Source organism: Ranitomeya imitator, chromosome 5 (assembly GCF_032444005.1).
Source record: "Ranitomeya imitator isolate aRanImi1 chromosome 5, aRanImi1.pri, whole genome shotgun sequence".
NCBI classification, from domain to species: Eukaryota; Metazoa; Chordata; class Amphibia; order Anura; family Dendrobatidae; genus Ranitomeya; species Ranitomeya imitator.
Genome location: NC_091286.1, coordinates 201,886,391 through 202,030,569, shown reverse-complemented (window position 1 = coordinate 202,030,569; position 144,179 = coordinate 201,886,391). Strand labels below are relative to the sequence as shown.

Genomic DNA, 144,179 nt, shown 5'->3' with positions numbered 1-144,179 from the left:
CATTTTGTAGGCCTAATGCAGTGCAGTTTTCTACAACTACTAAACGAGAGTCGGAAGACCGAAGCAATGGCAAGGAAACCTGGGGAACACCTTGGAGTGTAACACACCATCTCTCTCCACCCGATACCCATTTTGTAGGCCTAATGCAGTGTAGTTTTCTACAACTACTAAACGAGAGTCAGAAGATCGAAGCAATGGCGAGGAAACCTGGAGAACACCTTGGAGTGTAACACACCATCTCTCTCCACCCCATAGCCAATTTGGAGGCCTAATGCAGTGTAGTTTCCAACAACTACTAAACGAGAGCATTAAGATCGAAGCTCTGGAAAGGCAACCTGGAGAACACCTTGGAGTGTAACACACCATCTCTCTCCACCCGATACCCATTTTGTAGGCCTAATGCAGTGCAGTTTTCTACAACTACTGAACGAGAGTCGGAAGACCGAAGCAATGGCAAGGAAACCTGGGGAACACCTTGGAGTGTAACACACCATCTCTCTCCACCCGATACCCATTTTGTAGGCCTAATGCAGTGTAGTTTTCTACAACTACTGAACGAGAGTCGGAAGACCGAAGCAATGGCAAGGAAACCTGGGGAACACCTTGGAGTGTAACACACCATCTCTCTCCACCCGATACCCATTTTGTAGGCCTAATGCAGTGTAGTTTTCTACAACTACTAAACGAGAGTCTGAAGACCGAAGCAATGGCAAGGAAACCTGGGGAACACCTTGGAGTGTAACACACCATCTCTCTCCACCCGATACCCATTTTGTAGGCCTAATGCAGTGTAGTTTTCTACAACTACTAAACGAGAGTCGGAAGACCGAAGCAATGGCAAGGCAACCTGGGGAACACCTTGGAGTGTAACACACCATCTCTCTCCACCCGATACCCATTTTGTAGGCCTAATGCAGTGTAGTTTTCTACAACTACTAAACGAGAGTCGGAAGATCGAAGCAATGGCGAGGAAACCTGGAGAACACCTTGGAGTGTAACACACCATCTCTCTCCACCCCATACTCATTTTGTAGGCCTAATGCTGTGTAGTTTTCTACAACTACTAAACGAGAGTCGGAAGACCGAAGCAATGGCAAGGCAACCTGGGGAACACCTTGGAGTGTAACACACCATCTCTCTCCACCCGATACCCATTTTGTAGGCCTAATGCAGTGTAGTTTTCTACAACTACTAAACGAGAGTCGGAAGACCGAAGCAATGGCAAGGCAACCTGGGGAACACCTTGGAGTGTAACACACCATCTCTCTCCACCCGATACCCATTTTGTAGGCCTAATGCAGTGTAGTTTTCTACAACTACTAAACGAGAGTCGGAAGATCGAAGCAATGGCGAGGAAACCTGGAGAACACCTTGGAGTGTAACACACCATCTCTCTCCACCCCATAACCATTTTGTAGGCCTAATGCTGTGTAGTTTTCTACAACTACTAAACGAGAGTCGGAAGACCGAAGCAATGGCAAGGCAACCTGGGGAACACCTTGGAGTGTAACAAACCCTCTCTCTACACCACGGAAGGGCTGATTCTTAGGAAGGAAGGCTGTCGGAAAGAAGCAGGGCGCGTCCGAGGGTGATTATATTATTATTAGGTATATACTCACCCTCGGACGCGCCCTGCTTCTTTATTTGTAATGAATGTTTATTTGCAATGTGGTTTTGACTTACTCTATTTTTTTGGTAAATAATGATTTTATTATTTTCATTGTTTTGCATCTTCTTGGCAATAATATAAAGAAGATGCGACAGGACAACACTCGGTGGATGCCATATCTGGGTTTTAAATTGAAAAAAACTTTCAGTTAACTACTTGCAGGAGAAAGTTATTGTAGCTGGTGGCCATTTTTAGTACTGTACCAGATTTTTGTTGTATGTGTTTGTTTTTAATGTTAAAATGTCTGCATTTGAGATCTCTCCAGTATTTTCTTTTTTTATAAGCAAAATACTTATTTTTATATTTTCTGATGTTGGTTCAAGGGGTACACGGGCAGCAGTAGACAGGTCAGTGGAGGCCTAGTGGAAGGAGGGACCGCAGACAGGCTTCGAAGCCCTAACATAATAAATTGGCCTGGCTGTAGGCAATTTACAATTGGTTCCAGGGGAACACGGGCGGCAGTAGACAGGTCAGTGGAGGCCTAGTGGAAGGAGGGACCGCAGACAGGCTTCGAAGCCCTAACATAATAAATTGGGCTGGCTGTAGGCAATTTAAAATTGGTTCCAGGGGAACCCGGGCAGCAGTAGACAGGTCAGTGGAGGCCTAGTGGAAGGAGGGACCGCAGACAGGCTTCGAAGCCCTAACATAATAAATTGGGCTGGCTGTAGGCAATTTAAAATTGGTTCCAGGGGAACACGGGCAGCAGTAGACAGGTCAGTGGAGGCCTAGTGGAAGGAGTGACCGCAGACAGGCTTCGAAGGCCTAACATAAGAAAAATGTCAATACAATGGTATTGACAGTGCCAGGCATTGAAGGATGTCAGCGCATAGACTAAACATTGGTGGAGCTGTGAAAGAAAATTTTGCAAGTGGTAGAGCACTGTTTGACCTGGGGGGGGGGACTGTCTTGTGGCCGGTGGTACAGGCCCAGGGCCCCTCATATTACAACGGTGTGTCTGACGTTGGGTGCGCACCACCACCGCCAGACACTTTATTGTACTATGAGGGACCTAGTGGCAGTGCCGTCGACCAAAAGCGGGCACACCCACCTCTTCAGACAAACAGTACTCTCACGGGTGCTGGCGCCAAGTGGCGATACCACGGCCCCGTGTGGGGACTTTGGCCATTTAGGGAGGTGTTAACATGTCGGATGCTGGACAATCAGGTGCTGCAAATTACGAGATTGGAAAAGTCGTTCAGAATAGTCCACAGGCAAGACCTTTACATAGGAAAGCTAGGTGTCAGCCGGGCAAGGTGGGGCAAAAGATTTCGAAATCCAGTTGTGGTTCATTTTAATGAAGGTTAGATCATCTACATTTTGGGTAGCCAGACGAGTCCTTTTTTCTGTTAGTATTGAACCTGCAGCACTGAATACTCTTTCTGATAGGACACTAGCTGCCTGGCAAGCAAGCTCCTGCAATGCATATTCTGCCAATTCTGGCCAGGTGTCTAATTTTGATGCCCAGTAATCAAATGGGAATGACGGTTGAGGGAGAACGTCGATAAGGGATGAAAAATAGTTAGTAACCATACTGGACAAATGTTGTCTCCTGTCACTTTGAATTGATGCTGCAGTACCTGTCCTGTCTGCGGTCATAGCAAAATCACTCCACAACCTGGTCAGAAAACCCCTCTGGCCAACGACACTTCTGATTTCTGCCCCTCTAACACCTCTGGTCTGCTGGCCCCTGCAGCTCGTGTTAGAACGATCACGGGCGCTGTGTGCAGGGAATGCCAGAAGCAAACGGTCAACAAGAGTTGATTGTTTGGTTGCTAATATTAGTTCCAAGTTCTCATGTGGCATTATATTTTGCAATTTGCCTTTATAGCGAGGATCAAGGAGGCAGGCCAACCAGTAATCGTCATCGTTCATCATTTTTGTTATGCGTGTGTCCCTTTTGAGGATACGTAAGGCATAATCCGCCATGTGGGCCAAAGTTCCAGTTCTCAAATCTGTGGTTGTGCTTGGTTGAGGGGCAGTTTCAGGCAAATCCACGTCACTTGTGTCCCTCCAAAAACCAGAACCCGGCCTTGCCGCGCCAACAATTTCCACTGGCCCCGGAAAAGCTTCCTCATTAAAAATATAATCATCCCCATCATCCTCCTCGTCCTCCTCCTCCTCTTCGCCCGCTACCTCGTCCTGTACACTGCCCTGGCCAGACAATGGCTGACTGTCATCAAGGCTTTCCTCTTCCTCAGCTGCAGACGCCTGATCCTTTATGTGCGTCAAACTTTGCATCAGCAGACGCATTAGGGGGATGCTCATGCTTATTATGGCGTTGTCTGCACTAACCAGCCGTGTGCATTCCTCAAAACACTGAAGGACTTGACACATGTCTTGAATCTTCGACCACTGCACACCTGACAACTCCATGTCTGCCATCCTACTGCCTGCCCGTGTATGTGTATCCTCCCACAAAAACATAACAGCCCGCCTCTGTTCACACAGTCTCTGAAGCATGTGCAGTGTTGAGTTCCACCTTGTTGCAACGTCTATGATTAGGCGATGCTGGGGAAGGTTCAAAGAACGCTGATAGGTCTGCATACGGCTGGAGTGTACGGGCGAACAGCGGATATGTGAGCAAAGTCCACGCACTTTGAGGAGCAGGTCGGATAACCCCGGATAACTTTTCAGGAAGCACTGCACCACCAGGTTTAAGGTGTGAGCCAGGCAAGGAATGTGTTTCAGTTGGGAAATGGAGATGGCAGCCATGAAATTCCTTCCGTTATCACTCACTACCTTGCCTGCCTCAAGATCTACAGTGCCCAGCCACGACTGCGTTTCTTTCTGCAAGAACTCGGACAGAACTTCAGCGGTGTGTCTGTTGTCGCCCAAACACTTCATAGCCAATACAGCCTGCTGACATTTGCCAGTAGCTGCCCCATAATGGGAGACCTGGTGTGCAACAGTGGCAGCTGCGGATGGAGTGGTTGTGCAACTGCGGTCTGTGGACGAGGTCTCGCTTCTGCAGGAGGACGAGGAGGAGGAGGAGGGGGTGCGAATGGCTACAGCCAACTGTTTCCTAGACCGTGGGCTAGGCAGAACTGTCCCAAACTTGCTGTCCCCTGTGGACCCTGCATCCACCACATTTACCCAGTGTGCCGTGATGGACACGTAACGTCCCTGGCCATGCCTACTGGTCCATGCATCTGTTGTCAGGTGCACCTTTGTGCTCACAGATTGCCTGAGTGCATGGACGATGCGCTCTTTAACATGCTGGTGGAGGGCTGGGATGGCTTTTCTGGAAAAAAAGTGTCGACTGGGTAGCTCGTAGCGTGGTACAGCGTAGTCCATCAGGGCTTTGAAAGCTTCGCTTTCAACTAACCGGTAGGGCATCATCTCTAACGAGATTAGTCTAGCTATGTGGGCGTTCAAACCCTGTGTATGCGGATGCGAGGCTAAGTACTTCCTTTTGCTAACCATAGTCTCATGTAGGGTGAGCTGGACTGGAGAGCTGGAGATCGTGGAACTAGCGGGGGTGCCGGTGGACATGGCAGACTGAGAGACGGTGGGAGATGGTATTGTTGCCGCCGGTGCCCTAGATGCAGTGTTTCCTACTACGAAACTGGTGATTCCCTGACCCTGACTTCTTTGGCCTGGCAAAGAAACCTGCACAGATACTGCAGGTGGTGCAGAAAATGGTGGCCCTACACTGCCGGAAGGGATGTTGCGTTGATGAATAGCTTCATTGGCCGAGGGTGCTACAACCTTAAGGGACGTTTGGTAGTTAGTCCAAGCTTGCAAATGCATGGTGGTTAAATGTCTATGCATGCAACTTGTATTGAGACTTTTCAGATTCTGCCCTCTGCTTAAGGTAGTTGAACATTTTTGACAGATGACTTTGCGCTGATCAATTGGATGTTGTTTAAAAAAATGCCAGACTGCACTCTTTCTAGCATCGGATACCTTTTCAGGCATTGCAGACTGAGCTTTAACCGGATGGCCACGCTGTCCTCCAACAGGTTTTGACTTTGCCACGCGTTTTGGGCAAGATACGGGCCCGGCAGATGGAACCTGTTGCGATGTTGATGCCTGCTGCGGCCCCTCCTCCTCCGCTTCAGAACTGCTGCCCCCTGCACCCTGTTCCCCCAATGGCTGCCAATCGGGGTCAAGAACTGGGTCATCTATTACCTCTTCTTGTAGCTCGTGTGCAACTTCGTCTGTGTCACCTTGTCGGTCGGTGGTATAGCGTTCGTGATGGGGCAACATAGTCTCATCAGGGTCTGATTCTTGATCAGCACCCTGCGAGGGCAATGTTGTGGTCTGAGTCAAAGGACCAGCATAGTAGTCTGGCTGTGGCTGTGCATCAGTGCACTCCATGTCAGATTCAACTTGTAATGGGCATGGACTGTTAACTGCTTCACTTTCTAAGCCAGGGACGGTATGTGTAAAGAGCTCCATGGAGTAACCCGTTGTGTCGCCTGCTGCATTCTTCTCTGTTGTTGTTTTTGCTGAAGAGGACAAGGAAGCGACTTGTCCCTGACCGTGAACATCCACTAACGACGCGCTGCTTTTACTTTTACCAGTTTCACGAGAGGAGGCAAAAGAGCTAGAGGCTGAGTCAGCAAGATAAGCCAAAACTTGCTCTTGCTGCTCCGGCTTTAAAAGCGGTTTTCCTACTCCCAGAAAATGGAGCGTTCGAGGCCTTGTGTAGCCAGACGACGAACCTGGCTCCACAGCTCCAGACTTAGGTGCAATATTTTTTTTCCCACGACCACCTGATGCTCCACCACTACCACTACCCTCATTACCAGCTGACAATGAACGCCCCCGGCCACGACCTCTTCCACCAGACTTCCTCATTGTTTTAAAAACGTTACCAAACTAACGGTATTTGTTGCTGTCACACAACTTACACGGTGAGCTATAACTTCAGTATGATTTAGCTACCCCTTTACAGGTGGGTGAGACCACAACGAAAATCAGGCACAATGTTACACACTCTGTTGTTGGTGGCAACAAATGAGAGAGATGCCACACACGCAGGACTGTCACTGAAGCGCAAATGTAAATATTAATCTTTCACTGATTTGTGTTTTTTTTTTTAAAAAGGAGACTTTAGAAAAAAAAAAAAAAAATGATTTTTTAAGGAAGAATTTATAAACCAAATAAAATGAAATGATTTTTTCAGGGAGAATTTAGAAAACAAATAAAACAAAAAATAGGCTTTCTAGGGCCCACTGAGTGAGAGAGGACGCACACAGGAGTCAGGAGTGGCACACAAGCCCAGAGGCCAATATTTATCTCCCACTGATTGATTAAGTGATTTTTTCAGGTAGATTTTGAAACCCAAATCAAGCAAAAAAATTAATAGGCTTTCTATGGCCCACAATTGGAGAGAGAGAGATGGCACACCCAGGAGTCAAGACTGGCACACAAGCAGAAAGGGCAATATTAATCTCCCACTGATTTGATTTTTTTTTTTTCAGGGAGACTTTAGAAAAAAAAATACAAAAAAATGAATTTTTCAGGAAGAATTTAGAAACAAAATAAAATAAAATGATTGTTTCAGGGAGAATTTAGAAAACAAATAAAAAAAAAATAGGCTTTGTAGGGCCCACTGAGTGAGAGAGGACGCACACAGGAGTCAGGAGTGGCACACAAGCCCAGAGGCCAATATTTATCTCCCACTGATTGATTTAGTGATTTTTTCAGGTAGATTTTGGAACCCAAATCAAGCAAAAAAATTAATAGGCTTTCTATGGCCCACAATTGGAGAGAGAGAGATGGCACACCCAGGAGTCAAGACTGGCACACAAGCAGAAAGGGCAATATTAATCTCCCACTGATTTGATTTTTTTTTTTTTTTCAGGGAGACTTTAGAAAAAAAACAAACAAAAAAAATGATTTTTTCAGGAATAATTTAGAAACCAAATAAAATAAAATGATTTTTTCAGGGAGAATTTAGAAAACAAATAAAACAAAAAATAGGCTTTCTAGGGCCCACTGAGTGAGAGAGGACGCACACAGGAGTGGCACACAAGCCCAGAGGCCAATATTTATCTCCCACTGATTGATTTATTGATTTTTTCAGGTAGAATTTAGAACCCAAATCAACCAAAAAAATAAATAGGCTTTCTATGGCCCACTATTTGTGAGAGAGATGGCACGCTCAGGACTGGCACACAAGCCCAGAGGCCAATATTAATCTCCCACTTTTTTTTTTTTTTTCCAGGGAAAATTTATAAACCCAATAAAAAAAATAATAAATAGGCTTTCTATGGCCCACTATCTGAGAGAGAGAGATGGCACGCTTAGGACTGGCACACAAGCCCAAAGGCCAATATTAATCTCCCACTGATTGATTTATTGATTTTTTCAGGTAGATTTTGGAACCCAAATCAAGCAAAAAAATAAATAGGCTTTCTATGGCCCACTGAGAGATGGCACACACAGGAGTAAGGAGTGGCACACAAGCCCTGAGGCCAATATTTTTCTCCCACTGATTGATGTAGTGATTTTTTCAGGTAGATTTTAGAACCCAAATCAAGCAAAAAAATAAATAGGCTTTCTATGGCCCACTGAGTGAGAGATGACACAGACAGGGATGGCACTCTAGCAGAAATGCCAATCTTAATCTCCCACAAAAAAAAAAAAAAAAAAAAGGAACTGTCCTTCAATTACTATCTCCCTGCAGTAATCTCAGCCAGGTATGGCAGGCAGCAATAAGGAGTGGACTGATGCACAAATTAAATAAAAAGTGTGGACAAACAAACAAGATACCGTATATACTCGAGTATAAGCCGAGATTTTCAGCCCAAATTTTTGGGCTGAAAGTGCACCCCTCGGCTTATACTCGAGTCACGGTAGCGGTGGGGTCGGCGGGTGAGGGGGTGAGGGCGCTGAGGTATACTTACCTAGTCCCAGCGATCCTCGCGCTGTCCCTGCCGTCCCACGGGCTTCGGCGCTGCAGTTTCTTCCTCTCTTCAGCGGTCACGTGGGACCGCTCATTACAGAAATGAATAAGCGGCTCCACCTCCCATAGGGGCGGAGCCGCTTATTCATTTCTCTAATCAGCGGTGCCGGTGACCGCTGATAGAGAAAGAACCTGCGGCACCGAAGACCAGGCAGAGGGACAGCGCGAGGATCGCCAGGACTAGGTAAGTATAGCATATTCACCTGTCCTCGTTCCAGCCGCCGGGCGCCGATCCATCTTCCCGGCCGGCGCCTCCATCTTCCCGGCGTCTCTGCTCTCTGACTGTTCAGGCAGAGGGCGCGATGACGCATACAGTGTGCGCGGCGCCCTCTGCCTGATCAGTCAGAGCAGAGACGCTGGGAAGATGGAGGCGCCGGAACGAGACGCCGGGAGCTGCAATCAAGGGAGGTGAGTATGTGTTTTTTTTTCTTTATTGCGGCAGCGGCGGCACAAATTTATGTGGAACATCTATGGGGCACAGTGAACGGTGCAGAGCACCGTATATGGCACAGCACAGCTATGGGGCACAGTGAACGGTGCAGAGCACCGTATATGGCACAGCACAGCTATGGGGCACAGTGAACGGTGCAGAGCACCGTATATGGCACAGCACAGCTATGGGGCACAGTGAACGGTGCAGAGCACCGTATATGGCACAGCACAGCTATGGGGCACAGTGAACGGTGCAGAGCACCGTATATGGCACAGCACAGCTATGGGGCACAGTGAACGGTGCAGAGCACCGTATATGGCACAGCACAGCTATGGGGCACAGTGAACGGTGCAGAGCACCGTATATGGCACAGCACAGCTATGGGGCACAGTGAACGGTGCAGAGCACCGTATATGGCACAGCACAGCTATGGGGCACAGTGAACGGTGCAGAGCACCGTATATGGCACAGCACAGCTATGGGGCACAGTGAACGGTGCAGAGCACCGTATATGGCACAGCACAGCTATGGGGCACAGTGAACGGTGCAGAGCACCGTATATGGCACAGCACAGCTATGGGGCACAGTGAACGGTGCAGAGCACCGTATATGGCACAGCACAGCTATGGGGCACAGTGAACGGTGCAGAGCACCGTATATGGCACAGCACAGCTATGGGGCACAGTGAACGGTGCAGAGCACCGTATATGGCACAGCTATGGGGCACAGTGAACGGTGCAGGGCACCGTATATGACACAGCACAGCTATGGGGCACAGTGAACGGTGCAGAGCACCGTATATGGCACAGCTATGGGGCACAGTGAACGGTGCAGAGCACCGTATATGGCACATCTATGGGGCACAGTGAACGGTGCAGAGCACCGTATATGGCACAGCTAGGGGGCACAATGAACGGTGCAGAGCACTATATGGTTCACACCTATGGGGAAATATGAACGGTGCAGAGCACTATATGGCACAGCTATGGGGAAATAATGATCTATTTTTATTTTTGAAATTCACCGGTAAATGCTGCATTTCCACCCTAGGCTTATACTCGAGTCAATAAGTTTTCCCAGTTTTTTGTGGCAAAATTAGGGGGGTCGGCTTATACTCGGGTCGGCTTATACTCGAGTATATACGGTAGCTGTGCAGAAAGGAAGGAACAAGAGGATTTGTGCTTTGAAAAAAGCAGTTGGTTTGCACAGCGGCGTACACACAGCAATGCAGCTATCAGGGAGCCTTCTAGGGCAGCCCAATGAGCTACAGCGCTGAGGGGAAAAAAAAAAAAAATGTAGCTTCCACTGTGCCTGCACACCGAAGGTGGTGTTGGGCAGTGGAAATCGCTACAGCACAAGCGGTTTGGTGGTTAATGGACCCTGCCTAACGCTATCCCTGCTTCTGACGAAGCGGCAGCAACCTCTCCCTAGGCTCAGATCAGCAGCAGTAACATGGCGGTCGGCGGGAACGCCCCTTTATAGCCCCTGTGACGCCGCGGACAGCAAGCCAATCACTGCATTGCCCTTCTCTAAGATGGTGGGGACCAGGACCTATGTCATCACGCTGCCCACACTCTGCGTTTACCTTCATTGGCTGAGAAATGGCGCTTTTCGCGTCATCGAAACGCGACTTTGGCGCGAAAGTCGCGTACCGCATGGCCGACCCCGCACAGGGGTCGGATCGGGTTTCATGAAACCCGACTTTGTCAAAAGTCGGCGACTTTTGAAAATGTTCGACCCGTTTCGCTCAACCCTACTGGTCTTGCCTTGTGCTGAGGCACTGCTTCTGCTCCCTGTTTGTGCTGACCTTCCTCCGCTGCCTCGACGCACTGAGCTGCTTTGTAAAGCACTAGCAGCACTGCTCTCAGTTGGACAGGAGAAGATGACGGAATGCACCAGTGTGTCTAAGTACTCCCGCATTTTACGCTCCCGGTTCAATGGTGTTATGAGGGTTTGTAAGTTGTCCCGGTAGCGCGGATCTAGGAGGGTGTACACCCAATAACCAGCCGTGTTGAGAATGTGGGTGATGCGGCGGTCGTTTCTCAGGCACTGCAGCATGAAATCAACCATGTGCTGCAGACTACCGACAGGCCAAGAAACGCTGTGCCCTGCTTGAGGCGTGATCTCTGCCTGTTCTGCATCACCCCACCCTCGCTCTACACGCTGACTACTTGAGAATTGTGTAACTCCCTCCTCTGGACCGACGTCTTCCTCCTCCACTGACTCCTCCTCACAAAGTGTCCCCTGTCTAGGCCTTTGTGAGGAACCACGTTGCGCTGACTGTCCAGAAGCAGATGGAATTTGTGACTCCTCATCCTCCACCTCTTCCACAACATCATCCCTAAGGCTAGGGTCACATTGCGTTAGTGCAATCCGTTTAGCGCTAGCGGATTGCGCTAACGCAATGTTTTCTATGGGGCTGCGGTCGGGGTCGCGGTAACGTCCCCGCTCTCGCAGATCCCCAATCTGCGAGAGCGGGGAACGGACCGCGGGCGCGCCTCGGACGCTAGCGCGTGCCGAACATGGCATGCGCTAGTGAAGCGCGTTCCCATTAGCGTGAATGGGCGCGTTAACGGAAGCGTTGCACGGCGTTAATTTTGCCGTGCAACGCTGTCCGTTTAACGCGGTCCCATAACGCAATGGGAACCCAGCCTTAGCGCTTGCAGTATTCTTTCAAGCAGGCAGATAAGGGGGACAGTCATGCTGACTAGTGCATCATCTGCTCTCGCCATCCGTGTGGAATCATCGAAGGCATGCAAAACCTGGCAGATGCCCTTCATAGTGGCGCACTCAGTGGTTGTGAAGTCTGAACGGCGCGCAGTGCGACTTCTTTGCGCCTGATGCAGCTGGTACTCCATTACTGCTTGCTGCTGCTCACACAACCACTCCAACATATGTAACGTGGAATTCCACCTGGTGGGTATGTCACATATGATGCGATGTTCCGGGAAGGCGGAATCGGCGCTGCAGAGCTGCAATGCGCAATCTTGCCATGCTGGAAAGCCGCAAATGAGCACACTCTAGGCGGACCTTGTGCAGCAGTGCATCAAGATCCGGATAGTCCCTCAAAATATTCTGCACGACCAAGTTGAGCACATGCGCCAGACATGGGATGTGAGTTAGGTTGCCTAGGGCCAGAGCTGCCACCAGATTTCGGCCATTGTCACACACTACCATGCCTGGCTGGAGATTCGCTGCACAAACCACACGTCGCTCTCCTGCTTGATGGCATTCCAGAGCTCCTGTGCTGTGTGGCTTCGATTCCCCAAAGAAATTAATTTCAATACGGCCTGTTGACGTTTGGCCACGGCTGTGCTCATATTGGTCGTAACAGGTAAACGTTCACGGGTCAAGGAGGAGGTAGACTGCTACAGCTCCTGCAGCGATGATTCTGAGGAACTGGAGTATGAGGAGGAGGCAATGTGTACAGACTGGATTCCTGCAATCCTTGGAGTTGGCAGAACACGTACAGCGCCACTCGCACGATCTGTACCCGGCTCCACAACATTAACCCAATGGGCACTGAGGGAAAGGTATCGCCCCTGTCCATGGTGACTGGTCCACGCATCGGTGGTGAGGTGAACCTTGCTAGTGACGGCGTTCATTAGCGCGTTTTTTATGTGTCCCTCCACATGCTTTTGCAGGGCAGGGACGGCTTGCCTGCTGAAATAAAAGCAGCTGGGCACATTGTATTGTGGGACTGCCAATGCCATCAAGTTATGGAAGGTGTCAGTCTCCACCAGCCTGAATGACAGCATTTCAAGGGACAGTAGTTTTGCAATGCCAGCATTCAGAGCCTGTGCTCGGTGGTGGTTTGCAGAGAATGGCTGCCTTTTCTCCCATGCCTGTGCTACCGATGGCTGTAGAGTGGGCTGGGAGTGTGAGGATTACTGGGAACATGGTGATGTGGGTGGAATTACACTGGGTCTCTGGACAACAGTGCCAGAGGTTCTTCCATGGCGATCCTGTGAGGAAGCCGAACCAGCTGTGTGTGAGCTGGAGGAAGAGGCAACAACACGAGTTGAAGAGGTGGTAGGTGCCCCTGTAGGTTGGCCTAGGTCTTCAGTGTGTTTTTGTAACTCCACCGCGTGCCTGGTCCGCACATGTTTCCACATATTTGTAGTATTGAGGTTGCTGACACTTTTCCCTCTTTTGACTTTCTGATGACACACCTTGCATTTGACTAAGCAAATGTCATCTGCAACTGTGTCAAAAAAGGACCAGGCACTGCAAGTCTTGGGAGCGCCCGTTTTGGCTTTCGGAAGAGCCATGCTCCGAATGGGTGCCAAAGTGGAGGCTACAGGCACCGCAGTCTTCCCCCTCCCTCTTTGGGCTGTTTGGGGAATCTCTTCCACAGAGCTGCTCCCACCACCTTCTTGTACCTCACGCCACGATGGGTCAAGGACCTCATCATCTACACTACCCTCTTCCACCAACTGCTTCTCCGGCGTAGTATCGGCAGCACAGTACGCACCAGAAAGTGTCACCTGAGTCTCATCATCAGATGCGTACTGAGGTGTGCTGACCGGAGGCACTGGCCCACCCGCCTCTTCAGACTCAGAGAGACAAAGCTGTTGGGCATCACTGCATACTGCCTCTTCTTCCATTTCTCCAATGCTGCTTGGCTGGCCCCCTCTTTCCAAGCCAAGAGATTCAGAGAACAGAAGTAGAGATGGCTCCTGTCCTGGGCTCTCTGACTGCCTGGGCAATTAGGCAGGTGGTGAAGAGACAGATGGGTGCTCTCCAGTGCTCTGTGCCTGAGAGGATGTGGCACTAATTGAAGTCGATGCGTTAGCTGCCATCCATCCGACAACGGCTTCAATTTGTTCTTCCCGCAGCAGCAGGGTACGGCGATCTCCTTCAAAGCTGCGCATGAAGGACTGTTCCCTACTGAAACTGGGTGATGATGGGTCACTGGTGCCCGCAGCAGGCACAGAATCCCCACGTCTTCTCCCTGCTCCACGTGCCTTACTTCCTGCCTTCTTCATCATGGTAGACTGATAAAGATAGGCAGAAAAGTACTAAGGGCTTAGTGTGCTTATTCCTGAACTGCTCCTAACAGGTATAAGAAACACTAATTTTCTAAAGTGTGGACTAGACTTTTATATGAGCTAATGTGGCCTACACAACTGTAAAGTGGTGTGTTTGGTGAACTTTATTATTTTATTTTTTGGGGCAGAACTGACTACAGAGCGAGGCGAGCTGCACTCATACAGAGACCGTGCAGACAGCCGTGAACGGTGCTGCAAGGAAAAAACAAGCTACTCTATGTAATCCTATATAGTGTTTTTCCACAATCTAGAAGGATACCGAGGGAAAGCCACGAATAGAATAAATTTGAAAAAATGTGCAGCAGGCTGCACTAATTGAGAAACGGACAATGGAACGGTATGAGGCAGTGACGCACCCTGAGCTGACTACAATCAGCTGTGGTGGCAGAACAGACTACAGAGTGAGCTGCACTCACACACAGACCGTGCAGACAGCCGTGAACGGTGCTGCAAGGCCAAAACAAGCTCCTCTATGTAATCGTATGTAGTGTTTTTCCACAATCTAGCAGGCTGCACTAATTGCAAAAAAGGACAATGGATTGAACAGTATGAGGCAGTGATGCACCCTGAGCTGACCACGACCGGCTGTGGCTGCGGACAGACTACAGAGTGAGCTGCACTCACACAGAGACCTTGGACAGCTGTGAACAGCGCTGCAAGGCAAAAGCAAGGTAGTCACACAGCGGTTGCTAAATTAGCCTGGGTAAAGCACAATGAAGCAAATCGCTATCTCTACACTGGCCCTCAGTCAGAACACAGTGTCCTGTCCCTAACTGAATTCACAGCAGAGTCAGTGAACCCTAAATGGCGGCGACTTTTATAGTGCATCATGACATCATTTCAGCAGCCAATCACAGCCATGCCAGTAGTTACATGCCTACCATGCTGAACAGGATGTGCCCACATATCTAATCATTCCTCATTGGCTGAATTAAATGAAACTGGCTCTTTGAATTATGGGAACTTCCGATTCCGGTATCCGATATACTGAAAGTATCAGAACTCGGTATCGGAATGCTCAGCACTAGAATAGTGATTTACACCAAAGCTCAGTCTGATTACTGTCCTTACAGAATGCATGGAGCAACATTGTCTGCGAATTGAGATACTGATTTGGCTTTAATCCTAAATCATATTGCACGACTCATTAAAGAGTTGATTGTGACTTGTAGGATCGCTACTTCCAATAGGTGGCGCTATAGAGTTTAAGTCCTCTTTTTCTCAGAAGAGGCAATTTGCATATGGAGCAACATTGGTACAGAAACACTACATCAGCCATTTGTGAGAGGACCTACAACAGCGAGCATTGGTGGCGCTGTGGTAGAAATCTCGTTCGTAGTCTGCCGCGCAGAAGGCCCTGTGTTCGATTCCCGACCAACGCAAATTTTTTTTTTAAATTACTTATTTAATTTCAGCGTCTCTTTGCAGCAATCTCACATGTTCCCTTTTCTCATTCCTAGCTATTATTAGTGACCGGACGTGCAGTGCCGGTATAATACAACGGTAGGGCAGGAGGCGTCCGTCTCTATGGACTGCACGGTGAGGGACATGGGGCTGATGGCTGGGGAGGGCGGAAGTGACGCAGGTGCTCGGTTTGAATGTGTGAGGAGGAGATATGGAGATGAGAAGGCGGCCGGGAAAAGTGTAGTCCGGCAAGTTTCACTGCAGTCCTGGTGAAAGGAAGCGGAGCTGATCCAGGTGATGTACATATATTTATACTGTATGGGGGGAAGTGCTGCTGGCCCGACTGCCCCCCTCCGTGCGTGCTTCCGACTGCCCCCTCCGTGCGTGCTTCCGACTGCCCCCCCTCCGTGCGTGCTTCCGACTGCCCCCCCTCCGTGCGTGCTTCCGACTGCCCCCCTCCGTGCGTGCTTCCGACTGCCCCCCCTCCGTGCGTGCTTCCGACTGCCCCCCCTCCGTGCGTGCTTCCGACTGCCCCCCTCCGTGCGTGCTTCCGACTGCCCCCCCTCCGTGCGTGCTTCCGACTGCCCCCCCTCCGTGCGTGCTTCCGACTGCCCCCCCTCCGTGCGTGCTTCCGACTGCCCCCCTCCGTGCGTGCTTCCGACTGCCCCCCTCCTCCGTGCGTGCTTCCGACTGCCCCCCTCCTCCGTGCGTGCTTCCGACTGCCCCCCTCCTCCGTGCGTGCTTCCGACTGCCCCCCTCCTCCGTGCGTGCTTCCGACTGCCCCCCCCTCCGTGCGTGCTTCCGACTGCCCCCCCCCTCCGTGCGTGCTTCCGACTGCCCCCCCCCTCCGTGCGTGCTTCCGACTGCCCCCCCCCTCCGTGCGTGCTTCCGACTGCCCCCCCCCTCCGTGCGTGCTTCCGACTGCCCCCCCCTCCGTGCGTGCTTCCGACTGCCCCCACTCCGTGCGTGCTTCCGACCGCCCCCCTCCCTCCGTGCGTGCTTCCGACCGCCCCCCTCCCTCCGTGCGTGCTTCCGACCGCCCCCCTCCCTCCGTGCGTGCTTCCGACCGCCCCCCCCTCCGTGCGTGCTTCCGACCGCCCCCCCCTCCGTGCGTGCTTCCGACCGCCCCCCCCCCTCCGTGCGTGCTTCCGACCGCCCCCCCTCCGTGCGTGCTTCCGACCGCCCCCCCTCCGTGCGTGCTTCCGACCGCCCCCCTCCGTGCGTGCTTCCGACCGCCCCCCTCCGTGCGTGCTTCCGACCGCCCCCCTCCGTGCGTGCTTCCGACCGCCCCCCCTCCGTGCGTGCTTCCGACTGCCCCCCCTCCGTGCGTGCTTCCGACTGCCTCCCCTCCGTGCGTGCTTCCGACTGCCCCCCCTCCGTGCGTGCTTCCGACTGCCCCCCCGTGCGTGCTTCCGACTGCCCCCCCTCCGTGCGTGCTTCCGACTGCCCCCCCCCTCAGTGCGTGCTGCCGACTGCCCCCTCCGTGCGTGCTTCCGACTGCCCCCCTCCGTGCGTGCTGCCGACTGCGCCCTTCATCAACAGCTCCATACGTTCACATGGTTCTTACAACGTCTGGCATCTTTTAGTGTTCTGTATATATATGGTGCCCGCTCACAGGTGGGGGCATTGTATGTATATGGTGCCCGCTCACAGGTGGGGGCATTGTATGTATATGGTGCCCGCTCACAGCTGGGGGCATTGTATGTATATGGTGCCCGCTCACAGGTGGGAGCATTGTATGTATATGGTGCCCGCTCACAGGTGGGGGCATTGTATGTATATGGTGCCCTCTCAAAGGGGGGGGCATTGTATGTATATGGTGCCCGCTCACAGGTGGGGGCATTGTATGTATATGGTGCCCGCTCACAGGTGGGAACATTGTATGTATATGGTGCCCGCTCACAGGTGGGGGCATTGTATGTATATGGTGCTTGCTCACCGGTGGGGGCATTGTATGTATATGGTGCCCACTCACAGGTGGGGGCATTGAATATATATATATATGGTGCCCGCTAACAGTTGGGGGCATTATACGTATATGGTGCCTGCTCACAGGTGGGGGCATTGAATATATCTTTATGGTGCCCGCTCAGGTGTAGGGCATTATACGTATATGGTGCCCGCTCACAGTTGGGGGCATTGTATGTAGATGTTGCTCGCTCACAAGTGGGAACATTGTATGTATATGGTGCCCGCTCACAGCTGGGGGCATTGTATGTTTATGGTGCCCGCTCACAGGTGGGGGCATTGTATGTATATGGTGCCCGCTCACAGCTGGAGGCATTGTATGTATATGGTGCCCGCTCACAGGTGGGGGCGTTGTATGTATATGGTGCCCGCTCACAGGTGGGGGCGTTGTATGTATATGGTGCCCGCACACAGGTAGGGGCGTTGTATGTATATGGTGCCCGCTCACAGGTGGGAACATTGTATATGGTGCTCGCTCACAGGTGGGGGCATTGTGTGTATATGGTGCCCGCTCAAAGGGGGGGGGGCATTGTATGTATGTGGTGCCCGCTCACAGGTGGGGGCATTGTATGTATATGGTGCCCGCTCACAGGTAGGGGCGTTGTATGTATATGGTGCCCGCTCACAGGTGGGAACATTGTATGTATATGGTGCCCGCTCACAGGTGGGGGCATTGTATGTATATGGTGCTTGCTTACCGGTGGGGGCATTGTATGTATATATATATATATATATATATATATATATATATATGGTGCCCGCTCACAGTTGGGGGCATTATACGTATATGGTGCCCGCTCACAGTTGGGGGCATTGTACGTATATGGTGCCCGCTCACAGCTGGGGGCATTGTATGTATATGGTGCCTGCTCACAGGTGGGGGCATTGTATGTATATGGTGCCCGCTCACAGGTGGGAACATTGTATGTATATGGTGCTCGCTCACAGGTGGGGGCATTGTATGTATATGGTGTCCGCTCAAAGGGGGGGGGGCATTGTATGTATATGGTGCCCGCTCACAGGTGGGGGCATTGTATGTATATAGTGCCCGCTCACAGGTGGGGGCATTGTATGTATATGGTGCCCGCTCACAGGTGGGAACATTGTATGTATATGGTGCCCGCTCACAGGTGGGGGCATTGTATGTATATGGTGCTTGCTCACCGGTGGGGGCATTGAATATATATATATATATGGTGCCCGCTCAGGTGTAGGGTATTATACGTATATGGTGCCCGCTGACAGTTGGGGGCTATGTATGTACAGTCATGGCCAAAAGTACTGACACCCCTGCAATTCTGTCAGATAATACTCAGTTTCTTCCTGAAAATGATTGCAAACACAAATTATTTGGTATTATCTTCATTTACTTTGTCTTAAATGAAAAAACACAAAAAGAATTGTCCTAAAGCCAAATTGGATAGAATTCCACACCAAACATAAAAAAGGGGGTGGACAAAAGTATTGGCACTGTTCAAAAAATCATGTGATGCTTCTCTAATTTGTGTAATTAACAGCACCTGTAACTTACCTGTGGCACCTAACAGGTGTTGGCAATAACTAAATCACACTTGCAGCCAGTTGACATGGATTAAAGTTGACTCAACCTCTGTCCTGTGTCCTTCTGTGTACTACATTGAGCATGGAGAAAAGAAAGAAGACCAAAGAACTGTCTGAGGACTTGAGAAACCAAATTGTGAAGAAGCATGAGCAATCTCAAGGCTACAAGTCCATCTCCAAAGACCTGAATGTTCCTGTGTCTACCGTGCGCAGTGTCATCAAGAAGCCCATGGCACTGTGGCTAACCTCCCTAGATGTGGACGGAAAAGAAAAATTGACAAGATATTTCAACGGAAGATTGTGCGGATGTTGGATAAAGACCCTCAACTAACATCCAAACAAGTTCAAGCCGCCCTGCAGTCCGAGGGTACAACAGTGTCAACCCGTACTATCCGTCGGCATCTGAATGAAAAGGGACTGTATGGTAGGAGACCCAGGAAGACCCCACTTCTTACCCCGAGACATAAAAAAGCCAGGCTGGAGTTTGCCAAAACTTACCTAAAAAAGCCTAAAACGTTTTGGAAGAATGTTCTCTGGTCAGATGAGACAAAAGTAGAGCTTTTTGGGCAAAGGCATCAACATAGAGTTTACAGTAGAAAAAAAGAGGCATTCAAAGAAAAGAACACGGTCCCTACAGTCAAACATGGCGGAGGTTCCCTGATGTTTTGGGGTTGCTTTGCTGCCTCTGGCAATGGACTGCTTGACCGTGTGCATGGCATTATGAAGTCTGAAGACTACCAACAAATTTTGCAGCATAATGTAGGGCCCAGTGTGAGAAAGCTGGGTCTCCCTCAGAGGTCATGGGTCTTCCAGCAGGACAATGACCCAAAACACACTTCAAAAAGCACTAGAAAATGGTTTCAGAGAAAGCATTGGAGACTTCTAAGGTGGCCAGCAATGAGTCTAGACCTGAATCCCATAGAACACCTGTGGAGAGATCTAAAAATGGCAGTTTGGAGAAGGCACCCTTCAAATATCAGGGACCCGGAGCAGTTTGCCAAAGAAGAATGGTCTAAAATTCCAGCAGAGCATTGTAAGAAACTCATTGATGGTTACCGGAAGCGGTTGGTCGCAGTTATTTTGGCTAAAGGTTGTGCAACCAAGTATTAGGCTGAGGGTGCCAATACTTTTGTCTGGCCCATTTTTGGAGTTTTGTGTGAAATGTTTTGCTTTTTGCTTCATTCTCTTTTGTGTTTTTTCATTTAAGAGAAATTAAATGAAGATAATACAAAATAATTTGTGTTTGCAATCATTATCAGGAAGAAACTGAGTATTATCTGACAGAATTGCAGGGGTGTCAATTCTTTTGGCCATGACTGTATATGGTGCCCGCTCACAGGTGGGGGCATTGAATGTATCTATATGGTACCTGCTCACAGGTGGGGGCATTGTATGTATATGGTGCCCGCTCACAGGTGGTGGCATCATACGTATATGGTGCCTGCTCACAGGTGGGGCCATTGTATGTATATGGTGCCCGCTCACAGGTGGTGGCATCATACGTATATGGTGCCTGCTCACAGGTCGGGGCATTGTATGTATATGGTGCTCGGTCACAGGTGGGGGCATTACATGTATATGGTGCCCGCTCACAGGTGGCATTATACGTATGTGGTACCCGATCTCAGGTGTGGGGGGTACTGTGTATCTGCAGTGCCCGCTCTCAGGTGTGGGGGGTACTGTGTATCTGCAGTGCCCGCTCTCAGGTGTGGGGGTACTGTGTATCTGCGGTGACCGCTCTCGGGTTGGGAGGGGGTATTGTGTATCTGTGGTGCCCGCTCTCGGGTGGGGGGTATTGTGTATCTGTGGTGCCCGCTCTCGGGTAGGGGGGGAGTATTGTGTATCTGCGGTGCCCGCTCTCGAGTGGGGGGGAGTATTGTGTATCTGCGGGAAATATTATTTATTAACTATTTTGTGTGATAGGACTCTAGTTTAAGGGCATAAAAACTAAAAGTTTGAAAATTGCGAAATTTTCAAATATTTTGCCAAACTTCCATATTTTAAACAAATAAACGCAAGTCATATCGAAGAAATTTTAACACTATCATAAAGGACAATATGTCACGAGAAATCAATCTCAGAATCACCGGGATCCGTTGAAGCGTTCTGGAGTTATAATCTCATAAAGTGACAGTGGTCAGAATTGTAAGAATTAGCCCGCTCGTTTAGGTGAAAACAGGCTTCATCTCAAAGGGGTTAATTCATAAAAAAGGTGCTCTCTAATGCAACCCTCAGATCTCTCAAAGCAAGATTAGAAGCTAAAAAATGACTTGATTCTTCATGTAAACGTTTATTTCAGTTAGGTCAGAGTAGGTTCTATGAGTTTGTACATTCACACTGAAGGCATCAAAACTATGAATAAACACATGTGGAATTATATACGTAACAAAAAAGTGTGAAACAACTGAAATTGTCTTGTATTCTGGGTTCTTCAAAGTAGCCACCTTTTGCTTTGATGACTGCTTTGCACACTCTTGGCATTCTCTTCAAGAGGTAGTCACCGGAAATGGTTTTCACTTCACAGGTGTGCCCTGTCAGGTTTAGTAAGTGGGATTTCTTACCTTATAAATGGGGTTGGGACCATCAGGTGTGTTGAACAGAAGTCTGGTGGATACACAGCTGATAGTCCTACTGAATAGACTGTTCGCTGCTTTTTTCTTGCCATAATACAAATTCTAAGTAAAGAAAAATGAGTGGCCATCATTACTTTAAGAAATGAAGGTCAGTCAGTCCGAAAAATTGGGCAAACTTTGAAAGTGTCCCCAAGTGCAATTGCAAAAACCATCAAGCGCTACAAAGAAACTGGCTCACATGAGGACTGCCCCAGGAAAGGAAGACCAAGAGTCACCTCTGCTTCTGAGGATAAGTCACCAGCCTCAGAAATCGCAGGTTAACAGCAGCTCAGATTAGAGACCAGGTCAATGCCACACAGAGTTCTAGTAGCAGACACATTTCTACAACAACTGTTTAGAGGAGACTTTGTGCAGCAGGCCTTCATGGTAAAATAGCTGCTAGGAAACCACTACTAAGAACAGGCAACAAGCAGAAGAGACTTGTTTGGGCTAAAGAACACAAGAAATGGACATTAGACCAGTGGAAATCTGTGCTTCGGCCTGATGAGTCCAAATTTGAGATCTTTGGTTCCAACCACCGTGTGTTTGTGCGACGCAGAAAAGGTGAATGGATGGACTTACATGCCTGGTTCCCACCGTGAAGCATGGAGGAGGTGTGATGGTGTGGGGGTACTTTGCTGGTGACACTCTTGGGGATTTATTCAAAATTGAAGGCATACTGAATCAGCATGGCTACCACAGCATCTTGCAGTGGCATGCTATTCATCCGGTTTGCGTTTAGTTGGACCGTCATTTATTTTTCAACAGGACAATGACCCATGCTGTGTAAGGGCTATTTGACCAAGTAGGAGAGTGATGGGCTGCTACGCCACATGACCTGGCCTCCACAGTCACCAGACCTGAACCTAATTGTGATGGTTTAGGGTGAGCTGGACTGCAGAGTGAAGGCAAAAGGGCCAACAAGTGCTAAGCATCTCTGGGAACTCCTTCAAGATTGTTGGAAGACCATTCCCAGTGACTACCTCTTGAAACTCATCAAGAGAATGCCAAGAGTGTGCAAAGCAGTCATCAAAGCAAAAGGTGGCTACTTTGAAGAGCCTAGAGTATGACATAATTTCAGTTATTTCACACTTTTTTGTTAAGTATATAATTCCACATGTGTTAATTCATGGCTTTGATGCCTTCAGTGTGAATGTACAATTTTCATAGTCATGAAAATACAGAAAAATCTTTAAATGAGAAGGCGTGTACAGACTTTAGGTCTGTACTGTATATATTTATACTGTATGGGGGAAGTGCCGCGCACGGCTGCCGACTGCGCCCCGCGCGCGTGCTGCCGACTGCGCCCCGCGCGCGTGCTGCCGACTGCGCCCCCCGCGGGTGCTGCCGACTGCGCCCCCCGCGGGTGCTGCCGACTGCGCCCCCCGCGGGTGCTGCCGACTGCGCCCCTCATCAACAGCTCCATACGCTTACATGGTTCTTATAAAGTCTGGCATCTTTTAGTGTTCTGTATATATATGGTGCCCGCTCACAGGTGGGGGACATTATACGTATATGGTGCCCGCTCACAGGTGGGGGCATTGTATATATATGGTGCCTGCTCACAGGTGGGGGCATTGGTGCCCGCTCACAAGTGTTCTGCCGTGCCCTCTATCAGGGTGGGGCGTATTGTGTATCTGCGGTGCCCGCTCTCAGGTGGGGGGTATTGTGTATCTGTGGGAAATATTATTTATTAACTATTTTGTGCGATATGACTCTAGTTTAAGGACATAAAAACTAAAAGTTTGAAAATTGCGAAATTTTCAAATATTTCGCCAAATTTCCATATTTTTTACAAATAAACGCAAGTCATGTTGAAGAAATTTTAACACTATCATAAAGGACAATATGTCACGAGAAATCAATATCAGAATCACCGGGATCCGTTGAAGCGTTTTGGAGTTATAATCTCATAAAGTGACAGTGGTCAGAATTGTAAGAATTAGCCCGCTCGTTTAGGTGAAAACAGGCTTCATCTCAAAGGGGTTAATTCATAAAAAAGGCGCTCTCTACTGCAACCCTCAGAGATCTCTCAAAGCAAGATTATAAGCTAAAAAATGACTTGATTCTTCATGTAAACGTTTATTTATTTGGACTCCCATGGCAGCACTACGAGAGAGGGGATCCGCCCTTCCTACAGATACAAAAGGGCGGCACCTCTCCCCATGCATCAGTTGGTTTCCTGTTCCTGGAGGGATAGGATCCTACAGATGTTTCCTCGTAATGAATCCAAGGCCGGCCAAATCTGGTAGCGGGGGGTCTCCTACCTCGGCCGGTGCGGAAGCCCCTGGAAGACATCACGGTGGTCCTGGCTGGACTGCACGTCAGTGACGTATACAGCTGGGAGCAGAGTCCGGAGGATTCCTGATCTCTTCTAGCGCCGGTAAGTATAGCGCTCCTTCGGGTCCATGCGGCGGTGCAGCGCGGTGGTGAGGTAGCGGTGTCAGGAGGGGAACGCTGTCCGGAGCGCTGCTGCATGTTCTTCGGCGTCCTGCACCGCTCTCAGCGTCTGCTGGAGCGTTTCCGGGTGCGGTGATGTCGGGGGGCCGAGTCAGCAGGCGCTTCCGGGTCACTGGGTGACTGCGCATGCGCAGTTCATCCAAGATGGCGGCGCCCATCGATCCTGAACGCCGGATTCCTCACAGACTGCGCTGACCCCCCCAGCTGCAGTCTCATCAGCAGGGACCAATAAGAGTGGCGCCAGGCTGCCTGCTGACCGGATCTGAGGGGGATTTAAGCAGGAGCTGGATTTAGAGCCCTGCTTTTGGCCACATCTTCATCATGGAGAGTGATGGTGAGCGGCAGCTTCAGCTGTCGGATGAGGTGCGACAGAAGCCCACGGAGAAGGAGCATGCCAGAAGTGACCAGTCCAGCCGTAAAAGCTCATCCAAGCAGGGATCTAGAGCATCGACTGGCAAGGAACCCCCTCATCTTCCGGTACCTTTTTTTGGGGCGTACGCTGGTAAATGATCTACGTGAATGTTCACTCAGTGACGCATGCCCCTTATACTTTGTCATTCTAGGGGAAGAGAAATGCAAAGACGAAACATAAGGAGTGTGCCCTATGCGGAGTCCCTTTACCAGATTCTTGCCCTAAATAATTATGCGCCCCCTGTATACAGCAGACGGTGAGGTCTACAGGAGTTGGGTGACATCAGGTTAGATAGTTGGTATCATCCTTATTGTCATCCCCTAGGTAGCGGAAGAATCTCTGTCTATGGCTAATCTACAGGAGATGATCCGTACGGAAGTAAGGGAATCTCTGCGGTCATTATCCCACGGAGGGAACTTCAAAACATAAGGCTCCAGTGATCTCTGATTCTTCGGAGGAAGAAAGGGAGGAAGGTTCCTATCACTCGTTTCCCTCTTCCTCGTCATCTGAAGAGGACTCTGGCCGATATTGTCTACCCCTAGACCGGGTTGATAAATTAGTTAAATCGGTCAGGGGTACGATGGGCTTAGAAGAACCTAAAACACAGCCTTCCCGTCAAGAGTTGATGTTCAGCGGCTTAGATCACAAAAAACGTAGATCTTTTCCGGTGAATGAAAAGATTCAGGACTTGATTCTCCGAGAGTGGAAAAGACCGGAGAAAAAGGGTTCATTGCCACCAGCTTTAAAGCGCAGGTATCCTTTTGAGGATACGGCTGTGGATACCTGGGACAAGGCCCCTAAATTAGATGCTGCGGTGGCGAAAGCATCGAAAAGAGCAGCATTACCTTTTGAGGACATGGGGACCCTTAAAGATCCTCTTGATAGGAAGGCAGATTCCTTCCTTAAAGGTACCTGGGAGATGGCAGCCGGATCTTTGAGACCGGCAGTGGCCGCGACATGTACAGCCAGATCCTTAATGGTCTGGCTGGAACAGTTGGAGTCCCAACTTAAAGGAGGTACTTCCAGAAGTTCAATCTTATCTTCGCTCCCAGTAATTCAGGATGCTGCTGCCTTCCTGTCTGACGCTTCGGTGGATTCAATCAAAATGGCTGCCAGAGCGGCAGGACTCTCCAACGCGGCTCGTAGAGCCTTATGGTTGAAGAGTTGGTCGGGTGACATTCAGTCAAGATCCAAGCTATGATCTATTCCATGTAAAGGGGAATATCTCTTTGGTCCAACCTTAGATGAGTTGCTTGAGAAGGCAGGGGATGACAAGAAAAAATTCCCTAATTTGTCATCAGCCTCTTACCGACGTCCGTTCAGCAGAAGGAGATTTGGTCGTGGAAGAAAACGCGCATCCTCGCCGTCTAGAGATAATTTCAGATGGGAGGACAGACGCAGGAGAGATACGAGCTACATGTTTCGCCGTTCCTCAAAAGAACGTAAAAAACCAGACCAATGACTAGCAATCCCTGTGGGAGGGAGATTGTCAGCCTTCTCTTACGCATGGTCTAACATCACAAACAGTGACTGGGTCCGAGGCGTCATATCGGAGGGTCTGAGACTGGAATTTGATCACTGGCCTCGGGATAAATTTATGTTAACCCCCTTACGCTCCTCCGCCATTGAACAGACGGCTTTGGAGGCAGAAGTTGTGAGTTTATGCCTTAAAAAGGTGCTGATTGAGGTCCCAGAATCAAAAAGGGGAAGAGGATTCTACTCTCCTCTTTTTCTGATTCAAAAACCAGACAAGTCATTCAGGACTATTATTAATCTCAAGTCCCTTAATGAGTACCTGATTAATTCTACCTTTAAAATGCAGTCAATCAGCTCAACAATAAAGATGCTGTTCAAACACTGCTTCATGGTGGTTGTAGATTTAAAGGATGCATACTATCATGTTCCTATCCACGAAAACTTCCAGAGGTTCCTAAGAGTTCCGGAGTCTATGGGAGGCATTGTTCGCCATTTTCAATTTAGAGCTCTTCCCTTCGGCCTTTCAGCAGCACCTAGGGTGTTTACTAAAGTAGTCGCTGAGGTCATGGCGCACTTACGAGAATTCGATATCCTCATTATCCCTTATCTGGATGATTTCCTGATAGTTGGAAACTCAGCAGACCATTGCCTTGCTCAAGTAAAAACAGCTATGACTAAACTAGAACATCTGGGCTGGATCATAAATTATGAAAAATCCCGATTACAGCCCTTAAAGATCCAGAGATTCCTAGGGCTGTTGTTAAATTCCGAGACCCAACAATGCTTTCTTCCACCTGATAAATTACTCCATATTCAACAGCAAGTGCTAAAAGCAATTAATAAACCATCCATGACCCTTAGACAGGCTATGTCACTATTAGGTTCCCTAACTTCGTGTATTCCTGCCGTCCGTTGGGCCCAGTTCCATATCAGGCCTTTACAATTTGAGGTACTGGATAATGATAGAGTCTTACAAAGTTCCTTACAGGGTCAAGTGACATTAAGTCCAGCGGTTCTTACATCTCTTAGATGGTGGCTAGACGAAGACAAGCTGTCAGCAGGAGTTCCCTGGGTGACACACGTGACTCGTGTAATAACAACAGACGCCAGCCCCACGGGGTGGAGGGCACACATGGGTGACGTTATAGTTCAGGGTCTATGGGACCCCCAAACATCAGCCTCTTCTAATCAGAGAGAGTTAATGGCAAATGAACTTTCGGTTAAGAAACTCCTCGTGTATCTACAGGGTCACCATGTCAAGGTCCTCTCCGACAACCAGGTGTCAGTGGCCTACGTGAATCACCAGGGTGGAACACGCTCCGAGTCCCTGATGGAAGTAGCGAACCGCCTGCTCCAGACAGCAGAAAGTCATTTTCTATCTTTGACTGCACTGCATATAAAAGGGAAAGAAAATATAAGAGCAGACTTTCTAAGCCGAAACACCTTAAAACAAGGGGAATGGTCTCTGAACGGAGGTATCTTCAACCAGATAGTCCGCATGTGGGGTCATCCAGAGGTGGATTTATTTGCCACCAGGGACAACAGAAAAACATAAAAGTTCTGTTCCTTAAATCCCAGGGAGAATCCGTTGGCAGTGGATGCCTTTCTGATCAGATGGGATTTTCGATTGGCTTATGTGTTCCCTCCGCTGGGCCTGTTGCCTCTTGTGGTCAGGAAAATAAGGGAGGATCAAGCGAGAGTCATACTGATCGCCCCATTCTGGCCCAGGAGGGCTTGGTTTTCCTGGCTCAGGACCATGTCAGTAGAAGAGACCTGGGTACTTCCGGACATTCCGGATTTACTTCATCAAGGTCCGATCAACCATCCACAAGTGAAGGGACTCCATTTGACGGCATGGTGTTTGAGAGGTCATTGTTAAAAAATAGAGGGTTTTCCCCAAATCTAATTGATACCCTTATGAAGAGTAGGAAACACATAACAACTAAGATCTACTCTAGAACTTGGAGGAAGTTTCTGGCCTCTTTAAATTTTAATATTGAAGAGGGAATACCAATCAACCAGATTCTAGAATTCCTGCAGAAAGGGCTAGAGCTAAATCTATCCACAAGTACGCTAAAAGTACAAGTCTCAGCCCTAGGGGCCCTATTTTCTTGTAACATTGCTAGTAACTATTGGGTATCAAGGTTTATCAAAGCATCTAGTAGATCCAGACCTATACACAGGAATAGGTCAATGCCTTGGGATCTCAATCTAGTCCTTTCAGCCTTGACTAAGGAACCGTTTGAGCCCTTACATTCAGCCTCACTTAAATTATTATCCCTCAAAACAGCGTTTTTGGTGGCAATAGGGTAGGGGACATACAGGCTCTTTCTAGACTTTCCCCTTATACAGAGTTTCTACAGGACAGAGTAGTCCTCAGACCAGACCCGGCCTATTTACCAAAGGTAGCCTCAGATTTTCACAGATCTCAGGAGATCGTGTTACCGTCATTTCTCCCTAATCCTTCTAATCCTAAGGAGGAGCTACTCCATACATTGGATGTTAGGAGATGTCTGTTAAAATATATCTCAGTCACTGATGCTTGGAAGAGAGAGGATGCGATGTTTCTATCCTTCCAAGGTCCCAGGAAAGGGCTTGGAGTGTCAAAGTATACGTTAGCAAAGTGGATCAGGGAGGCTATCTCTCTGGCTTATACTACAGGTGGAGGTCCAGCTCCGCAGAATCTGAGGGCACATTCCACCTGGGCCATGGCTACATCCTGGGCAGAAAGATCTGGAGTTTCGATCGACCAGATATGTAAGGCAGCCACGTGGTCGTCCCCTTCCTCCTTTTTCAAGTACTATAAGTTGGACTTGGGGTTCTCTTCTGATCTCACCTTCGGGTTAAGGGTGCTACAGGCTATAGTCCCTTCCTAAGGTAGTTTACATCTCTGTAATTCTCTCGTAGTGCTGTCATGGGAGTCCGAATAAAGCATTAAGCTACTTACTGGTAGCGGCATTTTTCGGAGGCCCATGACAACACCCTTAGTTCCCTCCCTATTCACGTGGGGGTTGCACTTCCTATAGTGTATATAATGAGATAGATAGATCTCACGTGTGGTTTCTAGTTCGATATGATAGATTGTTTTTGTATATAAACTGTATATAATGTATATTTGTGTGCCACTAACCGCGGTAGTCCTCTCAGGCTCTGAAATACAACTGATGCATGGGGAGAGGTGCCGCCCTTTTGTATCTGTAGGTTTCCTGTTCCTGAAGGGCGGATCCCCTCTCTCGTAGTGCTGTCATGGGCCTCCGAAAAATGCCGCTACCAGTAAGTAGCTTAATGCTTTCAGTTAGGTCAGAGTAGGTTCTACGAGTTTGGAAACATCCCGGGAAGAATGTTAGCTACAGCCCTTAATGCTAAAACAGATATTCCCTGTATTAAGAATACTCAAGATAAATTGGTTCTTACCACACCTGAAATTGCAGCTGTCTTCCATTCATATTATTCAAAGCTACTGTATATAACTTGCCTACATCTGCCCTACACACAGGAAATTATATTAATACCTCAACTCTCTCCAAAAGATTGGAGAATGAAACAGTAAAATTCCTGGAAAAACCTTTTTCACATCAAGAACTAGAAGCCTCTGTTCGAGATCTCCCTAGCAATAAAAGTCCAGGGCCTGAGGATTTCACAGCAGAATTCTATCAAGTATTTTTTGAACAATTGTCTTCGTTAATATTACAATCGTTTAATTCCATATCAGAGTCTACTTTCTTTCCTCCCCATTCCATAATGGCACATGTTGCAGTCATTCCCAAACTAGGGAAAGACCCCAACTCATGTAGTAGCTATAGGCCTATATCTTTATTACCATATTTTTTGTACTATAAGATGCACTTTTTCCCAAAAAATTTTTTGGGGAAAATGGGGGTGCATCTTATAGTCGGAATATACTTACAAATAACGTGGCGGCGGTCCCGGTCCGACGCTGCAGCCTCCCTTCCCAGGCTGGTGCTGCTCTCTGTTGCGGCGGTGGCCTGTTGGGCTGCGGTGGAGGTGCTTTGTGGGATGGGGCAGCAGTGGTCTGTGGGGCGGCGGGGCTCCGCCGGCATTTTGTGAATGCTCGGAGGCCCGCGCAGATCCATTCCTGCCATGCGATGGCCTCCAAGAAAATCTGAATCTGAGCATGCCACCGCATCGCAGGCCACCGCATCGCAGGAATGGATCTGCGCTGGCCTCTGGGAATTCACGAAATGCCGGCGGAGCCCTGCCGCCCCACAGACCACTGCCGCCCCACAGACAACCGCCGCCCTCATCCCACAAAGCACCACCACCACCGCAGCCCCACAGGTCACCGCCGCCCCACAGACCGCCGCCGCCCCCATCCCACAAAGCACCACAGGCCACCGCAGCCCCACAGAGCACCGCTGCCCCACAGAACACCCCAGCCCCAGAGGCCACCGCAGCCCCACAGAGCACCCCAGCCCCACAGAGCACCTGTCACAAAATGCCGGCGGAGCCCCGCCACACCACAGAGCAGCACCACTGTACCAGCCTGGGATGAGATTTCCCAGAGGACACTGCACCAGCCTGGACCACAGAACAATCCCTATGACCACTCCTCCACCTGTGCCGAATCCCCTCCCCGGTAAGCTGAATTCGGGCTGTAAGACGGATCCCCATTTGATACGTTTTTTTATTCCCTAATTTCCTTTTGAAAATTTGGGGTGCGTCTTATGGTACGAAAAATGAGGTAAATGTAAATTTAAAATTATATGCCAAGCTTTTGGCCAATAGACTTAAATCCCCCCTCCCTGACTTAATACACCCAGTTTATCTAACTGATCCACATATCTCGCTTCCTTTCCTGATGTCTGAGCTGGCACGTTTTAGTAGTTGGTCCAATTTTAAGATCAATCTCGATAATTCTGAAGCCATGAATATTCCCTACCCCTGCAAATGGTGAATGATCTTAAATCTAAATTTTCATTTAAATGTCCCTCAAATAGTCATATTAACTACTTGGGCACCTTTATTTTGGCGGATTTATCAGAATTGTTTGACTTGAACTTTGGTCGATTTTTGTCCACATTGGAAAGGGATCTTAATTCCTGGAACCGTGGAGAGTTCTCCTGGTTTGGCCGGGTTAACATCCTCAAAATGACTGAGGACTAACAGGAAAAAGCCGAACATGTGGTCAGAAAAGGACAGGAACAATCATAAAAGTAAAATGCCATTATTATTACAACGCTTGGTAAGTGGTAACACCATACACACAGAAGAGTAAAGTAAATTATAACTGTAAATGTTAAAAAGTCATGAACGACCCATATTAACCACCAGGTGAAAAGTATATCACACGAAATATAAATATGCTATACAATATAAATTCAAAAAAGCATATCTTACAACTGCTACAAAATACACAGTCCCATATAGTAAACAAGTAGATAAGGATCAATATTATAAGGCTGGGAGTGTCACTCTGTCCGAAGCCTTTATAGACTGCGCAAGCGCCGGCGCAGTTTGGACCCCACAGAGTGACGCTCCCAGGAGATCGCGGTATGCGTAAGCACTGAACGCACACCGCGATCTCCAACGGATAGCAGGGACGTGCCAGGAGGGTGAGTATGAGCTATTTTCACCTGTCCCGTTCAAGCGCTGCCCGCCGCTCTGTCCTCCGGGTCCTCTTCCTGTGACGTTCACAGTTCAGAGGGCGCGATGACGCGCTTAATGCGCGCCGCCCTCTGACTGACTGAACAGTCACAGCTAGAGGACCCGGAACACGGAGCGGCACGCAGCGCTGAATCAGGGCCAGGTGAATATAGCAAGTGTCGGGAGCCTGAGCTAGCGGCGACTCCGGCACCTGACCCCCACAGCGCGCCGGTGTCCCCGCCTGCTCAGGCCCCCCAGCACTCGGCGCCCAGCGACAATAGGTGAGTATGGTATTTTTTTTTTTATATATCGCAGCAGCATACGGGGCATATAATACCATGTTGCATCTTATGGGGCCATCAACCATAATGGAGCAGTGTACGGGGGCATATACTATGGAGCATCTTATGGGGGCCATAAACCTTTATGGAGCAGTGTACGGTTCATATAATATGGAGCATCTTATGGGGGCCATAAACCTTTATAGAGCAGCGTATGGGGCATATGGATGGGAGCAGCAAATTACAGAACGGTGGCGCAGGATGGCAGCAGCACATGACAGAACGGGGGCGCAGGATGGGAGCAGCACATGACAGAATGGGGGCGGAGGATGGCAGCAGCACATGACAGAACGGGGGTGCAGGATGGAAGCAGCACATGACAGAACGGGGGTGCAGGATGGTAGCAGCACATGACAGAACGGGGGTGCAGGATGGAAGCAGCACATGACAGAACGGGGGCGCAGGATGGGAGCAGCACATGACAGAACGGGGGCGCAGGATGGGAGCAGCACATGACAGAACGGGGGTGCAGGATGGGAGCAGCACATGACAGAAAGGGGGCGCAGGATGGCAGCAGCACATGACAGAACGGGGGTGCAGGATGGAAGCAGCACATGACAGAACGGGGACGCAGGATGGGAGCAGCAAATGACAGAATGGAGGCGCAGGATGGATGCAGCACATGACAGAATGGAGGCGCAGGATGGGAGCAGCACATGACAGAATGGAGGCGCAGGATGGGTGCAGCACATGACAGAATGGAGGCGCAGGATGGGTGCAGCACATGACAGGATGGGGGCGCAGGATGGGTGCAGCACATGTCAGAATGGAGGCGCAGGATGGGTGCAGCACATGTCAGAATGGAGGCGCAGGATGGGAGCAGCACATGCCAGAATGGGGGCGCAGGATGGGAGCAGCACATGTCAGAATGGGGGCGCAGGATGGGAGCAGCACATGACAGGATGGGGACGCAGGATGGAGCAGCACATGACAGGATGGGGACGCAGGATGGAGCAGCACATGACAGGATGGGGGCGCAGGATGGAGCAGCACATACCAGGATGGAGACCATATACCAATATAAATGCTCGCCACCCGGGCGTAGAACGGGTTCAATAGCTAGTACCATATATCAGGGCCAGATGCAGCTTAATACAAACAATGAAGTAGCATTACTGGTTTCAGAGAATATAGAATCTGGAACAGGCCTTAAAGGGAAGGTGCCATTAAAAAAAAAAAAATTCCAGCAAGTGAAAAAATGTAAAGAATTATAGTTTAACTTTTCTTAAAAAATATAATTTGTTTATAATTTAGTAAAATATGAATAATAATTTTAAAAGGTTTGGCATTTCCACTTTTAAACACTAGGGGGAGCAGCTAATGAAATTTGACAAAAACCTAGAGTACAACTAGCTCACATTATTGCACTGCAGTAATTATGAGCGGAGTCTGCTGACATGGGTATGATCTCTCCTCTCCTGGGTGTTTGCTAAAGGATAAGAGACGATATTCTGGAACACAGTGAGAAGCCATTTTGTTGGTGACTGCAAAGTTTTACTGACAAGTAGACAGCCACAGAGGATGGCAGGCAGCAAGGATTCTGGGAGATAAATGGTGGAGGGAGCAGGGTGACAGCAGCACAGAGTATACACCAAGTAAACAATGAAGGACAGCATCCAATCCAGGTGAAATGTTTAAAAAAGGATTTCTTTATTTGCCAAAGTGCAACGTTTCAACCCACAAGGGTCTTTTTCAAGCATGCTTGAAAAAGACCTTTGTGGGTTGAAACGTTGCCTTTGGCAAATAAAGAAATCCTTTTTTGAACATTTCACCTGGATTGGATGCTGTCCTTCATTGTTTACTTGCTATGTAAACTTTCCATGGGGGTCCAGTGGAACTAGGATGTGCATCCACATGTCTAATGTGCTGTTGGCCATTTGCTATTTAGCAGCACAGAGTATTTCAGGAGAGCAATATGCTGGTGTATGGAGGCACCATGTTCGGTGCGCGGAGCAGCCAGGGATTGTACATAGAGCGCTGTCTTTTATACACATGGATGGACCGTCTGCTCCACAGAAATCCAGGAAACATTTCTGCGGATTGATGGCCTGTTCTGATCTAGACATTGCATGCAGACCCCATTCCCCTCCTCAGATCCTGTCTTCTCCATCCTGTCCTGGCGATGTGTGAAAGCGAGGCGACAGGCGCAGTCTGGGGTGACGCTGGGGGGAAATGTAGCCATACAGTAACGATAAAAATGAGACCCTTATATTCAGCTGCCTCACCAGCCTTCCCCTGACTGCACCTAACTGGAGGTCATGCTGCCCCCTCTATTACCTCCGGGTACCGTGTTGCATAGTCCATCACCACTAAGATGTATTGGTGCCCTCTGGCGAACTTAACTAGGGGTGCTACAAGGCAATCCGGTCAAATGTGACATCTATAATGGGCAACGGCACTAGGGGAGTTTGGAAGTTGTATACGGTAGCAATAAGTTGACAAGTAGTGCAGGACCGGCAGTAGTTAACAATCTCTCTGTGGCACACAGGCCAGTAGAACCTCTGAAGGACCCATTCTTGAGTTTTCTCTACTCCCAGATGCCCAACCAAGGCATGAGAATGGGCCAGGTCTAGTACCCTATGCCTATAGGGACCCGGTACTAACAACTGCTCTACCACTTCCTCTCTAAATTTAGTGACCCGATATAGCAACTCTTAATTTAAAATGTGGGAACCTGGTGTCATCCCCGGCTTTTGAACAACCCCATTTATCACAGATACATTGTCATCTACCCCTTTTAGAGTGAGGTCCTGCATTTGAGCAGTCCCAAAATATCCCCCATAAACCCTCAGTTTAGGAATCTTAGCCTCACTGGTAACCCTCTCATCCTCGTCACCAGCCAGGACACACAAGGCGAACTCATCCCACTGCGATGGGGTTTCGTCATGATTGAACTGGCTCCTGTCTGAGTCACTTGGTATCCCAGCCTTCCGCCATAAGTCCCAGAACAGGCTAAAGTCCTGCCCTATTATCACCGGGTGTAGCAAGTCCTTAACCACCTCGATCTCATGGGTCTCAGCCCCACAGTTGTTTATATAAACACTCTGGCAATGGGGTAGTCTTTGGCATCCCCGTGAATACAGAAGATGCCCACGTGTTTTCCGGGGATCAACTGGTGGGGGAGTGTGGCCAAACTCCCGGAGTCCAAGAGTCTTGACACTAGTACCCCATTTATAGCTACGGAACATGCCTGTGGACCCTCACCGGGCTGATAGTCCACACTGCAGGAGGGGTAGGCATAGTATGAACAGCGCCTCCACATGATACAGTCCATCTGATAGTAGGGAATAAGACACGGACGGCTAAATGACCGGGACCGTGATATCTCCATCAGAGAAAGTCCTTACCCCTGGCCTTTGGTAACACCTCAGCGACCCCTTGGGATCTCGGACTTTCCCCAGTGGTGGCTCTACTACCCCTCTTTTTGGTTTCGGACTTCCTTTGGGTACACCAGTATGGGGATGCAACACCACCCGGCTTCCTTAGGGACCTCTCCACCACCTGGTACCTTTCTACTAGGCCAATCAGGTCATCCACATTTTGAGAATCCCCTTGGGCAACCCAGGTGAGCATCGGACTGGGAAGGCAGTGGAAAAATCTGTCTATTACGACTCTCTACGATCTATTAATATCAACTCACAGCTGTCTGCATTGCCTTTGCTGGTTATCAAAAATGGGGGGACCCCCACGCCATTTTTCTAGTCTCCCCCATTTTTTTCTAACCAGCAAAGCAGATAGCTGTGAGCGGATATTAATAGGCTGGGAAAGTCCGTAGTTATCTGGCCCTTCCGAGCTTGATAACATAAGCCTGCACCTGTCTGCCTTAACTTAGCTGGTTATTAAAAATAATAAATTAATTAAGGCTAAATACCCTTTAGTGCCACATGGAAGGCACTAAGGGCGCTAGTTTGTTTTATGTAGGGGGTTTGTGACATTAAATTTCTACATGACATCTATCTATTTATTTCTGATGGTTTGGGCTGGTATATTTACTGTACTTGAGATGTGTGCATAAAAATTGGTCGCCCAAGATTATGACCGAAGGGAGGTCGATCCTGCCATAGGGGGTCTTTCAACCGTCTTTTAACCATTAAAGGGAACCTGTAACCCCGAAAATCGCGGGTGAGGTAATCCCACCGGCATCAGGGGCTTATCTGCAGCATTCTGTAATGCTGTAGATAAGCCCCCGATGTTACCTGAAAAAGGAGAAAAAGACGTTAGATTATACTCACCCAGGGGCGGTCCCGCTGCTGGTCTGGTCGGATGGGCGTCTCCGGTCCGCTCCGGCGCCTCCTATCTTCATTCCATGACGTCCTCTTCTGATCTTCAGCCACGGCTCCGGCGCAGGCGTACTTTGCTCTGCCCTGTTGAGGGCAGACAAAGTACTGCAGTGCGCAGGCGCCGGGCCTCTGACCTTTCCAGCGCCTGCGCACTGCAGTACTATCCTCTGCCCTCAAGAGGGCAGAGCAAAGTACGCTTGCGCCGGAGCCGTGGCTGAAGATCAGAAGAGGACGTCATGGAAAGAAGATAGGAGGCGCCGCAGCGGACGGGAGACACCCATCCGACCTGACCAGCAGCGGGACCGCCCCTGGGTGAGTATAATCTAACCTCTTTTTCTCCTTTTTCAGGTAACATCGGGGGCTTATCTACAGCATTACAGAATGCTGTAGATAAGCCCCTGATGCCGGTGGGATTACCTCACCCGCGATTTTCGGGGTGACAGGTTCCCTTTAAGATACCTCTATTGCGATTCACAGTGATGTTTAAGGGCCCAAATCGGCTCCAAAACCAGCTGGTGTTGATACCACAGGGTGTCAGCTATTATGTACAACTATCACTGGTGGGAATTTCGGCTGCGGGGCGCCGCTATTCAGTGCTAGCAAAAAATGTCGCTGAGGAGTAAGACCTCTTAATGGCCGTTAAAAGACATATTGGCGGTCGTTAAAGGGTTAAGTGGTGACGGCTTTATTGTCGGGTTAGTACGATTACAGTGATAGCAGATTTTTATATATTTGTTTTATATTTTGCTACTTTCGCACATAACTGTGATATGGCGTTTGCAATCTATTCCAGTGAAAATGGTGCGGAGCTTTGTTCTTACGGTGTGTTTGTATGGTAAAATGGAGGTCAAAAAAAAAAAATCACAATTCTAATGTGTTACGTTTTTTACAGCACTTACTGTACAGGTGAATTCATTTTATCTTTGGTTGGACCGGATTTTTAAAGATACAGCGATACGAAATGTTTTTTTTTTTTTTTTTTTTATCTTAGTTTTCTTAGGCTACTTGACCTGCGATCAATTTGATTGCATGCGCTTATATACTGGAACACCGGAGTATGGCAGCACCTAGTGTGAATAGTGATCTACACCAAAGCTCAGTCTGATTACTGTCCTTACAGAATGCATGGAGCAACATTGGTGAAGAAACACTACATCAGCCATTTGTGAGCAGACCTACAACAGCGAGCATTGGTAGCGCTGTGGTAGAAATCTCGTTTGTCGCGCGGAAGGCCCTGGGTTCAATTCCCGACCAATGCAGAGCGTGTTTTTTTTTTGTTTGTTTTTTTTTTTACTTATTTCATTTCAGTGTCTCTTTGCAGCAATCTCACACGTTACCTTTTCTTATTCCTAGCTATTATTAGTGACCGGACGTGCAGTGCCGGTATAATACAACGGTAGGGCAGGTGGCGTCCGTCTCTATGGACTGCACGGTGAGGGACATGGGGCTGATGGCTGGGGAGGGCGGAAGTGACGCAGGTGCTCGGTTTGAATGTGTGAGGAGGAGATATGGAGATGAGAAGGCGGCCGGGAAAAGTGTAGTCCGGCAAGTTTCACTGCAGTCCTGGTGAAAGGAAGCGGAGCTGATCCAGGTGATGTACAGTACAGAACAAAAGTTTGGACACACCTTCTTATTTAAAGATTTTTCTGTATTTTCATGACTATGAAAATTGTACATTCACACTGAAGGCATCAAAACTATGAATTAACACATGTGGAATTATATACTTAACAAAAAAGTGTGAAACAACTGAAATTATGTCTTGTATTCTAGGTTCTTCAAAGTAGCCACCTTTTGCTTTGATGACTGCTTTGCACACTCTTGGCATTCTCTTCAAGAGGTAGTCACCGGAAATGGTTTTCACTTCACAGGTGTCCCCTGTCAGGTTTAATAAGTGGGATTTCTTGCCTTATAAATGGGGTTGGGACCATCAGGTGTGTTGAGCAGAAGTCTGGTGGATACACAGCTGATAGTCCTACTGAATAGACTGTTCGCTGCTTTTTTCTTGCCATAATACAAATTCTAAGTAAAGAAAAATGAGTGGCCATCATTACTTTAAGAAATGAAGGTCAGTCAGTCCGAAAAATTGGGCAAACTTTGAAAGTGTCCCCAAGTGCAATTGCAAAAACCATCAAGCGCTACTGGCTCAAATAGTAGCAGCTCAGATTAGAGACCAGGTCAATGCCACACAGAGTTCTAGCAGCAGGCACATCTCTACAACAACTGTTAAGAGGAGACATTGTGCAGCAAGCCTTCATGGTAAAATAGCTGCTAGGAAACCACTGCTAAGGACAGGCAACAAGCAGAAGAGACTTGTTTGGGCTAAAGAACACAAGGAATGGACATTGGACCAGTGGAAATCTGTGCTTCGGCCTGATGAGTCCAAATTTGAGATCTTTGGTTCCAACCACCGTGTCTTTGTGCGACACCGAAAAGGTGATCGGATGGACTCTACGTGCCTGGTTCCCACCGTGAAGCATGGAGGAGGAGGTGTGATGGTGTGGAGGTGCTTTGCTGATGACACTGTTGGGGATTTATTCAAAATTGAAGGCATACTGAACCAGCATGGCTACCACAGCATCTTGCAGCGGCATGCTATTCCATCCGGTTTGCGTTTAGTTGGACCATCATTTATTTTTAACAGGACGATGACCCCAAACACACCTCCAGGCTGTGTAAGAGCTATTTGACCAAGTAGGAGAGTGATGGGGTGCTACGCCAGATGACCTGGCCTCCACAGTCACCAGACCTGAACCCAATTGTGATGGTTTAGGGTGAGCTGGACTGCAGAGTGAAGGTAAAAAGGCCAACAAGTGCTAAGCATCTCTGGGAACTCCTTCAAGATTGTTGGAAGACCATTCCCGGTGACTACCTCTTGAAGCTCATCAAGAGAATGCCAAGAGTGTGCAAAGCAGTCATCAAAGCAAAAGGTGGCTACTTTGAAGAGCCTAGAATATAAGACATAATTTCAGTTATTTCACACTTTTTTGTTAAGTATATAATTCCACATGTGTTAATTCATAGTTTTGATGCCTTCAGTGTGAATTTACAATTTTCAAAGTCATGAAAATACAGAAAAATCTTTAAATGAGAAGGCATGTCCAGACTTCAGGTCTGTACTGTATATATTTATACTGTATGGGGGGGAAGTGCCGCGCACGACTGCCCCCTCCGTGCGTGCTGCCGACTGCCCCCTCCGTGCGTGCTGCCGACTGCCCCTCCGTGCGTGCTGCCGACTGCCCCCTCCGTGCGTGCTGCCGACTGCCCCCTCCGTGCGTGCTGCCGACTGCCCCCTCCGTGCGTGCTGCCGACTGCCCCCTCCGTGCGTGCTGCCGACTGCCCCCTCCGTGCGTGCTGCCGACTGCCCCCTCCGTGCGTGCTGCCGACTGCCCCTCCGTGCGTGCTGCCGACTGCCCCCTCCGTGCGTGCTGCCGACTGCCCCCTCCGTGCGTGCTGCCGACTGCCCCCTCCGTGCGTGCTGCCGACTGCCCCCTCCGTGCGTGCTGCCGACTGCCCCCTCCGTGCGTGCTGCCGACTGCCCCCTCCGTGCGTGCTGCCGACTGCCCCCTCCGTGCGTGCTGCCGACTGCCCCCTCCGTGCGTGCTGCCGACTGCCCCCTCCGTGCGTGCTGCCGACTGCCCCCTCCGTGCGTGCTGCCGACTGCCCCCTCCGTGCGTGCTGCCGACTGCCCCCTCCGTGCGTGCTGCCGACTGCCCCCTCCGTGCGTGCTGCCGACTGCCCCCTCCGTGCGTGCTGCCGACTGCCCCCTCCGTGCGTGCTGCCGTGTCCTACTTCACCCTCCGTGCGTGATGCCGACTGCGCCCTCCGTGCTTGCTGCCGACTGCGCCCTCCGTGCGTGCTGCCGACTGCCCCCTCCGTGCGTGCTGCCGACTGCCCCCTCCGTGCGTGCTGCCGACTGCCCCCTCCGTGCGTGCTGCCGACTGCCCCCTCCGTGCGTGCTGCCGACTGCCCCCTCCGTGCGTGCTGCCGACTGCCCCCTCCGTGCGTGCTGCCGACTGCCCCCTCCGTGCGTGCTGCCGACTGCCCCCTCCGTGCGTGCTGCCGACTGCCCCCTCCGTGCGTGCTGCCGACTGCCCCCTCCGTGCGTGCTGCCGACTGCCCCCTCCGTGCGTGCTGCCGACTGCCCCCTCCGTGCGTGCTGCCGACTGCCCCCTCGTGCGTGCTGCCGACTGCCCCCTCCGTGCGTGCTGCCGACTGCCCCCTCCGTGCGTGCTGCCGACTGCCCCCTCCGTGCGTGCTGCCGACTGCCCCCCTCCGTGCGTGCTGCCGACTGCCCCCTCCGTGCGTGCTGCCGACTGCCCCCTCCGTGCGTGCTGCCGACTGCCCCCTCCGTGCGTGCTGCCGACTGCCCCTCCGTGCGTGTTGCCGTGTCCTACTTCACCCTCCGTGCGTGATGCCGACTGCGCCCTCCGTGCTTGCTGCCGACTGCGCCCTCCGTGCGTGCTGCCGACTGCGCCCTCCGTGCGTGCTGCCGACTGCGCCCTCCGTGCGTGCTGCCGACTGCGCCCTCCGTGCGTGCTGCCGACTGCCCCCTCCGTGCGTGCTGCCGACTGCCCCCTCCGTGCGTGCTGCCGACTGCCCCCTCCGTGCGTGCTGCCGACTGCCCCCTCCGTGCGTGCTGCCGACTGCCCCCTCCGTGCGTGCTGCCGACTGCCCCCTCCGTGCGTGCTGCCGACTGCCCCCTCCGTGCGTGCTGCCGACTGCCCCCTCCGTGCGTGCTGCCGACTGCCCCCTCCGTGCGTGTTGCCGTGTCCTACTTCACCCTCCGTGCGTGCTGCCGACTGCGCCCTCCGTGCGTGCTGCCGACTGCGCCCTTCGTGCGTGCTGCCGACTGCCCCCCTCATCAACAGCTACATATGTTTACATGGTTCTTATAACGTCTGGCATCTTTTAATGTTCTGTATATATATGGTGCCCGCTCACAGGTGGGGGCATTGTATGTATATGGTGCTCGCTCACAGGTGGGGGCATTGTATGTATATGGTGCCCGCTCACAGGTGGGGGCATTATACGCATATGGTGCCCGCTCAATGAGGGGCATTGTATGTACATGGTGCCCACTCACAGATGGGGGCATTTCATGTATATGGTGCCCGCTCACAGGTGGGGGCATTATACGTATATGGTGCCTGCTCACAGGTGGGAGCATTGTGTGTATATGGTGCCCGCTCACAGGTTTGTACATTATACATATAAGGTGCCCACTCACAGGTGGGGGTATTGTATGTATATGGTGCCCGCTCACAGGTGGGGGCATTGTATGTATATGGTGCCTGCTCACAGGTGGGGGCATTGTATGTATATGGTGCCCGCTCTCAGGTGTGGGAGGGTATTGTGTATCTGCAGTGCCCATTCACAGATGTGGAGGGTATTGTGTATCTGCATTGCCCGCTCTTAGGTGGGGGGTATTGTGTATCTGCGATGCCCGCTCTCAGGTGGGGGGGTATTGTGTACCTGCGATGCCCGCTCTCAGGTGGGGGGGGGAGGGTATTGTGTACCTGCGATGCCCGCTCTCAGGTGGGGGGGGGGGGTATTGTGTACCTGCGATGCCCGCTCTCAGGTGGGGGGGGGTATTGTGTACCTGCGATGCCCGCTCTCAGGTGGGGGGGGGGAGGTATTGTGTATCTGCGATGCCCGCTCTCAGGTGGGGGGATATTGTGTATCTGCGATGCCCGCTCTCAGGTGGGGGGGTATTGTGTATCTGCGATGCCCACTCTCAGGTGGGGGGGGGGTATTGTGTATCTGTGGGAAATATTATTTATTAACTATTTTGTGTGATATGACTCTAGTTTAAGGGCATAAAAACTAAATATTTGAAAATTGCAAAATTTTGAAATATTTCGACAAGTTTCCATATTTTTTACAAATAAACGCAAGTCATATCGAAGAATTTTTACCACTATCATAAAGTACAATATGTCACGAGAAATCAAAATCAGAATCCTCGGGATCCGTTGAAGCGTTCTGGAGTTATAATCTCATAAAGGGAAAGTGGTCAGAATTGTAAGAATTAGCCCGGTCGTTTAGGTGAAAACAGGCTTCATCTCAAAGGGGTTAATTAATAAAAAAGGCGCTCTCTACTGCAACCCTCAGAGATCTCTCAAAGCAAGATTATAAGCTAAAAAAATGACTTGATTCTTCATGTAAATGTTTATTTCAGTTAGGTCAGAGTAGGTTCTGTGAGTTTGGAAACATCCCGGGAAGAATGTTAGCTACAGCCCTTAATGCTAAAACAGATATTCCCTGTATTAAGAATACTCAAGATAAATTGGTTCTTACCACACCTGAAATTGCAGCTGTCTTCCATTCATACTATTCAAAGCTACTGTATATAACTTGCCTACATCTGCCCTACACACAGGAAATTATATTAATACCTCAACTCTCTCCAAAAGATTGGAGAATGAAACAGTAAAATTCCTGGAAAAACCTTTTTCACATCAAGAACTAGAAGCCTCTGTTCGAGATCTCCCTAGCAATAAAATTCCAGGGCCTGAGGGTTTCACAGCAGAATTCTATCAAGTATTTTTTGAACAATTGTCTCCGTTAATATTACAATCGTTTAATTCCATATCAGAGTCTTTCTTTCCTCCCCCTTCCACAATGGCACATTTTGCAGTCATTCCCAAACTAGGGAAAGACCCCAACTCATGTAGTAGCTATAGGCCTATATCTTTATTACCGTATTTTTCCTGTCTCCCATGACAGCACACCTGAGAGAGGGATCCGCCCAGTCGGGACAGGAAACCTACTGAAATAAAAGGGCGGTACCTCTCCCTCGCTTCAGTTGGGTTTCCTGTCCTGATGGGAACCCTTGTGCTGAATCACGGCGGTATTTTTGTGCGTGCAAGGCACGCTGGGAATGGGCGTGCCTGCGTGACGTCGGAGCTGCGCGCCGGATCCAAGACAGCGGCGCCCATGGCTCGGACGCCAGCGACGATTCAGGCTTCTCGGCAGGATTCAGGAGGAGGGAGAGGTGCATAACAAGTACCGGAAGAGGCGGTGAGCTCTGCGGATCACCCTTTTTTAAGGGTGAAGTTTGCACAGAGCGTCGCTCATTTCGATACAGCTCTCCAGATATGGAGGATCGTATGAAGCCGCAGCAGCAGCTATTACAGCAGCAGCAGCAAGAGCCCTTATCAGGTGATACACCTGCTCACCAACATGTTAAGAAAAGTGGCCGCTCGAGTGGAAAGAGTGGCAGTCGTCCTAGCCGGATATCACAGGACTCTTCAGCTTCTAGGAGGGACGCTGTCCGTGCTCCTATTCAGCTTCAGAATCCGGTACCCTTCATGGTCAGCGGGTGGTGAGTGATCTACGTGAATGTCACCCTGGTGGTAATGGGCTACATTTTCTATTTACTTGGCAGGAGCCGAGGAAGGCTAGCACCAAGTCAAGGAACAAGGAATGTGCCCTCTGTAGAGTTCCGTTGGCAGTCCAGTGGCAGAAAAGTCTTTGTGTAGATTGCATCCAAAAGACTATCCAGGACGAGACCCCTGACTTTGCCTCTAGTCTTAGGGCAATAATTAGAGCAGAAGTAAAAGGCTCTGTAAAAGCAGCCCTTAAGAAAAAGGGTAGTAAAAACCCAGAACCTGTGTCTGTTTCCGAAATCTCTCATTCTGACGAGGAAGGTCAGGAGGAACCGTTATCTCCCTTCTCCTCCTCTTCCATGTCCTCTGGCTCCTCTTCAGATAGCGATCTGGGGGGGCGTCCGTGCTTTCTGAGAACACGGATAAGTTAATAAAAGCCGTCAGAGCTTCAGTGGGCCTAAAAGATGAAAAAAGCGGCCAAATCCCTGGAGGACATTATGTTTGGGGGTTTAGAGGAGAAAAGAAAGCGTACTTTCCCAGTTAACTCCAAAGTTAAAGCCCTTATAGAGAAGGAATGGAAGAAGCCGGAGAAATCGGGTAATCTGCCCTCGGCTTCTAAAAGACGTTACCCCTTTGAGGAGAAAAATTCGGAGACGTGGGATAAGGTTCCAAAAATTGATGGTGCGGTAGCTAGATCGTCTAAAAAAATTACCCCTTCCCTTAGAAGACTCTGACAAAAAAGCGGATGGGTTCCTAAGACACACCTGGGAAGCAACCGCAGGAGGTTTAAAACCGGCGATTGCGGGAACTTGTGTCGCACTCTCCCTTATAGTCTGGCTACAACAGATAGAAGAGCAATTGAAATCTAAAGTACCAAGGGAAGACATCCTAACCAATATAACTATGGCTAAAGGAGCGGCAGCCTTTATAGCAGATTCCTAGACAGACTCCGTGAGGCTAGCAGCTAGAGCAGCGTATCTTTCCAATGCGGCTAGATGTGCTCTTTGGTTGAAGGGGTGCCCGGGCGACTTGCCGTCAAAGAATAGACTTTGTCCCATACCGTGTGACGGCCATTTCCTCTTTGGTCAGAAGTTAGAAGACATTTTGGAAAAAGCAGGGGATAGGAAAAAGGGTTTTCCTCGCTTTCCGGTGGACATTAGAAGACCTTATTTTCGGAGAGGAAAATTTAGTAGAGGCCACCCCCCGGGAGATAAGAGGAATTGGGACTCCAGAGAGAGAAAAGGATTTGGATACATGTTTAAGGGTCCCTCAACATCAGCAAAAAAGCCCTCCCAATGACGCCAGGCCAGAGGTAGGGGGAAGACTCTCATTCTTTTTCCCCGACTGGGTAAATATCTCCCCCAGTCATTGGACTCTGAAGGTTATCAGATACTTTGTTTATCCACCGCGGCAGACTTTTGTTTTAACATCCCAAAGAAAATCCCCGGAAGAACAGCTAGCTTTGGAAGCAGAGGTATTAGAACTGGTGTCAAAGCGAGTTCTGGTACAAGTCCCGGGGGAGGAGGAAGGAAAAGGTTTTTATTCCCCGCTTTTTTTGATACGAAAACCGGACGGGTCACTAAGAACTATTGTCAATTTAAAAAATCTCAATCAGTCGGTAGTAAACTGCTCCTTCAAAATGGAGTCCGTAAATACAGCGATAAAGCTCTTGTTCCCAAATTGCTTCAAGGCGGCTATAGGCTTAAAGGACGCCTACTACCATGTCCCAATCCATCGGGACTACAAAAAATTTCTAAGAGTAGCAGTTTATGTCCAACGAAGTCTCAGGCACTATCAATACGCTGCCCTCCCATTCGACCTGTCTATAGCGCCAAGAATATTCACCAAGCTAATGTCAGAGGTCATATCCTTCCTCCGTTCTCGGAACGTGGTTATAGTTCCGTATCTAGACGACTTCCTTATAATAGGGAATTCGGCAGTACATTGCCTGGCACAAATAAAATAGGTCACGGCAACGCTAGAGGTGTTGGGTTGGAAAATAAATCTCACCAAATCAAGGTTGACGCCGGAGTTAGTTTAGTCCTTTCTGGGCTTAGTTCTGGACTCCAGGCGTCAACTTTGTCTCCTACCAGAAAACAAATTGGTCAAAATTCAAAATCTTGTGGAGTCGGCAATTCAACACCCTGTAATGACACTGAGAAAGGTGATGTCCCTGTTGGGTTCTCTGACATCCTGTATACCCGCAGTAAGATGGGCGCAGTTTCATCTAAGACAGTTACAGTGGGAGGTCCTGTCAACACAAAAGTGGTTAAAAAGGCGTTTATAGGGGAAGCTATGCCTTTCATTGGATGTAACAGATTCCCTAAAATGGTGGGCAGTAAAAGATCATTTGGCGTCGGGGGTCCAATGGATAACTCCGATAGAGCAGGTCATCACCACAGACGCAAGTGGTACAGGATGGGGGGCCCATTTAGGAACTCTCTCAGTTCAGGGATCCTGGTCCCGACTAGAATCACAGCAGGCGTCCAATTTAAGAGAATTATGGGCTGTAGAGAGAGCTATAAAACATTTCCTTCCTATCCTGAAGGGTCACCATACCAGAGTCATGTCAGACAATCATGCAGTGGTAGCGTATATCAACCACCAAGGGGGACGAGATCCCCTTCCCTTATGAAGTCACCGTCTGTCCTCCTACAACTAGCAGAGCACCACCTACTATCCCTCTCTGCCCTTCACATAAAGGGGGTCGAAAATATGAAGTCGGACTACCTAAGTCGCCAGACACTAAAACAGGGAGAGTGGTCATTGAATTCCCAGGTGTTTCAACAGATAGTGCAGGCTTGGGGCATACCTGTAATAGATTTATTTGCCACTCTGAACAACAGGAAAGTAGAGAGTTTCTGATCGTTAGACCCGAGAGAGAAACCTTTTGCGGTGGATGCTCTTCAAATCCAATGGAAATTCAGTCTCGCTTATGTTTTTCCACCGATAGCGTTGATTCCGGCAGTGGTAAGGAAGATCAGAATGGAGCAGGCGAGAGTAATTTTGATTGCTCCATTTTGGCTGAAAAGACCTTGGTTTTCCCTCCTAAGACAGATGTCAATAACTGACCCATGAATTCTACCAGAAATTCCGGACCTGCTTACCCAGGGTCCAATATGCCACTCTCAGGTGAAGGGCTTCCATCTTGCAGCCTGGAATTTGAGAGGGCATTACTGAGTAGGCAGGGGTTTTCACCAGGGTTAGTCTCCACATTGTTGAAAAGTAGAAAACCGGTCACATCAAGAATTTATGGTAGAACATGGAAAAAGTTTCTGGATTTTTCAGGGCAACCTTTGGGGGACGAGGCTCCTGTAGGTACTATTTTAGAATTACTACTTACTACTATTTTAGGTGAGCATCGGCCTGGGAAGGCAGTGGAAAAATCTGTCCATTACGACTCTCTACGATCTATTAATATCAACTCACAGCTGTGTGCATTGCCTTTGCTGGTTATCAAAAATGGGGTGGACCCCACGCAATTTTTTTAGTCTTCCCCATTTTTTTCTAACCAGCAAAGGCAAAGCAGATAGCTGTGAGCTGATATTAATAGGCTGGGAAAGTCCGTAGTTATCTGGCCCTTCCGAGCTTGATAACATAAGCCTGCAGCTGTCTGCCTTAACTTAGCTGGTTATTAAAAATAATTAATAAATTAATTAAGGCTAAGTACTCTTTAGTGCCACATGGAAGGCACTAAGGGCGCTAGTTTGTTTTATGTAGGGGGTTTGTGACATTAAATTTCTACATGGCATCTATCCTATTTATTTCTGATGGTTTGGGCTGGTATATTTACTGTACTTGAGATGTGTGCATAAAAATTGGTCGCCCAAGATTATGACCGGAGGGAGGTCGATCATGCCATAGGGGGTCTTTTAACCCTGTTTTAACCATTAAGGCTACGTTCAGACTAGCGTTGTGCTAGTGTGCGTCGGGTTAGCGTCGGGCGACGCAGCGGCGACGCACGCGTCATGCGCCCCTATGTTTAACATGGGGGACGCATGCGTTTTTGTTTGTTGCGTTTTGCGACGCATACGTCTTTTTTGCCGCAAGCGTCGGACCAAGAAAACGCAACAAGTTGCATTTTTCTTGCGTCCGATTTTCGGCCAAAAACGATGCATGCGTCGCAAAACGCAGCGTTTTTGCGTGCGTTTTGCCGCGTTTTTGCGTGCGTTGTGCGTTGCGGCGCCGACGCAGCGGCGCGCAATGCTAGTCTGAACATAGCCTAAGATACCTCTATTGCCATTCAAATTGATATTTAAGGGCCCAAATCGGCTCCAAAACTCGCTGGTGTTGATACCACAGGGTGTCAGATGTTATGTACAACTATCACTGGTGGGAATTTCGGCTGCGGGGCGGCGCTATTCACTTGTTAATCAGTGCTGGCAAAAAATGGCGCTGAGGACTAAGACCTCTTAGGCTACTTTCACACTAGCGTTTTCTGCAATCCGTCACAATGCGTCGTTTTGCAGAAAAAACGCATCCTGCAAAAGTGCTTGCAGGATGCGTTTTTTCCCCATAGACTTGCATTGACGACGCATTTGCGACGTCAAGCGACGGATGCGTCGTGCTTCTGCGGACCGTCGGGAGCAAAACATGCTACATGTAACGTTTTTTGCTCCTGACGGACCGCTTTTTCCGACCGCGCATGCGCGGCTGGAACTCCGCCCCCACCTCCCCGCACCTTACAATGGGGCAGTGGATGCGCCGGAGAAATGCATCCGCTGCCTCCATTGTGCAATGCGCTAAACGCTAGCGTCGGAATCTCTCCCCGACGCATTGCGACGGGGAGATTCCGACGCTTGTGTGAAAGAAGCCTTAATGGCCGTTAAAAGACGTATTGGCGGTCGTTAAAGGGTTAAGTGGTGACAGCTTTATTGTCGGGTTAGTACGATTACAGTGATAGCAGATTTTTATATATTTGTTTTATATTTTGCTACTTTCGCACATAACTGTGATATGGCGTTTGCAATCTATTCCAGTGAAAATGGTGCGGAGCTTTGTTCTTACGGTGTGTTTGTATGGTAAAATGGAGGCCAAAAAATAAAAATCACAATTCTAATGTGTTACGTTTTTTACAGCACTTACTGTTCAGGTGAATTCATTTTATATTTGGATGGACCGGATTTTTAAAGATACGAAATATGTTTTTTTAATCTTAGTTTTCATAGGCTACTTGACCTGCGATCCTTTGATTGCATGCGCTTATATACTGGAACACCGGAGTATGGCAGCACCTAGTGTGAATAGTGATCTACACCAAAGCTCAGTCTGATTACTGTCCTTACAGAATGCATTGAGCAACATCGGTGAAGAAACACTACATCAGCCATTTGTGAGCAGACCTACAACAGCGAGCATTGGTAGCGCTGTGGTAGAAATCTCGTTTGTCGCGCGGAAGGCCCTGGGTTCAATTCCCGACCAATGCAGAGCGTGTTTTTTTTTTTTTTTTTTTTTTACTTATTTCATTTCAGTGTCTCTTTGCAGCAATCTCACACGTTACCTTTTCTTATTCCTAGCTATTATTAGTGACCGGACGTGCAGTGCCGGTATAATACAACGGTAGGGCAGGTGGCGTCCGTCTCTATGGACTGCACGGTGAGGGACATGGGGCTGATGGCTGGGGAGGGCGGAAGTGACGCAGGTGCTCGGTTTGAATGTGTGAGGAGGAGATATGGAGATGAGAAGGCGGCCGGGAAAAGTGTAGTCCGGCAAGTTTCACTGCAGTCCTGGTGAAAGGAAGCGGAGCTGATCCAGGTGATGTACAGTACAGAACAAAAGTTTGGACACACCTTCTCATTTAAAGATTTTTCTGTATTTTCATGACTATGAAAATTGTACATTCACACTGAAGGCATCAAAACTATGAATTAACACATGTGGAATTATATACTTAACAAAAAAGTGTGAAACAACTGAAATTATGTCTTGTATTCTAGGTTCTTCAAAGTAGCCACCTTTTGCTTTGATGACTGCTTTGCACACTCTTGGCATTCTCTTCAAGAGGTAGTCCCCGGAAATGGTTTTCACTTCACAGGTGTGCCCTGTCAGGTTTAATAAGTGGGATTTCTTACCTTATAAATGGGGTTGGGACCATCAGGTGTGTTGAGCAGAAGTCTGGTGGATACACAGCTGATAGTCCTACTGAATAGACTGTTAGCTGCTTTTTCTTGCCATAATACAAATTCTAAGTAAAGAAACACGAGTGGCCATCATTACTTTAAGAAATGAAGGTCAGTCAGTCCGAAAAATTGGGCAAACTTTGAAAGTGTCCCCAAGTGCAATTGCAAAAACCATCAAGCGCTACTGGCTCACATGAGGACCGCCCCAGGAAAGGAAGACCAAGAGTCACCTCTGCTTCTGAGGATAAGTTTATCCGAGTCACCAGCCTCAGAAATCGCAGGTTAACAGCAGCTCAGATTAGAGACCAGGTCAATGCCACACAGAGTTCTAGCAGCAGACACATCTCTACAACAACTGTTTAGAGGAGACTTTGTGCAGCAGGCCTTCATGGTAAAATAGCAGTGGTTTCCTAGCAGCTAAGGAAAGGCAACAAGCAGAAGAGACTTGTTTGGGCTAAAGAACACAAGGAATGGACATTAGACCAGTGGAAATCTGTGCTTCGGCCTGATGAGTCCAAATATGAGATCTTTTGTTCCAACCACCGTGTCTTTGTGCGATGCAGAAACGGTGAACGGATGGACTTACATGCCTGGTTCTCACCATGAAGCATGGCGGAGGAGGTGTGATGGTGTGGAGGTGCTTTGCTGGTGACACTGTTGGGTGTTTATTCAAAATTGAAGGGATACTGAACCAGCATGGCTACCACAGCATCTTGCAGCGGCATGCTATTCCATCCGGTTTGCGTTTAGTTGGACCGTCATTTATTTTTCAACAGGACAATGACCCCAAACACACCTCCAGGCTGTGTAAGGGCTATTTGACCAAGAAGGAGAGTGATGGGGTGCTACGCCAGATGACCTGGCCTCCACAGTCACCAGACCTGAACCCAATTGTGATGGTTTAGGGTGAGCTGGACCGCAGAGTGAAGGCAAAAGTGCCAACAAGTGCTAAGCATCTCTGGGAACTCCTTCAAGATTGTTGGAAGACCATTCCCGGTGACTACTTCTTGAAGCTCATCAAGAGAATGCCAAGAGTGTGCAAAGCAGTCATCAAAGCAAAAGGTGGCTACTTTGAAGAGCCTAGAATATAAGACATAATTTTAGTTATTTCACACTTTATTGTTAAGTATATAATTCCGCATGTGTTAATTCATGGTTTTGATGTCTTCAGTGTGAATGTACAATTTTCACAGTCGTGAAAATACAGAAAAATCTTTAAATGAGAAGGCGTGTACAGACTTTAGGTCTGTACTGTATATATTTTTACTGTATGGGGGGGAAGTGCCGCGCACGGCTGCCCCCTCCATGCGTGCTGCCGACTGACCCCTCATCAACAGCTCCATACGTTTACATGGTTCTTATAACGTCTGGCATCTTTTAGTGTTCTGTAGATATATGGTGCCTGCTCACAGGTGGGGCATTGTATGTATATGGTGCTTGCTCACAGGTGGGGGCATTGTATGTATAAGGTGCCCGCTCACAGGTGGGGGAATTATACGCATATGGTGCCCGCTCACAGGTGGGGCATTGTATGTATATGGTGCTTGCTCACAGGTGGGGGCATTGTATGTATATGGTGCCCGCTCACAGGTGGGGGCATTGTATGTATATGGTGCCCGCTCACAGGTGGGGGCTATGTGTGTGTGTGTGTGTGTATATATATATATATATATATGTATATGTATATGTGTATATATATATATATATATATATATATATATATATATATATATATATATATATATATATATATATATATATAGTGCTCGCTCACAGATGGGGGCATTGTACGTATATGGTGCTTGCTCACAGGTGGGGAGTATTGTGTATCTGCGGTGCCCGCTCTCAGGCGGGGGGTATTGTGTATCTGCGGTGCCTGCTCTCAGGCGGGGGGTATTGTGTATCTGCGGTGCCTGCTCTCAGGTGTTGGGTTATTGTGTATCTGTGGTGCCCGCTCTCAGGGGGGTATTGTGAATTTGACCAGGCTGTATGACCTTTACATCTGCTCGTATAGCGATATTCCACTTTATTCAGTCAGTGACATGATTGGCGCGTACACAGACTACATCCTAACCCCCTAGTTTTTTTTTCCTTCATCCGGACGTAGGGCGCCCGCCAGCATTCCTTTATTCTGCCGGAGCCAGATTTTGAATTATAGCCCAGGGGGTTTTATGTCTTTTAGTTTATTTCAATCCTTAGACTCAGTCTGTGTGTAGTAAAAAACAACCTCAAATAAACAAAACACATCACCTAACCCCTCCAGCATCGGAGAATTTTTATGTTTTGCACTTTCATTTTTTACTCTTCTTCCAAAAACCATTCATTTTATGTACTGCATAATGGGGGAAAAAGTGCAAGTGCTGAGAAATGGTGGAAACATTCAAGTCTCACGGTGTTTTTAGGGTTTTATTTTCACAGCATTGATTGAGCGGTAAAAATGACCTGGAAACCTGATTCTGAAGGTCAGTTTGATTAGAGTGATACTAAAGTTGAACATTTCTTTCTTTATTTTTATTTTTATTTAGGGTGGTTAAAAAAATATTCTGAAATCTGTAATATTTTTTTCTTTTCCATGAATTCCGTTGTTTGAGGGCACGTTTTATATACACGGTGAACTGATGTTTTTCTTGATCCCATTCTGGGGAAGATAAGATGTTTGGTGAATGTAAGGGTGCATTTCTAGCGCTTTGATTTGGGGGAAGGAGGTGGTTTAAATTCTGATCTTTTTAGTTCCCTTAGGGCACCTCATCCAGTGACCACCAGAATATATAGTGAAAATCATGGTGGTCTTGAAAGCTCAGAATGTAGCTCAGCTTCAAGGGGGGACCAAGATGGCAGTGATGAAGGCCTTCAGCCTGTGATGTCTAAATGCCGTTGTCAGAGACTCACGGCAGTATGTAGATGGTTAATGGCCACACTCTGTCCGGCAGTGGCTCTTGGAGGCAGAAGTCGGGTATGCAATATAGCCCATATCAGCCACATGTGGCGGGAGGTCGGCTCCTGAGTTATTCCCATGCGGTCACCCCTGCGCAGACGTACAGTTGTGCTCGTGAGCACAATGGGGTTAGGCTACGTTCACACTAGCGTTCCGCTAGTGTGCGTCGCGCTAGCGTCGGGCGACGCAGCGGCGACGCACGCGTCATGCGCCCCTATGTTTAACATGGGGGACGCATGCGTTTTTGATTGTTGCGTTTTCCGACACGTGCGTCTTTTTTGACGCTAGCGTCGGACCAAGAAAACGCAACAAGTTGCATTTTTCTTGCGTCCGATTTTCGTCAAAAAACGACGCACGCGTCGAAAAACGCAGGGTTTTTGCGTGCGTTTGCACACGTTTTTGCGTGCGTCGTGCGTTGCGTCGCCGACGCAGCGGCGCGCAACGCTAGTGTGAACGTAGCCTTAAAGGGCTTGTCTTATCTTGTTACATGGGTAAAATGACAAAGTGCTTGTAAAAACAGCCAGCTTTCCAATTTACCTCCTAATAAAGAGCCTCTCCATTGGCAAGAACAGAGGACTTCTATTTAGTACAGGTTGTTGCCTAGGTTCCCGGCCTCCTCAGCTGTTTCCCAGACTAAGAGTGCACACGTGCGATCACTGCTTTGACTCTTGCCCGATCACTGGATCCAGCCAGCTTCATTACCTCTGCTCCACTGCCATGCTGCAGAGGTATAGCCGCCTCGGCTTGCAGCATGGGAGAGCGCACTGTTAGGACCATCCGTGTGACCATACTATTTTCCGAACTATCAATCTTTAGGAGGGCACCTTCCCCTCTGGAGCAGGAAGGCAAGAGAGTACTGTATTCCTGAAGATAGAATAATCGAAAATCCCCATATCCCCTGCCACTCCAGCCTGGCCTTTCCTCTGCTACTGTGGACATTGCTGACCTGATTCTGGGCTCTTTGGTCCTGTACTGACATGCACACAGGAAGCCTAAGGTTTGAAGTGGAAAGTTCCTTTAAGCCTCTGTGGCTAAAGGGCTTTGGCACTTCTTCCTTGTCTGTTTTTGCACGAAGCACCCTGTTACCTAGAGTGCCCTTACTGGCTCTCCTCTTAAGTTCAATGGACTCATAAAAGGTATGTATCAAGCCCACAGGATAGGGGATAACTGAGTTCTGGGATTTATACAGATCTCCAGTAGCTCCGCGCCATTCATTATCTTTGGGACTGCCTGAGATAAATCCAGGTCATTATGTATTTCTCCTGCATGTGACCCTATGGGTGATGTCTGGCACATACCGTATATGCTTATAGATTTCCCCGGAGTATGAACCTACCGGTAAGCCTGATTGTGAGTTTAGCAGAGCATTAGAGGAGAACCTGAACAACACTGACGTGGCTCAAGTTTCTAAGCTGCTAATCCAAGTTCACTAGTGAAGTAGTCTACAAAGGCTACAGAGATCCGTTTTCCACAGTAGTTCTGACATGTCGGTTATGCATAACAGAAAAGTCTCTTTAATCACAATTTTGTGCGTTATGGTCACATAGTGGATAGTGGCGTGAAGTACAAATATCTATACAGTGCCTACAAGGTAGTATTCAACCCCCTGCAGATTTAGCAGGTTTAATAAGATGCAAATAAGTTAGAGCCTTCAAACTTCAAACAAGAGCAGGATTTATTAACAGATGCATAAATCTTACAAACCAAAAAGTTTTGTTGCTCAGTTAAATTTTTATAAATTTTAAACATAAAAGTGTGGGTCAATTATTATTCAACCCCTAGGTTTAATATTTTGTGGAATAACCTTTGTTTGCAAATACAGCTAATCTTTTATAAGACCTGATCAGGCCGGCACAGGTCTCTGGAGTTATCTTGGCCCACTCCTCCATGCAGATCTTCTCCAAGTTATCTAGGTTCTTTGGGTGTCTCATGTGGACTTTAATCTTGAGCTCCTTCCACAAGTTTTCAATTGGGTTAAGGTCAGGAGACTGACTAGGCCACTGCAACACCTTGATTTTTTGCCTCTTGAACCAGGCCTTGGTTTTCTTGGCTGTGTGCTTTGGGTCGTTGTCTTGTTGGAAGATGAAATGACGACCCATCTTAAGATCCTTGATGGAGGAGCGGAGGTTCTTGGCCAAAATCTCCAGGTAGGCCGTGCTATCCATCTTCCCATGGATGCGGACCAGATGGCCAGGCCCCTTGGCTAAGAAACAGCCCCACAGCATGATGCTGCCACCACCGTGCTTGACTGTAGGGATGGTATTCTTGGGGTCGTATGCAGTGCCATCCAGTCTCCAAACATCACGTGTGTGGTTGGCACCAAAGATCTCGATCTTGGTCTCATCAGACCAGAGAACCTTGAACCAGTCAGTCTCAGAGTCCTCCAAGTGATCATGAGCAAACTGTAGACGAGCCTTGACATGACGCTTTGAAAGTAAAGGTACCTTACAGGCTCGTCTGGAACGGAGACCATTGCGGTGGAGTACGTTACTTATGGTATTGACTGAAACCAATGTCCCCACTGCAATGAGATCTTCCCGGAGCTCCTTCCTTGTTGTCCTTGGGTTAGCCTTGACTCTTCGGACAAGCCTGGCCTCGGCACGGGAGGAAACTTTCAAAGGCTGTCCAGGCCGTGGAAGGCTAACAGTAGTTCCATAAGCCTTCCACTTCCGGATGATGCTCCCAACAGTGGAGACAGGTAGGCCCAACTCCTTGGAAAGGGTTTTGTACCCCTTGCCAGCCTTGTGACCCTCCACGATCTTGTCTCTGATGGCCTTGGAATGCTCCTTTGTCTTTCCCATGTTGACCATGTATGAGTGCTGTTCACAAGTTTGGGGAGGGTCTTAAATAGTCAGAAAAGGCTGGAAAAAGAGATAATTAATCCAAACATGTGAAGCTCATTGTTCTTTGTGCCTGAACTACTTCTTAAGGCTGCCGTCACACTAGCAGTATTTGGTCAGTATTTTACATCAGTATTTGTAGCCAAAACCAGGAGTGGGTGATAAACGCAGAAGTGGTGCATAAATACTTTTCCTCTAATTGTTCCACTCCTGGTTTTGACTTACAAATACTGATGTAAAATACTGACCACATACTGCTAGTGTGACGGCAGCCTAATACTTTAGGGGAACCAAACAGAATTCTGGTGGGTTGAGGGGTTGAATAATAAATGACCCTCTGAAAAGACTTTTCACAATTTAAAAAAAAAATAAAGAAATAACATTCTTTTTTGCTGCAGTGCATTTCACACTTCCAGGCTGATCTACAGTCCAAATGTCACAATGCCAAGTTAATTCCAAATGTGTAAATCTGCTAAATCTGCAGGGGGTTGAATACTACTTGTAGGCACTGTATATAAGGTGTAGAAGGACAACATTACTTTTTTACCATAAATTTGCAACTTTGTTACATCTGAAAGTGTGCATATTAATGGTGTTGTCCGGTCACCACATTGATGACCTATCCGCGGCGTGTGTCTACCGATCATCTGTTATTTACTCCGGCAGCTGCCGGATGTCAAAAATTTGTATGGAGATGAAAAGTGCAACTCCATTCATTGTGTGGTAGCCACTGCGTCGTACTGCCCAATGGCTCTTAAAGAGAACCTGTCAGCAAGATTTAGCCCTAAAAACTAAAGGCATGGCCATAATGGCGCTGTGATGCTGGTTAATCTGATGTGAAGGGATCTGATCTGTGGTTGTGGAATTACTCACCTTGTGAAGCTTCTGCTTGGGGGCCAGGAGGCTGGTTCTTGTCCCCCACTAGCCTCCTCTGCTTCTTGTATTATTCAGTGACCTTCCTCCTCTTTAACATTCCGTGCTGCCGCCATTATTGTGTGGGCGACGTGCGCAGTGTGAGTTAGCGTCCTGTGTGCAGGACTTCCATAAAATGGAGACAGCATATGCACTGATCAAGATTGCAGCTATGAATTGAGCGAAATCTCGGATCTGCGCATGTGCTGCCCCCACGCTGTTTCATTGACGTCATACATCCAGGACTACGTCTCACACTGGGTAGGTCACTGAGAACCAGAAGACCCTGCGTCCACCTCTCGCCATGAAGCACAGTAGACACACTGCTACTGGAGAAAATAACAGATAATTGGTGGGACTAAGGGTACCGTCACACTATACCATTTCGATCGCTACGACGGTACGATTCGTGACGTTCCAGCGATATCGTTACGATATCGCTGTGTCTGACACGCAGCAGCGATCAGGGATCCTGCTGAGAATCGTACGTCGTAGCAGATCGTATGGAACTTTCTTTCATCGCTGGATCTCCCGCTGTCATCGCTAGATCGGTGTGTGTGACACCGATCTAGCGATCTAGCGATGCGATCCAGCGATGCGTTCGCTTGTAACCAGGGTAAACATCGGGTAACTAAGCGCAGGACCGCGCTTAGTTACCCGATGTTTACCCTGGTTACAAGCGTTAAACTAAAAAAAAACAAACAGCACATACTTACATTCTGGTGTCCGTCAGGTCCCTTGCCGTCTCTGCTTCCCGCACTGTGACTGCCGGCCGTAAAGTGAAAGCAGAGCACAGCGGCTGTGCTTTCACTTTCACTTTACGGCCGGCAGTCACTGAGTGCGGGAAGCAGACTGCAAGGGACCTGACGGACACCAGAATGTAAGTATGTGCTGTTTTTTTTTTTTAGTTTAACGCTTGTAACCAGGGTAAACATCGGGTAACTAAGCGCGGTCCTGCGCTTAGTTACCCGATGTTTACCCTGGTTACCCAGGGACCTCGGCATCATTGGTCGCTGGAGAGCTGTCTGTGTGACAGCTCCCCAGCGACCACACTACGATTTACCTACGATCACGGCCAGGTCATATCGCTGGTCGTGATCGTAGGTAAATCGTATAGTGTGACGGTACCCTAAGAAGTATCGGACCCCTACCAATTTGACTTTGAGGAGCTATGCTAATGACAGGTCATCAATATGTTGTCTGGACTTTGCCTTTAAGTTTTCTTCTATGTTCTAAAACTATACCTTGCCCTGTTGAAGCTTCATCTGCACAGTGCCAATGTAGAATGGGGTGGGAATTCTATCAAGTGATTATGTTCTGTTACTACCTAAAGTTGAGAGCCACCTTTGCCTTTCATGTTCGGAGGCTACTCCCTGATGCATCACATGCTGATGGTATAATAGGCCTTTACCCAGAGGCAAGTTCTCTTTGTAAATCAGGCCTGGATAGGTCCTCCACATGGAGAGAGACTATTTATATTGTCTCTCCACTTTGACTAGTAGATCTTCAATTAACACTAGAAGTCCCAGAGATGGGTCATTTGACATTTCTACCTTTGAAACCCAGAGAAGGGTCAAATGACCTAAAGGATTTTATCTATAGCTTATCTTATCTCTATTCACTGTCTTTTGTTCTGTAATTAAGGCCATTACTGTTGCACCACAGGAGGTTGTTTGCTGTTTTCCATCAGTTTACCCATGTAGTTTCAAGTTAGTTCTGTTCAGTTTATTGTATTTGCTAATATAAAGACTATACATATTGTATTTAGTTTAGTATTATTTGTGCAAAAAAGCGCTGAAACAATGAATCATTTTTTATATATTTTAAATAGAGAATTAGAAATTTTAGAGCAAGGTACAGCTGTGAGTAATGACCAGAAGCATTTGTGTCTAAGTCTATGTGCACACTTTGCTGATTCCACTGCGGATTTTTCCGCAACGGAATTCCAAAATCCGCAGTGAAAACCCGTTGCGGTTTTTACTGCGGATTTATCGCGTTTTTTACTGCGGTTTCTTCTGCGGATTTTCATCTGCAGTTTCCTATTGGAGCAGGTGAAAATCCGCAGAAAAGAAGTGACATGCTGCGGAATGTAATCCGCAGCGTTTCCGCGCGGATTTTTCCTCAGCATGTGCACAGCGTTTTTTGTTTCCCATAAGTTTACATTGTACTGTAAACTCGGGGGAAACTGCTGCGGATCCGCAGCGGTCAAAGGTATCGTTACATGTTACGATCTCGTCGACGATATAGTTAGAAATGTCACGTGATCACATCGTTCGTGCAATCAGTTTCACATCGTCCAAGAGGCGTCACATGCAACTATCATGTTAACGATGTAAATTTTGGCTCCGCGTTAGCCTCATTGCAAACGTTTGCAGAACGATTTTTCACAATGGCAGGAATAGGAGAATTTAGACCAAAATCGTTCATCTCAGAGTTACACTGAACGATGCTGCACATCTTCTGACACATAATTGGACGAGAATCGTCAGATTTGAGATCCTGACCTCAAATCTGCGATCAGCGATCCAACGATGTGTTCGTCCGATATCTTCACGTTACACGCAACGATGTGAAAACGACATTGCATGAACGACGTGATCATGTGACGTTTTCAAACGATATCGTCAACGAGATCGTAACGTGTAACTGTACCTTTAGGCCTCAATCACACTAGCGAAAAAAAATCGCAGCATGTTCATTCTTGTGTAAATTTGGCGCGAAAAAAATTCGCACAAGAGGACTGAAATTTTTGTGTGAAAAATATACAAAAGAACAACTGTTATTTGTTTTGATGCTTTTTATTTTTTTTTAAAGACCAATAAGATTTTTTTTTCACTAAAGGGTTATTTCACACCAACATCAAACAAATAGTCACATTTTCAAGATGAGCAGTGTATAACCGGCATGGCCAAACAAATGTGATAAAACAGTGAACAAGAAAACAATATAATCAAATTATACAACAGGGAGGGATGTTGGTGGAGGAGTGGGAAGAGGGGAGGGGGGAAAGGGTAAAGACAAATACATGGGGGTAGGGGAGTAAAGGAGCGCGCATCAAAGGATGCTTTTTATTTTTGTTATAAAATTGTTAAAAAAATACAAGGAATAAAACAATTCCACACATATTTTCCATAGGCTGCAGTGGGGGGCTGTGTGTGTGTGAGTGGCATGTCCTTGTGTGACTAGCATTTCAGCACTCACTCAGCAGTCTGTCTGAACATGTCGGAACATACCTGGCACTGCCTGGGTATGTCCCTGGTACATTTGCCACACGTGTATTTGTAGCAGTCAACACATCTCAGTTGCACAATTGTTCGTGCATCGATGGTTGACCTGACACTTGACCCCTTTTGCCAGGGCTGGGTGTGGAAGGAAGTTGCCAAAGGAGTTTCTCCTTGCGTGCCTTCTTTTCAGTCATATGACGGCCACCTAACTCTTTTGCAAGCTCAACCAGGAAGTCCACCCGTCTCTCCTGCACCCCAGTGCATGCCTGATAAAGAACATGAGCATTGAGTGCTGCCATGTCAATCATGTTGTAGAACACGGCGACTGACCATCTCCGTGTTCCTGCACGCACACTGTACTCCCACACCATTTGGTCCATTACATCCACACCGCACTTTGTGTGGTTGTATTGTGTGACCGTGTTTGGCTTCCTTTTGTTGGTATCCTCAGTCTCAACCACGCTGTGCATGCTGCTGAGAATGTAGACGGCCTTCTTTCGTTTGGGTGCATACACTGTCAGTGTGGCACCAGTGGTTGAAAACACCTGAGTGGTGAATTCAGTGCGGTCCATCTGTCTAGCGGATTGAGGAATTTCCCGGCGACTCTTGTTGACTGTGCCGAGGATAGTGGTTTCCCGGCTTAGCAGTCGTTGTGCAAGTGACAATGATGTAAAGAAATTGTCCGTGGTTACAGTTCTGCGGTTTCGGGTCATAGTGGCAATGATCCTTGGGTTTCCCAGGTTTGCTGACCAGCTGTCACGTAGTGATGGAACCTTGGTCACCCCCCGCAAGATAATGACTGAAATAAATGCCATTAGTTCCGGGAGACCCATGAACCAATCCACCTGCTCCGTGTGACGTGCATGTTGAGTAGTCCATTCTTCAATGCTACGAAGCATGTCAAGACTGATAAAACAGAGGAAGCTCTGAAGGCGACTCTGGACACTTCGTCTGGCCTTAGCACTTGGCTCTCCATCTGTAGGGTACGGTTCTATTGGGGTCAAATGGAGATGTTTCCCCACTTGTACTTCATGCCACACTGTGCCATCTTTTGCGATCTCTGTCAGCTCACTCGCCAACCGAGCTCTCTTTTTTGGTAGAGGCGGAGTCTCCTCATCTGCAAGATAAATAATTTCAAATAAGCATTTTGTTTTGGTTCAAAATAAAAAAGATAGGAAATAAAATAGGTAACTCACACTGCCTTTTTTGGCATCCTGTTCTGTCCGTTTTTGAAACAAGCAGAACAGGATCCCTTTTGGCCCCCATGCACCGTGGGTGATGTCCGTGTGCTATCCGTGAATCCACAGATAGCGCTGTCTGCTGTCACCACATACTCACCTCCCTCCAGCGCCTCTTCTCCTCTCACTTCCGGTTCACTCTTGGGCTCAGTGAAGTGAATATTCATAGCCTAATGAGCGGCACCGGAAGTGAGAGGAACTGTCAGCGCTGGACTGAGGTGAATATGAAATTCTTTATTTTTAGGCTTTTCACTTTCCTCCGTGGTCTGTGCACACGGAAGTCACACGGATGACATCTGTGTGCATGGATGTTTTCGGCAAAAAGCGGTCCGTGCTTTCCCAAAACAACGGACATGTCACTGTGTGGAGCAGACGGACACGCATGTGCTCCACACAGAGACACAGTTTGTGCGGAATGGGGCCATAGGGGAACATGTGTCCCGTATGTCCGTGCCAACGGCATGTGTCAGCACAGACCCCACATGTGCCGGTTGAAGGACTATGTCTTCTCCATCTGAGTCTGAAGGGCTTGTGTGGCTCAGAATCAGTTCCAATGCCTCTTCAATGGTGTGCCTTCTCTCCATTTTCTTTCCTGTGAACAAAATAGGTTTCTCCCCCACACTCGGGGAGAAACCAAAATAGGTTTTTCTTGTGAGCAGCAACCCCCACACTCAGGAATAGCTTGCATTCTTCTGTTTACACACTCTTATCTTAGAGCACATTTACAAATGAAATGATGCTAATTAAGGTGTCAATATGGACTGAGGGTCATTTGACCCTCTCTCAGGACTTCAGGGGGATCTTGAAATTCCCGGGACTTCTAGTGTTAAGGGACACCCCTTACCTATTTTAGTGTGTGTAAAGTTGAGTTTAGTAAGCTAGACAAGCTCCTTCAGGTTCATTCAAGCACTTTTTGAAGGATGTATCCTCCAGGTTTTGTTTTGCTTTTCATTAGGTTCTTGTACACTGAAATGATGATGAGTTTGGTTATGGAGTGTCAATAAGGAATTTAACCATCAAGGTGATTCCTTACATCAAACCATGTATTTGCTTTGTGGGAGGCTTTATGAGAAAAGTGCTACCTCAGCTGTAGTAGAGGTGGAGCAGCGCGCTTCCCATAAACATCCTGTGGCTCCCTCCCTGATCCTGTTCCTGCATGTTCACTGTGGTAACCATGGCCAGTGCATATTCTGAGCATATCATCATCTGCTTTATTATAGACAAACACAGTCCGCCACAGGTGTTGTTTTTTTGCAATGTAAAATAGTTCTTGAATGAAGCGTGTGGTGACAAATCCGACTTTGGCCCATATAGAATGACGGCTACATAATATACCGCGTGCAGACATAATGTATTTTCCTCACAGCATGATCTTTATACTTCTGGTATACACTGGATATAAAAAAAAGTCTACATACCCCTTAGGATGCCAGGTTTTTGTCTTGTGAAAAAAAAAATTGTACCTAGAAGAATCAATTCAGAGTTTTTCCCATCTTTAATGTCACACATAATCTGTACAATTCAGAAGGAAAATAAAGAATAAACGAACGTGATTGCATAAACATTCACATTAAAACTAATACTTTGTTGAAAGTAGTCTTTGAGTTTGACATCTTCCGGTCTTTTTGGGTTTGGGTCTTTCGGTGAGGCACATCTAGAGGCGGCAGTCATTCCCATTCTGTCTTGCGTTAGCGCTCCAAATCTATAAGATGGTTGGTATTGTCTGGGCCGTTCCAAAACTTTGATCTTCTTTCTAAGCCATTGTTTTCTTCATTTGGGGGTATGCTTACGGGTGTTCATCTTCAGCTTTTCATCAGAGGTCTGAAGGATTTGAAGCAAAATTGATTGATATTTGGAACTGTTCATAATTCCCTCCACCTTGTCCTGTAAAACGTCCCCTGAGGTCAAAGGCGTTTTCCCACTAACAAAAGTCAATTTTAATCAATAGATCTTGGAATAATAACAAGTTCCATCATTTATGTGTTTAAACAAAATGTCCATGAGCTGAGATAATCTTACAGATATGACCCAGCTGTGTAATGGCCGTGTCTGACCGTACGGGAACATGGTCTGATCACACAGCTCCTGGGCAGGGAAGGATGCAAAAGATTATACAGGCAGGACAGTTCGGTTCTTTTTGTGAGGTAAAACATTTCCTGCCTGTTTTTAAACAATGTTTTACTTCAAAGAAAGAAACATTTGCGATTCAGTGCTGTCCTGTCTTTATACTCTTCTCCTTCCTCCCCTGCCCAGGAGCTGTGTATGATCAGACCATGTTCCTGCACGGTCAGACACGGCCATTACACAGCACACAGCAGGGGCGCATTTATAAGATTATCTCAGCTCAGGAACTTTTTGTTTAAACGCATCCAATTGTGGAACTTATTATTAGATCTATTGATTAAAATTAACTTTTGTTCGTGGGAATACACCTCCAATGCTGCCTCTACTGTGCTGCTTTTGGTCATTTGCGGTGTTGGTTTTGTGCCAAAAATACCTTTTGGAATTTTGTCTAAAGGACTCACCCTTGGTGTCATCAGATCACGTTTTCCTACATACTTTTGGTAAAGCATAGCTGGACCTGGATGTTTTTCTTTGTAAGATATCTTCTGTCTCGACACCCTACCCCACAGGCCAGGCAGTTGAAGAATATGGGAGATTTTTGTCATGTGCAGTACTTACCAGAAATTCCTGCAGATGCTTTAATGTTGATGAAGGCCTCTAAGCGACCTCCTGGACCAATTTTTTTTTTCTGGTCTTTTCTTTACCAATTTTTGAGGGACATCCAGTTCTAGGTGATGTCACTGTTGTGGATTGTTTTTGTTTTGCAACGATTTTCCTGCCAAGAGATACATTTTTGATACGGAAATGTCTGCAGCAAATAGATAAAATAACAAATTAAACGTTAAGATAAGAAGATGCCTAAAATAACAAACTCAACAAGTTCCGGCGCCGTTGGTCGAGTCTCGCTGTTTTGACCGTTGCAGTGACGTTACATCAACAGTGCGTGTCGCCACCTCTGAGCTCAATAACTGGCTAGTGCGACCACTCGAACTATCGACGTGACTACACCGCTGCAACCAAAGTGATGGCGCTGGACCCAGGGAGGAGTAATCTAGTGCCTGCTGAGTTTATTTTAGGTACGGTATTTACTGTAATAGTTTTGGGCCCACTTCTCTGAAAGTCGATAACCCCTTTAACTAATTCTTCAGTTGGCAAAAAAAATAGCATAACACAGCAATAGAAAGGAAGCTGTTCAATTTTTTTATTTTTAAGAAACCCAATTGCAAAAATTAATTTTGGCCTCATGTTCATGCATTTAAGAGAGCAAAAGTCCACAAGGGCAGACAACACCTTTTAGCATCTGAAATACAGAAATCGGTAAAATGCTACAGCTAGTTGGGTGGGAGGGTATGGTTTCCTTGTGGGTGCGTTTCTTCAGGATTGCAAGATGTTAAACACTCCGGCACATACCGGTAGCTTGTTTTTGCCAATGAATAGGCAGCTTTTGCTTACAGTGCACCTCGTGAATTGTTACATAATTCTAAATATCGGAATGTTTTCCCTGGAAAACATGTCCTTGTATGGAGTTCTACAAGGACATTGAGCCTAATGAATCTGCTATCGGCAATGCATTTTCCCCAGCACGTAGGTTGCACGTGTAATGTCCTGGCGGATTGTGAGCTATAGAATGTGCTTGTTCCTGTACTTCACTGTGAGTCATTCTTATGATACTTATGTATTAGTGCTCAATGTTAACAGCTTGCTGCTCAGCAGGTTTATGATAAGTCACATTTGTTAACCCATCGGGAGACCTGCTGTCAACCATTTTTATTAGTTCATACCGTTTACTGCAGGTTTACTATGTGAAGAGCTTGGGGGGAGGGGAAAGCGCAAACGTGACATCTTCCCTAAGCCTCCCAAATTGCCATTTATTTATTGCTAACTCTATAACCTTCTTTTAAATAATTTCACTGTACATAATTTTCTGGGATTCTCCAATAATATTCAAATCAATTCATTCACTATTTCAATATGAGTAATGTTATCTAAAATATAACTTTTATTATTGCTTTTAACATTAAAAATTCCATAACAATGTGCTAGCAATGCATTAATGAGGTGCTATGTGCGTAATGAAATGTCCTGAGTTATGATCTTAAAATAATCAGGACTGTTAAAAGGTAGGATTTCCTTATTGCTGCGATTGATATATGCAGTTTTTATGTCTAATGATTTAAAAAAAAGGAAATAATCCTAAGTGGATAGCATTCTAATTGTTTTTAATAATTTTAGTAGTTTTATCTGTGAAGAGCGCAGATTAACACTGAGCACATGTGACAGAGTCTGGAGATGCCGTGGAGAAGATTCTGCTGCCTTCAACATCCTTCAGCATGACCGATTTGGCAGTGGGTCAGTAATGGTATGGGGGGCATTTCTTTGGAGGGCCGCACAGCCCTCCATGTGCTCGCCAGAGGTAGCCTGACTGCCATTAGGTACCAAGATGAGATCCTCAGACCCCGAGTTCCTCCTAATGCAGGACAATGCCAGACCTCATGTGACTGGAGTGTGTCAGCAGTTCCTGCAAGATGAAGGCATTGAAGCTATGGACTGGCCCGCCTGTTCCCCAGACCTGAATCCGATTGATCACATCTGCGACATCATGTCTCGCACCATCCACCAACAACATGTTGTACCTCAGACTGTCCAGGAGTTGGCAGATGCTTTAGTCCAGGTCTGGGAGGAGAACACTCAGGAGAACATCCACCGCCTCATCAGGAACATGCCCAGGCATTGTAGGGAGGTCATACAGGCACGTGGAGGCCACACACACTACTTTGCATCATTTCCTTGTCTTGAGGCATTTCTACTGAAGTTGGATCAGCCTGTAACTAGATTTTCCACTTTGATTTTGAGCATCATTCCAACTCCAGACCTCTGTGGGATATTAGTTGTGATTTACATTGATCATTTTTAGGTGTTATTGTTCTCAACACATTCTACTGTGTAATGAATAAAGATTTACAACTGGAATATTTCATTCAGTGATATCTAGGATGTGGGATTTTAGTGTTCCCTTTATATTTTGGAGCAGCGTATATGCTAAGAGAAATTTTAATTTTTAATTAATTTCTATCACATTGTTTTGGGATTTTCAGACTTTTAAATGCACTAATAAAAGCCATCTGTATAACCTTCCTTTGTATTCTTTAACCCTTATCCGGCTGAATAGGTACAATTGTAACTATTCCGTTTTAAAATTGCAATAACTTTTTTTTGAAAAGACGTAGAGGGCTGAAATTTCGTGACATCTCTACATTTTTGGTCCAGAATATATTGGCCAAATTTCAATAAAATATCTCCACCCGCTTCCGAGATAAGGGGTCGAGATCTTTTTGCATCCATAACAAGCTGCATAGGTACAAATGTACCTCATATATTTTGAATGAAGATAATGCAAGGGAAAAAGCATAAATTTTTTTTTAATGATAATGCTATTTAACTATTATAAACAAGTAAAAAACTGTTCATTTACATTATAAAAGAAAATGTAAGAAACTTTTTTTTATTGATTTTCTTTGCAAGTAATGCATGTTGGCTTTGCTACAGAGTGTTCATCGCAAATGGGTTTCACACAAACCACACAAGACTTTCTAGTCTTGCGTTGTTTTCGCCTCAGGTCTCTGCAGACATAGCAACTACCAACAACAGGGGAGGGTCCACGACTACCATGAGGTATTTTGGGGCCAGCTGCTGGCTGCGATGCTACCAGAATGCATCGTCCAAGCACCATTTCTACTGCACCTCGAAGAAAATGGTTTCTCATTATCATTTTGTTTGTACTACGATCTTCAATTGCAATCATACACAGCTGATTTGCGAGATCTTTCAGGAACTTTCTTCGTTGATCCTTTGCCCTGAAGCTTGGATTGTGTTCTCTGTAGATGATGTAGGATGCTAACCCACTGACATCAATCATATTGTAGAAAAATGCCAAAGTCCAATGTGATGTTCGTCGTTTCACAGTGTACTCTCCCAACATTTTATCCATAACATCAACGCCACCTTTTGTTATGTTGTAGTATTTTATTATCTCTGGCTTGGCTGCTAGTGTCTCTTCAACTTCTCCCGTCATGTGCATAGATGATAGAAGCACGACTGATTTGTTCTTCTTTGGTACATATGAACAGACTGTTGCATCATGATTGTAGGCAAAATTTGTCGAGTATACAGGCCTTTCTTTGGCAGGCTGCATGTTGTTAGGTAGGAACCTTTTGTTTTTTCTCACTGTACCAACTAGTGTCATGTTCCAGGAGTTCAATACCTTAGCTAGTTCCATGGTTGTAAAGAAGTTATCGGTGGTGACATTTCTTCCAGAGCCTTTATACGAGCTCACTAGGTCCAATACTGTTCGTTCTCCAATGTTTACTTGTCGAGGACCATCAGTTGGTTTCCCAGTGTAGAGCTGACCTTGTAAAGGGTAGGCATTTGATGAGTCACAAGCCCAGAAAATCTTTATGCCATATTTAGCTGGTTTTGAAGGTATATACTGGGTAAATTTAGTATGACCTCTAAATGGAAATAATTGCTCGTCGACGGTGATACAATGATATGGCTTGTAGGCTCTCTCCAGATTACTGTTCAGCATTGTCCAGATGTCCCGTATTGGTGCAGCTTTATCTGTTTGCACACGTTCTGCACGTGTATTTTCGTTGTCAAACCTGATAAATCTGAGTATCATCTTGAAGCGGTCACGAGACATGGCTGCACGTATAAGAGGCAGAGCAGCAACATTCCACATTTCCTCCAGATTCTCTTTGTTGGCTCTGTGCACACCAGCAGCAATCAGTATGCCCAAAAATGCATGAAGTTCAGTTTCAGTAAATTGCTTGAATGTTTTTTGTGGTGGCCGTTTGGAAGAATCAGGAAAACGTTGTACCAGTTCGTTGTTGTAAGCATCACAAACTCTCTTGGCCTTTCGATTCGTTTCCCGTAATATGATGTCACACATCTCGGGAGTCATGATGGACTTGAATAGCTCTTTTGCTGTATATAGGTTGCTGATTGCTGCAGGGCCACCTCTTTGTCGTAGGACATTACGAGATTTTGTTTGTGCATTTGGCAGTGGATTACTGCACCATTGAGTTTCATCCTTAGCAGTCCAAATGTCGCCTGCACTTTGAGGCACAGAATCATCCTCAACACTTTCGTCTGATTCGTATTCATTTTCATGCTCTATGACCATTTCTTGTTCAATGTCTGAATCTTCTTCAGTAACATCCACTTGTGGTACATAGTTTTCATCATCAGATGGAACATATGGTTCATCCTCATGCTCAGAATCAGATTCTTCTAGCATTCGCATTATTTCGTCAGACGTAAATCTGTAAATATGAAAAAATGTAAAATAAATAATTTTCCGAAATACTACATTATTGGCTTTTCACAAAATTATACTAACCTGCAAACACGTTTTCTTGGATTATGGCGGAAACTAGATCCAGCATTACTATCACTCATGATGACTTGCTAGATGAATTTTGGCTTCGTATTTTGTGCTGAATATAAATAAAACATCGTAAAACAATATGTAGATACTAATTATTATCCATTTTTCGTATAAAAATTATACCTATAGTGATAAGTTTCATACAAAATATATGTAAGCCAAGTCCAGGCTGAAAGACAATTTGACTGTTCTGTCCCCACATAATGAGAATAAAGGTATAACTGGCTGTTAGATGCTGTGAGACTTTCCTACCTTCGTTTCCAAGAAATTGAAGACTTCACAAGCCTAGAAATGTGTGCTCACAGCAATGAGATGAACAGCAAAATGGCTAATGAGAGGAGGGAGGCAGGAAGACAAGTAGAAGCCACTCCCAGTTTGAATTAACTTAATTGACAGCAACATAAGTGACCAGTAACAACACTGAACAATAGATATCAGCATAACATTTGTAGCTGAATGAACTTTAGTTTCTGAAACCAAGTAAAGTCTTCCCACAGTGGAGGTATATGTGAAGGTACAATTGTACCTATGCAGCCTGTTAAGGTTGTAAAATTATGCAGCCTGACAAGGGTTAACTGTTTATTGCATATGCCATAACAGTTTTTTTTTTTACTTTGGTGATATGTTAGTTTTCCCCAAACTTTATATCCCACTAATAATGCGATCGCGCCTCCTTGGGAGTGAATGATATATTTTACAAGTCACCACGGGCTCTTTGTAGAGCTTTGCCTCTGTGACTGTGCGCAGTAACCGACTGTAAGCAGCCGGCTTCACCAGCGCACGTCCTGTCTCCCGGGAACGTTGCATTGTCCTGTTGAATCAGGGGTGCATGCAGTGGGATGATTAGTCTGGTGAAAAAATACCCCCATGATTAGTCACCCAGTAAATGGCATATGGCAACCGCAGCTATAAGATTGTTTTTATGCATAGGTCGCAATCAATAAGACAATAAATAAGAAGGATAAGCAGATTGCAATATATACGGTACATGCTGGTGGTTTCACGGCCTGGAAAAGCTGTCAAGTCCGCTTTAATTCTTTTTCTACAAAAAAGGCTTTATTACATGGTGGTATGACACAATACAGGCCAATTCATATTTAGTGACTCTGGCATAATATGTATGGTGGGGTCCAAAACTAATCTGTTCGTGTGTGGTATTTTAATAGATTCAAACTTGTATTTTACTCCATCCAGCGATGGAAATTATGAAACAAAATATCCATTTGCCTAATCTTAGTTTTTTTTTTTAAACTTTTGCAGTCAAGATGAGTCTGCTCATGATAAGTGAAAATTTGAAGCTAGCACGAGAGTACGCCCTCTTGGGTAACTACGACTCCGCCATGGTTTACTACCAAGGGGTGTTGGATCAGATGAACAAATACTTATACGTCAAAGACACCTTCCTCCAACAAAAGTGGCAGCAGGTAAGGTGTTCTGACGCTGCTCGTTACTCTATGTCTGGCATATGATTTACGGCTGGACTGCTTTGTCACATGCTTGGCATTATATGAGCAGAAATGCAATGAATTATAAAAATAAATGGTATTTTAAGATTGTTGGTATTACTGAAAGGTAGTATGGGAAATTGTACGGAAAGTTTGCTTTCTGATGCTTCCTGACAAGTTGCAGACATACAAACAGATCTGCCCCAACAGTGGATGAAAAATTATCTTCAGAAATGGGGTCTTGAAAATGTTATATGCCGTTTTCAAAGCTTTGAACATGTGTAAAAAAAATACGAACAACTAAATACTGTTTTTTTTGTTTGTTTGTTTTTTCATTTTTTTTAAAAAATCCTCCAACACAGCATCATTGGAGGTTTGAGATGTAAGTATGATAAGTGTCCGCCATCACCCGGTTGTCGTGCCTGCTTTGTACCATATTCATTACATTTAGTTTGCTTTTTCAGTTCCTGTTACGTTTTAATAGCATGGGTTTCGTGGTGATTTTCTTTTTGTAACTAACAAGTCGTCTGAATATACGGAGACAAGTTTTCATACACATTCCAGTCACTCCACTGACTAACGTATTTTTTTTTTTACTTTTCTAAAGCCTCTAGAAGTGAGATCTCTGCTTGAATGGAATTCTTTTTTTATGATGATGAATACAATAATTAACAAGCTACACATACATTTTCTTTTCCATTTTTTTTTATTGTGGTAATAGTTTGTTTAAAGTAGACAATCATTTAATCTGGTCAACGTTTCTGTTAGTATATGTTGCTTACAAATCATAATTTTCAGCAGCACATTGTCCTATAAAAGCAGGACATACGGGGGATGTGACAAGTCCACACATCCCTATTAAAATGGCAAGTTTTTGTCATGTAGAAAAAAAAAAAATGATATCAAGATGAATCATTTCATCAGATTTTCCATGCTTATGGACACCCATAAATCAGTACAAATGTAAACAAAATTATTTTTGAGGAGGAAATAAAATTAACAAGTAAAATAACGTGGTTGCATAAGTGTAAACGCCCTCTTACAATTGGGGATGTGGCTGTGTTCAGAATTAACCTGTCACCCCCAAAATCGAAGATGAGCTAAGCCCACCAGCGTCAGGGGCTTATCTACAGCATTCTGGAATGCTGTAGATTGCCCCATATAATGCTCCACATACGTTAATTATGGCCCCATAAGATGCTCCATAAAGATATTTGCCCCATATAGTGCTGCACAAACCTTGATTATGGCCCCATAAGATACTCCATACAGACACTTGCTCCATATAGTACTGCACAAATGTTATGGCCCATAAGATGCTCCATACAGACACTTGCTCCATATAATGCTGCACAAATGCTGATTATGGCCCCATACAGACACTTACCCCATATAATCCTGCACAAACGTTGATTATGGCACAATACAGATACTTGCCCCATATAATGCTGCACAAACGTTATGGCCCCATAAGATGCTCCATACATACACTTGCCCCATTTGCTGTTGCTGCGATAAAAAAAAAATAATCACATACTCACCTCTCCGTCGCTCAGGCCCCCGGCACTTGCAATATTCACCTGACTTTGTTCCGGTGCCGCTCCATCTTCAGCGTCTTCAGCACTGATGTTCAGGCAGAGGGCGCGCTCTAACCACGTCACCGCGGCCTCTGACCTGAGCATCACTGCAGAAGACGCTGAAGACGGAGCGGCGCACGGAACGGGGAGCAGGTGAAAATCGCGCAGCGCTCCCCCTCCCCATTATACTCTCCTGCTCCTGGCGCAGTGCAGTCCCTGCTTCCCCAGCGCTGCAGCTTCTTCCTGTACTGAGCGGTCACCGTTACCGCTAATTACAGTAATGAATATGCGGCTCCACCCCCTGGGTATGACTCGAGTATAAGCCGAGAGAGGGACTTTCAGCCCAAAAAATGGGCTGAATATCTCGGCTTATACTCGAGTATATACGGTAATTTCAAAATGTCAAAAACTGCACATGTGCCTGCTATGCTCCTAGCCACATCTGTACCAAAATACAAGTTGGGATCGTGATGGGATCATATTTAAAAAAAAATAAATAAAACTATTAGTGTCAATTCAAAAATCTTGAATTCAGATCTGTTCAGCCTGTGGTCTAACAGTGTGGGGTCTGTATTTACCAAATAATCCTTGATTGTTAGATATTACTGTATTATTTTATTATGTTACAGCTTAGGCTTCTTTCACACTTGCGTCTTTTTAGATCCGTCGCAATGCGTCGTTTTGGGGAAAAAACGGATCCTGCAAATGTGCCCGCAGGATGCATTTTTTGCCCATAGACTTGTATTGCCGACGGATCGCGACGTATGGTTATGCATTGCGTCCGTCGTGCACTGGATGTGTCATGAGAAACGTTCAAGGGAACGTTTTTTCGTACATCGGGTCAGCCATTTCCTACCGCTCATGCGCTGCCGAAACTTCGCCCCCTCCTCCCCGGGACTTTACAATGGACAGCGGATGCGTTGAAAAACTGCATCCGCTGCCCAAGTTGTGCCAAATTTTCACAATGTGCGTCGGTACGTCGCGCCGACACATAGCAACGGCCCCGTACCGACGCAAGTGTGAAAGAAGCCTTAGAAGCAGGAGAGGACAGAGGAGAAAGCTTTGTTAGGGCTGAGAATGACCAGGGGTAGACAGTGAATGCAGAGCAGATGACAGGCAGCAGCTCGGGCCTCCAGAGGCCATATTCAGACCAAATCTTAACATCCGTGCAACTTTTCAAATGGAGTGAGAAAAATATTCCTAACATCCTGTTCGTGTATTGTACAAACCAGGACTACGAAGAGGAGAGTTTATTAAAACCTCGGTTACAGGAAGCAGAACCCATCAAAGGGACTCAGCTATAGCACACTTTCATTCCATGTAGTGAAACAGAAATAAAAACAAGGGTTTTTTTCATTCAGCAAAGACAGTGAAGTCCATCACGTGGTAGAAGGCGGCACAAGATCGGCAATGGATGACGTAACTGGTGATGTGACCTGTGAATATGATTGGCGCTGGCGGCGGCTACTGTACTCTCCAGATTGTGAAAAGTAGAAAGGACTTTTCTGCAGCTTCTTGTCCAGCGCCGTCCATTGTGCATCCAAGAAAACCAGACATTGTAAAAATTAACAAAAATCAGATATGAACTCAGGTGGAGCCGAGCACAATGACCGGCCGCACATACTCTGACACAAAAGGAAACGGCCATTGGTAGTAAGCGCTTATGGACAAGATTACATTTCACCCACTAGAAGGGACACATTGATGATAAAAGGCCAGTGTAAAAACCTACTATTAATTCTTTGATTAGCTCATATTTTATAGAACAAGGATTTAACATCTGTACTATTCTTCTTAAACACTTCATAAATTACATGGTTAGTGATATTGTAGAAAAAAAATTGTTACATGTACAGTTGTGGCCAAAAGTATTGACACCCCTGCAATTCTGTCAGATAATACTCAGTTTCTTCCTGAAAATGATTGCAATCACAAATTCTTTGGTATTATTATCTTCATTTAATTTGTCTTAAATAAAAAAACACAAAAGAGAATGAAGCAACTAGCAAAATATTGATCATTTCACACCAAACTCTAAAAATGGGCCAGACAAAATTATTGGCACCCTCAGCCTAATACTTGGTTGCACAACCTTTAGCCAAAATAACTGCGACCAACCGCTTCCGGTAACCATCAATGAGTTTCTTACAATGCTCTGCTGGAATTTTAGACCATTCTTCTTTGGCAAACTGCTCCAGGTCCCTGATATTTGAAGGGTGCCTTCTCCAAACTGCCATTTTTAGATCTCTCCACAGGTGTTCTATGGGATTCAGGTCTGGACTCATTGCTGGCCACCTTAGAAGTCTCCAGTGCTTTCTCTCAAACCATTTTCTAGTGCTTTTTGAAGTGTGTTTTGGGTCATTGTCCTGTTGGAAGACCCATGACCTCTGATGGAGACCCAGCTTTCTCACACTGGGCCCTACATTATGCTGCAAAACTTATTGGTAGTCTTGAGACTTCATAATGCCATGCACATGGTCAAGCAGTCCATTGCCAGAGGCAGCAAAGCAACCATAAAACATCAGGGAACCTCCGCCATGTTTGACTGTAGGGACCGTGTTCTTTTCTTTGAATGCTTCTTTTATTCTCCTGTACAACGTTTTAGGCTTTTTCAGGTAAATTTTGGCAAACTCCAGCCTGGCTTTTTTATGTCTCGGGGTAAGAAGTGGGGTCTTCCTGGGTCTCCTACCATTCAGTCCCTGTTCATTCAGACGCCGACGGATAGTACGGGTTGACACTGTTGTACCCTCAGACTGCAGGGCAGCTTGAACTTGTTTGGATGTTAGTCGAGGTTCTTTATCCAACATCCGCACAATCTTGCGTTGAAATCTCTTGTCAATTTTTATTTTCCGTCCACATCTAGGGAGGTTAGCCACAGTGCCATGGGCTTTAAACCTCTTGATGACACTGCGCACGGTAGACACAGGAACATTCAGGTCTTTGGAGATGGACTTGTAGCCTTGAGATTGCTCATGCTTCCTCACAATTTGGTTTCTCAAGTCCTCAGACAGTTCTTTAGTCTTCTTTCTTTTCTCCATGCTCAATGTGATACACACAAGGACACAGGACGGAGGTTGAGTCAACTTTAATCCATGTTAACTGGCTGCAGATGTGATTTAGTTATTGCCAACACCTGTTAGGTGCCACAGGTAAGTTACAGGTGCTGTTAATTACACAAATTAGAGAAGCATCACATGATTTTTCGAACAGTGCCAATACTTTTGTCCACCCCTTTATGTTTGGTGTGGAATTATATCCAATTTGGCTTTAGGACAATTCTTTTTGTGTTTTTTCATTTAAGACAAATTAAATGAAGATAATATTATCAAATAATTTGTGTTTGCAATCATTTTCAGGAAGAAACTGAGTATTCTCTAAGAATTGCAGGGGTGTCAATACTTTTGGCCACAACCGTATAAATAGGTGGTCAAAATATTGGTTCTTTTAATCTAGTTTTTAACCTATAATTAGGATCAGACAGTATTTAGAAAATCACACTTGAGGATTTGATCACCTTTTTTCTTTTGGCTTGCTCAGCATTTTCAACCTGAATGCAATGAACATGTTGTGTTATGATGATTAAGACGTATTTATTCTGGCACTTCAGTAGTTTTTTGTGTTTCTTTTTGGTTGCATATAAATGTTGAATGCAATAAGTTGTAATTTGAAAAGAAAAAAGGAAGAAACTTGCACAAACATAAAATCAGATGATTGAAGGCTTACAAAAAAACATTTGATAGGTCCCAAGTTGAATCCCTGTACAAATATAAACAAGAACACAAGTAACACACATGCATGTTTTCACAATTTTAAAACATGTTTTTTTTCACAATTGCGCATCAAAATTTTGAATTTGATTTCTCCAAAACAAAATATAAAGAAACATAGCCTTGTGACATATCAAACGAAAGCCGGTACCGTTCTGAGTGGTTCTTCTAATCAGTGCAGGACTGCAGGAAATCAGATGCTGCAGTCTTCCGGCACCTCTCTGAACCCGTGACACGATCACTCCACATTCAAGGGATACACACTTATAATCTCCCTGTAAGGCTCTAAATCTTATAGAAAACGTTATCTATGCTGCGGAGGCTGTCATTCTTAATTTGCCTAAATGGTGCCCTTTCTCAATGTCGGCTAAGTTCTAGTGATGCGTAACCAGTTTCTAACGTGATCAGGTTTATTTAATATGCCTATTAACAAGCCAAAATGCCATGGGGTTATAAAAGAGAGCAAGCCAAATATAATGAAGTAGATGGTGGGTATTCGGGTATTCTAGAATATGCATGTCCACGTAGTATATTGCCCAGCCACGTAGTATATTGCCCAGTGATGTAATATATTGGCCAGCCACGTAGTATTATGCCTAGTGACGTATATTGCCCAGTTACGTAGTATATTGCACAGCCACGTAGTATATTGTCCAGTGATGTAGTATATTGCCCAGTGACGTAGTATATTGCCCAGCCACGTAGTATATTGCACAGCGAAGTAGTATACAGCACAGAGCCACGTAGTATATTGCCCAGCTACGTAGTATATTGCCCAGCCAGGTTTGTCACAGATGAAAAAATAAAAAATAAACATATACTCACCTTTCCGAGGTCCTAGTCCACGGCAGGTACCGGTCCCAGGGTTGGTATTAGCGCAGGACCTGTAATGACGTCGCGGTCACATGACCGTGACGTCATGGCAGATCCTTCTGCCACCGGAACCTGCAACGGAAGATGGCGGCCAGTGCGAGCTGCAACGGAGGGTGAGTATAGCAGGTTTTTTTTTAAATTATTTTTAACATTACATTTTTTACTATTGATGCCGCATAGGCAGCGTCAATAGTAAAAAGTTGGGGACACAGGGTTAATAGCGGCGGTAACTGAGTGCATTATCCGTGGCATAACGCGGTCCGTTACCGCCGGCATTAACCCTGTGTTAGCGGTGACCGGAGGGGAGTATGTGGGCGACAGGTACTGACTGCGGGGAGTAACGAGCGGCCATTTTCTTCCGGACTGTGCCTGTCGCTGATTGGTCGCGGCAGCCATGACAGGCAGCTGGTGAGCCCAATCAGCGAATGAATAACCGTGACAAGCAGAAGGACAGACGGAAGTGACCCTTAGGCTGTGTGCACACGATGCAGATTTGGTGCAGAAAAATCTGCTGCAGTTCTGCACTAAATCTGCATCGTGTGCACATACCCTTAGACAACTATATAGTGGATAGTTACTGATACATGTTGCTTTCTCAGAGATACATGTCTGCTTAGAGTCCTTGTTACTGCATTACCATGTTGTATTATGGGGTTTAACAGGATGCTCGGAATGTTCAGAGATGCCATACCCAAAGTGGCTGCTTGTAAACACACACATAGCGAGTGTTAGCATGCCAACCTCTCTACAATGGCCTATTAGTGCACATAAACGTACCCCAGAAGTAGGGAAAACCTGCCTATTTAACCCCTTAGTGACAGAGCCAATTTGGTACTTAATGACCGAGCCAATTTTTACGATTCTGACCACTGTCGCTTTATGAGGTTATAACTCTGGAACGCTTTAACGGATCCCGCTGATTCTGAGACTGTTTTTTTGTGACATATTGTACTGCATGTTAGTGGTAACATTTCTTCGATATTACTTGTGATTATTTATGAAAAAAACAAATATGGCGAAAATTTTTAAAATTTTGCAATTTTCAAACTTTGTATTTTTATGTCCTTAAATCAGAGAGATATGTCACGAAAAATAGTTAATAAATAACATTTCCCACATGTCTACTTTACATCAGCACAATTTTGGAAACAAAATTTTTTTTGCTAGGGAGTTATAAGGGTTAAAAGTTGACCAGCAATTTCTCATTTTTACAACACCATTTTTTTGGGGGACCACATCACATTTGAAGTCATTTTGAGGGGTCTATATGATAGAAAATAACGAAGTGTGACACCATTCTAAAAACTACACCCCTCAAGGTTCTCAAAACCACATTCAAGAAGTTTATTAACCCGTTACGTGCTTCACAGGAACTGAAACAATGTGGAAGGAAATAATGAACATTTAACTTTTTTTTGCAAACATTTTAATTCAGAACCATTTTTTTTTATTTTCACATGTGTAAAAACAGAAATGTAACCATAAATTTTGTTTTATACGCCAATACCCCATATGTGGGGGTAAAGCACTTTTTGGGCGCACCGCAGAGCTTGGAAGTGAAGGAGCGCCGTTTTACTTTTTCAATGCAGAATTGGCTGGAATTGAGATCGGACGCCATGTCACGTTTAGAGAGCCCCTGATGTGCCTAAACAGTGGAAACCCCCCACAAGTGACACCATTTTGGAAACTAGACCCCTTAAGGAACTTATCTAGATGTGTGGTGAGCACTTTGAACCCCCAAGTGCTTCACAGAAGTTTATAACGTAGAGCCGTGAAAATAAAAAATCCCATTTGTTTACACTAAAATGATCTTTTTGCCCCCAAATTCTTATTTTCACATGGGTAACAGGAGAAATTAGACCACAAAAGTTGTTGTGCAATTTCTCCTGAGTACGTCACTACCCCATATGTGGGGGTAAAGCACTGTTTGGGCGCACCGCAGAGCTTGGAAGAGAAGGAGTGCCATTTTACTTTTTCAATGTAGAATTGGCTGGAATTGAGATCGGACGCCATGTCATGTTTAGAGAGCCCCTGATGTGCTTAAACAATGGAAACCCCCCCAAAAGTGACACCATTTTGGAAACTAGACCCCTCATGGAACTTATCTAGATGTGTGGTGAGAACTTTGAATGCCCAATTGCTTCACAGAAGTTTAGAATGCAGAGTCGTGAAAATAAAAAATATTTTTTTTTTCCACAAAAAAGATATTGTAGCCCCCAAGTTTTTATTTTCACAAGGGTAACAGGAGAAATTGGACCACTATAGTTGTTGTCCAATTTATCTCGAGTACGCTGATGCCCCATATGTGGGGGTAACCCACTGTTTGGGCGCACGGCAGAGCTCAGAAGGGATGGAGCAACATTTGACTTTTTGAGCGCAAAATTGGCTGTCGTGTTTGGAGACCCCCTGATGTACCTAAACAGTGGAAACCCCCCAATTCTAACTCCAACCCTAACCCCAACACACCCCTAACCCTAATCCCAACCCGATCCATAATCCTAATCACAACCCTAACAACAATCACAACCCTTACCCCAAAAAAACCCTGTCAACCCTAACCATAACCCTAATCAAAACCCTAAATCCAACACACCCCTAATCCTAATCTCAAACCTAACCCTAATCCCAAAACACCCCTAATCCCAACCCTAACCTTAACCCTAATCCCAAACCTATCCCTAATCCCAAGCGTAACCCCAATGCCAACCCTAATCCAAACCCTAACCCTAATCCCAACTCTAACCCTAACTTTAGCCGCAACCATAGCCCTAACTTTAGCCCCAACCCTAACCCTAACTTTAGCTCCAACTGTAGCCCTAACTTTGGCCCCAACCCTAACCCTAAGGCTACTTTCACACTTGCATCGTTTGACATCCGTCGCAATCCGTCGTTTTGGACAAAAAACGTATCCTGCAAATGTGCCCGCAGGATGCATTTTTTGCCCATAGACTTGTATTGCCGACGGATCGCGACGTGCACTGGATCAGTTTTGTTTTGGTTGACCGTCGGCACAAAAAAATCGTTCAATGTAACTCCGCCCCCTCCTCCCCAGGACATAGATTGGGCAGCGGATGCGTTGAAAAACTGCATCCGCTGCCCACGTTGTGCACAATTTTCACAACGTGCGTCGGTATGTCGGGCTGACGCATTGCGACGGCCCCGTACTGGCGCAAGTGTGAAAGAAGCCTAACCCTATATTTAGCCCCAACCCTAACCCTAAATTTAGCCCTAACCCTAATTTTAGCCCCCTCGTATACCTCGTATAAGAGAGATGCCGTAAAGTGGCTACGAGGTACACATAAAATTGGCCATTTTTGTGCGCTAAAAGCTCTCATTTTTCATATTTCTAGTGCAGTAATGCAGTTCAAATTTCGTGTTTTCAAGCTTGCATGTTTTGGCGCTGCAGTGTGCTGCCCTATTTATTTAACTATATACGAGTTGGCGACTCTGGGTTCAGCACCTGTTCACACTGTGTCTATGTTTGGATGTGCAGGTCAGGTTTTTGAAATGTATTCTCTAGCCTTCTGATCGTGCACTCCCCGCCTCCTAGCTTCAGGTGTTTTAATTATAGTAGGTCCAATACCCCTCCACAGAGAGAGAGAATTTGAGTCCAAGAAGAGGTTTCACATGTACCCATTCAGATGGAGACGTTTATTCTCAGTGAGGTAGGTCAAGCGTAGGACCTCGTATAAGAGAGATGCCGTAAAGTGGCTACGAGGTACACATAAAATTGGCCATTTTTGTGCGCTAAAAGCTCTCATTTTTCATATTTCTAGTGCAGTAATGCAGTTCAAATTTCGTGTTTTCAAGCTTGCATGTTTTGGCGCTGCAGTGTGCTGCCCTATTTATTTAACTATATACGAGTTGGCGACTCTGGGTTCAGCACCTGTTCACACTGTGTCTATGTTTGGATGTGCAGGTCAGGTTTTTGAAATGTATTCTCTAGCCTTCTGATCGTGCACTCCCCGCCTCCTAGCTTCAGGTGTTTTAATTATAGTAGGTCCAATACCCCTCCACAGAGAGAGAGAATTTGAGTCCAAGAAGAGGTTTCACATGTACCCATTCAGATGGAGACGTTTATTCTCAGTGAGGTAGGTCAAGCGTAGGACCTCGTATAAGAGAGATGCCGTAAAGTGGCTACGAGGTACACATAAAATTGGCCATTTTTGTGCGCTAAAAGCTCTCATTTTTCATATTTCTAGTGCAGTAATGCAGTTCAAATTTCGTGTTTTCAAGCTTGCATGTTTTGGCGCTGCAGTGTGCTGCCCTATTTATTTAACTATATACGAGTTGGCGACTCTGGGTTCAGCACCTGTTCACACTGTGTCTATGTTTGGATGTGCAGGTCAGGTTTTTGAAATGTATTCTCTAGCCTTCTGATCGTGCACTCCCCGCCTCCTAGCTTCAGGTGTTTTAATTATAGTAGGTCCAATACCCCTCCACAGAGAGAGAGAATTTGAGTCCAAGAAGAGGTTTCACATGTACCCATTCAGATGGAGATGTTTATTCTCAGTGAGGTAGGTCAAGCGTAGGACCTCGTATAAGAGAGATGCCGTAAAGTGGCTACGAGGTACACATAAAATTGGCCATTTTTGTGCACTAAAAGCTCTCATTTTTCATATTTCTAGTGCAGTAATGCAGTTCAAATTTCGTGTTTTCAAGCTTGCATGTTTTGGCGCTGCAGTGTGCTGCCCTATTTATTTAACCTAATTTTAGCCCCAACTGCTTTCTCCTGCCGGCCGGCAGATGGCGACAGATGGCGGACGCACTGCGCATGCGCCCGCCATTTTGTTTGCCAAAGAAGACGCCGGCGGCCAGGAAAAGAAGCAGGAGGACCCAGGGACACCGGTAAATATAATAGGGTCCCTGAATCCCCCTATTTCTGTCCTCTGATGTGCGATCACATCAGAGGACAGAGAATTACACACTTTTTTTTTTTTTTTTTTTTTTTTGCGGTCGCCGGTAAACAGTTAATTACCGGCGATTGCAAAACAGGGGTCGGTATAACCGACCCCGATCATGTTCTTTGGGGTCTCGGCTACCTCCAGCAGCCGAGACCCCAAAGATCCTCCCGATGCCGGCCGGCGGGTGCACTGAGCATGCGCCCGCCATTTTTTTTGCCGGAAAAAGATGGCGGCGCCCATCAGGAGCCACGAGGAGCACCGGGGGAGACAGGTCAGTATTGGGGGGCTATCTGGGACCCCATTTCTCTGTCCTCTGATGTGCGATCACATCGGAGGACAGAGAAATTAAAAGGGAAATCGCGTTTTGGTTTTTTTTGCGATCGCCGGTAAACGATTAATTACCGGCGATCGCAAAAGCGGGGTCGGTAAAAAAAAACCCCGAATCATGTTCTCTGGGGTCTCGGCTACTCCTGGCAGCCGAGACCCCGGAGAAAATCGGACTCTGGGGGGGGCTATTTACTTTTTCCACAGCGCCGTTAATTAACGGCACTGTGGTTTAAGTACCCTTAACTGCTGCCGTTAAAAGGCGTATCGGCGGTCGTTAAGGGGTTATAGGGAATCTGTCGCCAGTTTTTTGCTGCCTCATGAGGAAAAGATAATGTAGGGAAAGATATTGTGATTCCAGGTATGTATTACTTTAACAACTGCTGCACCCAGTAAACAATCAGAGTTTTTAGAAGTGACATGTAGCGGAGCTTAGAAAGCCAAACCTCACCAACACTCCTGACTAGCAGCTTTCTGTGTACATTGTGTTGACAGTGAGCTACTTATCAGTGCCAGGTGCAGAGTTGGACCATGGTGAATGTTAGCTGTAGACATATTCGCATGCCGATTGCATATGACGTACTATCCCGTCACTGGGAATTAAGTCCCAGGTCACCTCGACGGGATTGTACGTCATATGGGATTAAGGGGTTAAGGAGCATGAAGAAAACGAATGATGTGGTTTCTACTAAGAGGCATGGAGGAACAATGGCTGCTGTTCCCTTCACAATGTCGTCATAAGACCACAATGCAACAGGAACAATCCTACAATGCCCTAGGAACTTCCCATAACACATTGCAAATTAAAATAAAATCTATGCATTAAGTGGCCAGCAGATGGTGCTGTTACCTTACAATATGAAATATAGGAAGGATTAATACACACAAAAATACAATGTCTATAATCACGGAGACATAAAAAAAATGACTAAACTTTGTTTCTAGACAGCAATTATATGGCTGGACAGAACAATCAGCCGACCTCATTATTGTGTTTATTGGACGAGAACAGCAGAACAAGTTCCCCTACTGGCCTGAGGAACAATTTGGTCCTGCCTTGTTTCCCTATTTTTACTTCCACCTCACTTACGATTCCGTCCTTACTTGGCGTCCTTACTTGGGAATGTCTGTGTAATGAGACCTAATGGCCATTCGTTTCTCAGAGACTGACAGTCTTTCATTAGCACTATATCGCCAGGCTGGAGGTTAGGCTTGCTGGTTTGCCACTTTCTCCTCTGTTGCAGAGTAGGCAGGTGCTGTTTTTTCCACTTGTCCCAAAAGGCATTGGAGAGACTCTGTACTTGTCTCCATCGACTCCTGTAACGGACTTTAACATTAAATTGTCCTGGTGGAGAGCAATTAGGGTCGGTCTTCTGCGTAAGCAGCAGGGCTGGGGTGACAACAGTTGGGTCATCAGGATCACTGGAAATTGGAGTCAACGGTCTGGCGTTTATGATGGCTGACACTTGTCAGTCTTGCAGATCTTTCCTGTAAGAAGATTGAATCGATGATTCGCCTTGCGATACCTATCATTCTCTCCCATACAAAAAACAATGTCTGTAATAACAGAGACATAAAAAAAATGACTAAACTTTCTAGACAGCAATTATATGGCTGGACAGAACAGTTGGGTTTAGGGTTGTTTTTTTTTAATCAAAACTTAAATTAAAATAATAAAATGACAATGACATTATGTTGTCATATGAAATATGTCATCAAATTCCGTGTAGTACTTTTAGATTCAAGATCCTCACTATACCCCTGAATAAAATCTTTGAGGAGTGCAGTTTCCAAAATGGTGTCAGTTGTAGGGGGTTCCTGCTGTTTAGGCACCTTAGAGGCCCTTCAAATGTGATATGGCGCCCGCAATCTATTTCAGCCAATTTGTGTTCCAAAATTCAATTGGTGCTTCTACCATTTTGATCCCTGCCAGTCCTCCAAACAGAACTTTTTGTCCATATGTGGGGTTTGGCTGTGCTCAAAAGAAAGAGGGTAATAAACTGTGGGGTCCACTTTTTGTGTTACCTCTTGCAAAAGTGAAAAAATTGGGGAAATAACATTTCAGAGGTGAAATTATTTATTGATTTTTTTTCATACCTCTTTGCATTAATTCCTGTGTAGAACATGAAGGGTTACATTTTTTCTTGAGAACAGTTTGAAGTATTTGAGGGGTGCGGTTTTTAAAATGGTATCACATTTGGGGCATTTCCAATATAGGCCCCTCAAGGTCCATTTACGGTAAATCTGAATAGGTCCCTAAAGAGTCAGGTGGTTTTATAAATTTGTTGAAAAAGTGATAAATTGCTGCTAAACTTAACCTCTCTAACATCCTTGCAAAATAAAATGATGTTTGAAAAATGATGCAGATGTGAAGTAGATGTATGGGAAATGTCATTTATTAATTATTTTGTACAGCATTGACTGTTTTAAGGATATACAGATTAAAATTTAGTTTGAAAATTGTTGCCAAAGTTGCGATACTCATATTGAACAAATTTTACCATTGTCATAATCCAGTGGGATCCATTGAAATGTTCAAAAACTATTGGCTCATAAAGTTACACTGGTCAGATTCCTAAAATTTGGTCTGGTCATTAAAGTCAAAATTGACTCTGTCACTAAGGGATTAAGTAAACTGTAGCAATAATAGCATCCATGCTCATGTGAGGACACCAAGGCACTTGGAAAAATCACAACAATAAATGGGTTTTACATCCAGCTGCAGCTGTGTTTCTTTCACCCCAAACACTGCAAAAACTGGTAGCAGCATTTTAGTTATGTTTTTGAACTTATTACTTTCTATGTGTACAACAATACTGCAAAAATGTTGAAAGAGTTGACATACTGAAGTTTTCAAAAACGCAGCACCTTACCAATTCAGCCGCCAGGAAAACAATTGTGTACATGAGATTTCTGAAATCTCAGCTTTTGCTGGTACTGTAAAACGCAGCTAAAAATTTACATTAAAACAAATGCAACGTGTGCATATAACCAGGGCTGTGGAATGGGAGTCATCGAAATTGAGGAGTTGAAGTCGGAGGTTTGTCTTACAGAATCCAGAGCCCTGGTATGAGGGAGTCAGTCGTGGAGTCAGTCAGTCGGAGGTTTCGCTTACCGACCCCACAGCCCTGCATATAACCAGTCACCACTAGCAGAACAAGAACTTGATTACTAGTTTGAGGCATTAAGCATTAAAGGAAACCTGTCACCAGTTTTGTCATATCACAACTAAAACTATGACCTCCTTCAGTGCCCGTGCTGCACTTTATAAATGCTTATATAATCTCCTGACTCCCCCTGCATACCCCGAAAAACCTTTTTAAGTTCTCCAGTGCTGTATGGAAATCGGGTTGGTCCGGTACTCTCCATCCCTCCCCCTGGCTGCTACTCTCTGTCCTCCTTTAATTGATGTGTCGTTCACATTGCCTAATGAAATCTGAAGCCTGCGTACAGAAAATTAGGCCCGCGCTTTCGCACTACGTTTTTCCCTACTGCGGGCAGAGCCAAAGACATACGGTAAGTGCGTATGCGCCCTCAATAGGCCAAAACTGATGACCGGTTCCCTTTAATCTCACCCAATCGAGCTTCATCAAAATCCCTGATTAGGTTTTAGGGTGATGTGCCCTGTCCTTGGGGATACCAATCAAGCCAGCTTGTGTGGGATTTGGGCACGGCCGGCTCCGCTTCTTACCCTGGCCTCCCATCCTCCTTGACACCTTGTGTGCGTAGGGAATAAAATAATTTTTTTTTTCTTTACAAAATCCAGTATCTGGTTTGTCTAATGAGGACATGTGTATAGTGCACAGGAGCAAGACTGTCGGCATCAGTGGTGTTCAGAGAGCAAAAAGGCCCTGAGTGGTGTATAGCACTACCGATATCACACCTTATTTTAACCCTTCCCTGTCTTGGGGCATATCTGTAGCAATAAAGTATGTTTGAAGGAATACATACTAAGAAATGGAAAAGCACATCTTCCTAGGGTGGAAAGAGTTAAAAAAAAATGTAATATTTTAGAGAAAATACGCTGTACTTCAGATCAAAATCGAGACAACTTTGAGCACTCCAAAAAGAAATGGTGGAAGGTACTGTGATGGCAAGCATAGCGGGTACTCGTGTCCTTCCTCCACTGGTTCAGCCGAGAAAGTGTTTAGATCCTTCTCCCCGGTGGCCTGATAATATATGGATGATAAGATGGAGAGGGATCAATAGATTATGCTGGATCCATTCTTGTATTGCATATGTTCAGAAGGTAAAGAGACCTTGTATCTCCGATGATCCAATCTTTATCTCATTGGCAGGTTTGGCACGGGATCAGCGTGGAAGCTAAACACGTGAAGGACATTATGTCTACACTGGAAAGTTATAAATTGGACAGCTCTCCTGTGAAAGCAGCAGAACATGACTTTCCAGCTCAGGACGGCGAGGTCTGGTCATTACCAGTGCCAGTGGAACGTAGGTGAGCTGAACGTGAACTGCAGGAGTGACAATGTCATCTATATACAGTATGTGTATTTACGGTAGTTAAGTAGGAAACTGTAGCGGACGTTTATTTTTTACATTTGATCTAGAATCTTACTGAATATGAATTTGAAACATGGAAGTCCAATCATTTAGAATTTGAAAACAACTTTTTTTTTTTTTTTTTTTTTTAAAGATTAGCCACACATAGTGAACCACCAATTACTATAAAGGTAACGCATAGCTCTTATCAGGCTTCACTTCAAATCTCCTTGCATATTAACTGTAATAATTAAAAATGAATGTATATTCCATGGAAAACCTGTTTATCACATTTTCTAATCCTATCGTTACCAATCAATGTAGGTTGTCACCTTTAAAGGGAACCTATCTGCAGGGTTTAACCCCCCACCCCAAGCTATTTATATGTGCATGTAGTTCTTTCAAAGACAAGTCCAGTAATACCTTAACATGGCCGGTCTGTTCCTCCATTACTGAGAAATCAGAGTTCCAATGGATATGCATTATGCTAATGTGTCTGAAGTGCCCTGGGCTGGAGAAAGCTCTTTCCAAGCCTCCGTCAGTCCAGTTCTATTCCCTGCCCAGCAACACCCCCTCCAGCTTCTTGCCTGACAGCCTTTATACTGGGTGATCAGCAATGAAGCTGTTGGTCAAGCAGAAAGAGGTGTCGCTGGGCAGCAAATAGAACTGGACTGACGGAGGCTTGGAAAGAGCTTCCATATGTCAAAAACACTTCATCCTCCCTTGTACATGCATTCAAACACTGATTTCTCAGTAGCAGCAGAATGGACTGTTTCGTTAAAGTTGTTGGTAGGGGGTAAAGGAGGGTGAAATCCAGCTGACCGATTCCCTTTAAAATGTCAAGGTAGTTTTATGAAACTTCAGCATATGACATGCCGAAAGATGTAATCATTTGTGGTTGAGGTTTTGAAACCCCTACTGATCACAAAAGGAGTGCCCATTTTTTGTGTGGGTGGGAGGGGGATTCTGCTGTTTTTTAAGGAGAGTCATGAAATTCACATATGAGCTGAGCCAGAACTGTAGTGTGACTCAAATGGTCACAAATGCAACCAAACTATACGATTTGGCTCCTGATTTTAAGACTTTCAGTTTGAGCCAAATGTGCCTGTGTGATTACTTTTATCCACTAGAGGGAGCATGGGAGCTGCGTACTGTGGTACTGAACTTGTCATACTCGGTACTCCCTCTAGTGGAGGCTGCGGGTAGTAAACCCTCTTATTCAGCTTTCCATTTTTACCAAGACTGGTATTTCATACACCAGCTTTAAACTGACTTGCACTTGAATAAACTGCACCAATTTTATTAAAATAAGAAATTATCGTAATAACTTTTGGCTTATGTTTTTCTTTCCTTGCATCAGAAAGTCAAACTTATGGCAGCTAAGGACATATGAAAAATTTGTAGTCTGATTGCACCTATTTGTGTCCCCGCCACCGTCTGCATAACCAAAAAACGTCTTGCTTTGCCTGTTAGTGGGGGTCTTCCCATTCCCACCCCCAAAGATCAAACACGCTGCAGCTAATAATCTAGTACAGCCATACCTTGATAAAGAAATGTCTCCGCTATCAGCAGATGTCTTAAGTAACTTTAGAAACCTGACCTCTTTCTAATTGATCACAATATGTTAGATTTTTCCATGACCTCTGCTGTTCATCTTCCATGACAAGTGCAGTATACAGCATTATTGTGTACGCTATAATGCAGACCTAATCCATGTCACATCACAGAGGGGCAATCAGACTGTGCTCACACCTATCCAGGCACCTCCATGGTCACATCCTAGGGGGTTCAATACCAGACCGGGGGCAATCAGACTGTTCCCACACCGTCTCCCCAGGTCCTCCGTTACATATCCAGACACCTCCATGGTCACAACCAAGGGGGCAATACCAGACCAGGGGCAATCAGACTGTTCCCACACCGTCTCCCCAGGTCCTCCGTTACTTATCCAGGCACCTCCATGGTCACAACCAAGGGAGCAATACCAGACCGGGGGTAATCATACTGTTCCCACACTGTCTCCCCAGGTCCTCCATTACTTATCCAGGCACCTCCATGGTCACAACCAAGGGGGCAATACCAGACCGGGGGCAATCAGACTGTTCCCACACGGTCTCCCCAGGTCCTCCGTTACATATCCAGACACCTCCATGGTGACCTTCAAGGGGGCAATACCAGACCGGGGGCAATCAGACTGTTCCCACACGGTCTCCCCAGGTCCTCCGTTACTTATCCAGGCACCTCCATGGTCACAACCAAGGGAGCAATACCAGACCGGGGGTAAGCATACTGTTCCCACACTGTCTCCCCAGGTCCTCCATTACTTATCCAGGCACCTCCATGGTTACAACCAAGGGGGCAATAACAGACCGGGAGCAATCAGACTGTTCCCACACGGTCTCCCCAGGTCCTCCGTTACATATCCAGACACCTCCATGGTGACCTTCAAGGGGGCAATACCAGACCGGGGGCAATCAGACTGTTCCCACACGGTCTCCCCAGGTCCCCTGTTACATATCCAGACACCTCCATAGTGACCTTCATGGGGGCAATACCAGACCGGGGGCAATCAGACTGTTCCCACATGGTCTCCCCAGGTCCCCTGTTACATATCCAGACACCTCCATGGTGACCTTCAAGGGGGCAATACCAGACCGGGAGCAATCAGACTGTTCCCACACGGTCTCCCCAGGTCCTCCGTTACATATCCAGACACCTCCATGGTGATCTTCATGGGGGCAATACCAGACCGGGGGCAATCAGACTGTTCCCACACAGTCTCCCCAGGTCCCCTGTTACATACCCTCACCTCAATGATCTCATCACTTTTTCAATTTTTCCATTTTTTAATTGATGTATTCCAGAAACCCTTTTATTAACACTGTTATAATCCACATATCATTTACAGTTTTGTGATTTATTTTTTGTATCAGGATTCTCTTTCTTTACCAAGTCATATATTTTTGGACATATAGTTAATCTTATTGTAATTCATTGTATTTGTATTTTGAGGCCTTCACCAGGACCCCGGAAACGACAGTCTGCTCAATTCAGTGACAATCGAGTACATAACAACCGCATAAGTGTGGCTGGAAAGGGTCCAACCCCACCATCCTCGAGAAATGCCAATAACCAGAAAGTAAAACCTGCCAGAGCACGAGAGCGGAAAGATCCCTTGCAGAAAGTGAAAGAAAAGGTAGTTGCCAAGTGTCAACATATGTTCAAATACTATGAAAGCTTGTTTTTTGCTGGACGAGTTGTACTTTTGAATGACATGATTCATTTTGCCACATAGTGTTCTCAAAAAAGGCAAAAAATTCCAAGCGGGGTGAAATTATGAAAAAAAACACAATTCTGGCATTGTTTTTTGGGAATTTTTTTTACGGTGTACATTTTGTGGTAAAAATGGCCATGCAATATGATTTTCCTCATGAATATGATTACGGCGAAACATGTCCAGTTTTTTTTTTTTTCATCTGTGAAAATAAAATCAAAAGTTTGCCACCCAAAACTTTGTAGTAGCGTTGCCACTTTCCCAGACACGTAACATTTTTAGTTTTCTTCCGATGGAGCTGTATGATATATTATTTTTGCGGGGCGAGACAACGTGTTTTTTTTTTTTAGTACCATTTTGAGATGCATGAGACTTTTTGATCGCTTGTTAGAGCATGTTTTGTGAAATTGTGGCAACCAAAAAAATGTAATTTTGGTATTCTTTAATTTTTTCCATTTATGGTGTTTACTGACCGGGGTTAATTGTTTTTATATTTTGATAGATTGGACTTTTCTGAACACGGTGATACCAAACGCATGTTTTTAAAATGTTTTAATATTTTTTTATTTTCACTGAGGAGAAAGGGAGTGATTTGAGATTATTTATTTTTTTAATGGTTTCATATTTTTTAAAAGGTGTGTGTGTGTTTTTTTTTGTTTTGTTTTAACTACTTGAAGATGTGATCATCTGATCACTTGTGCTATATGCAGTGATGCCTAGGCTACTGCATGAGGAATTTATGTATCCTACAGCTGTCTTTCTTGGTTTTCTATAATTTTTTTTGCTAACCGGAAGAATATCTCCTTTCACTTACATGGTGGCACATATTTTCTTTTTTACATTTTAATTGACAAATTAAAAGTTGTATTTTAATTCTAACTTTGGTGCTGTATAACATATTTTTCTAGTGAGATTCTTCCTTGTGTATTGGTAGTATCTATTCCATCATAGCTTTTTTTAAACTCAGAACACAGGCAGGGTTTCAAAAGAGTTTTGTAATGACAAGCACGGGGTCATCAGCTGACCCCTTACCCGCATTAGTGCACATGCGTCGGCGCACTATGCCCCGGAACACAGCGAAATACTTCCGGGACAAAGTGTGCCAGCGCATGCGCACTTATGCTTTTCGGCTTTGCACGCAGTTGGGTGAAGCATACTGCGCGTGCGCAAGGCAAGATTGCCTTGAGCAGGCGTGTACTACGGTGGACAGAGAATGAACTTCAATCCAATATTGCGGCCAGCATGCAGCCAGCGGGTAAGGAAAGGGTGAATCAAACACCCGAAAACTCCGCCCATATGACCGAAAACCGGTCCCGCCAAATTCAGGTGACAGGTTCCCTTTAAGTCCACAGCTGTCTGCGTAGCCTTTATGGCTCTCAAATATAGGGGGACCCCCACAAAAAAATGACGTAGGGTCCCCCTATATTTTTAGGCTAGAAAGGCTAGGCAGACAGCTGTGGGCTTATATTCATAGCCTAGGAAAGGGGCCATGGATATTTGCCCCCCCCAACCCCCTGGCTACAAATATAAGCCTGCAGCCACCCCAGAAAAGGCGCATCTAAAAGATGTGCCAATTCCGGCACTTAGCCCCTCTCTTCCCACTCCCGTGTAGCAGTGGGATATCGGGTAATAAGGGGTTAATGCCACCTTGCTATTGTAAGATGGCATTAAGCCCGGTTTATAATGGAGAGGCGTCAATAAGACGCCTATCCATTATTAATCCTAGTAAAGTTTTTTAAAAAACACAGTAGAAAAAAATATTTTTATGAAATAATTACACATACTTTTTGACAAATCTTTTATTAAAAGCTCATTCCACCTGAAGACCCTCGTCCTGCAAAAAAAATTAAAAAATAAACCAAATTCATACTCCCTGTCCGCAGAAATCCCATAACGAGTGTCCCACGACGATCTGCCATGGAGAGCAGACACATCCTGAGATGTGTCTGCTCTCCACGGTGGCAGCAACACACTGACAGGAGCTCCGGCTCCTGTCGGTGTGTAACTGCGCATGCGCGAGAGTTTACCGGTGTTCATTGACCCCGGTACTCTCGCTTTACGGCACCACTGCGTGGGAAAGTTCACACGCAGCTCTAGTGCCGTAAATTGAGACGCCGGAGCCGCAGAACTCCTGGTAGTGTATCGCCGGAGAGTAGTGTTGAGCGATACCGTCCGATACTTGAAAGTATCAGTATCGGATAGTATCGGCCGATACCCGAAAAGTATCGGATATCGCCGATACCGATATCCGATACCAATACAAGTCAATGGGACACCAAGTATCGGAAGGTATTCTGATGGTTCCCAGGGTCTGAAGGAGAGGAAACTCTCCTTCAGGCCCTGGGATCCATATTAATGTGTAAAATAAAGAATTAAAATAAAAAATATTGATATATTCACCTCTCCGGCGGCCCCTGGACATCACCGCGGGTAACCGACAGGCTTCTTTGTTTAAAATGAGCGCTTTTAGGAATTTAGGACCTGAGGAATGACGTCGCGTCTTCTGATTGGTCACTTAGCGGTCACATGGGCGGCACACGACCAATCAGAAGCCGCAACGTCATTCCTCAGGTCCTAAACGCGCTCATTTTAAACAAAGAAGCCTGCTGGTTACCCGCGGTGATGTCCAGGGGCCGCCGGAGAGGTGAATATATCAATATTTTTTATTTTAATTCTTTATTTTACACCTCGCTATGGATCCGATACCCGATACCACAAAAGTATCGGATCTCGGTGTCAGAATTCCGATACCGCAAGTATCAGCCGATACCCGATACTTGCGGTATCGGAATGCTCAACACTACCGGAGAGCAAACGATCGGCGTGGGACACTCGTTATTGGATTTCTGCGGACAGGGAGTATGGATTTGGTTTATTTTTTGGAGATTTTTTCCTAGGAGACAGGGCTTCGCATACCAGTGTGCTGTATGGTGAGTATATACTCTATGTTATATGGTGTATGTAATGTCTGTCATGTATGTTACGTGTATTGTATATGTGTATTGTGTGTGATGTGTTTTGTGTTTTACTGACAATTGTGCTAAGTCGCCGGACACAGGGACAACTCTCCCATCCTAATACCGGATGGGAGTAGTAATCCCATACGGCGACTTAGCACAATTGGGTGGCACTATCGTCGCATGGAGACACATGCACACAGACAGACAGACGCACACAGACAGACAGACGCACACAGACAGACAGACGCACACAGACAGACAGACGCACGCAGACAGACATACATACCAGATCGTCAGACGCCCGACATCAATCCCCATACGACGATATGCCTCCATGACGACGGTGACTTCTGACGTGTACAGGACCACACTCCGCCCACGCACTTCCTCCCGCCTGACATCACTTCCTGCTGCAGCGGTTTGTGACACCCAAACCCGCAGATAGTTTTTCATCTGTGGGTTTTACTGCGGGTTTGACCGTCACAATGGAGGTCAATGGGTGCAGAACCGCTGCAGTTCCGCACAAAGAAGTGACATGCTGCAGAAAAAACAACGCTGCATTTCTGCGTGGTTTTTCCTACAGCATGTGCACAGCGGCTTACGGTTTCCATAGGTTTACATGTTACTGTAAACGCAATGGAAACTGCTGCGGACCCTCAGCATCAAAATAGCTGCGGTTCCACGGTAAAAACCGCATTGTGTGCACAGAGCCTTAAACTCCTGATCATGGACGGCTGTTACTGCGGGGTGTCAGTGATTGCCGCGCTATACATTTACAGTGGTGTGCGGAAAGCATTTTGCGCTGCGCCGTACATGTACGTCGGGAACGTGTTAAAGGAGTTGTTCAACCTGGACTTAGAAAGCTTTTAGAAGTATTTATATTCAAGTTTCAGAATTTTCCAGAACTTTGCAACTCAAACTACATGCAGCAAAATGTGCCTGAAGGGGATTTCCAGACTGAAAAGTCTTTGTTCGCTCCATGTACTTGCCAAATGTGTTAAGTGACTGACACTGTAGGTGGCACATGACTGCATGTATGTAATTTACACATTTGTGGTCATGTGACTGTACGATTGCAAATACAGGGGAATCGGGTGAGTGTGCACATTACACACTGCCAGGATTTATAACCTTATCATTTACCTTATACCAATCTGTTTGTAGAACAAGTCATCAGCTGATGAATCGGAGCCAGAGCCCAAGAAATTTGATGGAACTGGATATGATAAGGATCTGGTAGAAGCTTTGGAAAGAGATATCATTTCCCAGAACCCCAATGTTCGATGGTGAGTGTAAAGATGGTCTTGGACATCGGACAAGATTGCTGGTTAGTTGTTCTGAGAAAAGGATGAAAGATCTCTACAAAGAGAGTTTTTATATATATATATATATATATATAACACTTTTTGTTTGTAAAAATTCTTCCAGAAAGGTTTTTCATATGACTATCATTTGTGGAAAACATTTTAAAACGTTGGAGATGATTGAAAATGTCCATTTTCTACATCTTTCTTATAATATGCATAGGCCAGTTTAATTGCTCTGTAATGTGAAGTGAGAGCTAGGGTTCGAATATTACATGCTCCTTATACGTGACCACAGGGTTAGCCTAACTTGGAAAAGTTGCTTATATGTTTGTCATACACAGGGATGACATTGCAGACTTGGAAGAAGCCAAAAAATTGTTGAAAGAAGCTGTAGTCCTACCAATGTGGATGCCAGAATTTTTTAAGGGAATAAGGCGGCCATGGAAGGTAAAGATCAAATAGAACTTATTCAGAATACAATTTATTAGTTATTTCATGAACACCGTGTGATTGTCAGCAGCCAGTCTGTATCCAGCTTCCCCATTTCCCCTCACCATAGACCTTTACGAGCAGCAGCTATCCTCTCATCCAGCCTAAGCTGAAAATCTGCATTCACTGGAGACAGATGTTACCTATGAACTGAGAGTGGATGATCATTCCAGGAGGAATATATTTAAGATATAATGCATTTTTCACAGGGGTGTCCATTTTGGTGGAGTTGGTGTAAAATGGACAGACTCTGACTCCTAAGATAAGTTCAGTGCAGGATGTGCTGTAAATGTTTTCATAAGAATTTGGGAAAGTTCTGAAAAGTCCTATAAATGTCTGTTCTGTTCCTGATCTAAGGAGCTTGGCTTTTGGATGAGATGAATCTGTGCTGCACTTTATGTAGGTTAATGTGATGATTAGACTTTAACCACTTACCAACCTCCACCGTACATGTACAGCACAAGTCTGTAGCGGGTGTATGCAGCGGATTCATGGGGTGTGCTCACCCCCGCCTGTTAAAGGCCGCTTGCAATCTCTGACATCGGCATTAACAACACGCTGGCAGGGGTCCCTCATCATTCTAAGTACCCATCGGCGCCCTCGCGTCGTGCTCACGGGGTACTGATGGGTTGCTTGTATCTAGGCTTCAAAGCAGACTGTGATTTTTTACTATGTACAGCAATAATTTACTATTTTTACTATGTACAGCAATAATATGGCATATCACCCCTCTTTTTCCCCCTTTAAAAATAAAGATAAAAAAATACAGATGTGGTATTGCCACTTTCATAAAAGTCCAACCTATCAAAACATAAAAATAATTAATCCGATCGGTAAACAACCTAAACGTAGGCAAACTCAAGAGTGCCAAAATTCCTTTTATCTAGTCGCTGGAATACCACAAAAAGTTTTGTAACAAGATGAAAATGTCATATCTATCCCAAAGTGGTATAAATAAAAACGTTGTCTCACATCGCAAATAATAATGAAATGAAAACATTACGGGTTTTGGAAAATGGTGACACAACCCCAAAAATGTTGTTGTTTTTTTCAAACTTTTGATCCCCCCACTAAAATAATAAACTGGACATGTTTAGTATTGCCATAATTGAACTGATGAGGCAAATCATTACAAGGTTATTTTTACCACTCCGTGAACAATTCCCCCCCAAAAATGTTAGAATTGCGTTTTTTTCACAATTTCACCGCACTTTTAATTTTCCATTTTCCTGTACATAATGTGATAAAATAAATTGCGTCATTTAAAAGTACAACTCGTCCTACAAACAATAAGCCCTCGTATATCTGTGGCTGGAAAAATAAAAAAGTTAAAGGGAATCTGTTAGCAGGTTTTTCCTGTGTAATCTGAGGACAGCAGGAGATAGAGGCTGAAACACAGAATTCAGGGATGTGTCAATTGTCAAAGTGCGTGCTATTATTTACAAACTGTGAAGAATTCCTCCTCCCTTTGGAATAGGCAGCTCACTGTCTATGGACTTTGTTCAGGGAGAACCTGGTGTGGGCGAGGTTAGCTTTCTCAGCCGGCTTCATGCTAAATCTAAAAGCTTGGATTGTATCCGAACCAATGCACACAATAAACTAAGTGATACATCATTGGATTCAGCTTCTATTTTCCTACATCAGGCTGCTCTCAGATGAGGTAGCAAAAACCTACAGACAGATTCCCGTTAAGGGATTGGGAAGAAGGGGAGGAAAAAAAAAACATAAAAAAGAAATTGGCCCCATTGGGAAGGTGTTAAATGAGGTTTTTTTTATATAGGGTTAGACTTCCGAAAACCTCCCTTACTGCTCGTTGTGAAGAAACGTACTCTTAATATAGTGACATTTTTGTAAAAGGTTCTTTCAAATGCTGGGACTTGTCATTAAATTATGTCCAGAGGTGTGTCATCGTTGATTCATATTGTTTTGTAATCTCTCAGTGGATGATGGAAAGAAGGCAAGCTACTACTCTAACTGGATTTGTCAGAATCTGTCCTGATACCCACGAACCATAAATATGGCCGAATTGTTTTTTATTTGAGAGGGAAGACTAAAAAAAGCAGTGGCCGATGTTAAACTATCTCGGACTTATGATCAGTGTTTCCAGAGAAATGTGTGCTTTTGTTGCATGTAAATGAGCTGTTTACCTGCATGACAATCTGCTTGAAGAGCCTATATTAAATGACTGGAGTTTCCAATGTGAAACCTGTAATAACTGACCCTTGACTCGCATAGGGGGATACGTTTCACCTTCTTGAGTGATGGGCCAGACTTATAGGCCAAGGGCCTGGCAAGGGGCAGAGGCAGTACAGCAGAGCTGACAGCACTGCAAATATGTTTGCAATGAGACAAGGTTTAACACTGCTGTACTGCATTGGTTATAATGAGCGAGTATACTCATTGCTCGGGTTTTCCCCAGCACACTCAGGTGACCTCCAAGTATTTTTTAGTGCTCGGAGATTTAGTTTTCATCGCCGCAGCTGAATGATTTACAGCTATTAGTCTGCTTGATTACATGTGGGGATTCCCTAGCAACCACGCAACCCCCACATGTACTTATGCTGGCTAACATGTAAATCATTCAGCTGCTGCAAGGAAAACTAAATCTCCGAGCAGTCATAAATACTCGGAGGACCCCCGAGCATGCTGGGGAAAACCCGAGCAACGAGTATATTTGCTCATCACTAGTTATAATCAGTCGCAGCTCCACAGCAGTGTTCTAGTGGTTACTGCATTTTCTAAAATATGTACACATGAAACTTTTCTTCTCTAAAGGGTGTTTTAATGGTTGGACCACCGGGAACAGGGAAGACTCTCTTAGCCAAAGCTGTTGCAACAGAATGCAAGACTACATTTTTCAACGTTTCATCCTCTACACTTACATCCAAATACAGAGGAGAATCGGAGAAGCTTGTCCGTCTTTTGTTTGAAATGGTAACCCTTAATTTTGATGATACAAGAATGCATTATGTTCATTTAAACTGGCTGTGACTGTTGTGTAAAGCCCCACAAATTGTTGTTAATGCTGTATGTCTAAGGGTACCGTTACACTATACGATTTACCAACGATCACGTGGTGTGGTCGCTGGAGAGCTGTCACACAGACAGCTCTCCAGCGACCAACGATGCCGAGGTCCCCGGGTAACCAGGGTAAACATCGGGTTACTAAGCGCAGGGCCGCGCTTAGTAACCGATGTTTACCCTGGTTACCAGCGTAAAAAAAAAAAAACATTACATACTTACATTCCAGTGTCTGTCCCTTGCCGTCTGCTTCATGCACTGACTGACTGCCGGCTGTAAAGTGAAAGCACAGCGCACTGTGCTCTGCTTTCACTTTACGGCCGGCAGTCAGTCAGTGCGGGAAGCAGACGGCAAGGGACCTGACAGACACCGGAATGTAAGTATGTACTGTTTGTTTTTTTTTACATTTACGATGGTAACCAGGATAAACATCGGGTTACTAAGCGCGGCCCTGCGCTTAGTAACCCGATGTTTACCCTGGTTACAAGTGAACGCATCACTGGATCGGTGTCACACACACCGATCCAGCGATGACAGCGGGAGATCCAGCGACGAAAGAAAGTTCCAAACGATCTGCTACGACGTACGATTCTCAGCAGGGTCCCTGATCGCTGCTGCGTGTCAGACACAGCGATATCGTATGGATATCGCTGGAACGTCACAAATCGTGCCGTCGTAGCGATCAAAATGGCACTGTGTGACGGTACCCTAAGTGTAAACACAATTTATCCTACACTATCTCACTCACTTCATGATATGATAAGGAGACCAAATTTATGTGGGAGCTAGATCTATATAAAAAAGTTTAATGTTACACTTTTAAACTTTTTTTTTCCTTTAATTTTAAGCTGACTGTTAAGGGTTAAGAAATGTACATAGAGGTGGTCCTTTAGTGCAGTTGCTGTTCCTTTTTTGCTGAACACCTATTAAACTTTTTGCTTTAGGCACGTTTCTATGCCCCGACAACTATATTTATTGATGAAATTGACTCCATATGCAGCCGACGAGGTACCTCTGAAGAGCACGAAGCCAGCAGAAGAGTAAAAGCAGAGCTCTTAGTTCAGATGGATGGTAACTATTGCTGCTCACTGGATTTAAGAAACTTAAAGTTGGTTTTACCATTTTTGTTAAATTAAAGGGAACTTGTCACCAGGTTTGGCTGATACGAGTAACGGCCACCACCTTTCAGGGCTTATGTACAGCTTTCTATAATGCCGTGTATCTGCCCCAACCCGACCTGCAAGAGACGAAACATAACTTTTATTATACTCACCTGCAGGGCGGTCCGGTCCGATGGTGTCACTCTTCTTGGTCCGGTGCCTCCTATCTTCTTGCAATGCCGTCCTCCTCCTTGGCTTGTGTGGATGACTCGTCCCTGCAGCATCCACATAGTCTTCTCGGCATCGTGCTCCTGCGCAGGCGTACTTATCTGCCCTGTTGAGGGCAAAATCCTGCAGTGCGCAGGCGCTGGGCCTCTCTGAACTTCTCCGGCACCTGCGCACTGCAGTACTTCGCGTTATCCACACGAACCAAGGAGGAAGGCGGCATTGCAAGAATATGGGAGGCAGCGGACCAAGAAGAGTGACACCCCTCGGATCGGACCGGACCACCCTTCAGGTGAGTATAAGAAGTTATTTTTCTTCTCTTACCGGTCAGATCGGGTGCAGATAAACAGCATTACAGAATGCTGTATAAAAGCCCTGTAACTTGTATCGGCCAAACCTGGTGACAGGTTCCCTTCAATCAAAGTCTAAAAAAAACCTGCATATTTTGATGATATATATATGTATATATATATATATATATATATATATATATATATATATATATATATATATATATACACACACTTGAATGTCCTTTATTTATCCTTCAGCAATAGCAATGTTATCAATTTTTGTTCAATGCTCCATTGCCTTTTTTAGCTTTCTTCTTACCCAAACTCTATGGTGCAGGGCTGTTTCGGTGCCCACTACAATCATTCCAACAATATATTTTTGGAATTCTCCTGTCTGAATCTATGGCTGGGGACAAGAGTATGTGATGTATATGATGGTGACAAGGTCTTCAGTAGGGCTTTGGCTGTCATGGAAGCCCATCGGGCCAATGTGATTTTTTTCTCTTTGCCACGAATGCTGATGGCCTTTGAAATAGACCCAGACACCCTCTTGATTGCAACACTTAAATGTAACTATTAGAAGAGATTTGATGCAGATATCAACTGTTTCACACATCTCCTTAGCCCACTCCATACACTCACACTCAGCCTATGTGCTCTTCTACAACCACAGCGACTTGATGCTGCCAACTTGCCGGGCAGAAGGGATGCCAGGGATCTAGGCTGCTAGGACTTTCTTAAATGGAATCTCTCAGTAAGATCAACACCCCTGCCACCTACTGCATTTATGGGCTTGCAGGTCTGCGAAATGTAAATCCATCGACACCTTTATATCTTCTACCTGTTCATGAGTTCCCTAGCAATTATCATTTTCATTCGTCACTTTCTGAGCCCCGCCGTGCACCCAAACAATAGGTTTCTCAGGAGAAATTGCCCAACAAACTTTTTGTTTCATTTTCCGCTGTTACCCTTGTGAAAGTAAAAACATTGGGGCTAAAGGAAAAATGTTTGTGAAAAAAGTTAAATGTTCATTCTTTGCCTTCCACATTCCATTAATTCCTGTGAAGCACCTGAAGGGTTAATAAACTTCTTGAATGTGGTTTTGAGCACCTGGAGGGGTGCAGTTTGTAGAAAGGTGTTACTTTGGGGTATTTTCTGTCATATAGACCCCCAAAGTTACTTCACATGTGATGTGGGCCCTAAAATAAAATGGTTTTGTAAATTTTGTTGTAAAAATTAGAAATCGCTGGTCAACTTTTAACCCTTATAACTTCCTAATAAAAAAAAATGTTTAAAAAATGATGCAGATGTAAAGTAGACACGTGGGAAACGTTATTTATTAACTATTCTTTGTGGTATAGCTATCTGATTTAAAGGCATAAACGTTTAACCCCTTCAGCCCCCATGTCTGTTTACACCTTCATGACCAGGACAAATTTTACAATTCTGACATATTGTACTTCATGATACTGGCAAAATTTCTTCTCTATGACTTGCGTTTATTTGTGAAAAAAACGGAAATTTGGCACAAAATGTTTTAATTTTCAAACTTTTTTAATTTTGATGCCCTTAACTCAGAGTTATCTCACACAAAATAGTTAACAAATATTGTTCCCACTGTACATCAGCACACTTTTTGAAACATTTTTTTTTATAGGAAGTTTGAAGGGTTAAAAGTTCCTCATTTCTTAAAACAAAATATTCAAAACCATTTTTTAGGGGCTACATTATATTTTAAGTGACCTTTCAGGGTCTATATGACAGAAAATACTCAAAAGTGACACCATGTTAAAAACTGCCCCCCTCAAGGTGCTCAAAACCACATTCAAAAAGTTTGTTAACCTTTCAGGTGCTTCACAGGAATTTTTAGAATGTGGAATGTGGTGAAATATGTGTATATATATCTATATGTGTGTAGTGACATATGTCTAGGGTTATTTGTGTGACTAGTGATAATGTAACATCTGTCCTGAAGGTAGGTCGCACCTAGATGTTAATAGGTACTTGCTTGGGACTAGTAGAAATTGTGTCTCCATATCTCACCAGGAGGTCTAGCTAAGGCCAAGAAGAAAGGAACACTTGACACCCCCTAGTGCTTGGAGGGGAGATGCTAATTGCGGCCTGAGGGTTAGCTATTAATGGGAACCATCTCACAAGTGTCTCCAGAGGAAAATAATATATATTCATTAGTAGAGCGGCCGTGCCCAATCAAACAGACCGCAATTATGATATTAACCTGGGAAGCCGGTCTAGAAACCTGACCTCAGGCCAAAGTTATAAATTTAGGCTGCAGATAGAGAATTGTGTTCACATGATGGGGGCAGCCTGAGAAGCTGGTGTGATCCAACCTACATTCTTCTTACCCTCAGGGAGCAGAAAGCAACTACCAGTTAGATAATTTATGTAAGTTTTCACCTGTTTATTTTGATACTGTTTTGCATAAGTTGTATGTCTTTTTATTATCATATTTTTATACCTTTTTCTTATTGTAAGCATTGAACCTTTTGTTATTAAAGTATAAAACTTTAACAAGTTGAACCTTGAATGTTCTAAAAGAATCCATAGGCTAAGGTGTGTGAGCCTTATGAGTGAGAGACATATTTTTATTAGTATTATTAGTTCTCGGTCTCATCGCCCGTGTATTCGATGAGTGGTGGCAGCGTGTATGAGCGGGTGTGTGGCCTGGGTCGGTTTGTGATTTATGCTCCCAGGACAGAGGTTGAATGCTGGACTGAGAGTGGGGAGATAGATTAACCCTTGCAGGCACAACCCAAAGTCACGCGTGAGAGCAGGCACGTGACGAATAAGTGACACCACAGAGAAGGGATCCGTGACATGGCAGGAAAAAAAATTAACATTAAATTTTTTTAACAAAAATTGTACTTTAGACTTAATTTTTTTTATTTTCACCACGGTAACAGGAAAACATGGCCCCCAAAATTTGTTGTGCAATTTCTCCTGAGCATGCCAGTACCACAAATATGGGGGAAAACCACTGTTTGAGTGCACAACAGGAACACCGTTTTTGCTGGAATAATTGGTGGATGCTATGTCGCATTTGGAGAGCCCCTGGGGTACCTAAACAGGAGGAACCCCCAACAGTGACACCATTTTGGAAACTAGCCACCTCAGGAAACTTATCTAGATGTGTGGTGAGCACCTTGAACCCCCAGGTGCTTATAACGTAGAGTCGTGAAAATAAAAAAAAAATCACATTTTTCCCACGAAAATGTTTTTTAGCCCCAAATTTTTTATTTTCACAATGGTATCAGGAGAAAATAGACTCCAAAATTTGTTGTGAAATTTCTCCTAAGTAGGCCAATACCCCATATATTCTTGAAAACGACTTTTAAAGCACAGTGCAACGCTCAGATGGTAAGAAGTGCCATTTTGAAGTTCACATTTTGCTGGACTGGTTTGAGGGTGCCATGTCACATTGGCAGAGCCCCTAAGGTGCTAGAACAGCAGAACTCTCCGTAAGAAACACCATTTTACAAACTACACCTCTCAATGAATTTATCTTGGGCTGCAGTGATCATATTGACACTACAGGTGTTTCACGGAATTTTATATCATTGGGCAATGAAAAAAATAATTATAATTTTACCACCAAAATTTACTTTTAGCCCCAGCTGGATCATAGGCCAGACGGTGTGCCTCCATCTGCCTCATTATTGGGAATCTTTCTGAGGGTGTTCTGTCTGAATCACGTATTTCAGAGATTAACGTGCTCAGCACAGGGTGCAGGATAAACATTCGCCGAGTCTTTTTTATGCCGTTCCTTGTGTTGCATAAGTGACTTTATTCTTTGGGTCGGTTGATTACAGCAATACTAGATTTATATTGGGCTTTTCTGTTTGGCCGCTGTCACACAATAAGACGCTTTTTATTGCATCACGTTTATATATTTTTTGTGTTTTGTCCCTTTTTCACAATAAAAACCATTTATAGAAAAAATATATATTTTTGCATCACTTTATTCTGAACGCTATAACTTTTTTATTTTTCTGCTGATGGGAGCTGTATGGAGGCTTGTTTTTTGCGGGACTAAATGACGTTTTGAGCTATACCATTTTTATTTTCACTCATCTATTTTATCACGTTTTATTCCACTTTTTGTTTGGCGGCATGATTATAAAGCACTGATTTTTGCCTTGTTTTTTAATTACCGTATATACTCGAGTATAAGCCGACCCGAGTATAAGCCGACCCCCCTAATTTTGCCACAAAAAACTGGGAAAACTTAATGACTCGAGTATAAGCCTAGGGTGGGAAATGCAGCAGCTACCGGGAAATGTCAAAAGTAAAAATAAATACCAATAAAAGTAAAATTAATTGAGACATCAGTAGGTTGTGTTTTTGACTATCCATATTGAATCAGGAGCCCTATATAATGCTCCATAAAGTTTATGATGGCCCCATAAAATGCTCCATATTAAAATATGCCCCATATAATCCTGCATAAAGGTTAATAATGGCCCCATAAGATTCTCCATAGACACATTTGCCCAATATAATGCTGCACAAATGCTGATTATGGCCCCATAAGATGCTCCATAAAGATATTTGCCCCATATAGTGCCGCACAAACGTTATGGCCCCATAAGATACTCCATTCAGACATTTACCCCATACAATGCTGCACAAACATTAATTATGGCCCCATAAGATGCTCTATAAATAATAATAATAATCTTTATTTATATAGCGCCAACATATTCCACAGCGCTTTATAGTTTAACAGTATCAAACACAACAGACATAATTAACAACGTTAACAATACAATAATTAAAGCGAAATAAAATGACCCTGCTCGTGAGAGCTTACAATCTACAATGAGGTGGGGGAGACACAAAGCACAGGTGTGTATTTACAATGATGTATTTACAATGATGGTCCAGCCATCTTCAGGGGTTGGGAGATAGATGGGGATAGTGAATGGGCTACACACACACACACACACACACACACACACACAAACATAAAATGAGTTTGATTAGTGACCGTGATAGGCCGCTCTGAACAAATGTGTTTTGAGCGAGCGCCTAAAACTATGCAAATTGTGGATGGTCCTAATATCTTGGGGTAGAGCATTCCAGAGGATTGGTGCAGCATGGGAGAAGTGTTAGTCGGGAGTGGGAGGTACGGATTAGCGCAGAGGTTAGTTGAAAGTCATTTGCAGAGCGCAGCGGTCAGATAGGCCGATAGACAGAAATGATGGAGGAGATGTAAGGGGGTGCCGCACTGTGGAGAGCTTTGTCGGTGAGAACAAGTACTTTGAATTGTATCCTGTAATGAATGGGCAGCCAGTGTAATGTCTGGCGAAGAGCGGACACGTCCGAGTAATGATTAGCCAGATGGACGACCCTGGCTGCTGTATTAAGGATGGACTGGAGAGGGGAAAGTCGAGTGAGGGGGAAGCCAATTAATAGAGCATTACAGTAGTCCAGGCGGGAATGGATCAGGGTGACAGTGAGGGTTTTTGTTGTTTCTATGGTGAGAAAAGGGCAAATTCTAGAGATGTTCTTTAGGTGTAAGCGGCACGAGCGGGCAAGAGATTGTATATGGGATGTGAAGGAGAGATTGGAGTCAAACATAACACCCAGACAGCGCGCCTGCTGCCGGGGTGTTATTATGGTGCCACCCACGGAGAGGGAAATGTCAGATTTAGGGAGGTTAGTAGACGGCAGGAGCAGAAGAAGTTCAATTTTGGAGAGGTTGAGTTTCAGATAGAGAGCGGACATGATGTTGGAGACTGCAGACAGTCAGTGGCGTTCTGTAGTGCAGCGGGGGTAAGGTCATTGGATGACGTGTATAGTTGTGTGTCATCAGCATAAAGATGATACTGAAATCTGCTGATGGTCTGTCCAATTGGGGCCGTGTAGAGGGAGAAGAGAAAGGGGCCAAGGACTGAGCCCTGAGGTACCCCGACAGTGAGAGGAATTGGAGCCAGAGAACAGAACACTGAAGGAGCGGTCAGAAAGATAGGAAGAGAACCAGGAGAGAGCAGTGTCCCTAATGCCTAGTTACTGGAGCCTAGAGAGTAGGAGAGGGTGGTCAACAGTGTCGAAAGCTGCAGAAAGGTCGAGAAGAATGAGCAGAGTGTGGTTACCGTTACGTTTTGCTGTCAGAAGGTCATTGGTCACTTTGATGAGTGCAGTTTCAGTCGAATGTAGGGGGCGGAAACCGGACTGTAAAGGGTCTAGGAGTGAGTGGAGAGGTAATGGGTAAGGAGGGAGTATATCAGGCGCTCCAAGAGTTTAGAGATGAAGGGAAGATTGGAGACTGGTCTGTAGTTATTTGAGCAGGATGGGTCGAGAGCGGGTTTCTTTAGTAATGGAGTAATGATAGAGTGTTTGAAGGAGGAGGGGAAAATGCCAGAGGAGAGGGAAAGATTAAAGATTGTAGTTAGGGGAGTTGTGACTATAAAGATATTTGCCCCATATAGTGCTGCACAAACGTTGATTATGGCCCCATAAGATGCTCCATACAGACACTTGCCCCATATAGTACTGAAAAAACGTTGATTATGGCCCCATAAGATGCTCCATACAGACACTTTCCCAATATAGTGCTGCACAAACGTTGATTATGGCCCCATACAGACACTATATAGTGCTGGACAAACGTTGATTATGGCCCCATACAGACACTTGCCCCATATAGTGCTGCACAAATGTTGATTATGGCCCCATACAGACACTTGCCCCATATAGTGCTGCACAAACCTTGATTATAGCCCCATACAGACACTTGCCCCATATAGTGCTGCACAAACGTTATGGCCCCATAAGATGCACTTGCCCCATTTGCTGTTGCTGCGATAAAAAAAAATTCACATACTCACCTCTCCGTCGCTCAGGCCCCCGTCACTTTCAATATTCACCTGACTTCGTTCCGGTGCCGCTCCATCTTCAGCGTCTTCTGCACTGACATTCAGGCAGAGGGCGCGCACTAATCACGTCATCACGCCCTCTGACCTGGCGCTGTGCAGTCCCTGGTTCCCCAGCGCTGCAGCTTCTTCCTGTACTGAGCGGTCACTGTTACCACACATTACAGTAATGAATATGCGGCCCCACCCCTATGGGAGGTGGAGCAGCATATTCATTACTGTAGTGAGCGGTACCATGTGACAACTCAGTACAAGAAGAAGCTGGGGCGCCGGGGAGCCAGGGACCTGCAGGGACCGCGCCAGGAGCAGGTGAGTATAATTAGACAGCCCCCGCTCCCCCTCCCCTGCTGACCCCTGGGTATGACTCGAGTATAAGCCGAGAGGGTGGCTTTCGGCCCAAAAAAATGGGCTGAAAATCTCAGCTTATACTCGAGTATATACGGTACTAAGGGTTTGCTTAGTGTTTTCTAGGCCTGGTCATTCTGGAAGTGACAATACCTAATGTGCACTTTTTTTGTTTTATATACAGTGGGGCAAAAAAGTATTTAGTCAGTCAGCAATAGTGCAAGTTCCACTACTTAAAAAGATGAGAGGCGTCTGTAATTTACATCATAGGTAGACCTCAACTATGGGAGACAAACTGAGAAAAAAAAATCCAGAAAATCACATTGTCTGTTTTTTTATCATTTTTTTTGCATATTATGGTGGAAAATAAGTATTTGGTCAGAAACAAACAATCAAGATTTCTGGCTCTCACAGACCTGTAACTTCTTCTTTAAGAGTCTCCTTTTTCCTCCACTCATTACCTGTAGTAATGGCACCTGTTTAAACTTGTTATCAGTATAAAAAGACACCTGTGCACACCCTCAAACAGTCTGACTCCAAACTCCACTATGGTGAAGACCAAAGAGCTGTCAAAGGACACCAGAAACAAAATTGTAGCCCTGCACCAGGCTGGGAAGACTGAATCTGCAATAGCCAACCAGCTTGGAGTGAAGAAATCAACAGTGGGAGCAATAATTAGAAAATGGAAGACATACAAGACCACTGATAATCTCCCTCGATCTGGGGCTCCACGCAAAATCCCACCCCGTGGGGTCAGAATGATCACAAGAACGGTAAGCAAAAATCCCAGAACCACGCGGGGGGACCTAGTGAATGAACTGCAGAGAGCTGGGACCAATGTAACAAGGCCTACCATAAGTAACACACTACGCCACCATGGACTCAGATCCTGCAGTGCCAGACGTGTCCCACTGCTTAAGCCAGTACATGTCCGGGCCCGTCTGAAGTTTGCTAGAGAGCATTTGGATGATCCAGAGGAGTTTTGGGAGAATGTCCTATGGTCTGATGAAACCAAACTGGAACTGTTCGGTAGAAACACAACTTGTCGTGTTTGGAGGAAAAAGAATACTGAGTTGCATCCATCAAACACCATACCTACTGTAAAGCATGGTGGTGGAAACATCATGCTTTGGCGCTGTTTCTCTGCAAAGGGGCCAGGACGACTGATCCGGGTACATGAAAGAATGAATGGGGCCATGTATCGTGAGATTTTGAGTGCAAACCTCCTTCCATCAGCAAGGGCATTGAAGATGAAACGTGGCTGGGTCTTTCAACATGACAATGATCCAAAGCACACCGCCAGGGCAACGAAGGAGTGGCTTCGTAAGAAGCATTTCAAGATCCTGGAGTGGCCTAGCCAGTCTCCAGATCTCAACCCTATAGAAAACCTTTGGAGGGACTTGAAAGTCCGTGTTGCCAAGCGAAAAGCCAAAAACATCACTGCTCTAGAGGAGATCTGCATTGAGGAATGGGCCAACATACCAACAACAGTGTGTGGCAACCTTGTGAAGACTTACAGAAAACGTTTGACCTCTGTCATTGCCAACAAAAGATATATTACAAAGTATTGAGATGAAATTTTGTTTCTGACCAAATACTTATTTTCCACCATAATATGCAAATAAAATGTTAAAAAAAACAGACAATGTGATTTTCTGGATTTTTTTTTCTCAGTTTGTCTCCCATAGTTGAGGTCTACCTATGATGTAAATTACAGACGCCTCTCATCTTTTTAAGTGGTGGAACTTGCACTATTGCTGACTGACTAAATACTTTTTTGCCCCACTGTATGTACTTTTTATCATAATATTTATTTACAGGTACTCTAACTATATACAATATATGTGTGTGTGTGTATGTGTATATATATATATATATATATATATATATATATATATATATATATATATATATATATATATATATATATATATATATATATATATATATATATATATACACACAGGGTGGAGCGCGGTAATTTGCTTTTTTGCACTGCATGCTGTGGCGGCACTGTCGGTCGACGAGAGGGGAGAGTGGGTGTGGCTTACAGTGGCTGATGGGAGATTTGTATTCCTCTGCCTTTCAGTTGCCATCATGCAGTGGACACGTGAGGAGAGGTCATTTTGTGTTGAAGCGTATTTTTCAAATGCCCACTCGATCATTGCAGTGCAGCGTGCTTTTCGTTTACAATTCGCTGTTCCTCCACGCGGACGTGTTCCTGGATGGCAATCAATTGTAAATTGGGTGAATGCATTCAGAACAGCAGGGAATGTGTCATGTGTACGAAGGGGACCTGAGAGAAGGATTACAACACCACAAAACATCGAGAGAGTTAGAGCAGCAGTACTGCAATCTCCGAAACGCTCTGCTCGGAAGCAATCATTTGCTCTTGGCATTTCAAGACGTTCTCTCCACTGGATTCTTCATGATGAACTGAATTTTCACCCGTATAAAATGTGCGTGGTCCAACATTTGTCAGCATGGGACTATTTGACACGGCGGACCTCTTGTGAAGACATGTTAGCAACGATACCCCGTGACGCAATTGTGTTTTTTTCTGATGAGGCACATTTTCACCTCAGTGGGTGTGTAAACAAACAAAATATGCGTTACTGGAGTGAAACAAACCCCAGAGAAGTTCACGAGAGACCTCTGCATTCGGACCGCGTCACTGTGTGGTGCGCCATATCACGAGTAGGCATCATTGGTCCTTACTTTTTTCAGGATAATGGTCGTGCCATAACTATGAACTCCGAACGGTACTTGTCTATGATACAGGATTATTTTCAGCCGGCTCTTGAGGCAATGGAACTAGAGGATACATGGTTCCAACAGGATGGTGCCACTGCACACACAGCGAGGGTTACCATGAATTGTTTGAGGCAAATGTTTCCTGGACGGCTTATCTCTTTGAGGGGAGATGTGAACTGGCCAGCACGCTCACCAGATTTAGCCCCATGCGATTTTTTCCTTTGGGGTTACCTGAAGTCTAAAGTGTATATCAACCGTCCCAACACCTTGGAAGACCTAAGGAACAATATTGAAGCTGAAATTGGCAGAATACCAGTGGACATGCTTGTTAGAGTTCATGAAAACTTCAGAAAACGTATGCAGCAGTGTGTGGATAGCGAAGGTCGACATTTGCCAGATACACTATTTAAAACCATGTAATTTAAAAATTCCATTACTGTTCAGTATAATTAAAATATAAAATAAATTTTTCTAATGATCATAATTTTTTTATTTCATTCCCAAATCAGCAAATTACCGCGCTCCACCCTGTACATATATATATATATCTGTGTGTATATATACTGTATGTGTGTGTGTTAGAGTGTGTGTGTATATATATATATATATATATATATATATATTATATACATACATACACTAGCTGAAGAGCCCGGCGTTGCCTGGGCATAGTAAATATCTGTAGTTAGTTATAGCACCTCACGTCTCTTATTTTCCCCCTCACATCTCTCATTTTATCCCTCACACGTCTCATTTTCTCCCTCACACCTCATATTTTCTTCCTCACACCTCATATTTTCCCCCTCACTCCTCTCATTCCCCCCTCACTCCTCTCATTCCCCCCCTAACACTTGTCATTTCGACCTCATATCTGTCATTTTCCGATCACTCCACTATTTTCCCTCACTCCTCTCATTTTGCACTCATACCTTTTAATTTTCTCCTCACACCTCTCATTTTCCCCTCCGTATATACATGTTTGTCATCTCTCTTATATATAGTATACACCTGTATGTCATCTCCTGTACATACCTGTATGTCATCTCCCCTGTATAAGGTATATACCTGTATGTCCTCTCTTCTGTATATAGTATATACCTGTATGTCCTCTCCTATATATAGTATATACCTGTATGTCATCTCCTCCTGTATATAGTATATGCCTATATAGTATATACCTGTATGTCATCTCCTCCTGTATATAGTATATACCTGTATGTCCTCTCTTCTGTATATAGTATATACCTGTATGTCATCTCCTATATATAGTATATACCTGTATGTCATCTCCCCTGTAAATAGTATATACCTGCTGTATGTCATCTCCTCCTCTATATACCTATGTGTCATCTCCTCTTTTATATAGTATATACCTGTATGTCATCTCCTCCTGTATATAGTATATACGTGTGTCATCTCCTCCTGTATATAGTATATCTGTAAGTCATCTCCTCCTGTATATAGTATATACCTGTGTCATCTGCTCCTGTATATAGTTTATACCTGTGTGTCATCTCCCCTGTATATAGTATGTACCTGTATATCATCTCCTCCTGTATTAGACCTCGTTCACATGTTATTTGGTCAGTATTTTTACCTCAGTATTTGTAAGCTAAATCAGACTTGTGTGTGTCTTAGGGCGAGTTTCATGTGTCAAGTTGTGTGTGTTGAGTTGCGTGTGGCGACATGCATGTAGCAACTTTTTGTGTGTCGAGTTGCATGTGACAGGTTAGTGTGGCGAGTTTTGCGCATGGCGAGTTTTATGTGTGGTGCGTTTTGAGTATGTGCAAGTTTTGTGTGAGGCAACTTTTGCATGTGTTGCAACTTTTGTGCATGTGGCAATTTTTCTGCATGCGCAAGTTTTGCGTGTGGCGAGTTTTCCATGAGGTGAGTTTTGCACGTGTGGCTAGTTTTGCCTGAGCCTAGTTTTGCATGTGGCGAATTTTGCGTGTGGCGTGTTTTGAGTGACGACTTTTGTGTTTCGACTATTATGTGGCGAGGTTGGTGTATGTGTGGTGAAATGTGTGCTGAGGGTGGTATATGTGTTCAAGCACATGGTAGTGTGTGGCGCATTTTGTGTGTGTGTTCATATCCCCGTGTGTGGTGAGTATCCCATGTCGGGGCCCCACCTTAGCAACTGTACGGTATATACTCTTTGGCGCCATCGCTCTCACTTTGCCTCCAACACTTTTCCTTTCACTTTTTCCCCATTATGTAGATAGGGGCAAAATTGTTTGGTGAATTGGAAAGCGCAGGGTTAAAATTTCGCCCCACAACATAGCCTATGACGCTCTCGGGGGCCAGACATGTGACTGTGCAAACTTTTGTGGCTGTAGCTGCGACGGTGCTGATGCCAATCCCGAACATACACACATACACACATTCAGCTTTATATATTAGACTAGCTGAAGAGCCCGGCGTTGCCTGGGCATAGTAAATATCTGTGGTTAGTTATAGCACGTCACTTCTCTTATTTTCCCATCACTCCTCTCATTTTCCCAATCACATCTTTAATTTTCCCCCTCACATCTCTCATTTTCTCCCTCACACCTCTCATTTTCTCCCTCACTCCTCATTCCCGCCTAACACTTGTCATTTCGACCTCACATCTGTCATTTTCCGATCACTACACTATTTTCCCTCACTCCTCTCATTTTGCACTCACACCTTTTCATTTTCACCTCACACCTCTCATTTTCACCTCAGTATATACATGTTTGTCATCTCCCTTATATATAGTATACACCTGTATGTCATCTCCTGTATATAGTATATACCTGTATGTCATCTCCCCTGTATATAGTATATACCTGCTGTGTGTCATCTCCCCTGTATATAGTATATACCTGTGTCATCTCCTCCTATATATAGTAAATACCTGTATGTCATCTCCTCCTATATATAGTATATACCTGTATGTCATCTCCTTCTATATATAGTATATACCTGTATGTCATCTCCTCCTGTATATAGTATATACCTGCTGTGTGTCATCTCCCCTGTATATAGTATATATCTGTGTGTCATCTCCTCCTGTATATAGTATATACCTGTATGTCATCTTCTATATATAGCATATACCTGTATGTCATCTCCTCCTGTATATAGTATATACCTGTAGGTAATCTGCTCCTGTATATAGTATATACCTGTGTCATCTCCTCCTGTATATAGTATATACCTGTATGTCATCTCCTCCTGTATATAGTATGTACCTGTGTCATCTCCTCCTCTATATAGTGTATACCTGTGTGTCATCTCTCCTGTATATAGTATATATCTGTGTGTCATCTCCCCTGTATATAGTATATACCTGTGTGATCTCCTGTATTAGACCTCGTTAACACGTTATTTGCTCAGTATTTTTACCTCAGTATTTGTAAGATAAATTGGCAGCCTGATAAATCCCCAGCCAACAGGAAGCCCTCCCCCTGGCAGTATATATTCGCTCACACATACACATAATAGACAGGTCATGTGACTGACAGCTGCTGTATTTCCTATATGGTACATTTGTTGCTCTTGTAGTTTGTCTGCTTATTAATCAGATTTTTATTTTTGAAGGCTAATACCAGACTTGTGTGTGTTTTAGGGCGAGTTTCGTCTGTCAAGTTGTGTGTGTTGAGTTGTGTGTGGCGACATGCATGTAGCGACTTTTGTGAGATGAGTTTTGTGTGGCAACATGCGTGTAGCAACTTTTTGTGTGTCGAGTTGCATGTGACAGGTTAGTGTAGCAAGTTGTGTGCAGCAAGTTTTGCGCATGGCGAGTTTTGCACGTGGTGAGTTTTATGTGTGGTGCCTTTTGAGTATGTGCAAGTTTTGTGTGAGGCAACTTTTGCATGTGTTGCAAATTTTGTGCATGTGGCAATTTTTCCGCGTGTGCAAATTTTGCGTGTGGCGAGTTTTCCATGAGGTGAGTTTTGCACTTGTGGCGAGTTTTGCGTGAGCCTAGTTTTTGCATGTGGCGAGTTTTGCGCGTGGTGAGTTTTGAGCGGCGACTTTTGTGTTTCGACTTTTATGTGGCGAGGTTGGTGTATGTGTGGTGAAATGTGTGCTGAGGGTGGTATATGTGTTCAAGCACGTGGTAGTGTGTGGCGCATTTTGTGTGTGTGTTCATATCCCCATGTGTGGTGAGTATCTCATGTCAGGGCCCCACCTTAGCAACTGATCGGTGTATACTCTTTGGCACCATCGCTCTCATTCTTTAAGTCCCCCTTGTTCACATCTGGCAGCTGTCAATTTGCCTCCAACACTTTTCCTTTCACTTTTCCCCATTATGTAGATACGGGAAAAATAGTTTGGTGAATTGGAAAGCGCAGGGTTAAAATTTCACCTCACAACGTAGCCTATGACGCTCTCAGGGTCCAGACGTGTGACTGTGCAAAATTTTGTTTCTGTAGCTGCGACGCTTCCAACACTTTTCCTTTCACTTTTTTCCCCATTATGTAGATAGGGGCAAAATTGTTTGGTGAATTGGAAAGCGCGGGGTTAAAATTTCACCTCACAACGTAGCCTATGACGCTCTCGGGGTCCAGACGTGTGACTGTGCAAAATTTTGTGGCTGTAGCTTCGACGCCTCCAACACTTTTCCTTTCACCTTTTTCCCCATTATGTAGATAGGGGCAAAATTGTTTGGTGAATTGGAAAGCGCGGGGTTAAAATTTCACCTCACAACATAGCCTATGAGGCTCTCAGGGTCCAGACGTGTGACTGTGCAAAATTTTGTTTCTGTAGCTGCGACGCCTCCAACACTTTTCCTTTCACTTTTTTCCCCATTATGTAGATAGGGGCAAAATTGTTTGGTGAATTGGAGCGCGCGGGGTTAAAATTTCGCCTCACAACGTAGCCTATGACGCTCTCGGGGTCCAGATGTGTGACTGTGCAAAATTTTGTGGCTGTAGCTGCGACGGTGCAGATGCCAATCCCGGACATACACACACACACACACACACACACACACACACACATACACACACATACACACATTCAGCTTTATATAGTAGACTAGCTATTGAACCCGTTCTACGCCCGGGTGGCTAGCATCTATATTGGTATATGGTCTCCATCCTGGTATGTGCTGCTCCATCCTGCGTCCCCATCCTGTCATGAGCTGCTCCATCCTGCGTCCCCATCCTGACATGTGCTGCACCCATCCTGCACCCCCATTCTGACATGTGCTGCTCCCATCCTGCACCCCCATTCTGACATGTGCTGCTCCATCCTGCGTCCCCATCCTGTCATGTGCTGCACCCATCCTACGCCCCCATCCTGCCATGTGTTGCACCCATCCTGCGCCCCCATTCTGTCATGTGTTGCACCCATCCTGCGCCCCCATTCTGTCATGTGCTGCTTCCATCCTGCGCCCCCATTGTGACATGTGCTGCTCCCATCCTGCGCCGCCATTCTGACATGTTCTGCACCCATCCTGCGCCTCCATTCTGACATGTTCTGCACCCATCTTGCGCCCCCATTCTGTCATGTGTTGCACCCATCCTGCGCCCCCATTCTGTCATGTGCTGCTCCCATCCTGCGCCCCCATTGTGACATATGCTGCACCCATCCTGCGCCTCCATTCTGACATGTTCTGCACCCATCCTGCGCCTCCATTCTGTCATTTGCTGCTCCCATCCTGTCATGTGCTGTTCCCATCCTGTGCCCCCGTTCTGTCATGTGCTGCTCCCATCCTGTACCACCGTTCTGTCATGTGCTGCTGCCATCCTGCGCCCCCGTTCTGTCATGTGCTGCTCCCATCCTGCGCCCCGTTCTGTCATGTGCTGCTCCCATCCTGCGCCCGTTCTGTCATGTGCTGCTGCCATCCTGCGCCCGTTCTGTCATGTGCTGTTCCCATCCTGCGCCCCCGTTCTGTCATGTGCTGCTCCCATCCTGCGCCCGTTCTGTCATGTGCTGCTGCCATCCTGCGCCCCCGTTCTGTCATGTGCTGCTCCCGTCCTGCGCCCGATCTGTCATGTGCTGCTGCCATCCTGCGCCCGTTCTGTCATGTGCTGCTCCCATCCTGCGCCCCCGTTCTGTCATGTGCTGCTCCCATCCTGCGCCCGTTCTGTCATGTGCTGCTGCCATCCTGCGCCCGTTCTGTCATGTGCTGCTCCCATCCTGCGCCACCATTGTATTATATGCCCCCCATAAGATGCTCCATTATATATGCCCCGTATGCTGCTGCCATATATAAAAAAAAAAAAAAAACATACTCGCCTATCGTCGCTGGGGGGCCTGAGCAGGCGGGGAGCGTCACTCTGTGAGGCCCAGACTGCGCCGGCGCTTGCGCAGTCTATAAAGGCTTCGGACAGAGTGACGCTCCCAGCGTTATATTATAGATATATATACACGCACACATACACGCGCACACTCAGTGCCTTGCGAAAGTATTCGGCCCCCTGAAATTTATCAAACTTTTCCCACATATCATGCTTCAAACATAAAGATGCCAAATGTAAATTTTTGGTGAAGAATCAACAACAAGTGGAACACAATTGTGAAGTTGAACAACATTTATTGGTTATTTTAAATTTTTGTGGAAATTCAAAAACTGAAAAGTGGGGAGTGCAATATTATTCGGCCCCTTTAACTTAATACTTTGATGCACCACCTTTTGCTGCAATTACAGCTGCCTGTCGCTTGGGGTATGTCTCTCTCAGTTTTGTACATCGAGAGACTGAAATTCTTGCCCATTCTTCCTTGGCAAACAGCTCGAGCTTCCTTACCAAAAATTTACATGAATAATTTCGCAGGGCACTGTGTGTGTGTGTGTGTGTGTGTGTGTGTATATATATATATATATACATACACACACACACACACACACACACACACACACACACACACATATATATATATATATACAGTGGGGCAAAAAAGTATTTAGTCAGTCAGCAATAGTGCAAGTTCCACCACTTAAAAAGATGAGAGGCGTCTGTAATTTACATCATAGGTAGACCTCAACTATGGGAGACAAACTGAGAAAAAAAAACCCAGAAAATCACATTGTCTGTTTTTTTATCATTTTATTTGCATATTATGGCGGAAAATAAGTATTTGGTCAGAAACAAACAATCAAGATTTCTGGCTCTCACAGACCTGTAACTTCTTCTTTAAGAGTCTCCTCTTTCCTCCACTCATTACCTGTAGTAATGGCACCTGTTTAAACTTGTTATCAGTATAAAAAGACACCTGTGCACAAACTCAAACAGTCTGACTCCAAACTCCACTATGGTGAAGACCAAAGAGCTGTCAAAGGACACCAGAAACAACATTGTAGCCCTGCACCAGGCTGGGAAGACTGAATCTGCAATAGCCAACCAGCTTGGAGTGAAGAAATCAACAGTGGTAGCAATAATTAGAAAATGGAAGACATACAAGACCACTGATAATCTCCCTCGATCTGGGGCTCCACGCAAAATCCCACCCCGTGGGGTCAGAATGATCACAAGAACGGTGAGCAAAAATCCCAGAACCACGCGGGGGGACCTAGTGAATGAACTGCAGAGAGCTGGGACCAATGTAACAAGGCCTACCATAAGTAACACACTACGCCACCATGGACTCAGATCCTGCAGTGCCAGACGTGTCCCACTGCTTAAGCCAGTACATGTCCGGACCCATCTGAAGTTTGCTAGAGAGCATTTGGATGATCCAGAGGAGTTTTGGGAGAATGTCCTTTGGTCTGATGAAACCAAACTGGAACTGTTTGGTAGAAACACAACTTGTCGTGTTTGGAGGAAAAAGAATACTGAGTTGCATCCATCAAACACCATACCTACTGTAAAGCATGGTGGTGGAAACATCATGCTTTGGGGCTGTTTCTCTGCAAAGGGGCCAGGACGACTGATCCGGGTACATGAAAGAATGAATGGGGCCATGTATCGTGAGATTTTGAGTGCAAACCTCCTTCCATCAGCAAGGGCATTGAAGATGAAACATGGCTGGGTCTTTCAACATGACAATGATCCAAAGCACACCGCCAGGGCAACGAAGGAGTGGCTTCGTAAGAAGCATTTCAAGGTCCTGGAGTGGCCTAGCCAGTCTCCAGATCTCAACCCTATAGAAAACCTTTGGAGGGAGTTGAAAGTCCGTGTTGCCAAGCGAAAAGCCAAAATCATCACTGCTCTAGAGGAGATCTGCATGGAGGAATGGGCCAACATACCAACAACAGTGTGTGGCAACCTTGTGAAGACTTACAGAAAACGTTTGACCTCTGTCATTGCCAACAAAGGATATATTACAAAGTATTGAGATCAAATTTTGTTTCTGACCAAATACTTATTTTCCACCATAATATGCAAATAAAATGTTAAAAAAACAGACAATGTGATTTTCTGGGTTTTTTTTTCTCAGTTTGTCTCCCATAGTTGAGGTCTACCTAAGATGTAAATTACAGACGCCTCTCATCTTTTTAAGTGGTGGAACTTGCACTATTGCTGACTGACTAAATACTTTTTTGCCCCACTGTATATATATATATACATATATGCTATGCTTTATAATTGGTCAGCGCTGCACTTACAGACAAACTTGCAACATAATGCTTTGAGAATGATCTAACAGGTTTGCTAGTTCTGGTGACCCAGATGTTGTCATGACGGGGGCATCGATCGAAGATCAGAGGGGGGCTCCCTCCAACTGGTATATCGTTTGCAGTATTTAGGGGGTTAAAGTGCCAGAAGCGGTGCGGGTACTAGTCCTGTGTCAGCTGTCAGGATCAGCTAACACCAGTCAACGATCGCAAGCCCAGCCTCTGTTCGTGCAAAATCGCCATGACTTTAAATACCAGCTGACCATGACGTATGGATACTTCTAATGTCAGGAAGGGGTTAAAGTTTGAAAAGTGCGAAATTTTCCATTTTTGTTTATCAAATTTTCGATATTTTTAGAAATACACGCAAATCATATCGATCAAAATGTACCACTAACATGAAGTACTATATGTTATCAAAAAACATTCTCATAATCATTGTGAACCGTTGAAGCTTTTAGAGTTATTACCATTTAAAGTGACACTGATCAGATTTCAAAAGATTTGACTTTGTCATTAAGGTCAAAATTAGCTCCATCACTAAGGGGTTAAAAAGGTCCACAAAAAATTAGCAAAAGCTAATCAAACAGATGCGGGCTGGTATTATTAGGCTGGTAAGTGGCTATGGGTATTGACTTCCTCCAAAACTAATTACACCAGCTCTCAACCACCCCAGAAATTATGCATCCATTAGATGTGCCGATTCTGGCGCTTAGCCTCTTATCTTCTCTGGAATGCCCTGGTGCGTTGGTAATCAGGGTAATAGGCCAGGGGTTAGTAATTGAGAGGTGTCTATAAGACACCCTATTACTAACCCCGTAGTCAAAAGCAATAAACACACACACAAAAACATTTTTAATTGTAAAAAGCACTTCCCGACCCCCTTTAATCCATTTATTACCTTTAAAAAATAAAATAATCCAAAGCGATCTACCATGAATCCGTCCCACGTCTGACAACAATCCCCAACTCCGCTACATCCGGATACCGTGCTGAGTGGTGACGTTACTAATGTGACCGCTCAGCACGGCATCCAGGACACAATGACAGTAGTGTGTGACTCTTGCTGCTGCGACAATCGCTTATGTCAGTAAGCTTATCGTAGTGCATAGCCGATGAGCTGCCATAACCTTACAAACATCAGCGCTCTTCAGAGCAACTGGATTCACACACTGTCTTTGTATTTTGGTTGCCGTGCTGAGCGGTCACATTACTGATGTCAACACTCAGCACTGCATCCAGATGTAGCGGATTCGGAGATCGTTGTGGGACAGATTTGCGGCAGACACCTTATTTTATTTTTTAAAGGTAATAAATAGGTTAAAGGGGGTCCGGGAGTGCTTTATACAATTTAAAGACTTTTCTCAGTGTGTGTTTATTGGTTTTGACTAATGTGTTAGTAATGAGGGTGTCTTATAGATGTCTCTCCATTTCTGACCTCTGAGATTGATGTCAGCGGACATTACACAGCTGACATCAACCCCAAAACCACTACCCCACTTGCCAATGCACCAGGGCAAGCTAGAAGAGCTGAGGAGGCAAAGTGCTAGAATTGGCGCGTCTAATGGATGCGCCGCTTCGGGGTGGCTAAGGGCTGGTGTTATTAGTATGGGAGGGGTCTAATATCCAGCTTTCTGGTAATTAACCCCTTTCTGCCAGCTGACGGGATAGTATGTCAGCTGGCAGACTCCCCCGCTTTGAGGTGGGGTCCGGCTGTGAGCCAACCTCAAAACCGCGACATGTCAGCTATTTTCAACAGCTGACATGTGAGCGCAATGGGCGCGAGCGGAATCGCTATCCGCCCGCACCCCTTAACTAGTTAAATGCCGCTGTCAAAGTCTGGCAGCGGCATTTAACAAGCGCTGCCGGCTGATCGGGGGTCTCCTCTATGGTTGTTGATGGCCGATTTCTTTGAGCGCCACCCTGTGGTCGGCACTCAAAGCAATGCTGCATTTCTGCTACATAGAGGTGATCTGTGCTTCACCTCTATGTAGCAGAGGCGATCGAGTTGTGCATTCTTCTAGCCCCATGGAGGCTATTGAAGCATGCCAAAAAAAAAATGTTTAAAAAAATATAAAAGTTTAAATCACCCCCCCTTTCGCCCCAATCAAAATAAAACAATAATCAAAAAAATCGAACCTACACATATTTAGTATTGCCACGTTCAGAATCGCCCAGTCTATCAATAGAAAAAAAGTATTAACCTGATCGCTAAACGGCGTAGTGAGAAAAAAAATCGAAATGCCAAAATTACGTTTTTTGGGCGCCGCGACATTGCATTAAAATGCAATAACGGGCGATCAAAAAAACATATCTGCACATAAGTGGTATAATTAAAAACGTCAGCTCAGCACACAAAAAATAAGCCCTCATCCGACCCCAGATCACGAAAAATGGAGACGCTTCTGGTATCGCAAAATTGCACAATTTATTTAATTTTTTTTTAGCAAAGTTTGGATTTTTTTTCACCATTTAGATAAAAAAGGACCTAGACATGTTTGGTGTCTATGAACTCGTAATGACCTGGAGAATCATAGTGGCAGGTCAGTTTTAGCATTTAGTGAACCTAGCAAAAAAAGCCAAACAAAAAACAAGTGCGGGATTGCACTTTTTTTTTTGCAATTTCATCGCATTTGGAATTTTTTTTCCCGTTTTCTGTTATACGACATGGTAAAACAAGTGCTATGGTTCGAAAGTACAACTCTTCCTGCAAAAAATAAGCCCTTACATGGCCATATTGACGGAAAAGTAAAAAAGTTATAGCTCTGAGAAGTAGGGGAGCGAAATCCGAAAATGAAAAAACGAAAAAAGCTCCGGGGGTGAAGGGGTGAAAAATGGAGGGGAGCCCACATCATTTGTTTTGGTGCCCCCATTTTTAATAACCAGTAAAGGCGACGCAGACAGCTGTGAGCTGTTAATAGACTGGGAAGATCCATGAATACATGTGCAGTAAAGTACACACACTGCACTAATTATATATCTCACTGACCTCTTTCTATCTGTTCTATCTATATACCTATTCAATCCAATCTATTCTGACGGTTCACACTGTGATTTCACTGTACTCAGCTGATGAAATGTAGCGTTTCCTTTGAAATGGCTGCTTAAAAACCATGACCAATGTGCCGTACAATTTTTCTTTTCTCGCACCCATTGACTTGCATTGGCGAGTCTCGGTCATACAGAGCATGCTGCAATTCCCCCACCACCCTCACTCTAATTCCAGGTGAGGAAAACCTCACAGATGAACATTGAATAATATTGTTGCTAGTTCAATGCGATTTTTTTTTTCCCCCCCTTCATATTGCACTCACTGATTATATACACAGATGTGAGCACCGCCTAAGGGAAAGTCACTGTAAAGGGTAAAATTTGTTGGTGAAAATTAAAGATTTCAAAGGCTGAACTTTGGAAGGTACAAACCGAGAGATATTTTACGCAGACCAAAAAACCCAGTTGGGAATGCAACTTATGAGGCTGTTGTGAGATGCTGTCCAATAACTGTCACCGTAACCCACCTTTTTTTTTAGGTGTTGGAGGTGCTTCTGAAAATGAAGATCCGTCTAAAATGGTAATGGTCCTTGCTGCCACTAATTTTCCATGGGATATTGATGAAGCTTTAAGGAGGCGTTTGGAAAAGCGGATTTATATTCCTTTGCCATCTGGTAGGTGGACAGTCTTGCTTTCCTACAAAATTTTGGCCTGAATTAATTTGTTTCCATTAATTAATATGTTGTTTCTGATTTCTATGTTTGTAGAAGCTATACTAATAATGATATAATCCATATGTACGCGGTAGTGATCAGGCAGCCAGTCTTGCAGTTATCAATTCTGCAGCAATAGCCAGGTTATTTAACTCCTTTGGTATTGTAGATAAAAGGGTTGTCTTCCCTTTTATGTGGATAAGTGGCCAAGCGTGATGTAAAAAATGCAGTGTAAGCAGCCAGGGTCTCCTGCTGTTCTCCTTGCTTTCCCTTTGTGATTTATGACCACTACTGCCAATGATTGGCTGCAGCAATCACTTGTTTATACATATGGAAAAGGAATCTCCATTGGGAGAGTAGCAGCAGGGGAGTATGGTAAAAGCAAAAGGAGCAGACATGGGGCACCAATATCAAAATCAAATTTAAAGTGTGTGCGCCCAATATAACACATGGAATGAACAAGGTTCAGTACAATAGAGAATGTCATCCGAAGAGAAAAAATTGTAAACAATGAATCCTAGTAATATATAAAATGTGTTTTACACACACATTAAAAAGTGGTAAAAACCAGCAATTGGCACCACACTCCAAGTTCATAACGCGTAATCGCAGTGTACATCCCCATCATAAAGACAAAACATTAGTCTGTTCCTTGTTGTGTATGTACTGTATATACATAGTTAAAAAAAAACCTTTGGAAGTCATGGTAGAACAATCAATGGCATTGAAAATATTTAGCTATGGTAGTAATATTAATCATTAAATAAATGAATTGTTATAAAATGGCTGTTGTAGGGTATGGATCATACAGTTCAGGCATGGAAGTAACAGAACAGAAAAAAGGGGGTAAGGCCACATTCACACGTTGCTTTTTATTCTGCGGGTTCTCCCGCAGCGGATTTGATAAATCTGCAGGGCAAACCCGCTGCGGTTATCCCTGCAGATTTATCGCGGGTTCCGCTGCGGGATTTACCCCTACTATTGATGCTGCATATGCAGCAATATGCAGCATCAATAGTAATGTTAAAAATAATAAAATAATGATGATATACTCACCCTCTGACGTCCCGATCTCCTGGGCGCTGCAGGCGGCGGTCCGGTTCCAAAGATGCTGTGCGACCAGGACCTTCGGTGACGTCACGGTCATGTGACCGCGACGTCACCGAAGGTCCTGGTCGCATAGCAAACCTGAGACCGGACGGCCGCGTGCAGCGCTGAGACTTCAGAGGGTGAGTATACATGATTTTTTATTTTTATTCTTTTTTTTTTTAATACAAATATGGTTCCCGGGGCCTGGAGGAGAGTCTCCTCTCCTCCACCCCGGGTATAACCCGCACATTATCCGCATTACTTCCCGCATGGTGTGCACAGCCCCATGCGGGAAGTAAGCGGATCAATGCACTTCTATGGGTGCAGAATCGCTGCGATTCTGCACAAAGAAGTGACATGGTCCTTCTTTTTTTCCGCAGCAATTCTGCGCGGTTTTTTTCGGGTTTTTCCGCATCATGTGCACTGCGGTTTCTGTTTTCCATAGGGTAACATTGTACTGTACCCTGCATGGAAAACAGCTGCGGACCCGCAGCGGCAAAATCGCCGCGGTTCCGCAGTAAAAACCGCATAGTGTGAACATGGCCTAAGGGAGAAAGCAGGGTCCAGAAGAAGGCATTAAATGCCAAAACTAACGTCGGGGCCTGACACAAAAAATTATGTGGAGTCCCCCCTATTATTTAATAACCAGATAAGGCAAAGCAGACATCTGGGGGCTGATATTAATAGGCTGGGAGGATCCATGGATAATGTCCCCTTTCCAGCCTATTAAGATCAGCCCTCAGCAACTCCTGAAATGGCACATATATTAGATGCGCCAATTCTGGCACTTAGACTTGGCTCTTCCCCATTGCCCTGGTTCGGTGTCAATCGGGGTAATGGTTTATGGGGTTGATGTCAGCTTTGTAATGTCAGCTGGCATCAAGCCCATAGGTTAGTAATGGAGAGACGACTGTCAGACACCCCCATTTCTAACCCCGTATTTAAATTACGACATCATCGCCCTTGAGACACGACTGCAAGTGACCTATGTAGGATACCTCCCCCCCCATGCAGCTTCCACTGCTCTCTGCTTTCACGCATGTGTTGTAACGCTGCCTCCTGCTAATATGGACTGTATCAGGTGGTGGTGCCGGTTGTTGTGGTGTGCTGAGGAAGTTTTTCCTCATTTCAGTATGCTAACTCTGCATTCCAAGGTGGTGCCGGTGTCCCAGCTGCATTGGCAACTTCCTATTCCTCCTCTGTCTTGTTCTTCCATTGAACCCCTCGCTGTCAGGTGGGAACGTCGTCAGTATTGCTTCTACCAGCGTGCGCTTGTATTCACGCATTTTGCCACTCCAGTGACGGAAGTAATGATGGTATGTTGTCCTTGTAGTGGGGATCCATCAGGGTGGCCACCCAGTAACCTGCACTGCAACTTGGCGGTCATTGCGCCGATGCTGCAGCATGTATTGGCTCATGTGTGCCAGGCTGCCCAGAGGCAACGACAAGCTGTCCTCAGTGAGAGGTGTATGGTCTGGCTCCTCTGTATCACCCCAGTCACGCTTCAATGATGCCCATAAGATGCCATGAGTGCCACCCTGCTGTGAACACTGTTTCTCCTCATCCTCCAAAACTATCCCCTGGTTGGACAGTTGTGTACCTGGCTCTTGCCACTGTTGGTAAAGGAACCCGCCCTCTTATCCATGTGTGAATGGCAGGACTGGTAACTGTGTGAATGGTCCCTGTTCCTCCTGTGCTATCACCTCATCTATCATCTCCTGAATTTTTTTTTCTTTTTTTGGAGCAGGCATAGAAGTGGTATAATAACGCTAATGATGGCATCATCAGCACTGGCCATGTTGGTGGAGTATTGAAAGCAGCACATATGTCCTGCATGGAGGCATACATGTCCTATTTGGAGGCCCACTCTTTGGTGGTGAAGTGTTGTTGTTCCACAGAGCAACTCACCCACGCGTGCTACAGTTGAAACTCCACTATTGCCTGCTGCTGCTTACAATCTATCCATCATATGCAAGGTGGAGTTCCACTTTGTTGGCACGTTGCATATGAGGCCATGACCGGGAAAGCAGAAGTGATGCTGCTGCGCCGGCAGCAAGCAGCAGTAGGGTGAGAACACCGAAAGTGTGTGAACACACTGCCTACAATTTCAGCAGCAGCTCTGACTTATGTGGGTCATTTTTAAGGAAGTTGTGCACCACCAAATTCAGCACATGTGCCAGGCATCTCAAAGTGACTAGGCCCACAGCTGCTATGAGATTTAGCCCATTATTGCACCCACCAGAACGGGCTTGAGGTTCACCGGCACCAACCACTCATGTGTTTGCTGTTTGATACACGTCCATGGCTCTTGCGCCCCTGGCTGTGCTGAAGTTGGTGTTGCAGGGCTTACTGTGACCGGATGAGGAGGCTATGGAGGAAGCTGAGTATGAGGAGGAGGCAACAAGGACAGAGAAATGTCCAGCAATCCTCAGTGGTGGTAGGACATGAGGTAGAGCGCCTTCCGCCTCTGTCCCAGCCCCCACTACATGGCGATTGTGGTGCTTACTAGTCCAGTGGTTATGTGGACCTTGCCACTGATAGCATTGCGCAGTGCACATCTGATTTGGTTGTATGTGTGTGTAGGGCAGGGATGGCAAGCCTGTAAAAGTAGTGTCGACTGGGAACAATGTACTGCGGGAAAGCCACAGCCATCAGTTTTTTAAAACTGTCCGTCGCCACCACCCAGTATGGCAGCATTTCACAGACCAGGAATTTGGGAATGCTGTCATTCAGGACCATGGTTCGTGGGTGGGTATGGAGGTATTTTCTCTTTCTCTTGAGGGTTTTAGGGGAAGGAGAGCTTAATACTTCCATGGGATGGTGTGGAAATGCTCGGTGACACTGCTGGGGGTACTGTCACATCCTCTCTTTGAAGGGAGGCAGGCTGCCCTGTTAGTGGTTAGCAGGAGGAAGACGCCGAGACTATAACAGAAGAAGGAGCAGGAAGGAGGATCAGATCTGTCATGCTGTTAACAGTAAGGTGTGCACTCCACTGCACCTTGAGTTTGGAATTCAGATGCCTTGTCATGCGGGTGGTGCTCAGGTTGAGAAGATTTGTGCCTCGCTTCAGGCTCCAACAGCACAGTGTGCAAACCACACATGTCTTGTCGTCAGCACAATGCCTGAAGAAATGCCACTCCAGGAAGCTCTTTTGAGCTGGCTTTTGTTTACTTGACATGGTGGGCAGTAGCAGCAGACGTACTGACTAGTGGCCACCCGCTATACTTTTGCACCCTGCTCTTTCTGTGCTGCTGGTGCAGTGTGGACCACTTCCTCTTCCTCCGAATTGCGCACATCACTAGGATGGGATTTGTTCAATGTGTTGTCTAGGACCTCATTATCCCCTGCATCATCTTTCACCCACTACTCACCCTTGCCCATCTGCACATTTCAGAAAGACGCAGCAGTTGGCACCTAATTTTTGTTGTCCGCTGGCTGAATTAGCCCTCCCATGTACTCATCCTCCAACATAACAATTAAGGTACCGTCACACTAGACGATATCGCTAGCGATCCGTGACGTTGCAGCGTCCTGGCTAGCGATATCGTCCAGTGTGACACGCAGCTGCGATCAGGCCCCTGCTGTGATGTCGCTGGTCGGGGAAGAAAGTCCAGAACTTTGTTTCGTCGCTGGATCTCCCGCTGACATCGCTGAATCGGCGCGTGTGACGCCGATTCAGCGATGTCTTCGCTGGTAACCAGGGTAAACATCGGGTTACTAAGCGCAGGGCCGCGCTTAGTAACCCGATGTTTACCCTGGTTACCATCGTTAAAGTAAAAAAAAACAACCACTACATACTTACCTACCGCTGTCTGTCCCCGGCGCTGTGCTTCTCTGCTCTGGTTGTGAGCACAGCGGCCGGAAAGCAGAGCGGTGACGTCACCGCTCTGCTTTCCGGCTGCCCGGCACTCACAGTCAGTACAGAGAAGCACAGCGCTGGGGACAGACAGCGGTAGGTAAGTATGTAGTGGTTGTTTTTTTTACTTTAACGATGGTAACCAGGGTAAACATTGGGTTACTAAGAGCGGCCCTGCGCTTAGTAACCCGATGTTTACCCTGGTTACCGGGGACCTCGGGATCGTTGGTCGCTGGAGAGCTGTCTGTGTGACAGCTCTCCAGCGACCAAACAGCGACGCTGCAGCGATCCGGATCGTTGTCGGTATCGCTGCAGCGTCGCTAAGTGTGACGGTACCTTTAGTTGAACATCAGTGCACTCAGTCTCTTCCACTTCTGGAGCAGGCCAGGTGGATTGGCTACAGAACCCCAGCCACCGGAGTCATCAAACAGCAGAAGAGACTGCTGCATGACTTTGGCTCAGACTCCTTGGAGGATTTACAAGGGGGTGAGGGGTGGAAGAAAAATGGTCTTCAGGTGCCAACTCTGTGCTTTTTGCAAGGGACTGGGTGGAAGACAACGCCAAGGAACTGGAAGCATTTTCAGCCATCCAATCTAACACCGCCTCAACATGTTCTGGCCTCACCATTCGGCCAGCGATACTCGGTACTATGAAATGACGCATAAAGTCCTGTCGCCTGTGTGCACATGAGGAAGGTGTTGCACTTGGACACGTAACGGGCACAGATTGATCACGTCCTCTCTCCGCAGAAGCTACAGCAGGACCACGTCCCCTATTTGATATGTGTTCTCCACTAAGGCAGAAGAGGGGGGAATATACATTTATTTTTAATTCTTCTTTTGAGTGAATGGAGAACTCTGTATACATCTGTGTATGAATATGCCTCAGTGTGTCTCTAATTTTTGCTTTGTCTTTTCCAGCCAAAGGCAGAGGAGAGCTCCTAAGAATAAACCTTAAAGAGTTGGAGTTGGCAGATGATGTTGACATTGACAACATAGCAGAAAACATGGATGGTTATTCTGGTGCAGATATTACAAATGTATGCAGGTATGTCTTACAAAAGCAATATGTAATTGGTAATAACTAGATTGGTATGTTAATTGTAGACTTATATAATTTGTAAAAGAGAAATTTATATTTGCGCTAAGAAACTGAGAACACTTAAAAAAAAAAAAAAAAAAAAAAAAAAAAAAATCCAACCTAATATGGGAATAAAACTATGCAATATAAAAGGAAGAGAAAACCTTGATACTCAGATAAAACCAAAAAAATACACTGTGTATTCCGAAATTAGTTGGATTTTGGTCCATTGTGCGCTCCATAGCCAGTCACGTGATTCATCACGTGACCATGACGTCACGCAAGGTCCTGCAGCTCCTCTGCACCTTGCCAGCTTTACTGTAGATCCTGTGCAAGCATCTACTGCACGTGGCAGCTTGATATTTCCCAGAGGGGCGTCTGTTACCGGCCGAAACGGCGCCCCAACTTCTTGGGTATGATTTTTTTTACCCTTGCTCTGGTTATGATGCCATACCGTGGTGGACATTGAACCACATTCAAACAAGAGGACCGACACACCTTAAGAACTGCTCTCAGTTGGGACCATCATTCGTACGCCGCTATCCTTTTTCAGAGAGGTAATTTGATATTTTCTTTTTTGGTTTTATCTGAGTATCAAGGTTTTCTCTTCCTTTTATATTGCATAGTTTTATTCCCATATTAGGTTGGATTTTTTTATTTTATTTTAAGTGTTCTCAGTTTCTTAGTGCAAATATTAATTTCTCTTTTATAAATCTTTTTATACTGGACAAATAGGGTGGTATTGTCCCTTTATTTGCTGCAGAGACTCGAGACTGTGTGCTGCGCCCTTAGTTGCTTATTTATATTCCGAATATAAACAAAGTATACATATATTAAAATGAAAAGTTTATTCTATAAAGTGGAGAAATCCGCTGCAGAATGGCCCGATGACGTTAAGCACCTGTAGGCCTGTGACCTGACTTTATTATGTAATCAGAGAGCACCATCCTGTGGGGGCAGAGACCCTGATTCCAGCTATGTATCACTTACAGGTCTGCTTGCTGCAGCATTGATAAAATCACGTTTTTCTCTGCTGCAGATCTACCAGTGCTCTGAAAAGCTGAGCTGTGTATTACCCTGCGCATACCACTGATTGGCAGCTTTCTGTCTACACTGTGCATATTCTGAAATCTGCCAATCAGTGGTGGGGACAGAATTATACAGAGCTCATGAATAGAGTAATGCGAATTTGTTCAGGTTCCCTCTTATTTGGCAAGCTATAGTGCTTACCGAATAAGCTGCAGAGGGAACCTGGATACATGGAGCGCGCCGGCTGATCGGCGCCGCAGCTGCATGTGTCACGGCTGTCACACCATATGCATGGATAGCCAGCCTGTATGTTGGACTCTCCATTTTGGTGCTGTAACTGTGACACAGCTGCGGCGCTGATCAACTGGCACGATCCAGGAAGCTGAGTTCCCTCTGCAGCTTATTTGGCAAGCTCTATAGCTTGCCAAATAAGAGGGAACCCGAACAAATTCGTTCAACTCTACTCATGAATATGTTTGACTACATGGCACCAGGTTCACTAGTCTTTTTGTGATTTATCTGCTGCTGATAAAATAATGATTTGGTCAAAGCAGTCCAGTAAGTGACACATTGCTGGAATCAGTGCCTCTGCCCCCCTTCCCCCCCCTCCCGGTTAGATCGCAACATTTAGATGGCAAAAACCTGGTAGCATAATCCATTTAATACTTCTTGACCTAGAAATGCACATATCTCCACAGAGACGCTTCTTTAATGGCAATGAGAAGACGCATTGAAGGCTTAACTCCAGAAGAAATTCGCAATCTATCCAGAGATGACATGCACATGCCCACTACAATGGAAGACTTTGAGATGGCATTGAAGAAAGTTTCCAAATCCGTGTCTGCCTTGGATATTGAAAAATATGAGAAGTGGATAGAGGAGTTTGGGTCTTGTTAACAGGACTCTTAAATACTAGACGTAAAAGATATCAGTCTGCCTGAAGTCTTAACTTTTTTTCTGTAGTTTATATCTTTGTTGAGTTGGCACTGGCTGCTATATTTTTTTAACTCTTTGTAAACTGCAATGATTCTTAAAATAATAAAAAACCACATTTGATTCTATTTACTGCTTTGATCATCAAAGGGAGTTCTCCAGCCTAAATATTTCTGGTTTTATCTCTCAACACCAGATTTTTAGAGGTGGCACCTATGAATGATGGGCTTGCAAAACTTCTGAATCTTTAAAATGTAAAATCTCTCTATGTCTGAAATTTAAGGCCAAGTCGTGAGGCTGCACTACTGAGTGATACTGGTGACCTACCCACTCATTTTTTATTTATCAACCAAGGTACGGTCGTGGAAATCTTGTGAGCATTCAAGTCCTCAATTTCACAAATTGTACATCCTGCCTGGCCTTAATAGATGTGTGTGTGCATTTTTTCTAACCTCCAAGATGGTTCGTAAAGAAGCATTCCCAGTTTTTATTTCCTATACTGCACCACCCACTTGTCTGTCACACTCTGCTCCTCTCTTGTATACCATATGCTTCTATGTAGTTTGGCCTTCTGTTTCTTCCATTCACCCTCCATCTTCATTTGCAAATTTCACCCTGCATGATAGCCACTAGAGAAGCTAGCACCAGTGCCTTCCAAACTAATAGATTAGTAAACTGTAATACTGGCCCCTCCCCAATCCAGAACAATTTCACCATTCAGGAATGTAACAAATATGGTGACCCTTCAGTGAGTCACAGTATGTACTCAATGTGTGTGTATGTGACAAAAGAAAATAAAAACAAAAATCTACATTAACCTATTTTGAGGCCTGGTTAGCACATGGTGAGGTAAGTTACTTGAGTTAGGGACTACCCTCTTTGGGCGCACCTTGTTGCGGTGGAATGCCCTTTACATTATTTTGATTAAAAAATATTACTATTTACGTACTGCAGTGTCAACGTATTATGGCCCAGAATCGTCATTGCCTTTGTGCCTGTTTTTTAGTCTAGTTTTGTGTTTTGCACCTTTTTTAATTTGCACCCAATTGATTTATTTCCACCTTTTTAAAGTCCATTTTATGTGCTCATCTGCTTTTTGTTTGTTTTTTATTCCTTTTTTCTCACATTGTGGTTGAGTTTAACAATTCCAGATGTTTTCAACTGATTCATTAACTCCACTTCAGTCCTCCATACCTGTTGTATTTTTAAGCAGCAGTATTTTGGAGCTATTTTGGCACAATTTGCCACTTTTGGTGCAAAAACAGTACAAGACAGAAAAAAATATTTTTGAATTTGTACTCAATTCATGAATCATGTGTAGCCGATTTGGAAAATTTGGTGCTGAAAACAGCAAGTAATACCACAAGCCATAAAAAGAAAGTGACTCGCCTCCCCCCTCTGCAAATTGTAAACTGGACCTATGTTTTGATTTTAAGTCACACTGTACATGTGTACTTGCATATTACATTTATACTGACAGGTTTACTGGGCCTTGTTTTTTTCTTTTCCTTTACTGACCTAGTGGATGAGGATGAGGAAAAAGCCAATATGCTAAATGACTTTTTTTCATCAGTATTTACAGTATTTACACAAGAAAATCCCATGGCAGACAATATGATCAGTGATAACAAAAATTCCAAATTAAGTGTCACCTGCTTAACCCAGCAGGAAGTATGTCGGCGTCTAAAAATCACTAAAATTGACAAATCTCCGGGCCCGGATGGGATACACCCCCGAGTACTGCAGGAATTAAGTACAGTCATTGATAGACCATTATTTTTAATCTTTAAAGACTCCATAATAACAGGGTCTGTACCACAGGACTGGCGTATAGCAAATGTGGTGCCAATATTCAAAAAGGGAACAAAAACTGAACTCGGAAACTATAGGCCAGTAAGCTTAACCTCTACTGTGGGTAAAATCCTGGAGGGCATTCTAAGGGATGATATACTGGAGTATCTGAAGATGAATAACCTCATGACCCAGTATCAGCACGGGTTTACTAGGGACCGTTCATGTCAGACTAATCTGATCAGTTTCTATGAAGAGGTAAGTTCCGGACTGGACCAAGGGAACCCAGTGGATGTAGTGTATATGGACTTTTCAAAAGCTTTTGATACGGTGCCACACAAAAGGTTGATACATAAAATGAGAATAATGGGGATAGGGGAAAATATGTGTAAGTGGGTTAAGAGCTGGCTCAGGGATAGGAAACAAAGGGTGTTTATTAATGGAGCACACTCGGACTGGGTAGCGGTTAGCAGTGGGGTACCACAGGGGTCAGAGGGGCCCTCTTCTTTTTAACATATTTATTAATGACCTTGTAGGGGGCATTCAGAGTAGAATTTTAATATTTGCAGATGACACTAAACTCTGCAGGGTAATCAATACAGAGGAGGACAATTTTATATTACAGGATGATTTATATAAACTAGAAGCTTGGGCTGATAAATGGCAAATGAGCTTTAATGGGGATAAATGTAAGGTCATGCACTTGGGTAGAAGCAATAAGATGTATTATTATGTGCTTAATTCTAAAACTCTGGGCAAAGCCGTCAATGAAAAAGACCTGGGTGGATGACAAACTCATATTCAGTGGCCAGTGTCAGGCAGCTGCTACAAAGGCAAATAAAATAATGGGATGCATTAAAAAAGGCATAGATGCTCATGAGGAGAACATAATTTTACCTCTATACAAGTCATTAGTTCGACCACACTTAGAATACTGTGCACAGTTCTGGTCTCCGGTGTATAAGAAAGACATAGCGGAACTAGAGAGGGTGCAGAGAAGAGCGACCAAGGTTTTGAGGACTGGGGGGTCTGCAATACCAAGATAGGTTATTACACTTGGGGCTATTTAGTTTGGAAAAACGAAGACTAAGGGGTGATCTTATTTTAACCCCTTTCTGCCATTGGACGTAATATTCCGTCCATGTGGGGTGGGCCTTAATTCCCAAGGACGGAATATTACGTCCAGCGCGATCGGCCGCGCGTCAGCTGCTTATCGCAGCTGACATCCGGCACTATGTGCCAGGAGCGGTCACGGACCGCCCCCGGCACATTAACCCCCGGCACACCGCGATCAAAGATGATTGCGATGTGCCGGCGGTGCAGGGAAGCATCGCGCAGGGAGGGGGCTCCCTGCGTGCTTCCCTGAGACCCCCGCAGCAACGCGATGTGATCGCGTTGCTCCGGGGGTCTCCTACCTCCCTCCCTGCATTAAGTCCCGGATCCAAGATGGCCGAGGATCCGGGTCCTGCAGGGAGGGAGGTGGCTTACCAAGTGCCTGCTCAGAGCAGGCACTTGGTAACGCTGCACTGCTCTCAGACAGATCGGTGATCTGTCAGAGTGCTGTGCAAACTGGCAGATCACCAATCTGTATTGTCCCCCCCTGGGACAAAGTAAAAAAGTAAAAAAAATAATTTCCAAGTGTGTAAAAAAAAAAAAAAAAAAACCTAAATAATGAAAAAAAAAAAAAAAAATATTATTCCCATAAATACATTTCTTTATCTAAATAAAAAAAAAAACAATAAAAGTACACATATTTAGTATCGCCGCGTCCGTAACGACCCGACCTATAAAACTGGCCCACTGGTTAACCCCTTCAGTAAACACCGTAAGAAAAAAAAAAAAAAAAGAGGCAAAAAACAACGCTTTATTATCATACCGCCAAACAAAAAGTGGAATAACACGCGATCAAAAAGACGGATATAAATAAACATGGTACCGCTGAAAGCGTCATCTTGTCCCGCAAAAAATGAGCCGCCATACAGCAACATCAGCAAAAAATAAAAAAGTTATAGTCCTCAGAATAAAGCGATGCAAAAATAATTATTTTTTTCTATAAAATAGTTTTTATCGTATAAAAGCGCCAAAACATAAAAAAATGATATAAATGAGGTGTCGCTGTAATCGTACTGAACCGAAGAATAAAACTGCTTTATCAATTTTACCAAACGCGGAACGGTATAAACGCCTCCCCCAAAAGAAATTCATGAATAGCTGGTTTTTGGTCATTCTGCCTCACAAAAATCGGAATAAAAAGCGATCAAAAAAGTCACGTGCCCGAAAATGTTAACAATAAAAACGTCAACTCGTCCCGCAAAAAACAAGACCTCACATGACTCTGTGGACTCAAATATGGAAAAATTATAGCTCTCAAAATGTGGCAACGCAAAAAATATTTTTTGCAATAAAAAGCGTCTTTCAGTGTGTGACGGCTGCCAATCATAAAAATCCGCTAAAAAACCCGCTATAAAAGTAAATGAAAAAAATGTATTTATTTCCATTTTCCCATTAGGGTTAGGGCTAGGGTTGGGACTAGGGTTAGGGTTGGGGCTAGGGTTAGGGCTAAGGCTACAGTTAGGGTTGGGGCTAAAGTTAGGGTTAGGGTTTGGATTACATTTACGGTTGGGAATAGGGTTGGGATTAGGGTTAGGGGTGTGTCAGGGTTGGAGGTGTGGTTAGGGTTACCGTTGGAATTAGGGTTAGGGGTGTGTTTGGATTAGGGTTTCAGTTATAATTGGGGGGTTTCCACTGTTTAGGCACATCAGGGGGATCTCCAAACGCGACATGGCGACCGATCTCAATTCCATCCAATTCTGCATTGAAAAAGTAAAACAGTGCTCCTTCCCTTCCGAGCTCTCCCGTGTGCCCAAACAGGAGTTTACCCCAACATATGGGGTATCAGCGTACTCGGGACAAATTGGGCAACAACTTTTGGGGTCCAATTTCTCCTGTTACCCTTGGGAAAATACAAAACTGGGGGCTAAAAAATAATTTTTGTGGTAAAAAAAGAGATTTTTTATTTTCACGGCTCTGCGTTATAAACTGTAGTGAAATACTTGGGGGCTCAAAGTTCTCACAACACATCTAGATAAGTTCCTTGGGGGGTCTAGTTTCCAATATGGGGTCACTTGTGGGGGGTTTCTACTGTTTAGGTACATTAGGGGCTCTGCAAACACAATGTGACGCCTGCAGACCATTCCATCTAAGTCTGTATTCCAAATGGCGCTCCTTCCCTTCCGAGTCCTCCCATGCGCCCAAACGCTGGTTCTCCCCCACATATAGGGTATCAGCGCACTCAGGACAAATTGCACAACAACTTTTGGGGTCCAATTTCTCCTGTTACCCTCAGGAAAATACAAAACTGGGGGCTAAAAAATTATTTTTGTGGGAAAAAAGTTTTGTTTTATTTTTACGGCTCTGCATTATAAACTTCTGTGAAGCTCTTATTGGGTCAAAGTGCTCACCACACATCTAGATAAGTTCCTTAGGGGGTCTACTTTTCAAAATGGTGTCATTTGTGGGGGGTTTCAATGTTTAGGTACATCAGTGGCTCTCCAAACGCAACATGGCGTCCCATCTCAATTCCTGTCAATTTTGCATTGAAAGGTCAAACGGCGCTCCTTCCCTTCCGAGCTCTCCCATGCGCCCAAACAATGGTTTACCCCCACATATGGGGTATCAGAGTACTCAGGACAAATTGTGCCACAACTTTTGTGGTCCAATTTCTTCTCTTACCATTGGGAAAATAAAAAATTGGGGGCGAAAAGATAATTTTTGTGAAAAAAAAATGATTTTTTATTTTTACGGTTCTGCATTATAAACTTCTGTGAAGCACTTGGTGGGTCAAAGTGCTCACCACACCTCTAGATAACTTCCTTAGGGGGTCTACTTTCCAAAATGATGTCACTTGTGGGGGGTTTCAATGTTTAGGCACATCAGTGGCTCTCCAAACGCAACATGGCGTCCCATCTCAATTCCAGTCAATTTTGCATTGAAAAGTCAAATGGCGCTCCTTCCCTTCCGAGCTCTGCCATGCGCCCAAACTGTGGTTAACCCCCACATATGGGGTATCAGCGTACTCAGGACAAATTGTACAACAACGTTTGGGGTCCATTTTCTCCTGTAACCCTTGGTAAAATAAAACAAATTGGAGCTGAAGTAAATTTTTTGTGAAAAAAAGTTAAATGTTAATTTTTATTTAAACATTCCAAAAATTCCTGTGAAGCACCTGAAGGGTTAATAAACTTCTTGAATGTGGTTTTGAGAACCTTGAGGGGTGCAGTTTTTAGAATGGTGTCACACTTGGGTATTTTCTATCATATCGACCCCTCAAAATGACTTCAAATGAGATGTGGTCCCTAAAATAAAATGGTGTTGTAAAAATGAGAAATTGCTGGTCAACTTTTAACCCTTATAACTCCCTAACAAAAAAAATTTTGGTTCCAAAATTGTGCTGATGTAAAGTAGACATGTGGGAAATGTTACTTATTAAGTATTTTGTGTGACATATCTCTGTGATTTAATTGCATAAAAATTCAAAGTTGGAAAATTGCGAAATTTTAAAAATTTTTGCCAAATTTCCGTTTTTTTCACAAATAAACGCAGGTAATATCAAAGAAATTTTACCACTATCATGAAGTACAATATGTCACGAGAAAACATTGTCAGAATCACCGGGATCCGTTGAAGCGTTCCAGAGTTATAACCTCGTAAAGGGACAGTGGTCAGAATTGTAAAAATTGGCCCGGTCCATAACGTGCAAACCACCCTTGGGGGTAAAGGGGTTAATGTATAAATATATGAGGGGACAGTACAAAGACCTTTCTGATGATCTTTTTAATCATAGACCTGAGACAGGGACAAAGGGGCATCCTCTACGTCTGGAGGAAAGAAGGTTTAGGCATAATAACAGACGCGGGTTCTTTACTGTTAGAGCAGTGAGATTATGGAACTCTCTGCCGTATGATGTTGTAATGAGTGATTCATTACTTAAATTTAAGAGGGGACTGGATACCTTTCTGGAAAAGTATAATGTTACAGGTTATATACACTAGATTCCTTGATAGGGCGTTGATCCAGGGAACTAGTCTGATTGCCGTATGTGGAGTCGGAAGGAATTTTTTTCCCTTACTCTTTGCCACATGGGTTTTCTTTACCTTCCTCTGGATCAACATGTTAGGGCATGTTAGGTTAGGCTATGGGTTGAACTAGATGGACTTATAGTCTTCCTTCAACCTTAATAATTATGTAACTATGTAACCTCTTTGGGCTTTAAAGGGAACCTGTCAGCAGGATTGTGCACAGTAACCTACAGACAGTGTCAGGTCGGTGCCATTATACTTATTACACCTTGGTTGATTAAATCCATCTTGTGGTTGTTCTTGTGTTGCAGTTTTGAGTTAATGATATGCTTGTACTCCGGGGCGGCCTGTGGGCGTGGCTTTATTTGGTGCTCTGGCCTCATCGTCATCCTTATGGGCTTAAAAGACAGGTCACTGGTCGTTCAGTGACCTACCTCCTATTTTAATTACTATTATTTTAATTACTACATATTGTGTGCAATAACATCTATTGCTTGCCGGCGATAGATGCTACTGCCTATCCACTGCTGGCAGCGCCATTTTGTTGGAGGAAAAAAAATTGGCTGTGGCATAATGGCGGGACCATTTTGCTGCAGCCAATTTTTTTCCCTCCAATAAAATGGCGCTGCCAGCATCTATCAGCAAGTGATCATAATAAAGAAAAAAGGGAGTGCTGACTTCATTAAAATAATATATGTAAAACCATAACACATGAGCTGCGTGCACAATGAACAAGCCCGTAGAGACAAGTTCACACCACCAAGAGACTTGAAAACACAACAAAGCACAGTAAAACCAAAAACACTCTGTTGCAAAAAAAATCACAGTGGACAGCAAGTGCTAGTAAAAAGATGGAAAAAGCAGGGTATTTGGTTGATACGTTTTTTGTAAAAAAAATGTATATTAAGCCACTCTACCAAACGTCAAGGTATACCCATATCAGAGCAGTCCTAACTAATGTATGTAATCCCTATCTGATGTATTTAAAACCTGGTCATATGTACAATGCCTGTATGAGCAGGATTCAGAAAAGGAATGTCCATGTGGAAACGCTGGACAGAACGGCTCCTGTGCGCACAGCTCAAAAAAAGAGGGGTGGAGGCATTCTGACAAGGTGGCTCTTTTAGTTATGCTCCCTGCACACGCTGAAATAAACGCTTATAAAATGTGCCCCCCTCATAACGTGAAATCGTCCCGGGGGGCGGGACTCTCCTTCCTAATCAGACGCAGAACAGCCATCACTCTGGGACTGTGAGTGCCGTCTCCTCTTGCTTCATTAGCTTTCCCGGCGCCTGCGCTGTAAGTATTTTTTTTCTGGGCATGCACAGTTGCGCTGCCCTTCGAACTTACAGCGCAGGTGCCAGGGACACTAATGAAGCAAGAAGAGGCGGCGCTCGGAGTGACGGCTGTGCTGCGTCTGATTAGGGGGTAAAAACACGCCACTGGGACGATTTCACGGTATGAGGGGGCACATTTTATAAGCGTTTATTTCAGCGTGTGCAGGGAGCATAACTAAAAGAGCCACCTTGTCAAAATGCAGCATTTGTGCAGCACAAGGAGGCTCTTTTAGTTACAAACGCCTGAGTGGGTGACAGGTTCCCTTTAATTACGCAAATGGGAGTGTTCAGATATTACAGCACTGGATCGCAGGTGCTTTTTTGTGAGGTAAAGCATTTCTCTGCCTGTTTAAAACGTATTTTAGCTCACAGAAACAATCAGCTGTGATCCCATGATGTCCTGCCTGTATACTCTTTTGCATCCTCCCCTGCCCAGGAGCTGTGGTATAATCAGACCATGTTCCTGCATGGTCAGACACGGCCATGACACAGTACACAGCAGGGGCACATTTATAAGATTATCTCAGCTCAGGGACATTTTTTTTTACACATCCAATTGTGGAAATTATTATTATTCCAAGATCTATTGACTAACTTTGTTTCAATTTTTTTCATTATTTGCACATCATCAACGTGAATCCTGTGAGTTCCAAAATACTATTTTATTTGTGGGACAACCCCTTTAAGGATTGAGTACTGTTTTGCCATGCTGAATGCACATGGGCACGCAAATTGTCAAGATCTGCTGCTGGCAGCTCCCTTTACATTTGCTGACCAGACGTCCCAAACCGGCACAGTATGAGACAAATCTGGAGACACTGCAGGCCATGATGGCACCTTTAGAGGTTGCTCACAGTAGCATGGGCAACATGTCATAGCGTTGTGTTGAAAAATGGCTCCGGTCACAATTTGGAGAAAGGTGCATACCACTGTTTTTAAGGCCAAAGCAGTGTAAACTGAGCTACCATGTATTATGCCACCTGACACCATGAGCCTTGGAGGAGGAATGGCGTTATGTTCCATCATGATGGCCTCTTCATGGAGTTGTTCACTTGGTCTCCACACCAATATCTCTTGAAAAGGATAGACCTTTACTGTGATCTTGCGCTGCACCATAATAAAAACAGAGCCATAAAAAATACCTTTAAATATAGATGATTAAAAGTACAAAAAAAACAAAAATACTTTCCTAACAATAGGGAAAGTTGAGGGTCTGAACTGTAGATGTCAGTGACATAAAAAACTGATTGCACCAAGAAAAAGGTTAGACACAGTAATTAGTGTCAGTTAATAAGCCACTAGTTAACTACACATAGGAATGGACTAGGGAAAATAGAATGTGCCTTACCTATTAGCGTCCCTTTCTGGCCCCCTGCTCAACGTCGACTGACCCTCAGGACCCTCAACAAGAATCCCTATCAAAAAGCCACCACCAATCCCCAAACACCTAGAATATAAAGTGCTGTTAGTGCAATATACGTAGCCTGATCCGTATATAGTCCTTATGTGGCTTAATAAGTCCACATATAAATTAATGTATTGTTCCAAAGGCGGAGCTGTGTAAATATAACTGGAGGCTCAATAAATTATGCTCAGGTGATAATAGAGAGGGTATAGTATAGTGCAAATCAGAAATATTTAGATAGTACATAGTACATCCATAGGTTGTTATAACAAAGAGAATATAATTATCTCGTATGGATGTACTGATGATTCAAAATCACTCTCCAAAGCATATATATATATATATATATAGAGTGGACACACATATCTCATGTCAATACTTTATCTAGTTTATAACTAGATCAAATATACCCTATTATGTTATATTTATGAGCCTGATCAACAAAAAAGACCACAAAATGTCTGATGAACAACGAGATATCAGGCTCAGTGGTAAGCAGATAAGTCCAAAATGCTAGCAACAAACACTGCTTTCTAATGTTACCCAAGTCATAAAAATCTCCTTAGGCAAAGAGAGAATAATCTGGTGCTAATTGCAACATAACCATCGGGTTATAGCATTCATATATAGTGCCAATACGAGAGGTTGCCCAGACTATAATTCCTGCCAGAAATGGTCACAGATATAGCAGCACGTACCATTGGGCACAAAAGGGGATGATCTGGTATTAATGGCAAAAATAACCATCTAAGGCTACTTTCACACTGGCGTTTTTTGCCAGACGTCGCAATGCGTCGTTTATGGCAAAAAACGCATCCTGCAAAGTTGTTTGCAGGATGCGTTTTTGCCCCATAGATTAACATTAGCGACGCATTGCGACGCTTTGCCACACGTCGCAACTGTCGTGCGACGGTTGCGCCGTGTTGTGGCGGGCCGCCGGGAGCAAAAAACGTTAAATGTAACGTTTTTTGCTCCTGACGGACCGCTTTCTCCGACCGCGCATGCGCGGCCGGAACTCCGCCCCCACCTCCACGCACCTCACAATGGGGCAGTGGATGCGCCGGGGAAATGCATCCGCTGCACCCGTTGTGCAGTGCATCCGACGCTAGTGTGAAAGTAGCCTAATTATGGCATTGATACATGTTAAGCCAAAAAGAAGTTGCATAGATTTTTATCCCAGCCAGAAGTGGTCACAGATACTGTATATCAAAAACAGCACATAGGTGTGTAATCATGATAAGATCAACTTGTCTCCGGGGACTGGTGCCCCATCCCAACGCGTTCGCATTTTCCCCCATTGTCCAACTTCTGTTTGGCTTTTTTCTTTTTTAATAACGTTGCAAAAATTTCTATATTTCTGGGTTTTTTTGTCTGTAAAGTTGGGGTGCAGAGTGTACATTCATGAGAAAAAAAATAAACTTTTTTGAATTTACCAAATGGCTGCAATGAAACGAAGAGTGAAAAATGTAAAGGGGTCTGAATACTTTCCGTACCCACTGTATGTTTACAGATAGGGATTTCTGGGCCCATGGAATAATTTGCATAACCGAATCATGCCTGATTTTAACAACTAAGGCTACGTTCACATTTGCGTTGTGCGATGTTGCGTCGGCGACGCAACGCACAACGCAAACAAAAACGCACGCTAAAACGCATAGTTTTGCGACGCATGCGTCCTTTTTTGCCGAATTTTGGACGCAAAAAAATGCATCTTGCTGCGACCTCTGCGCCCTAACGCTTGCGGCAAAAAAAACGCATGCATGGCAAAACGCATGTCCACGCGCCCCCATGTTAAATATAGGGGCGCATGCGTCGCCGTGGCTGTGCCTGACGCAGCCCAGCAGAACGCAAATGTGAACGTAGCCTTAGACACAATTGTTCACAGATTGGTGAACAGCTGACCATCTTTGTTTCTGATAAACTCTACCTCACTAACATGTCCTTATACAGAGTCATGTGACTTAGTTAGCCCCTTCACCGCCTTGCGATTTTCTGTTTTTGTGCTTTTGTTTTTTGCTCCCCTTTTTCCCAGACTCAGAACTTTTTTGTTTTTCCGTCAGTATAGCAATATGAGGGATTGTTTTTTGGGGACGAGTTGTATATTTTGGTAGATCTGACATTTCTGAATGCAGCGATACCAAACATGTGTATTTTTTATTTTGTTTTAGTTGTTTTATGTTGAACGGGGCAAAAGGGGGGTGATCTGAACTTTGTGATTTTTAAAATTAATTAAACTTTTTAAAACTTTTTACTGGCTTCCATAGTCCCCATAGGAGACTTGAAACTGTGATCATCTGAATCCCTGTGCTACACATAGCAGTGCATAGCACGGAGGTCTACAGGTCCCCGGCTGTCATGACATCCCATCGGCGCCCCACGATCACGTCAAAGGGACGCCGATGGTTGTGTCTTGTAACGCGCTTCTACCCAGGGCATATTAAATGCTGCTGTCAGAAATTGACAGTGGCATTTAACTTGTTAACAGCCACGAGTAGATCTAGTACTAACCCGCGGCTATTAGAGACGCATGACAATATGGAAATATGAAGAGCAAGTCTTTTTTTTTTACATGGAAATGAATATGTTCGTTTTTTTAGCTTTTTCGTTGTGCTTTTTCACGAGGTTTATGGAGAAGACCCGCTCTATATCTGTCTGAAAAAAACATTGTGTGAACATACCCTTAGGGTTCATTTCCACTGGCTGATTATCGTTAAGATTCTAACGTTTGCGACTCATCAATCACGATAATGTGAGTGGATTGAGTGACAAATAACCCAAATTTGCTTTGTTTTTGATACTCCCTGGTATTTGTCTTTGACAAAACTTTATTAATGCAATTATATGTGGATAACATGCATTTTTAATGCATTTCTGCTGGAGAAATGGCCTAAAAGCGCATGTCTGTTTTCTACCTTCACATTTTCTTCACCTGATGCAAGTCTATGGCCGGAGTCACACATAACGTATAAAAATTGGTACGTTTTTCACGGACTAGAATCGTATCAATGTTCCCTGAACAATGATCCGTATGTCATCCGTGTGCAATGCTTGGATGCGATTTCCTCGCATCAAAGTATCCGTGTGACATCCATATGGCACCCGTATAGCGAGATTTTCTTGCAGCCTTGCAAAATGGACATATAACAGTTTCTAGGCCTGAAAATAATTAAAATCCTAATCAACATCCCTATTTATTGCCTCTACAACAGGTGGCAGCCTCAAATCTTGGCACTGGAGTCTGCGCTTGTGTTGGTGTATTTGTGCTTTGTGACAAACATGTCAGACAGACTTACATTCAACACTACTGAGCGGGTGCTTTACAACTGGGTTTTGTCACAACGTTTTGGAAAGTCATACCCAGTGATTGTGGATCCGAGGAGGCGGAGACGAATGTGGGTGCATCCGCTTTTGAGGCACTGAAGGCCATTTCCACAATCTCTATGCATCTCTGCGTACCCATCCTGACAAGTTTTTCCAATATTGTCGGATGACCCTTGCCACCTTCGACATTCTGCTGGAGATATTGCGCCCTGGGATCAGCTTTAAGGACACCAGGATGCGCAAGTGTATTTCTGCAGAGGAGCGCCTTATTCTTATGTTACGGTATGTCTTCATCCTCTATTGATGATGTATCAAACACCCTTGTTTATTTTATGCACTCATACCTTACTTTTTGTGTTCCTTGTTTTATATTTGGAAAATACAACATTTGGACATTCACAATATATTCTGGTATTATGAAGAGCAAAGCCATTGCATTTTATTTAAAGGCATGGCTTATTAGCTAATGAGTAATGACTCGAGTCAAACTTTTCTGAATGAATAAACTTGTTTTTTGGTGGAATGTATTCTAATTTTTTTTTCTTTTTCGGTTTACTTTTAGCTTGCTTTCCACTGGCCTTTCATATGCAACACTGCATCTAGAATTTTTAATCGGAAAATCAACCATTTCTGGCATTTTCTGGGCTACGTGCTTGGAAATATGGTCCCGACTACATCGTGGTCATGCCGAAGCCCAAAATGGAAGACTGGTTGCGGATAGCCTGTGGCTTTGAGGAGAGGTGGCAGTTTCCCAACTGTATTGGAGCGTAAGCTGCCAAACTCAGGGTCCATCTAATATATAATTGCCTAGAATACTACTTCCTGCAATTTGTGCCAACTTCCTGTCCGGAGCTAATGTCCGGAGCTAATGTCCGGAGATAAGTGACGTCAACAGTGTCCAGTGTCTGATTGGTTGCCGCCTGCTGCGAGCGACCAATCAGAAACGTGCCGTACTGTGACACACTCCGCCCGCCATTTTGGTGTGATTTTTGAATTTTTACCTCACAGCAAGTTTCTACTGCGTGGAGGCGGGCCCAGTGACGTTGCTCTTCAAGCTCCTGCCGAATTTCGTCAAAAAAATGATAATACCATTTACCAAAACTATATATATTTAGTTGTGAAGTGGTTCAGTGACATTTTCACACCAATTTTGAACTTTTGTTTGGTGTTTTCTCCATATACTGCCTATTATTCACTGACTGTTATACTGAGAGACTGCCGTTTATTAACCTCTTCTTTGCCACATTGGGTATATTGCTCTATTATTTGCCACATAAGGACATTGTCCATTATTGCCCAGCAATTTCTTAAATAACAAGAATTGTCAAGAGCTGGTAAGTGCAGCCATTTTTTGTTCTTTCTTACTATTATTTATTAATTGTATTATTCTTACATTTGAATAAATAAAGTATATATGGATTCTAGACTCCCGATTCTTTAGAATTTTAGTATTTTTTTGTAGTGCTGTTGGCCCTGGTCGACAGCCACTACAGGTTTATAATTGTTGATATTGGAGCCTATGGAAGAACTGGAGACTCCAGAGTCTTCAATTCTTCCATTATGGGTCAGCGGCTGTGCAATAACGAGTTGGACCTATGACCCCCATGTCACCTACCAGGGTCCACTATGGAAGCTATGCCTTATTTGATGGTTTAAGATGAGGTCTTTCAAATTACCCGTCACGTCATGAGGCCCTATTCCCGTAGAACCATGGACCACTGGCGCAGAATATTCCATTTCCACCTATCCCGTGCACAATGACTGGTGAAGTGTGCCTTTGGCATTCTTTGTGCCAAATGGTGTGTTCTGCAGTCAGCCATTCAGCTTAGTGAATCAAATGTGAATGAGGTGATTAAAGCGTGTTCTTCACAATTTTACCAGAATACATGATTGCTCCTCATCTGATGGTGATAAAGTTGTGTTGTCAAATGTTGTGAGGCCTATTACACATGTGATACCTCCCGGATGTCAGCCCTCAGTTCTAAAAGTGTGAGATGTGTTGACAAATTATTTTTTTTCACCACAGGGAGCTACTCCATGGCAAGATAATGCTGTTTCTATGTTGTAAATTTGAATTATGTGGTGAAACTAAAATCATGTTTTTTGTTTGAAGTGTGTGTTGTGTTTCCCTTATAATGTGTAAACTGTGTACATCATAAATGTCCAATATCGTCATTACCAGGGCCGCCATCAGGGCATGACAGCCGTGACTGGCGTATGGGGCCCGGTGAGCAGAGGGGGCCCGCATCGGGCCCCGTCTCATCTGGTCACCGGGCCCCCCCTGCAGGCGCTGCGGCAGCGGCACACTATTGACGTGCGGGCCCGCGCCCGCACGTCAATAGTTAACAGCCGCCAGCCAGTCTGAGGCTAGCGGCTGAATAGGGCCGCAGTGCGCACTCGCCGGCGTCGCCGGCGTCTGACGTCATTGTCAGCCGCCGGGCCCGGCGGCGAGTGCGTCTGTGGAGCCTGGAGAGGGAGCTTCACCCGGCGCTGGAGCTTGTTGTGTTTTTTTTTTTCTTTGAGAGCTGCTGCGATCCAGGGGGGCCGGGGGGCAGGATGATGGACACGCAGGGGCAGAAATGCTGGACACACAGGGGCAGAATGGTGGACACAGTGGGGCAGAATGCTGGACACACAGGGGCAGAATGCTGGACACACAGTGGGGCAGAAATGCTGGACACAG

The 144,179-nt window shown here is 45.3% G+C and overlaps 1 protein-coding gene across 1 annotated transcript; it reads left to right on the top strand.

Annotated features, from left to right (window-relative positions):
• Positions 1–49,143: 49,143 nt before the first annotated feature.
• Positions 49,144–128,692, top strand: KATNA1 (katanin catalytic subunit A1). Its single transcript, XM_069769513.1, has 11 exons — positions 49,144–49,271; positions 69,556–69,719; positions 85,484–85,641; positions 88,698–88,881; positions 93,084–93,205; positions 93,568–93,673; positions 96,491–96,649; positions 97,681–97,807; positions 120,404–120,538; positions 126,443–126,569; positions 128,330–128,692. The coding sequence occupies exons 2-11, from the start codon at positions 69,561–69,563 to the stop codon at positions 128,526–128,528; spliced, it is 1,476 nt and encodes a 491-aa protein (XP_069625614.1). The 5' UTR covers positions 49,144–49,271; positions 69,556–69,560; the 3' UTR covers positions 128,529–128,692.
• The last annotated feature ends 15,487 nt before the right edge of the window (positions 128,693–144,179 follow it).

Coding starts and splice junctions, on each gene's coding strand:
- KATNA1 (XM_069769513.1), top strand. CDS start 69,561: ATGAGTCTGCTCATGATAAGTGAAAATTTGAAGCTAGCACGAGAGTAC. Junction 96,650..97,680: donor TCCGTCTTTTGTTTGAAATG/GTAACCCTTAAT, acceptor TTTTTGCTTTAG/GCACGTTTCTATGCCCCGAC. Junction 126,570..128,329: donor GATATTACAAATGTATGCAG/GTATGTCTTACA, acceptor ATATCTCCACAG/AGACGCTTCTTTAATGGCAA.